The following is a 144,179-nucleotide window of genomic DNA, read 5'->3' as shown; positions in this document are numbered from 1 at the left end:
CCCACCACAGCAGGGCACGTCAGATCTGGCCACGAGCAGGTCAAGCCATTATTTTTTGTGGATGTGTGAAAGTGATTGACTGGATTTCTGCACTTTGGGAGGGTTTGTGGAAGAAAAACAAAGGTGCACATCAGCCTTTAAATGGCAGGCACAAAGGAAAGTAAAACAGTTCCTAAATTAACACAGAAAAAACCTTTTTATTCGAGATTAAAAAGAAACTTCATGCAACTTAGAAATTTCATCCAGCATCTGTAAAATAGGCATTTCAATCCACTCCAGGGACAATATTTTTTCTTTTTTAAGGTTTATAATAAGTTTATGGCTAAAATGTTAGCAATATGCAACTTCTAATGATCAATATCACAGCTCCCACTCCCGTAAATGGGGCCGCTGCACTGAAGATAAAACATTCAGCGTGACTCAGAGAGGTATTTTGGATCCAAGTGCTTTGAAACATTGTACTGAAGGCCAAACAGCACATTATGTGCTCAGTAAAGCTAACCAAATGTCTATCATTTTTCCCCAGCTATTTAGGCTTAGGGACAATTGTGATTTTCAAAATTTCCTCTGTTGTCATAGGCTAGAACAAAATTGCTGCTTTTGTGAATTTTGCTGAAAGCAAACAGCTTTATATTTTAAACGAGCTACTCATTTTAATCAGAATACATGTAAAACCTAGAAAGGCAAGGTGCCTTGCAGTTCTGATTTTTCTCTTAAGAAGAAAGTACCTGAAAATAAAATAAAATTTCCATGTTTTTCTCTGTCTTTCCATATCAAATTTTTACATGGTGTTAGCTCAGTATTTACATTCACCAGCAATAAAAAGTGACGTTCTACTACAATACTATATTATTTGGTAAAGATTTTTTATGGGTTTGTTTTATTTTTTTAAGTCAGTATTACTGAAAGGAAAAAACAGTCTGAGTTGTACATTGTGTTGTATAATTTTTCCAAGAATGGTGTTGTAAAGAAATCATCTTACTGAAGCCATCCTTGGAATCTGCCTTGACTCACAGAAATCCCCTGTCAATTTCCATTGTGGCCATGAAGAGGAAACACAGTGTCTTGCCTCAAGAAATGGAAAATACTTACTGAAAAAGTTGAACAGTTCTTGCAAACTCCTAGTGATGATTTGAAAGACGAGAAGTTGGAGACCAGAGGAATCTTATACAGGAATTACATTAGGTAATTGAACAGCAAAACAGTATTTAATGTAAAACATTCAAGGCTGAAGTGCCTACTGAAAACCAGGATTCAGAAGATAAGATAACTGCACTACAAACCATCCGTTTGCCCCTCATTTCCTTCTGGAATCTAGAACTTATCGGGAACAGGGTCCTAGTTACCTCCTGTGTTTGGATTGAGGGGAGAGGCACATTTTAAGAAATGACTTTACTATTCCTTTCTGTTTCATTTTTTTCTGTAGCATTTACATAAGAAGATGAAGGAAGGGAGAACTACTCAGATTTCTCTTCTAAAAAATAAATGAGATGAGAAAAAAAATTCTGCAAACATCTATATAAACCCCAAGCTGTGCTGTCTTAATTACAGAAGAGGCAGAAACACCTCTAAAATACCCTTAGCAATTATTCACCTATCTTGGTTTTTAGCAACTTTCCAGGTCCAGTCACCTCAGAGGCTCCAGTGCAGCCTCCTGACAAGCTGAGTGAGAACAAAGTGATTATTTAGCATCAGGAGAATACAAAACCTAATACTACAGCACCTCAGCTGAAAAAAAAAAAAATTCCACATTAAAAAATACATTCTTCATGAGACACTAATACTAGCTTATACCAATATCTGGACTGAAGCAGGAGGTCCCAAAAATTCTTCTTCAAAGAAAAAGAAGGTGTTGCCATGTTTTTACTCCTTAGGCATGAAATCTTCATCACTAGAGGCAGCATATATTAATGGCTCATGAGAAATTTTATGTCAAACCACTTTCAGGAAGTATTCTTTCTCTGTAAGTGTCTTTATTTTCTAGATGTTTTATATACACGTATCTACATATACATGAGTATGTATATATATATATACGTATTTCTCTCCTATGTGTCCTTGTGGATGAGCCTATTCCTCTCTCTCATTAAGCCCTGAGCTGTTACTCCCAGTCCCTCAAACACAGGAACCTCTCTGCTGCTGAGTGCAGCTTGGGGACAGAAGAAACCGTCAAGCTCTAACTCCAGCACTGTGATAGGACTCCATGGAAGATTTTGCAGACAACTACAGTAGCCAAGGGACAGGAAGGAATGGTAAGGACACAGCCTTTTCTTGAGTGGGGAGGAATGAAAAGAGCCCATATTAGAGTATTTTCTGGGCCTCATGCATCAAATTTTCCTCAGGCAGTCCAAAACTGAGGAAGCAGAAAGCGGCTTTTTATTCATTCATTGTCCTGCCTTAAATATCTCTTTCAAACTATGTTCCTCTGCTCTCTTTCTTGCTGCTTCCTGTCCATGCTGCCCATGAGATAGAAACCTCCTCTACCTCTGCAATCTGCTGACAAAGCACAATACAAAAAAGCTGTTCTCCAGGGTACACACCTGTGCTTTATCACACCACCTTTTTCCCCCTCCCTCCTCCCTCCCACTGCCCTCCTCTGATGTCTCATAAACAGAATTTTGTTGGCCTGAGACTGTAAGCCCCGCCAGGCAGAGACCTTGTCTTTTTTGTGTGTTTGTGAGGTGCTGCTCCTCTCCCTGCAGTTCAGCCTTTCATTGCTCTTCCATTTCTTCAACAATGCAGAGCTTTACTCCCTCTCTGACACAAAATCCTACTTCAAAAATGCATTCAAACTGTTGTGGGTCTTGAAGCTCCAGTAGCAGCAAGGCAGAGTGTTCTATAAATGGCATGAGTGCTGATTGGTAATACCATGTGTTAATTGGCAATATCTGCCTTCAGTAGGCTCTGCAATATGTGTTATATCATACTGACTAGTTACAGACCCATGATAGTAGGTATTAACTGTTTGAAGGATAAATGTGTGCTCCTTTGAGGGAAGCATGTGAATTTAGTAGTTTTGTTTAATTAGCCTTTATGGCCTGTCAAAAGCTGGAGAGTGAAGAGAGCATCCATCGAATGTGACGTGCTGTCAAAACCAGGCAAAGCAAGTATTGTCTCCCCCACTGCATAGCTCCTTCAGAAACATCCCCTTGAGATAATCATCTTAGCAGTATCAAACTCTTGGCAACCCTGACCTGATCCAGAGCTCACAAAAGGCAAAAGGAGTCTTCCCCAGACTTCACTGGTTTTCAAGTGCATCACTGTTGCACCTTTGGACTTAGCAGTTAGACAGGACTCAGTTCCCTCAGGACTGCCCCAGTCGCGTAAAGAGTGACACAGTTCAACAGTATTCTCTAGGCCATGGGTTTTTTGTTTATTTGGGGTTTTTTTGACAAACCAGAGGGTCTTTCCCTGACCATGGAGGCATTTTCTGTATCCATATTCTGTACCCAGAATCCATTATCCAGCACCACTTTTCTCTGCGCTCCAGACCCTTGGTACTGCTCCTGCCGCCCCAGCCCCGCTCACTGCTGCTCCCATGGGCTTTGAATGGCTTTGCTCAGCAACTGCAAACCCAATATCCCATTGCTTGTGTACTACCAAGGAAATCCCCCTGCCTACATGCTCAGGTCTGACCTGGCATGTGCTGTCTGAAATCCCTCCATTGTCTCTTCTGTTTAAAGAGGCTCTGTTGGTTCTTCTTCAGAGCTCACAAACCCACTGATTTTAATGAGATCTATTATTATCTTTGGATCAAAGGCTCACTTGATGGCAGCTATTTGCACCTTTCACCATAACAGTAATTTAAAGGTGACCACAGGCATCTTCTGTTTACTCCTCAACAGTACCACATCTTTTTTCCGCCCAGATTGGAGAGGTCTGTGGGCACATACTTGACCAAGAATGAACCTGGTGTGTGTCTTCACTGTCAACAAAGGTGTAGGAGGGGGAAAAGGGAATCTCAGTGTTATAATGCACACTATTTCCTGACAAATTCAGGTGGAATAAATGCTTTCATTTTCATCCTTTTGTAGACATCACTGTAAACTCTTCTCTTACACAGCTGACTTTACATAGCTGGCATCCAATAAAAACTAGAGCATCCAGTTCACCACAGCGGTATAGGAATACATCTATCACCCATTTTTTACCTTGCCTAAGCCCCTGTTACTGGAGGGAATTACTGGTTTCACTGGGCTGGTCTATTCCACTTTAGGAAAATCAACTTCATCCTTTCTTCTCTCCTTCCATATATACTCCTGACGCAGCTGTTTTAACCTGTGGACTTATGGGAAAATAGAACTTTATTCTAACAGCTGTAGTCTTAATTTGGGCTATTTCTGAGAGAAAAGGTGGGACAGAAACCTAGTCATTTTAATAAACAGCCAAATTTTACTCTACACAGGACTGAGATGATAATCAGTTGATTACATCTGAGAGCGATATCTAATTTATAATAGTGGTATCACAGACTAGATTTTCCAGGCTGTCCAGTTGATGCACAGGAGGATGCCAGGTGTCTGGCATGTCATTTTTCAGAATGGGTTCCTGATAAGCAGTGCTGTATGTTAAAAACCATTAAACATATTAACACCTTCTTCTATCTTCCAAATATCTACTAAGCCAGGTGCAGAGGTACATGACTGAACCTAACATACTTTGCAAAATATTAACATTGCATATTACCACCATTTATTACAGGACTAAAAAAGATGAAATAAGTAAAATTAAACACTTGCACTATCTCCAAGAGCAATGGTTTCATTTGGTCTGTTTGCATGACCTATAAAGAAATTCCACGTAACTATTCTTGTCAATCATGTTCAAATAGCTCAGCCCTGCCCTTTCTGTGTCACTCTTCCCTCTCTCCATTGTGCTCATGATCACTGCTGCCACCCTCACAGCTATTAAAGCAAAACATTCAACCACAAATTGTTAATTTCTGCAGTTATACACACACTCTTTTCTATTTCATGAAACTACCATGTATCTCGTTTATTTTTTATAATCGGTTCCAATTAAATATCACTAATTCAGTCTTAACATCTCATTTTTTACTTAACTTCAAAGGCAGTGAAGCAACTTATACACAAAATTAATTATGTCTATTATCACTCAAAGAAATCCACTTAATTCTGTCAAGCCTGGCAAATGATATAAAAATGTTGGTTTGATAATATTAACATCAACAACTTAAACTGTATTTAAACTGGGAAGGAAGAAAATAGAAATATTAATTGCTCATCACAAATCTGCCCAATATGGAATGCCATGTGCTTCTGCTTGTCTAATAAATTAGTTTTCCTTCTCTGCACTATTTTTTGTGAGGTATGTATGTAGTTAAAGGAGCATATTGAGAAATGAACAATCAGGTTAACGAGGAAAGTGACTAAAAGTTAATAAAACCAAAGCCAAAATACTGAGGAAGACATAGAACGTGTGAAATGTTGTCCTATGTGAGCAGGACTAGAAAGTGTTCACTTTTTCCCTTCTGTTCTTCTGTTGGTATCCTTGTCCCTGATGTGAGAAAACTTAAGATGAAAAATAAAACAACAAAGGAGAGGAGCTGGGACAACCACATTGATTTATGTGCTAAAATCTGTGAAGGGAAGGGTGAAACTCAGGCAATCTTAGACTCCAAAGTTACAGACACTGTGATGAGTTTACTAGGGCTCTGCACAGGAAGCCGGTGTGTCTGAGCAGACCCTTTAAATCGCACCAGGGCCATTGTGGAGGAGCGCAGCTCTTAGCAGCCAGCACTCCTGCTTGCTCCAATCCACCCAGTGCCCTGGCAGCCAAATGGTGCCACAGATGCCTGCATGGGTGGGTGTCACAGCAATCTAAACAGACAGACCAGAAATGAATTTCACCGTCAGAGATTAGCCAGCAAATTAAACTCAATCTCCCTGTCAGAAAAGCACAGCAATGGAAAGTGCCTTCACCACGCTTCCAAGAGCTGCTCCTGCCCACAGTGCCTATCCAACACCAGCTTCCTCAGCCCCAGAGACAGGAATGTCAGATGTTATGGCCAAACAGAAGCCAGGAGGAGATGATGCACTGCCAGTGCAGCGCCTAGAGAAGGGGTGAAACCTCACTGAAAGTCAGGGTCTGCAAAAGCCTCCCACAAAACAGAGAGCCAGATCCACCACAAGTGAAGTTCATTACTCTGTTTACCCAGAGGGAGCAATATTGACTTATACAAAGGGATGGTCCAAAGTCATATATTTATTCCCAGGGCACAGACTCACTTAGGTGTTTATACTGCCCCTAAAATAAGCACTTCACAGTAAGTGTTTGCAGAGTGAGGTAATACTTACCTATTTTCTGACACAAGAAAATTTCCCTCTTGATTTCCCAGTCCACGTTCTCACACATATTTCTCACTTCATCTTCTTAGGCCATGTTAACCAGGTGCATACCATGACCAGAACTGGCTTCCAGGGTGATCTTTCTGAGCAAAACTTTGCAGTTTTGAAAGAATCAAAACAACACATGGGAGTGAAGAGTGGAAGTTTCAAAGCAGGGTATGGAAATGAAAATACAAACCACTGTAAATTATTTAAATACTTTGGCTAGAAGTACTGAATGAAAGGAAGCCCAAGCACAGAAACCTCCAGCTCAGCTATGACCCCATAAACAGGCCAGAGTGCCTGGGAGCCCCAAAACCTGCTGCCTCCAAGGTAGCTGCCTGGCCCTGGCTGCTGTAGGGCACTGCTGGGCCACAGGGGGGTCCCACCAGCAGCAGGGATGAAGTCCAGGACCACCCCAGCGCAGACAGCCCAAAGGGTGGACAGTAGAGAGGGAGCAATGAGGAACCAGGCTGGTTTTGATGGAAATCTGTTTTGCTGTCCAGTTTTGAAATCATTTGGAAGATGTGTTAGAATAGGCCTGTTCTTTTGAAATGACTGGGTGCCAGCAAACAAGTGTATTTTTAACAGAATAAATGTTTCAGCACAAAAGCTTTGACCAGATTCACAGAGGAGCACAGTCTGCTAAACGTCTTCCTCAGCAGTCATCTGTAGGATATGAGAGTCTGTTTTAGCCAGAAAAATAAAAGCCCATCTTCTTAACTTATGGTGCCTCAGCTCACACCTTGTACTATTATAGGTCAGCCTCCAGCATTTAGCCAAGATAGCAACCTGTAACAAGACCTCTGCTGATCTCAGAAATCCATCTATAAGCCTGATCCAAAGTTCAGAGGAGATGGCAGGAGATTTTCCATAAGCCTCAATATACAGAAAGACCTTAATGAAGAGCGTGGATGTTCCCAGACAGTTTTCACACATTCATGACTGCTTTTCCACCCACTGAAAGGACTGATTTTATCTTGTAATGCTTGAGTCCAACCATGACATGTACTGATTGGAAAATCTCAAGGCATGAAAGAGGAACATCTGCTAAACAGGGATACAGGATTCTGCCCTGACTCAATCCCTTCACTACATTTCAGCATTGAGAGGGGATATCATGCCTCCATTGATTGCCAGTACTGGATTCTCAAAGCAAAGGAATATTTTCTACTGACATAAAACTCCCAAAGGCATTTCCTAATGCCAGACTCACTTCCTTCCCTGCAAGGCAGAGAAGGAAGGAGACATGTCTTGGAGGGTGTCTGAGGATATAATCTCCATTTTGTCCCCAAACCTCAGTGGCAAAGATTCCCTTAGCAGCTGTTTCAAATCACAGCAACAAAGCAACATCTAACTCACAGGGAAAGAACAGCCAGGAAATTCAAGAATCAGTCTCCTACCAAGTGAATCTTGGAGTAGAAAAGAAATCAGTCTTCTGCATCTAGTGTCCCTCTACAAGCCTCTACTTTCACCAAGGAGAGCAAAATGTTGCAAAAATCACCTAGAGCAATAGGCAAGGATAATTTAATAACCATTTGGAAGATGAGAGATTTAAGCTCTTGAACCAGCAGTGAAAGCAAGCTTGAAGTCAGAGCCTTTCTCCTTTGTAAATGCCCAATAAGTAGCTATTCCTGATTTGCAAACACAAAGTGTGTTTATATCTTTCATGCAAATTCTTATGCAAAAGAGGGGCTTCACAGCAAAAATTACCCCTTGCCCCTGTTCCCTGTCATCCCTGCTGGAGAGCACGCAGTGTGCTTGAGAGATCTTGTCCAGACCCACTGGGAGGCTTTGACGAGAACCCTTTGCTTGCACATGGTCCTAAGTGGTATCAAAAATAGTAATTCAGCCATCTCTAAGCAAACAAAACAGAGACTGTAAGAGACAAGAGCCTGCCAAATCTGAAGTGATGCATGTAACATTTTTCTTTCAGGAAGAAGGGATGTTTTCCCTTTCATCTGTTTTCTGTTTGTTCATTTGTTTTCACTCATTTACAAGAGTCTCCTTTTAACCAAAGGGGGAAAAGTTGATGTTTATTTACATCCTCTCTGCATTATAAGAACCTGGCCCTCACACACGTATGTATAGTCCCACTTAAATCAATGGGATTACTTGCCTGAGAAAAGTTAAATAAGTAGCAAAGTCCTTGAAGGAGCAGGGCATAATTTATCTACCTATTGAGATAAAATAATTACCTCTTACAATAACCCAAACAATCAGATTCAGCAGTTGTCACCCTTTTTTCCTCATTTAATCTATAAAGTTATGTTCTGTTTTGTTGCTAAATCAACACAAAGTTATCAGTGGATAAGTTAAGGAGGCAGCACCCAGTCTGATTTCCACACTGCCCAACGTGCAGCCCTTTGTTATAATCATCATAACAATATTAAATAGAAGATAAGGACCGCTGTCAAAAAATTAATCATCAAAAGCTGGAAATCATGTAGTGAATCTGTCAGTCATCTGAACTGGACAGAGTCATGAAAATGAAAGGGAAAGAATGCGCAGTCCACAGATGATGCTTACATGCTAATAAAAACCAGCCAGGCAAAAACATATATGCACAAGGCTGAGCAATTTGTCACCCTGGGCTATCATGGCTGTTCCCCTGCCTATTGTAACAATGCCAGCATTCAAAATAGTCAGAAAGGAGCTTACAGGAGCTGAATGCCAGCACATGTGTTTTTCCAGCTGGAGCCGAGTCCTGGACCAGCTTCTGAATTCTAGTTTAAGTTTCTTACTCTCTCTCTCAAACAGGAAAAACACATAATGCAAAGACTGAAAGCCCTAAAATAAAAATGTTGAAGAGAAACTAATGCTGGAAAGAGTCCTAAAAACATAGCTGCAAATTTGGAAGTGTTAACCATCCCCCTGCTGCACACATACCTTCCTCTCCACAGAGCCTCTCTGAGGTCTGCCTTTCCTTAACGCCGGGCACCAGAGGCAGCAGACCCTCCGCACCCTCCCTGCCGTGCACCCACAGCCCGGCACACGCCTGGCCCGGCTGGGGCTCTGGGGCTGGGAAGGGCTTTCTAAGGATGCCTCAGACTGGCATCGAGACTCTTTACCTCTGAAAATTTCAAATGCTCTGATGCTTTCACTATATTGGCCTTGCAAATTAACAGAGATTCCCTCTCAGCCCCTCGCCTTCTTCAGCAGGAATGGTTCAACACGGCACAAGAGCATGTTTAGAAAAAAATTTTAAAAAGATAGTTTTCATCCCTCTCCAAAGTTTCCAGCCATCTACTCCAGGCATAATCATTTCAAACTCTACAGCACTTCACATTTGGTTAAAACCACTTCAGTTTAGAAGTGATTAGAGGTTGAAGATTTGCAGTTTAAAATTTAAATTAAACTGTTTAAAATTATTGGACCACTTCACACATTTAAAGAAAATAATTTTTTTTATATTTATTTATCTTTCCTTCCCAGTCATTCTGGATTTTCAGTAGCAAACTGCAGAGCAGAAGTAGCTATTAAAGAATCAGAGAGGACCATAAGTCAAATTTAGGTTTTCAAATTCTAGTAACTTATATAGGACAAAGTTGTGAGAAGGAATGTGTTTCCACAACAGCAAGGACAGAAAAAATATCTTTAGATACATAGAGAGAAAATCATGGGAATGGATAATAATAGTGTGTGGTTTAAGTCTTGTGCTAAAATATTACTTCAAATCATTTGCAGCCAAATTCCTTTATTTATAAAAAGGCCTGTAACAGAGGCAAACAAGCACAATATACTGTTTTATCATTTCCTTTTACTTTTCTAAGAGCTCATACATTAGTCGGACAAATTAACCCTTTACTCCAAAACAATCTCTTTCTTTCCCCCCCCAAAAGACACAAACATCCCCAAATTTATCTCTCCTAAATTTTATGCGACACAACATATTATCTCTATTTGACCTGCAACTAAACTGCATTTCCATAGAGATTAATCCTGAGTTCCTCCCAAGAAGCAGCAGTGTTTGTGCCAAATTGCACCTCCCAATTCATGATAACCTGAACAAAACTGAGCCCTTACACAGAGCACAGCCTGATGCTTTCAGCTCGAAAGGTCTGATGAGAACAAAAAATAAAGCATTTTCTAGTGTGCACCACTAGTAAAACCAGGGCTGAAAAGGCGGCACTGGCCTTTGGACACATATTAACTGTAAGTGTAAGCTTGTGTTGTTTCTCCCTTCAGGGAAGGAGGTGGAAAAGAGGACAGGCCTCATATGCAATTCTTTCAGTGCCCTTAAAGGTACATTTATATATACCAAGCACTGGCTTTCACCAGTGTTCCTCTGGCTTTCCAGATCAGTGCAGAACTATAAATAATCATTATAGTTAACAAAGGGTCATTTACAGTCAGATTTTTATGGTGCTTGAATTGCTTAATATTGTGAGTGACAGAAAAATAAAGAAACATAAAAATCAAACCCAAGACATACAGCATCATGTTTAACAAAAACAACAAAGGCAGTTTCATCCCTCTCTTCACATGCTTCCTATTATCAGTAGCTAATAAACCCCGTTTCCTCATTAGGTTCATTCACAGCTATATATGTATGTGAAAGAGAAGATATACAGGTTGGATTAGAACTCTGCACTAATTCTTCGTAGATGGAAATCCATGGCAAAAAACAAAAACAAAAAAAAAGGGGGGGGGGACACAGAAATAAAAGAAATAAAAGTTGGGTTTTTTCCAAGTACCCACAAGTAATACTCAACACTTGTACATTTGGTATTCAAATCTTTTATGATCTTTATATTAAAACTGCCTACTTGCCACATGCCTTTTTAAGCAGTACTAGTCTTTGACACACACACTGAAATCTACCCAGTGTGTTAAAGTTATTGAACTGTTGCGAGCTTCCTGACAACAGTGTTCTGCTAATGCCAGTTTTGATTCCACTGACATTAATCTTGGTAGGGCTGAGATGCTGTTAATACTCACTTCCTAAGCGAGGTAACCCCTTCAAAGGCTGACACACACCACCTCGCCTTGTTCATCAAATATATAATCTTACTAAATGCTGTAATCTTAAATCCCAACCTAGAGTAACTAGCAGTGCTTACATTATCATTTTTCTTTAAAGTTCATCTAAAGGGAAAAAATTATCTATAAAGAATTGTAGATTTAAAAATCGAAACTTAGGACCACCACCTTCTCCATGCACTGCACCAAACTTCTTATTAAGCTTTACTTTTAACACAATCTAAAATTATTTTTGCCTTTCTGCCAGTCCTCCCACACTTCCATGCACACAACACACATGAATCTTCCAGAAGGTCCCATTGAATTTTTAAAGGACTCTTTTTTTCCCCATTTGACAACTTTACATCCTCAAATTAAAAGGGGTAATGTAGTTATAGCATGTGATGTAGAAGGAATTATAAAAATGGTTCTTCATTGCCAATGCTACTCAATGACAGCTCATTTTCTTGTGCCAATAGGAAGAACAAGATTAGAAGTGACTTTAATTCTTACCCAGACTTCAGGCCGGTGAAAGTCAAGTTAAAGGAATAAGGCTCTCAGTCTCTGGAGGGCAAGGGTACCAGTCACTTATTTCTTATGAACACTTGCTGACATGTGCACTAAGCATAATAATAATAATTTTATTTATAAAGTGCTCCCCCACTGAAATGCTTGGGGCTTGTACAATATCGTAAAAGCAATTTAAAATACATTTTAAAACATAGGAAATAATGGACCACCCTCTAATAATAATAATTTTTATTTAGAAAATTATGACAAGAACTCTGGCCTGATGTTAGAGACTGCCATCAGGTACAGGAGAGGAGAGAAAAAAGGAGAAAGAAGGAAAAAAGAGGGGAGCAGAAGTGAGGAGGGAGGAAAGGGAAGGGGAGGAGAAAGGAAAAAGAAAGATAAAGAGGGAAAAATGGGAGAAAGAAAGAAAGAAAGAGAGAGAGAAAGAGAGAAAGAGAAATAGAAAAAGAGAGAAAGAGAGAAAAGGAGAGAGAGAGAGAAAGAAAAAGAAAGAAAGAAAGAAAAAGAAAGAAAGAAAGAAAGAAAAGAGAAAAAGAGAAAGAATGAAAGAACGAACGAAAGAAAGAAAGAGAGAGAGAAAGAAAGAAAGAAAGAAAGAAAGAAAGAAAGAAAGAAAGAAAGAAAGAAAGAAAGAAAGAAAGAAAGAAAGAAAGAAAGAAAGAAAGAAAGAAAGAAAGAAAGAAAGAAAAGAAGAAAGAAAAAGAAAGATGTCTTCTGGTTTTGATTTACAAGTCTTAAGGCTCCTATAGCATCTCTGTTTAAAAAAATCACACATTTCAAGTAGTGCTGTTTTCCTACATATAATGAAAATCATAAGGGAATAATATGACTAACAAATTATAGTCAGGTAGTTAATTCTCAGCTCCTGTTAGCTGGCATTGATGCTTCAATTTTCCAGACTAGCTTGAATTACTTAATTTCCTAGCTTTCACTGTTGTAAGTGGTATTCCTTATAATAATGCAGGAGCAGTTGGGTATTTTTTTTCCTCTCATGTATTTTATGCATGTAAAATTTTTAATTAATGTTTATTTAGGGATAAAAAGCAGAGTTTTTGCATCATGGGAATGGCCAAATTTATCACACATGCTAATCTACTAGTGTCAGCAAAGTTACCCTGGGGATACACTTGGCTCTATGTATCACACTATCATATATAATTCCAATAACGGGCATCTCCTGGGGAATAAGAGATAGAAACCAGAAGGAGAACTAGGAAGTCCAGGGTAGGATGCTGGAAGATGCTTTGACAGTGCCTGGCACTGGACATCTCCTCCCCATGCTGGTGTGGACAGGCGGTAACCCTGGTACACCCGTAGCACCATGCCAGCCGAGGGCCCCAGCCAGACCCCGAGGCTGTGGCACTGCTCATGATCCAGGGCTCTGGGTACAGCTGGGAAGAGCTGGGGATGTGGGTTTTTCAGAACTGTGAAGACTCCCACTGCGATAATCACACATGCAGACTGACTCTGCAAAGCACATTCAGAACCGCCAAAGATTTTGGCTAAGTGGGACTGGGAAGGTCAGATAGGTTGTGCCTTGCAAGGCACAATCAGAGAGCATGGATCAGATTCCTAATTAGGACTCTACTAATTATTTTGAAAGGATGGATAGGCTTAACAACTTAGCTGAGTGTCCTTGTGCACTCTACATTCTCTACGCCATCAGTGTTTTTGCATCCTCACTTAGAGGTAAAGAACAGAGAGAACTAGAATTTAATCTGACTCCTGCAGTGAAATACAATTAAAAATATTTCCATAAATACATTATCAACTAAACAAGGGCTAAGGGAAACCTCCATCCTTTACTAGATGTGAGGGGAAACAGAGTGACAAATGATGAGGGAAAGGATAAGTTGCTTAATGCCTTCTTTTCTTCAGTCTTTGATAGTAAGAAAGTTGTTCTCTGAGTAATCAGCCCCCTGAGTTGATAGACAGGGATGGAGAGAAGAATAAAACCCCCATAATCCAAGAGGAACTGGTCAGCGACCTGCTACACCACTTAGACACAAAAAAGACTGTGGTGTTGGATGGGATCCACCAAAGGCTACTGCAGGAGCTGATTTCCCACAGCACTGTCTTGGGGAAACTGGCTTTCCATGGTGTGCATGGGTCTATTCCTTCCTGGCTAAAAAACTGGCTGGATGGCCAGGCCCAGAGAGTATCAGCAACTGGAATTACAACCAGCTGGAGATCGGTCACCAGTGGTGTTCCCTGGGAATCAGTGTTGGGGCCTGTCTTGTTTAATATCTTTATCAATGATCTGGATGAGGAGATCAAGGACACCCTCAGGCAGTTTTCAGATTACACCAAGTTGGGTGGAAGTGTTGATCTCCTGGAGGGCAGGAAGGCTGTGCAGAGGGATCTGGACAGGCTGGATCAATGGTATGAGGTTAAACAAGGCCAAGTGCCAGGTCCTGCACTTGGATCACGACAACCTCTGCAGTGCTGCAGGCTGGAAAGGGGCCCAGTGGAAAAGAAGTTGGGGGGTGCTAGTGACAGCAGCTGAACATGAGCCAGCTGTGCCCAGGTGGCCAAGAAGGCCAATGGCACCTGGCCTGGATCATCAAGAGTGTGGCCAGCAGGACCAGGGCAGGGATTGTCCCCCTGTACTCAGCACTGGTGAGGCCACACCTCAAATCCTGTGTTCTGTTCTGGGCCCCTCACTACAGGAAGGACATTGAGGGGCTGGAGAGTGTCCAGAGAAGGGCAATGGAGCTGGTGAAGGGTCTGGAGCACAAGTCTGATGAGGACTGGCTGGAGATGGAGAAAAGGAGGCTTAGGGGGGACCTTATCATTCTCTACAGCCACCTGAAAGGAGGTTGCAGCCAGGTGGGGATCAGTCTTCACTCCCAGGTAAAAAGCAATAGATCAAGAGGAAATGGCCTCAGGTTACTCCAGAATAGATTAGGGACATGGTTTAGCGGTGGACTTGGCAGGACTGGTTTAACAGCTGGACTCAATGATCTTCAGGGTATTTTCCAACCTAAATAATTATATGATTTTCAAGAAAATCTCTGGATATATTCATTTTCATAGAAGCTGCTGAATAACTCCCCAAATTTACTCCCAAAATTTCAACAACATTGTCAAGAAACTCATTTAGTCATTCTGTACACTCCCAAGAGAAAGGATTACAGCTTTACTTATATTTTGGACAACCCCAAGCAACTCTTTGTACTTAGCAAATAAAAACACATTCAAATAGCATTGACTCACTCTCAAATGTGCACATGTGCCCAACAGGCAGTCAGTTCTGCTCAGAAATAAAATTGAAATTATTATAACCAACTCAATGCTTGATTTTTTTTAAGCCTTTTTCTGTGTCATTTGCACCTTTTCACTGAGTAGAATTACTTTGGTCTTTAAATTATATTTTCCTCATTGAATTTCCATGTTGCATGCTCCTTTGCATGTTTCATTGCTCAGCATTATCATTCATTATTGTTTCAGCTGCTTTCTTTTGTCTGCTGCCCTTCTCCTGTCAACATCAAGTTTCTTTGCTAGTCAAATAAGTTATCCCACTCTTTTTATAAAGCCTTGGTTACGACTTTAAAAAAAATAAAAGCAAGGGAATACAAAATCTTCAAATGGCTTATTAGAATTCAGTATGACTGGCAAGTGTCATTTAAAAAAGAGATACTGCACCTTTAATAAATTTAATCCACGTCTGATTACAGAGGAAGAAAGCTCTTTTTTAATCTTACAGGGCTGGAATATTGCAATAACTGTTCCATCTGATTTTAAAAATAAGATTTGCTAAAGGTCAACGTATCTCCTGGCCACATATGCAGCAACATTGAAATTTCCTTGGCCAGGGAATAAAAAGATTCTATCATTAAAAATAAAAGCGCAAGGACATCTTGCAAGCCCATAGGGTTTTTAGAAAGAGAAGGAGACATTTCGTTATCAACTAGCAATCATAAGATTTTTAAGCAATATCTCTAATCTGCTTCTCTTCCCCCCACCCCCGCTCCCCACAACCCCCCTTTCCTTTTCACATCAAGGTCTTTTTATCTTCCAATTTTGCATCTAAAGATGAGGTGAATGCCATTAGCTCAATTCAACCTCAAGTGTAGTCAGATGTGCCTGTGATTTCTGAAAAGCACTGTCTAAGGTCACATTAAAATGTATAAGAGCTTTTCTATTCCTGAGAAGGGGGCTTATTACCCATCCATGGTGTAAGGGAGTAATGTCAGTGGCCACAGACTAGGGTGAAAACAAAAGAGATACCAGGGTTTCAGGCTTTTGTCAGAGAACCTCTCTGCCTCCCTTTTATTGCTGTCTGAAGCCCTACAGATAGCGCCACAGACTGTAAACTTGGGCAGAGCTGGGGGAGAGAAAAACAAGTTAAACAGGCTCACACTCTCCTCCCCTGAACCCTCATCTCCAAAAGCTTAACTCTTTCTGCAAAAATAAAATCTGAAAGCAGCACTCCCCACCCACTGAGGGGTTTTGCTCCACTTGCTTCCCAGATGGGATTGCCACCACCGTGGGGCCACCAGCGCTCCAACCCTGCCAGAGACAGTGGCATCCACTTTGCTTTGAGCACGCCAGTGTTCTCGGAAAAGAAACCTGGTAAACGCTCCTTGGGATTAGAGTCAGGACAAGATCAGAGCTGCAAAATTTGGCAGCAACTTGGAGTGCCATTTTTTTTTTTCCTTAAATTTAAGAAGGGCTGCCAAGAAAAGTTAATGAGTGTTTACCTGGGCATGATGTCCATATTTTCCTGCAATTGAATTAAGGAGCTGTCACTCAGGGATAATGCGAGTCATCACTGAAAAATATTACAGTACTAACAGTTTCTGTTTTCCTTCTTTCTTTCTTTAGGAAAAAAAATTACCAGTCAAAAGAAAAATTCAATTACAGGGGCTTTTCTAAAACAGATATTCATGGCCTGTTTTAAAACACTTTTCAAATGTAATTGTATATTTTAGACTCAATTCCTGTCTCAGACCTTTCTGTGTGATCTTATAGCTTTAAGTACCTTGTAGATATCCCTTCAGGGCCATGTGCATGGCTGACTTGCAGCAGTCTGATGTCTTTAAGAGACTGCAGGCATGCTCTTTCTACTGTACAACTCTGCACTGAACTCCCATGACCTGGTACAGAAGATACACTCTCTTGGTGATCTGCTGCTGAAGCTGCAGGTAGGCCTTTTCTGGAAAAACAAGGGATAATTTCCACAACTTCAACTGCCTTTTGCCCGAAGGAATGGGCAATCTAAAAGCATGAGACAGATTTTTTCTTCCTTTTTTTTTCCCCCAGCAGCAGGTCTGATTCATCTCCTCTCCAAAGCACATTAAACACAATCTAATTTATAAAGGGTGGGCCAAATGTATTCAGGGCATAATACTTCTGAATGCTACACTAAGAGTTAATCTGACCCATAATTTTCCACCTTGGTAAATTTTCCCATCTTGCAACAGTGATGCCAGTTAAATGACTCACTGTGATGAGATAATGTAGTGACTTAATTACCATTGTGAACAATGAAGTTACCGTGCCATTTGTGCACCTTAAAATGGCTCACAAGCTAGTAAAGGTAATTCCTGGCTTTACTGTGTACCATTCAGCTTATTAGAGGGAGTAACAGATTGATATATCTCTTTCTTTGTGAGTAGGGTTGAGACCTTCTGCAATATTTTTTCATGGCACTATATGTTTTCAAACCTTGCCTCTGAACTCATTAGCTTTTTCCCATGCAAGCAACTCCCTGTGAAAAGGGAGCTAAGGCATGTTTGCAAACTCCAGGCAGCAACACAGATCTGTAATGCAGTCTGCACAATCATTGTGGCATGCAAAGAAAATCGCTCGTGCAAAGGAGGCTTTGACGTCTCTGAGATGTGTTTTGTCTCGTAGACAACATTAGCTTGAGTGGAAATCACTCTGTTTCTATGTGCTGACAGTGCAGTTGACATGTACAGGTGATCCCAGTATAAGTTTCATCTATTCCAAGTACAAATAGCAATGAATATTCAGCATCCCAGGCTTTTAGCCCAGGCAAAGCAAAACCTCTCCTCAAGTTGCCCTGCTCAAGATGGTATCCAAAGGCAGGCCACCTCTGTGCACTGCAGAGACAAACAAGCTCTTCTAATCCTTGTGGAAAGATACAGTGTGCTGTCTTTGTCCCTTCCTGAGAAAAATTGCCATCAGTTGGACAACAACCATTCCTGGCCTCATGTGACGACAGATAAAAAAAACCTGAGCTCTTGGGTACATCACTGTATTTACCCTATTTGTCCTTTGGTTGTGTCAGTGTTGTCACTTTCTGTGAAGCCCATGGAGCACAGGCAGCCTTTACCCTGGCCTCACCATGTCAAGTCAACACTTGACCTCAGTACAAAGCACACCTGGTGCCTCTCACAGGACTGAAAGCACTTCCTCTGCAGACTCCAGCTAGCCTGGGATCAGAAGGATGAGTTAAATACATAACTTCAAAAATAGTCAAAGTTTCAGTAGGCTACTTGGTTGGTTTCCACACCCCACATGCCAAATACATCCTCTAAATTACTTCCTTATTTGTCATTTATGTACTTTTGAATTTTAATGAATAGTTCTCTCGTTCTTTGCCAAACTCCTATATTCATAGAAAGCTGGCATTTCACAAATATCAGAGTGCTGCTAAGTGAACCAACCTCAGAGAAACTCAGGAATCATCATTCAAATTCCTTGTTAAAACAGGAAAACAGCTAAATGACATTTATCTGTTAAAATACAAATAATATTTCTGCTTATCCTTTCAGTGCCCCTGCGCAGCCTTAGAATGTCTCCTAAAGTGTTTGGGCTGCAATTCTGTTATGATGTTTTGCTCAGGTTTCAAAATCTGCAGCAATATGAACCAGATCGGGATTTCAGTTTTCTGCTGTTCTTTTTAATAGGAAGGCTCATAAAGAAATTGACCCCTCTTTCTTTTTTGGCAGCCATTTGACAGTAGATCATCTTTCTTTTAGTAACCTACATCACTGTTTCCACAGTAATACCGCAGTATTTCCACAGTAATACTGCAGAGCACGGACATTAGCATATTGATAACTACAGCAATGTGAAATATTTGTTTCATATTCATCTAGTTTTGTTCTATTTATTTATTTCTTTAGAAGGAAGGGGCTTTTTTCTGATAAGCAATCTCTGATTTAAGGAACAGCTATAATTTTGTTTACAGAAGATGAAAGACCTCCTCAGAGATCAAGGAAAAGAAACAGGGAAAGAAACAAAGGTGAAATCAACCCAGGTGATTTTTTTCACGGAGCCTTCCAATACAAAGCATTGGCAAAGAAAAGCAAAGACAGGTATGAGACGCTGATCACTGTATCCTCCTGCAGCACAGAGAAAAAGATTTTAGAATCAAAAAGCATTAGGCTATCTTTTGTGATGAGAGATGGCTGCTTGTTTAGATGGTCTCCACTAAAACAGAGAGTGACAACTTCTCAGGTACAAAATTGGCTTGTTATGTGGGCTTTAAAATACTCTGAACGGAGAAGCTTTATGCAAAGAATCAAGTGTGTGCTTTTAACACACAAAGACAGAAGCTGAGGATCTGAAATCGGAGATGAATAATAAGAGTACTAAAGTCATAAAGTGGCTTTATGTGAATGGAAATTCTGTATGGGAAACAAGCAAGAAGAACTAGAAGTATCACTAAATAATGGAATATATGAGTGCAAGTGAAACCTTGTAAAATGATTCTCATAACCAGAATATCAGTACCGACAGGTTCAATTTATACAGAAGAGATGCAACGGGAAGAGACAGAGAAGGGATGGTTTTGTATGTGAAAAACATCTCCAATGCCAGCAGATGACAATATGAAAATGGAGAATAGGGTAGTGAAGTTCTTGGACAAAGACAAAAGGAATGAAAATCAAAGGGGAATCTACAGGAGGTAAACGCTATAGATCACCAAGACTGGAGGAAAGGAAGAATAATAATTCTTGGACCAACTCTCAAGATACTTGTAACCACAGGATACCCTCCCCACTAGAGAGTATAATTTCCCAGATATTTACTGTGCAGCTAGAGCAAGATACAGGTTACATCAAAGAGATGTTTAAATAGTGTGGGAGACAGCTTCATAATCCTGACAGGAGAGATTCCAACTGGTAGAAAAGTCAACCTGGAAGTAATTCTTCCTCAGAGGCTTGAATTAATCATGTAGAAGCGACCAGTAAAGAAACTTAGAGTGAGTTAACTAACATTTTTTTGCCCTGGGAGGAAGGGATTCATGGCAAAGTATACATTTTAAGAAGCCATATTCTGAGTAGAAATGCAATTTAAATCCAATACTCCTGCCTTCAAATCAGTGACAAAGCAACCATTGATTTTGTTCTTTGATGCTAGCTTCATCTTCATCTAGAATAAATTCACATTGAGATGAGAATTTGCAGCACACCACTAATTCTGCACAAAGGGCAAGGATTCACCCATGAGATGCTACAGAGACACTGTCTGAGACACCAAACCCAGGTGCCAAATCCTACCACCTAGTCAAGAGAGAGACATCTCCCCAGGGTGTTCCAACCCACCTAAGATCTGATTGCCCTCTGGATACAAGTAGGATTTTATGTGAAATACCTTAGACACCTACAGTTAGGAAGACTTAATCCCCTGCTGGATCCTCATGCGGATACTGTTATGCTCCCACTAAGAATATTTTTATGTGAAGCAGTTAACTCTGACGGTATCCATATGGAGACCGGATAGGAAATAGTTTCAGTGTTGCATACTGTATCCTACTTTTCCTATCTAAAGAAGACTGACGGATATATTAAAATTCATCTGTGAGAAAGCAAGCTGTGAAATCTCAAAGTACATAGGAAGTGATTGTTTTTAGGGTCTACATGAAATTCTCAGCCATTGTTTAATCATCGAATGGTGGTCTGGGGTATTTTTTCCCATTTTTGGTTTTGAAGCTAGAAATAAAGCTCTCAGGCAGGAGGGCAGAGGCTGGCTTCCTTATTGACATCTTTCCATCTCTTTTTCTGAGACAGATTACTTCCCTGTCTTCTTCCCAGTAGAATCACGTATACGTCTCCCCCCATTTAAATTAATCTTTAGTCAATAAGAATGAGCAATTGCAGTGGACACCCTATTATAGAGATTCTTTTTATGCCATGTGTAGTATCATTATTAATTTGCTATTTCTACTAGGCATGTCTTACCTGGGATTTCATTTGCCATTTTTACAGCCACATCATTACCAACGTCTTGGGCACAACTCTGTATATTAGTTTGCTATGGTTGAGACGCAGGCATTTGTCTTCGTTTTAAATTAGTCCCCTTTTTTCTTGCAGAAATTCTTGTTACTCTTTCCTAAGGGAAGTACTTTGTACTTTGTACTACTAAATTTAAACAAATTTCTAGTACTAATATTCTCCAGATCATTTGTATTTCTCCTTCTCCCAGCTTTCGGAAGCACAGAGCCAGTTATACAGTGATGATGGAAACTCTCATGGTTTCTTGTAGCATGAAATCTAGGGCTAGCAGCAAAGCCTAGAACACAGAGAAAAATCTTCAGACTGTGTAAATCAGCAAAGCTCCTTTGATTCAGTTTTCACGAGGATGTGGCTCTAAATCTCTAGCATGTGTTCAAAAAATGTAGTCCAGTTAATGTGGAAGAAAATCCAAGTGCTATTGTTCTTTTGAAGACTGAAGATTATTATTCATGAAATGCACTGGGACAAGAGAAATCTCATAAAGAAAAAACAAACTGAGAAAAAAACAAATATGTAACACTTAAAATTAACTTGAAGATTTTTATCTTAGTATGGAAAATAATTTTTCTACCATAGATTTGAGATGTTAATAAGTTTTCCCTTATGCAGACTAACTTGAAAAGAATACAAATGTCATAATCTGGATTAAAATCATTCTTCCTCTATTTGAGATATACATCTCATAATCAAGAATATCCAGGTCCCCCTTTCACAGGCACTGCTATATTCCCCAGGGGTTTTCCACGCTGAAGTTAACTTATGCAGGTAGAAAATTTAGACAGAGTGAGATTTAGAGCACTAACATACAGGGCTGGAATTTATACATGTGAAAAAAATGGATGAACTAATTTTAAAACTGTGTTTTCTAGATGTGTGCTGTCTCTTAAGGGCTGTCTGTTGCCTCCCCTGGGTTCTCAGAGCTCTCTGTAAGCTCAGAGTTGCAGCCCCTTACTGGATAATCACCAAAGCAGCTTGTGATAAGTATCACATACAGTGAAGGAAGCAGTTCAGAGTTTCTGAAGGTAAGGTAAATAGGCCTCCATTAATTGGAAAGAGCACTCTTTAATTACTTTTCTAGCCCAGACTAGTCTATTCTAATATATATCATAATTCAGAATACAGTAACTAATGTCTACAGAATTTTCATTACAAAGGGTGAAGAGCTAACTTTTTGGGAGCCAAGGGTAGTTATGCCATTGATTTTAACAAGGTCAAGAATTCACCACAGATAGATAAAGCTGTTCCTCACTAGCTCTCTGTGCTGTGTGAGCAAGAGCAAGTCATTGCTCCAGACTCCTGTGGTCTCTCCCACAGCTTGTTTTTATATTCAAGCCCATTAGTACAGGGACTGTCTCCCAGATTCGTTTGACTGGACAAAGAGGGTGGGAAGAGCACCACACAAAAGGTCTCAGAGTAGTTAAAAAAGGCTAATAAAAATATAAAATAAATGTAAGCAAGATTTCTGAGCACCAGACACACAAGAACATAAAACCCAACCTGGATCAGACAGCAATCTGCCCAGCGTGTGCCCGGTGATGGATGCTTGGGGAAGAGGCAAAGATGCAGCTCCAGGCTGGGCCTTGTCTCCAGTTTACCTGCCAAACCTCCCTCAATCAGTTCCAAAGATCCCATGAAGCAGAGTTTATTCTGAAACATATGGTTTAGCAAACACCACCAGAATTTCATGAATATGTCTAATTCTTTTTTTTAACTCATTTTTGCTTTTCACTTCCACTATATCCTATTCTCCATTTTGATTATGTACTACACAAGAAAAAGGAAGGCTTTGTTGTTTTAAACCTAGTAATTTCACCGAATTGTGAAAATCAGAGCCTAATCCTCCCCTAATGACATTCTCTGCAATATTAATTATATACCTCAGAAGTTCCTTTCCAAGCTAAAAAGTCCAACTCTTTCCAGTCCGTAGTGTATGGAAGGTATTCCTGCATCTGGTAAAACACATCACATTTCTCCATAATTGCATTCAGGATTTAACATACAGATATGCCATGAACATGCATAAGAACATAACGATGCTTCTTATTTTTCTCACTATTCTTTACCTAAATATTCCTAATCTTCTCTTTGCATTTCTTGAACTGACCCTTCTGAACAACCCTCTGAAATTATTTAAACATCTCTGGGCAGCTATACCATCCTGTCCATAAAGATATGTATATATAGATATATATAGATATAGATATATAGACATGAGCAGACAAGGATTTTAGGGGGGATTCTTCCCTCTGTGTAACTATTTTGCAGTTACCACCATTGAATTTCATTTGCCATCTAAAAAAAGAGTCTCTCTGGATCATGGGATACTTTGATCAAAGCTGCTAAATGAGTGCTATCAGAAATCAATTTTGGTAGATAACACTTAATAATATTTTTAATAATTGATCCTATTTTATCCTACTCAACTCCAAATTATTCAGGAGTCTGACTAGGTTGCACAGTCTCACTGGAGTTCCCACTGAAAATGGGAAGCAATATTGATGGCACAATGGATCATACTGATGCAATCTTATAGGAGCAGACAGCATACAAGAAGACACAGTTGATGCTCCATGTGGCAATTACAGAATTTAGCTGTAGCACTTCGGTTGAATACTTGTACCATCTCCTAATTAAATGATTCCACTTCACAGGACTGCCATATAGTCCTCTGATTGAGTAAATAAAGGACTGTACAAACTTCTATCATCTTAGCAACGCTTTTTCCTTTTCCTGTTTTCCTTTTCGTCTTTGACAGTCCCCCTACTTCTACACCTATCATAATGTAGGAAATATAAGAATGGAAAACAATTTTAAAGAATAAATAAAATAAAATGTTATGGAACTCGGCATCCCTGGGGTACATATGTTTTCAAAAAAACACCTCCACATATCCTTACTTAATTATATGCTAAATTTCTCCAGATTCTGATTAAAGAAAGCCTACTTTATTTTTCAAAAATTAAGATATTCTATATAAATTATATCTAGGATAACAAAGAATATCTCCAATCACTAAGCCAAGGAGAGAGTCATTTAGTAAGTAACGGCAGGAGCCTGATGCCATCCCTCCACTGCACAGGCTATCAGCCAAAGAGCACCACACAGCTGCAGTTTTACAGAAGGATTTTTGGAGTTCTGTGATGTTATTTAAAAAAAAAAAAAAAAAAAAAAAAAAGTTTTCCACTTGTATTCTCAAGAAAATAAAAGCTTTTCAGACCCTTTATTATATTTATAAATGAATAATCTAAACTAACATAAAAAGACATTATATTTTTACAAGTACAGGTATAATAATAAGCATATAAAATGCATGGTTTTGCTTTTGTAGATATGAATAAGGATATAGTTATTCTATAGGGCCTATAGACCTATAGGAGAATTATCTACTGTAATGTCAGGGACTAAAGGATGTCCTATTATTTAATTATTTTATATAGAACACATAAGATATGCAGTTAGTGGAAAACTATGAAGAGATCATAGTCCTTAAATGATTTAGAAACTATCAACATATATGACATCCCATCACTCTTAGGTTGTTACCTTCTCCTGAAAAAAAAGTGTGAGACAAATGAATCTTTTCTAGAACATCCCTGAACTGGATGATAGGTGAATTGCCATAACATTTCTTATGTTCACACATCACACAAGGCTCATAGCTTACTGGCAATTTTATTTTAAAACAAACCTCATGTGCTGTTTAGGATGCATCAGTAATTTCAACTTTTAGTACATAGACTGGGACTGGCTTTTACAAATTTTTAAATTTACCTTGTAAACCCGGAGAACCCCAAAATTAGGTTCTCTTCCTCTGTATACAAAAATGACACGTGGTTTACAAAATGTTTCCCCAGAAGGAGAGCACTAATCCCCTGAGTACTGCATGAGTATTACAAACTAAAGCCTATGAAAGTTTTTTTTTCCAAGAGCAGCAATGGCTAAGACAACCCATCAGTGCTTTATTTATCAGCAGGGCTCTCTCTGCCAACTCCAGCCACTGGCCATGAGTGTTCATGCACTCGTACACACGTGTGCACCCGCACATGCAGCACACTTGTTGTTGCAACATGCTATTAAGGTACTTCCTTCCTTTCATCCAGAGAGCATTACAGAGGATTAACCAGCTCTCCCTTTCTTCCCAGAACACTGCGATTCTCCAAACTCGGAATTCGTGTAATTCTGAAATCAAACTGGAGGAGGTTTTCCTCATTCTGTGCAGATCAAAGGCAAACGGGGGAGAAAAAACAAAATTATGCCTCATATACAATGCAAGGGCCTCTTCATTTCTAAGCTATGCAGATGACCCCTCCGCAAAAATAACAATCTCTAGGAACTTGGAAGAAGAAACTGTAGTCCCAGTTGCTTTGACCTAAATAAAGTGTCTGTGTAATTATCTTCAACAGGGCCTGCCAAAACATCATTTTATACTGTTCAAATGCATATTCTAAGAGGGGATGGAAATTTGAGGGACAGGATGGCAAGCAAACTACATTTTATTTCTCTGAACAATTAGAAAGATTATAATAATACAGCAAATACTGTGCATCCTGCCACTATGTGCCATCTTCCATCCCAAAGGATCTCAAAGGGACTTGTCACTAATTCCATTTTTCTTGTTCCAAAAAAAACATGTCAACCTTTAACTATTTTGTTCCATGCAGTACAATACATACTTAAATTTCCTACTACCCTTTTCGTTCTCGTGAAACTGACAATGTGCATTTGTTTGGGATTTTTATTTCCAGTGTCTTGGGAATCCATGCAGACTTGATAAACATGCACCTTTACTTAAATACAAGCCAAATTTTGCTCATAAATCATACCTTCCTTCTTCATTTCAGGAATTTTGCAAACATTTTGCTCAAATATTGGAGATGATTGGGCAGTTTTAGTTATGCAATAAGAAAGTGATAAAATCTTATTTTATAAGGATTTGCATGGAAGGAAAATCTCTGTTCAGTCAGTGAAAACTGAAATTAAAAAAGGAAATTAAAAGTGAGACTTTTCTTTCTTTGGTGAATACTTTTTTAAAAAAATTAAACTTTTGAACAAAATGTCTATTAAACAAATCAACAAAACTATTTTAAATTGATAATTCATTACATAGGAAAACATGATTTACAGAATGATGTAAGAGTTCAATAGCACAACATCTTTTTCATGATAGAAGTGCAGATTGATTTGTGAGATACACACCCCAACAACTGCCTAAGACAGAAGATATGTCAAAAAAAAAGGAGAAATGTATTCACCATTTGAAAATGTTCTGCAGTTATTAAAAGCTGAAGTTCATTTTCCTCAAAATTTAGAAAAATTAAAAAAGAGAATAAACATCTCACACTTTCTCCTCATTATCTTAAGCTGACATTTCCTTAACCTGACAAGTTAAATTCAAGAGCCTTTAGGACATGACTGTTTGTAACTTTGAGAGGGATTTTTATAGAGAGAAAATTATTCCCTGCCTTGGAGTCTGGCCAGGGCACTGCAGAGAGAAGCATCTTGAGAAAAAGCGATCTGGTCAAAACAAGGGATACAGTCATGCTAAACTGTTTATATAAAACCTTCCTCCTGGCACCAAGACAAGCTGTCAGACACTACCACAGTGACCATCACAAACAAAGCAGTAAAGCATTTCATCACGAATGTTATCCCACACTGTGCAATTTCAGACAATAGACACCAGTTTGTTAGCAATGAGTTTGAGCAATTTACCAGGAAATGTGAAAGCTGGTCAAGTAGAGAAAGGAAAATATTTCCAGCCTATTACAGAAAAGTTCTACAAGAAACAAAACAGAGGATCTCTCACAAACATGATCTTACAAGGTTGATATCCAGATACATGCCAATAGTCCCTGTGTTGTTAGAGCTTTATTAGAGCCAGCAGTGAAAGGATAGGTCAGACGAAAATTGAGATTTCCAGAGCCCAAAGCATACAATAGGTGATGAACTAGCAACTTCTCAAAACTACCATCAGGAGACCCTGTTGGGATCAAATGCATCCTCATGAGAAATAATATATTTGTGAGGAAGATCCGTGTGTTGAAGAGATAAAGCCTCAATCATGTCACACAGCAGTGGCTGGGTATATTATTCACAAAAATCACAGACATACACTTATTACAAACTCAGGACATTAACATGAAGGTGGTACTGAGACTCAATCAGCAGGATGTGGAAAGGAGCATAGCAGAAAAACATCCAGTAAACATCAGAACAGACTTTCAAAACACCCTGCTAACAGAAGAACCAAGTACAAGCCAGTCTCTTATCATCACAAGAATAAATTGCATTGGCACCAACATCAAGATGCCTGCAAGGTAAACACAAGGCTTTGTACAATACTGGCATGAGAAAGTAACTCTCTTAAACCCAGAAGAAAACACGCTAATTCTCCAAGCAAACTGGAAGCTCACAAAAGCTATCAAAGAAAGAACTTGGTGTGAAACAGTGTGAAGTTATATAATTGAGGAGAATTTCAAGTGTATGAGAAAGTTCTGCTAACCACATTTAATGTTGCTAATTTAGGTACAGTGAAAATCACATCAGGAAAGGTGGCTTCCCAAGAAGGGATATTGTGTTTTGATAGGCTACTTATGTGATAGGTTTATGTATCTTTTATATGTATATATATATATAATATCTTTAAAATCTCTTCTTTCAAGAAGTGCCTTATGACAGAGGACACTAACTATATGTGTAGTACAGACTAAAAGCTGAACTATGCACCACTTTGGCTCTCTCTTTCTGTGCTTGAACATCAAACACCAAGGACATCAGTTCACTTTTAGCTCACCTTTTTTAGCTTACCAGATAACACTTAACACATCCTTTCAGGGAAGTACAACTTCTAGGTGCTGTCTCTTCTCCTTTCTTCCCAAGAGTGGAGTAAAGATGAAGCTACTAATGTCCTTCAAATGAAATGACAACAGGTGTAAAAGAGAAGACATTGTCTAAGGTTCTGAAGAGACATGTTACTTGTCACCTTCTGTGTTACCTGTTAGTGCTGTGCAGACTTATTGCTTTTTTTTTCCTTAAAGGGAACTTCACATTTGTCTTTAGCAGATCCTTTGGCTTCCGAGGGCCTTTGTTTTGTTGTTTATTGGGTTTTTACCTGCAGGAAAAATGCACGCTATTTTTCCTACAGTGTTTTTGTACACTGTGACCCAAAATTTAGCACTTAATTTCTTATTTTCTACTGCAGAAAATTCCAATATTTTGAATTAAGTTTTCGATTGAGACCAGCTTCTGCTGAGCATTGGAACAATCACGTAGCCCGTCCGTATGCTGTACTGTGGGCAGAAACGAATGGTCTGCCAGTGTCCTCAGCCAACCACACTCCCCTCAACCGCAGCTAACAAAGTATTAAATCTGACATAAGTCCAGCTGATAATGAATCCAAATATGCTGACATCAAGAAGGCAGACAACTGTCCCACTGTTTATGATGTTCCATTTTTTGCAGCTCAGCAGGGTTATGTCCTCCTACTTGTCAAATGAGTGTGCAGCGCACACGCCATATCAATACACCCACCTACAAGAGGAAACCAAGCCAATGGATTCATTCCGTGTATCTACAGCCACTAAATATTTGCAGTGAGTGAAAACACATATTCAGATTACAGCTTTCCACTGCTAAGACTCATGTTTAAATAATTTTCAACTTCCTTTTTAATTATGTGCCTTGGAGCCTGCATTCCAGATTGAATCTGTACTCTAGGCAGACTGGATCTGTGCTAGAACAGCATGTCTCATTTCAGCAGGTATCTGGTAAGAGATGGCATCCAGAAAGCTGCCTTCTGCAGGGGAGGATGAAACGCAAGAGAAAAAACTGAGGGGCTGAGGACCCTGGTACAAGCAAACAAGGCAAGCAGATTTGGATATGCATGCTGTGCCTGCAGAGCAGCAAATTGCCACAGGTGAGATAAGCCTCAGATTCTCAGCCCCTGTCAGCAAGGACAGCTTGAAGTGCGAGAGTAACTAGAGCCAGCTCAGCCTTTTGAGGCCAGAATTTGCCTTGCTTCAGCTCAGATTCAGAAAGAGAGGTAAGGGAGCTGCTGCAAGTGTCCCAAAATTTTGACCTGTACTTTTGGAACAATATAAATCATGTGAGAACGACCAGCTAAGGAAGTGAAGAGGACAGACAGGCTCTGATAGCCAACCCCATCAGGGCTTCCCATTACACAAATCCCCACCAAGTGAGACAACACTCAGAGGGACAAAGAAACACATTAATTGTTTTCCCCTGAATAACTCACATGTATCTCTTGTCCAATGAACCATTCTTTTCCTGAAAAATCACATTTTATGATTCTATGATCAGAACTTGTAAAAAGCATCACATTCAACTGTCTCTCCAATATAACTATGGCTGAAGATTGAATCTAATATATTTGATGGTTATGGGCAGCAATTCCTAAAACCCTTTACCATTTCAATTTTCCATGTGTAATTTACATGAGACTATTGTTAAAGAGTGGCTGTTGGTTCTCTAAAGTTTAATTCCCAGAGGTATTGTCTTCAAAACCCCACTTCCAAAAAGCAACTAAGAAATTTGTTTTCCCCACTGAAAACTGCTCCTGGTTTCGGGAAGTATTGGATTTGTTTATTATTAAACCTTCTCTATGAAAATTGTCCTCCACAGGCAAGAAATCACAGCAAGTACCAACAATATGCACCTACAGACTTCCAGTTACTCAGTCTGGGAGCAGAACTGAAGAACTTCTTCCTCTGGTCACAATTATTTTTTTTGCCTCTGCCTACCTATAGCTTCCTCTGTAAGAAAAGTGAAATTTGCTGTCATAGCTTCAGTCTCACTATGTAAGTTAAAAACATGTCCTGTCTCCATTACATGATTACAGGCAGACTTTCAACTCTGATAGTCTATGAGCTAAAGTCGAGAAACGTTTGCCAGCTGTTACAAAACAGTTTTCCTGGAAAATAGCCACCGGACCAGCAGTCAAACTAGGACATTCTACATACAAGGAAGAATAAAATATTAAAAAAAAAAAAAAAAAAGACAGCAGTACAACACATGATTTTAATAAAGTCAGGAATGCCATGAAATGTCCAGAAGAAAATATGTCTATACTAACTACTAAATTCGACGAAATCTGTGAACATTCACTGCAAGAAGAGCACCATGGCACTGAAACACTCCCCACAACATCTTCACTTTCTATTAAAATCTGCTGCAGAAATTCAGGTATCTTTCTGTCCTGTTGAAACTTAGATACTTGCTCAGCTGAGTATCTGAGGACATCAGAATATGTGATGTGTCTCACATCCATCACATGTTCTTTGTTCTCTCATCATCTCCCCATGGAGGAGGAGGATGTGGTGCCAGGCCTCTTGTTTTCCTAGGGTTTGTTGGGATTTTTTCTGGTTTTGTCTGCACATGTTTCTGCACAGTGGATAAAGCAAGGTCACAAAGCATGCCTCACATTTGGAGTGGAAGACTGTGAGGCTTGTGATAGTCCTTAGCTTCTTAGGCTTTTGTTTTAACTGATGGAGAGCTACCCTAAGGCTTTGTTTCCCTCCCAGACAAGTTTTATCCAAAAGGAAGAGTGCTCTCTTGAGCCAGAGGAGCAAAACTATCAGTGTCCACCACCAGAATGCCACTTATGTATCTTTCTAGAAACTTCAGTGAATAAATCCCAGGTGTTTCCTAGAGAATTCAAGAGAGGAGTTGTGGCTTGGTCCCATTTCTGATCAGAAATTACTAAGTCTAATGATCCACATTATGAACCACAACAACAAAAAAGTAGTGTAGCTTTTATTTAGCACACAAAACAACTTCTGCAACAAGTATTCACACTATTTAACTTCAGGAGAGAGCTCTGGTGACTAAGACCAGCCTCCCGTGTGTTCATAGCCTGGGGATTCAGAGCTAGGAGCCTACTCATCCGCCCAGGTGTCCAGGCTCTTATGCCAGTTTCCTCATGCCAGCATGAGCACAAATCACACCAACATTAACCACAGACTTTCAGACAAATAATGAATTTAAGGACTTACTGACCATAATGTTTTGTAAAATTCAGGAGAAGCAGTTGCAAGATGTGACAATGCTGTATGGCCATGATTGCTGGCATATGTCATGAGAGGAAGGAGGATGTTTAGTCAGCTTGTCCAGGATGTAGTGAGAGCTGTTGGCAGCTGGGAAGGATAGTTTTGGGCAGCCAGGGATATTGCAGGTGGATTAAACATTTTGGAGGGTCTGGGTATCTCAGTTGCAGGAGATTGAGCAGCTGAGAAGACAAGGGGTTTGTGAGTACTCTCATCATGGTTAGGAGGGGCTTCTCTTAGACTGTCTCCAGACAACCCTGTGAATTTTGATGGCAAAGCAAAGCCATTCTGACATGCAGAACCAACAATGCAGAAGCCAAGGCACACGGGAGGGCATTGCTGCTTGTTTAGGTTTGGCATTTCAGTGATTCTGTTGCAAACTGCCCAAAGGAACTGCTGTACCTGGTGGCTGAGGTTCACAGTGTGCAACTGAAAAATAAGTCAAAGAAAATGAAGAGTGTGTGTGTGTGTGTGTGTGTGTATGTGTGTGTGTGTAAACACACATACTAGTTATCCTGAAGATTCAAGACAAAGTTAATTGTTCTAGAAGCAAGAAAGCTTATATTTAAGACAATAAATACAATGTCAAGCCATCAAGAATAAAGCAGAGAATCTCATGTTTAGATGTTTAGCATATGCATATCAATGCTTTTAATGTTATCAGAGAGGAATGTAAAGAGGAATGCAAAGAAATGTAAAGTATCCTGATTTGGCTTGAGCATAAGTATTCCCTTAGAAACACTAATCAGTTAGGTAAAAATCTACAGAAAAATATTGTGCACAAACCTTTTGTCCTAGATATGAGCTGAATGGGAATAATTTCATGATGAGATGTACTCTACCCTATGTTCCCTAAACAGGCCTCAGTCCTAGCTTGACCTTCATCCATGAAAGCACCCCTCTCATAATTTTTTTAGTACAGGCATGAGCATTTTACTGTACATTGCAAGCAGCAGTTCAAACCATCCTGTTGTGCTTCTAAACATGCTCAGATGTGTTTGGACAGGGCAATATGGGTTAATTGTAACTTTACCAGTTATATATTGCAAACAAAACACTGACAATAAAACATGAGACAGAAAATCAATATGGTTACAGACAAATTAATTATCAATGGTATATGGAGTTAAAAATAATGGAATGAGATCATCCACTTAGTTATTTTCAACGGTCTGAGCCTCTGCGATCCTCTTTTGAGTTTAGAAAATTCTCCGTAGGTCTGCAAAAGCAGAATAGTTGCCTGTTCAGTCAAGCTCCTTTCTCCTTCTGCTTCTGCAGTGTAAACTCAAACACATCTCGCCAGCCCCAGCCCTGTGCCTCAAATCACACCAGTTCCTGCCTTGCTGGGACCTCCTGGTGCTCTCATGCCTTATTATCCCAAATGAAATGGGTACTTCCAATTTCCAGATCTTACCCCGTTTTCCCACTTCCTACTCAGGTGCCCAGCAGTGAAACCCCCCTAACCATTCTGCTGACCCTCACCTCCCACAAAGCCCTGCTCTTTCTCATTGCCTTCCTATCATTTCCCTGGCCTGGATTTCATTCCCATGCATTCCTTGTTCTCTCCTTGCTTCTTTTAGCCTATCCCCTATTTTGCATCTTCCACATCACCCAGGCTTTCTGAACTTCTTATTCAAACTCGTTTGAAGGGCTTCCATATCTCCATCCCACCTGCAGCTCCCACAATCTCCTTTGCTACATGCCTTTAGGTCAGGTTTCCAACTTGAATGATACACTTACAGACTATCCCTTTCCCAAGACAAAAGCAGATGTCTTTGGGCCAAATCCGGATCTGATATGCATCAGCTTGGCTCTCCTGATTTCAGGGGAAGGCTGCAGGCTCCAAGCAGCTAAGCAACTCACAGGCAGCTTCACCCAAAGGGATGACTGCACCACATCACACTGAGAGCTGAGAAGTTCTCATTACCCCGATAATGGCTAAGGCTAGTTCTGCCTAAAGGCCAAAGACAGGAGCCGGTATATTATGTTTTTATAGTTGTGGGTCATTCACAGTTCTGTCAGATACACAATAATCACAACAGACTTTGTTTGGCTGTTCTCAAAAACTTGGAATTGCTTGCGGGAAAAGGGTAAAAAGCAACAAAAGGACTTAATTAAGGCGTATTCACTGAGGTCACCAAGTTATGACACATACATTTGGTTAAAAAATTGCATTTTTGTTCATTGTCACAAAAACTGGCAATTCCGATTTACAAGGCCAATTTCTGTCTGCTGACTCCGCTGTTCAGTTTGGAGTCTCCCTTAGTGCCAGCATGTAACAGCAGTGGCCTCCTCCTGTAACCAACATTTACGTAGGACAAAGTGTGATTTTCCAGGTTCTCCTCCCTCCTGGATTACCAAACTTTAATTAACAGGACTCAGAGGTCAGTAACTCAGACTTTCCACATTAAGCGATCCTTTCATCAACAAATTATGGCTCTGATCGTGCCGCAGGCGCAGCCCTGGGACAGCAGTAGGTGATGACGGCGAGTCAGCCCAGGAGCAGCCCTGAGAGGCTGAGCCGCTCAGAGACAGCCCCGGCAGCACACAGGCCCTGCTCCTGCCCCTTCCTCGGGGCAGAAAGCTCTGTCTGCCACCAATCTCTTCCAGCAGCTGCCTCTAGCCCTCCCCCTGAGAGCCGCGCCGTCCCTCCGAGCCCCTGCCCGTGGGAGCGGGGAGCAGCTGAGGAGCTCCACCCGCACACCTGGGCACAGGCGGGTTCGCAACATCCTCACTCCTCTGCACGGACACACAGATCTGCCCCAACAGGTTCCTCTCCCCAGCTGCAAAATGACTGAAATATTCTGCAGATGATAGGTCTCTGAGCAAGATGAATGAGCTAAGAGCCAGGGCCAAACCCTCAGCTGTGAAGACTTACAGCCACGCTGATTTTATGCAATATGGAGATTTGCTTTTTTGTTTGCTTTTGGGCAGTTTTTTCCCCTTTATTTCCCTGCAAAACAAAGTTGCTGTCTAGTAGCAGTAAATTTTGACTGGAGATTATTCTATTGCTTTGACCACCCTTCTTTTTTCACTCCCTCCTTTTTTACACATTTTAACCTGATAGATTTCAAATAAAAAATATTTATTGCTTACATAACTTCCAGTGTGCCATCCTGACTAATGAAAGCCAGCAAATCTCAAAGTAAAACCCACCTGAACTATGGTGCTACAAATGAAGAAAGAAGACACTTAGCAGAAAGTTGCTGTGAGATGCCAGATAAAAGCCAGGGATGTATCTGAGGAAACAAGGCAACTGCAAGAGATAAGAAGGCAGATATAGGGATTTAAAGTCAAGAAATAAAGCAGGTTTTTGTAAATCAGAATAATGATATAAAGACAAAGATGAGAGAGAAAACCAGGAAGAACAACATGGAATTTATCAAGATAACACTGAACAAACAAAACAAAACTTGAAAGTATGGTAGTAGAAAGAAAGCACAAGAAAGGGAAATAACATTTTATTGCAGTGCTGGGAAAAAGACAGAACTCTGTAAGTGACAGGGCACAAATCATTAAAAGAACTGAAGTATTCTACAGAGACTTGGAGTCCTGCGTCTATAGCAACTAGCCAAGAAAAGAGTTTTTGCCTTCAAAAAGCACCTCTGAATTCACAAATGAATGAAATGCGTGGCCTGACCAAAGCGTACAGTAGGTCAAGGCACTGGCAGGCAGCTGCCTTTGATAATCCATGCAACAGCCTGTCTGACAGCGGTGTGCTGTTTCTGATGTCTGTTTGGTGTCCTGTATAAAAAAGAGCTGTTGGTTCCCCGTGCAGGAGGTAGTTGTCTCTCTCACAAAGGATACCAGGGTAGCTGGCACAACTGATTCTCTAAGTAAAGATGCTGAGAGATGACTGGACACAGAGATTTTTTAAAAAAATTTTTTTTTATCATATGGGCCACAGACATAGAGATATTCTGAATGAACAAATACAGCATCACAGTTACCAACATATAGCATGGCCCCCATTAGGAAGGCCACCGACGATTTTTTCAGAAAATTTTAGCAAGCTGTCATGAAGTGCATACACCAGCATACAACACCAGCTTTCCACATCTGATTGTCAGCCCCTGAGTATGGCCATAGCAGCAACGTGTGGGATCAGAACAAAGGTCTGCACCTTTTTTCTCCAGCAGTGCCCAAAACCAGGAGAACATGAAGCATCTAAGATCAAGGCAGCATGTACAACATTTCTCTAGTCTTCCAGTCTCCATCCCTTTGTGCTTCAGCAACTTCCTAGGCCAAAGATGGCTTCTGTGTACTCAGGAATCCTCAGGTTTCCTTTCTGCAAGCTTAAAAAGCCTTCCCTTTAAGGCGTGTAAACCTTTATAAAGATGAATCGAGGAGTGCTTCAGCTTACTTGCACGTAGGGTGAAAAATCATTTCTGACCTTCCCTAGCCATCATCATTTCATCCATCCCTATCAACAAACATGTTTTTACAAACCTCAAATATCTTTTTCATGGTCTGAAGAGATATTTTCTTAATTGTTCTCTTTCCATGTGTTGGATCTTCCCTTTAGACCTTCTCAGAATAAGAACCATTATGAACCACTTGAAAAAGGAAGTACCACCAATGGTCTTTGTAGCTGATCTGAGGACCAGTGGAAGGCAGTTTTGTATCCATGTTAATGTGAGGGGTTTTAGTGACAGAGGAAAGCAGAATAGAAAACACAAATTCTTTCAGAAAAAGTAGGCAGGAAAGATTTGAGAGTACATTGAAATTAATTTATTTGGGCCTGACATACGTGTAGAAATGCAATGCAGGTGTAACAGCATTTCTGTAATAGAAATGTTCTGTACAAAGAGAAGATCAGAATAGGTCCCCTTCACTCTTATGAAGCCACATCATGCTGAAGCAGCCCAGCAGAATAGGCAGAAGATGCCAGATCTCCAACCAACCCATCTTCCCTACTGCCTTATCACACCGGTCCAGGTTGTCGCTGCACCAAAAGTCAAAGCCCCTTAGGGGATAGCAGCAAGATCTGCCTTCCTCTGAGCTATTTGGGTAGCTTCATTCCCCTCTTTCTCTATCTCAGAGGAGGTGATTTCGCATTGCCCTTATCTTAACCTCCATTAAACCATCTTTAACTCCACAGTGCCCCTTAATTTTAGTAAGATCAACCACAGATTAAGACACTATTCAGTGCAGGAATGACCCTACCCTCCATTTTGCCTCTAAGAATCAAAGCCTGGGAAGTATTTCACAGGTATTTAACAGCTAGTACCTGTTACCACCCCTTCACAGATATTTAAGAGGCCAGTCTATTTGTTTATAGTATTCATTTATCCTAGCCTAAGCAGTCAAGTGCTACCCTGCCTGGGGAGAGCACCAACAGTAGCAGAGCACTAATGGACAAACCCTTACAAAGAAAAGCAAGAGTAAACCAAGACAAAGCACTTGTAAATCATTACGTCTTTTCAACATCACCTACAACCCTCTGCCACCAGCTCCACAGTAATTGCTAACACGGTGGGTATGGGCTCCAATTAGGCAATCTGCAGAGGGTAAACACTTGGGCTGGATCTTGGAGTTTCTGCCGATTTTTGCCACCTACAGATCTGGCCTGAGATCTGCTGTTTTCCCGCGACAAAAGCGAGAAAGAGTATGTCTTATGCATCCTGTTAGCATTCGAGCAAACATCGTGTTTAATATTAGAAGCCAGTATGCATGTGGTTGCTTAGGAATGAGAAACATCCTTTTGCTATGCCCTCCGATATGCACAGGGTTGGTGTGGGATGTTTTTGTGCATTCTACTTGAGCAGTTAGCAGGGTCTAGAGTCCACGGGAACATGACATTGTAATCTTGGTCATGTTTTATTTATGGGAAGAAGCACAGCAGATAGGGTGTGTTAACAAACAAAGATGATTGCTTCAGGGGCACTCTCTCGTCCTGAGGTAATTAAGACAAAGTAGTTTCACTGGTTGGGGGATTCATACTGCAGACAACCTTTCCCTTGCTAAAATGATCTCCAGCAACCAGGCCAAAAAGGCTAAATCAGAAGCAATGTGGGTAGTGTTTTATCTTTGGTTAAAGGTGCATCATTAAATGGCACTGACATAAATTATACTTCTTTAAAATCCATATAACATTAAAAGCTACTGAGAAGAAAATGTCATACTCAGAGTTGTGCAGATTTTCAGGTGGAGAAATATCCAAAGTATTACTGCTGTAGCCCAGCATCTCTTTCACATCTTGAACTGAAAACAGTAACTGTCACCAAGGCCACCCTAACCACATACCCTGAGAGATGCTGGCCTGACAAAACGCGTAAACTCAGAGTCAGGCTCAGCTGTCAAAAAATCTCAGCATCACAAGGGAAATCTATTCCACCAACAAAGGTCACAACTCAGAGACCTATGGCTGCTCACATTTGTTGGTTATTTGCAAAGTGTATGACTGTGATCACAGCCCTGCAGTACTTGCTCCAGAGGAACAGACAGAAACACACACAAGGCACAGCACAGGTTTCACTGGGAAGTACACAAAGACCCTCCTCTTTTTCCATTGCCCCTTCTCCCTTCTTTTATCCCTAGCCCCATCCCTTCCACTGCATCATGTCCAGTAGGAAAACTCCCCCCATCTCCTTCTCACTCTCCACAGCAGATCAGCTTCTCCTGGTTATGGGCAGGTGCCTTGGCTGGCCAAGGTCAGGCTGATCCCATGTGGTCTAATGCAGTCATGCTGTGCTCACACTGAAAGTGGAGAATGGCCTTGTTCCCTGAAATTTTAAGCTGGCCCACTGAAATCAACAGGATGTTTTTCACTGATTTAGGCAAGCTCTGGGTAAAGCTTCTTTGGTGGAAAACCTAATTTCCCACACCTTGAGATGTAACTTGCCATAAAAACATGTCTCCCAAAGGATGTCCCTTAGGACTTAAGAATAAGATCAAAACCCACCAGAGCTGAACTCAGGAGAGCTGCATGAAATTTCTGGTTACTTCACAGAGTTCTCTGTATGACCTTCAACAAATAAGGTAATCTTTCTGTGCTTCAGATCCCCTTTCATAAAGCTATTATAATAACAGTTTTTTCTCTTACTGTTTATCCATGATGCCCAAAGGTATTAGGTCTCTCCCAAAAGCAGAGGTAGCAAGTGTCAGCACTGCTTTTCTGAGACAGTTATAAGCATATGGGGCATTTCAGAGGCATCAACAATACAGTAATTCATTTTCAAGATTCCCCATCTTTCACTAATAGGCTACATTTGCTGTGTAGAATGCTTACAGCACTGCTGCTGTCTTCTGTCACCATTAACCCAGACGAGTGGTCTGCTCAAAGCAGAGACTATTTGAAAGGAAAGAATAAATACACTTAATGAAACCTGACAGGTACCTTTCACACCTTTCCAGGGAAAGACATTAATTGCCCCCTTTGCTTTTAACTGTCCTACGTTGATATTTTAAAATAGATCAATATAGTACAAAACCAGTATCTTGATTGCTTGAACTGTATGTTTAATTAGGCTAATTTGCATTTTTCTCTGAGTTAATTTAAGGGCTAAAATCAGGTCTGGTGGAAGAAGGGAGAACTCTTTCAAAGGTTGTGTTGCATTAGCTTACACCAGGTCTGAATCTGGTCCACAGGTCTTTTCTTATGTTTGAAGCCTGGGTGAAGGCAAGGTTGCCATTGAACTCCCTTGTTTAGTAAACATAAAAAAAAACCCTTGCTCTTTCAAGATGCCATTCAAGGAAGACATGATCACTGATTCGTGAGGAAAGGAAAAGTTTGCCAAGGAAAGGTTCTGAGAGTGGCATAAGGTGAAATTCCTGGTGAAGGTGCAGTGGATTTGTTTCTTCTCTCAGATACCATGGAATCATAGGTAACCACAGAGGGGGAGAACATGTTTACAACATTCTCTTCCCTACTTGAGAAGAGTTATCTTCCTCCTTCGCTTTGGCTCCTTCTGCTCTTATTTGGACAAACGATCCAAATTATTTCAGTATTTCCTCATCAAACATACACCGTTTCCTTTGCTCCCTTTAGGTCAACCTTCAAACTGGCCTTCATTTTTCTTGATTTGTATGTGCTGAACCCATAGCTGGATGTCTAAAGTCCTCACCAATGCTGGGTAGAGTACCCATCACTCCAGGCTACACTCGTTGATGCATGCCATGGTGGTATCTGCCTTCTTTGCAAGAGCATGTTGTTGTCTCCCTGTCACTTATGATCCTTCATACCCTTCTTCTTTCCTCTAACCAATGGATGTTAGTAAATTAGTCAAATATTAAGATTACTTTGAACACCACCATCAACCTTCAAAACAGTGTGGATCTTTCAAAACCTGGTTTGGTGTGCAAATATAATAAATTGCCTTCAGTTCATCACCTAAGGATGTCAAGAAATTAAATTTAATTACACAGAACTGCCCTCAGTACTGACCCCTTAAAACCTGCTCTGTTTTGAGAACGGCTCCTCCAAGACAACTTTGCTCCCTTCAAGCTCTATGTCTCCCTCTTCCTGAACAGAAAAGGCACCTTGAAAAGAAAATTGGGGAGTGAAGTAATACAAGCAAACTGAGACATGCTATTTGGCTGGTAGATACAGAGGCAAGCTGAAAAACACTTTATTTGTAGGTATGCAGGTTTTTCTAGTGTCCTTTGTGCTCAGAGGATCTGAATTCCTTCTTCTTTAAGCTCCTATTTCACTTAAGCCGCTCTTGTGTGGGAGAACTGCAGAAGCAGATCACCAGACCCCTGGGCCAGAAGTGTTTCACAGATCACGAAATTTCACTTGAGGCACAATTACCTGCACAAATTAGTTCACGTCAGCTGTTTAGGGAGAAATCAATGTCCAGTCTTGCTGGGAGAGAGGAAGAAAGACTGAAACCTCATCTGTGGGAAAACAGCATGGTGAAGAGAAACATACTGATTTTACACTGAGGAATCATTCATCACCAGGGTTAAAGTGGTAACATGAAATCACATCTGAATAACAGCTAACAAAAGAAGCAGTCTGAGTATGGAAAATCATGTGAACTCTCTGCCCAAGGTTTTTGCATATCAAGACAAGTATATACTTCTGGGAAAAATTGCTTGAGAGGTTACATCAGACTGAAATGACAAAAAAGTTACTTCATTCTGCTGGCTGATCATTCACATACATCACAGAAGTTCCTACTGACATGCACAGTAGACCTAATTTGCCAAGAGTTACTGCTTTCTACTGCTCTTTTTGAGGATTGACTTATTGGAAACTGACACTCAGTACCACGAAGCAATCAGGTAACTTTGTTTAAAACACCTCTTGCTTTAAAAAGTCTGAAGAACATGTTACTCTTTTAAAAAGATATATCCAATATTAAAACCATTTACCAAGATGAGTTGGATAGCAGAAATTGGAAGATCACTCTTAGCTGATAAGTAAATATGCCTCTCTGCCTTGGCACAACAGAGCAATGCTGAGTTACATCAACACATATCCCACATTAGTTTGCTCCCCCACAAAGCAGAATTAGAAAATTCATTTCTCTAACTTGCTACTAAAAAAGGAAAAAAAATCTGCTTTTAGAATCCATATCTGGGAAGACAATCCATCTTCACAGACACAGCCCCGTCTCCACTGGTCATTACCAGTGTTCTGCATACATCTGATGTGGAGTATCCCAGTGTCATGGGTGGACAAGACATTCTACAGCCATTGTCAAACATACATTGTAGAACAAGGTGTGTCAATAGAAATTGTACTGCCAAAGTCCTCTCATTTTCTCTGATTAGCTTGATCTGTTAGCAGAGAACTGGTAAATCTACCTGCCTTTGCACTAGAGGGGACTAGGAGCACCCATGCAAGCTATACTGCAACTCTTTTATAGAAAGAATAAACTATGGCAGAGGAGTAAACTGCAAATGTTTCACATATCAAACTTCAAAACTAGTGCATACATAGCAACATTTCCATCAGAGAACATTTTTCATGCAGAGACATGAATTTTTGACTAAAAATGTGTTTCCCTCAACAAGAAAGTTCATGTTTTTCGTCGCTTGTAGATTGGGCATTTTAAATAGCTACGATTTCATACTATTACTTCAAGAGTCTTTGCAATAAGCCAACTTGCAGATATAAATTTCAGCCTCCTGCAGATAGAGAGAGGCATCTACCAGGGTGTAATTTCAAGAGTTTCATAGGACTATTGGAACACTTACAAGCCATATTGATCTGAAGATAATGCTGCAGCCTTTCATATCTAGTGAAATGGTTAAAACACTGTCCTGGGCATGTGCTGCTTACCCTGAATTTCTGTTATCTGTTGGGTACAGTGATGGGTTTCTTCACCGGAAACATGGGGAGTTAGGAGTTATGTCTCTTTTTAGTAAAGATGAGGTTAAGCCACAAACTGAAACAGGATGAATCTGCCATTTCAATTTCTCTAAAATGTTTAGACATTAAAAGCAATACTTTAAGCCCTTGGAATATGAACAGAATAATATCTATGCCTATTCTTTTTCTAAAACAGCTTTGGACCACTGCCTTATTTTCAATAGTAATTTGGAAATGTAAAGCTTGTTAAAAATCAGTGGGTCTTAGAACTCAAGTCACCTCTAAAATGTGATTTAAATCCCATTTCACTTAGGTATTTTGAAATGTCTAACAGTCCTGATTCATCAATGATCCTCCAACACATTCCTTTCATCTGAACGTTATTACCATGTGAAACATGATTTTCTCCCTTGTTTATATCTCTTAACATCTCCTTACCGCTCCTCTTCTAATTCTGTAATTGTGTCATTTTGTTCTGTCAGTCATTTGGGAGTATTTTGCTGGAATGGTGTTTTTCTCTGTGAAGATGCATTATGTTACATCATTGCTAAGAATTCAAAGTATTCTGTAATAAGTGCCTGGATTCTAATTAGATTGCTTCAGCCACATCCTGAATAGAAACTACGATTGCTATCAATATCAATTTTCCTTGGTTCACATTGGAAATATATCATATGAAGACTCTACTCCTTTGGCCTCTTTTCTCAATCCAAAAATTCTTCTCACCATCACATCACAGAGAGTTAAATGAGGAGAGCTTGTTCTGAGTTCTTTGTTTTGTGCTTCATGTCTACTTGACTTTTCTAATTTATCTGTTTCACTTTGTCTCTCTACATCTCACACTGGTGGGAAGACCCATTTAACATGATAAGTGAAATCCCACATCCTCCAAATACATATGTAGTTATATCCATCTTCACATACAAATTAATAAATACAGTGAAGGAAAGAATTATCAACATACCTCCTAGTGGTACTTTGCTACCGTGGAAATTTAGCATGTGCCAGATTATCTTGGCTATTCATTGAACTTTGCTTTATGATCTGTTGGTTTCTAGTGAAAAACAGCATTTTAGAGATTTTAATAGTGTCTAGTAGAATGTAATATAGACATTGCCCGCACACAATGGGTGCTCCAATTGTGATTTCTAGAGGGGAAGCAAGGGGTCTTCATTTATCATTGTAATATCCATTTCATTTGGCAATCTTAAGAATGTAGTGTGGTGGACTAAAAGGAGCTCAGTTACATTTGTCTGCTAATTAGGAGAAATTAAAATGAAACCAGTACTATACTCTAGCTTTCTACAGGTACACAGATATCTAAGTTAGGTATGGAGAGATGTATACATTGTTTTTACACACTCACACACATCTAACCTTTTGCTCATTGGACATTTATTCTTTATGCTTAAAACATTTTTGAAGAAGAATGTGTATATTTTTTTGCAGTATTGTGATTCCTAGTCAGTTTTCAGGAATAATTTAATCATCATTATTTTCTTTCACATTCTCGTTAGCTCTTGTGTTCTCTGATGATACCTATGATATCTACCATAATCAGCACAGCCACTTGCCTACCCTATATGAAAATATGCAAGTGATCTTCACTTGCATCGGAAGTTTATCACAAATATCCTGACAGAGTAAGAAATAATTTAAAAGATACACATACAAGGAAACTTGTCTAACTTGTGCAAAGGAAGTAATCTGTGAATCAATACCTTGTCTGCATAATGCAATGGTCTCCTCATTAGTATGGTAAGTAGAAGAATCAGAACAAATTTTTAACTAGTCTCACCCTCAAACTGAACTCCAAAAAAAGCCCTGAAGTGTGTGTCCACTCTCAATAAATTTAGTACCATGTTATCTCCTGTGGTTAAAGCCACGGGAAAATGGACAGTGACAAACTGGATGAAGAATCTTTTCTTACCGGACAATTTTTTTTCAATGGGTAGGTGTACAATTACATTTGATTCTGTTCTGCATAACAGCTTGTTTAGGAAATGTACTGAAAGAAATAATCTTGCATGGGTAAAGCATTGGCAAATGGAGTGAATAGGTCTTTTCCATCTCTAACGCGTGATCCCAGAGAATGGTCTGTCATCTGCCAGACAATGAAATGCATGTTGTCATTGAGTAGCTAAAGGTCAGTGTTTAGCTGAGCTAGGAGAATAATTCAGAGCAAATCAACTATTAGGCAAATGTTGCTTCTTTTTTGCTTACAAGTTGTCTGCAAATAGATCACAATTTTCTCAAATATATTCATTATTCAGAATTATTTCCTGAATGATTTCTGTGTGTAATTATTGGTCTGTTCACAAGCCTTTCATTTTGGGTGCTCAGTTTTCAAGCTGTGTTAATAGGGCATACAGATCACATGGCATCTTTCTGTCCTTTGGTAGGCTAAATGTAACTCTTGGACTCTACTTTCTGATGGAAAAATCTCAGTTATTGTCTTGGAGTTCAATGATCACTGCTATTCTGTTATATGTTCCTATCACTTATGTAAGTTTTATGTACATAAAACCACTAAACCAGATTCAAGTCCATGGAATACTTATGTAATATTTATTGAATCCAAAGAAGTAATATGGTGTACAACCAGTGTGAAGAATAAGGACCTTGAGAAATCGAATTACCTTTATAATAGATTTTCATTATAATAATTACAACGCTGAGTTTAACCACCTCTCCTTTCATACCAAAGTTTGAATTCCATTGGTTTCACTTGGATTTCACAAAATTTTTTCTTAAGCCCTCTTCCTTTACCAATTATAATGGACTTCTTGGATTACACAAGCATGTGTGAAATAGGAGTATCCATCCCAAGGATGTCACAAAGAGACTCATTTGGATTTAGTTGTTTGCAGCTTTATTTGTGTGATTTCTCACATTTTCTCTGTCAAAAGCGCCTAATTCTACTTTTTCCCTCATGCCAATGTGTATGGGTAATCAGGGCTCTGACAGAAAAACTCTAGCAGCTTCAGTGGTGATGAGTTACAGCATTACAACTTCCAGGAGGTCCAGAATTCTCCTTGCCAGGCAGATATCACTTTCCCTAGCAGAGGCAGTAGACAGAGACCCCTTGTACCTCCATACCCTCCTGGCCAGAAGTTGTCATGCACAGCAGTAACTGCCACTGCTAAATCTTCAAACACCACATCAACATCTGCAAGGCCTGCAGCGTCTTTACAGCTGACAAAATGACATGGTGGTGTAAAGCTCAGTTGGAGTGAAGTCATGTTTATGGGGTGTCAAAAACACCCCGTTCAAATGCAAACTGTACGAAACTTAGAAGTAAAATGTAACAGCCTTTACAGCTCACTTCAGAAGGCATCCAACATGAACATGGCATTTGGGAAATTATAGCGTGAACTATTGCCCAATATAATTGTCAGCGTCGGGTTCCGATTTCATTTTCACTGGTTTTTCATGAGTGCAACTTTTCAAAGCCTGTAACTTTTATATCACTCTGAAGTCTTGATCCAGCAAAGCACTTACACACATACCTAAATTTAGATTGTAGATTCAGGGAGCCTGAGATCAGGAAGGGACCATCTGTAGGAGCTCCTCTGTAGCACACACCACTTAGCTTCCCCTCCTGACTTCTGAGTTGAGCCAAATACTTTAAAGTCCAGGAGCAGTTCCTTTGAAATGAATTTCAATTACCCGCCTGCTTTGAATCAAAAGCCTGTTACATGGTTTGTTGGACCAGGGCCTCCAGGAAACCAGAATCTGATCTCCAACACTCCAAATTTTTCCTATGCTTTCCAATAATGGTTTGAATAACAATTCTCTTATTTAAGATTTCCATGTGTTAGCTAACAGGTTGGCTTGATAAAGAGCATCAGGACAGTGAACTACCTGTAGCCATCAGCTCTTATCCTCAAACTGCAAACTGTGCAAAATTCTGCCTTTAGCTGTGCGTGACTTTGTCCCTAGCTGAGGGGAGGAGCAGATGTTTAGCTGCAGTTACATTTTGGTGCTTCTCACATAATACAGTCTGTGGCCCAAATTCAGGTCCTGGTTGAATTGGTAAGTGTTCTCCCTATTTGCATTGGCATCCAAAAAGCAGAACGTTAACAAATTTGAGTGCATACACCATATGTTTACATTTATGGGGAGGGATGGGAAAAAACACAAGAGCAAAGCACTTCTCAGCACCTTCAGAAAACTGAGATAATGGCCCCAAACATAACATAATTTTGTATGAGAAATGTGACTGTACCAAGCATTATTCTACCATTTTCTCTCAAGACCCCTGTTCAGGAAATACCTTGCATTTTATTTAAGTCCAAGGGATGTAGGCAGGACTTGAGCATCTGCTTAGCATCATTCAGGTTCTCCTTCCCAAACAAGACTTCTCTCCTGATGGACTTCCATGAGAACTGATAGAAAAAATGGCAGGACCTCTATCATCTGTACTGAGGCTTCTACTCCCTGCCCCCTTCTTTTTTCCCCTTCCCACCCCTCAATGTCAAAAAAACAGGAAAGACAAGATTTGGAGATCAAGTCAAATGTCCAATTTATTTTTATAACTTGAAACTGGAACAAACGTTGTTTTGAACGAGCGTACAAATGAAATGGTAGACACATGCTGAACTCAACATTGTGACAATAAGGGGAAAAAAAAGAGGCCAAAAATCTTGTACAGAGAATAAAAGGAACAATAAATATTTCACTAAGCCATATTGAAATGACCTCCAGCCATCTCAACATTTTATCCATAATAAAAAAAAAAGTGCTCTCGTTTTTTAAACAGAGCACAAATACCAAGCAATAATAAATAGTTCCAAACTTGTAGTAAAAGACAAAACCTCCAAGTAAACAACAAAAGCTCATACAATAAGTAATAGAAAAAGGTAATAAAAATATTTTGCCTTGCCGGTACAAATGCAAACAACTTAAATCAACGTTACTTTGCTTTGCAGTTCTAAAATACAAAGAGCACCATAAAAATGAGTTTGCCTGTGATAAACAAAACCTTGGACTGTCTTTTACATAGGACTGGGATGAAATGCTGATTTTTTGACCCTTTCCTTAAAAATTGGTACTTTTCTTTCTAAAACCAGGTTCCCACACCTGTCCTGTTGCCAAGGGAGTCGACTGGAGTTTTGCTCTGGACTTCAAAGGCAGCAGGACTAGACACAATGAAAGTAATAAATTCAACCTTAAAAAAAATGTAAAACTATTTAAAGTGTGAAAAGAACTACGGCGGCATTCTAGCTATGTCCATGTTATATTGTGCTTATGGCCTGGTAAACTACAGCTCTTCTAAGCAAGAAGAAAAGGAGGGCCATTTCAGTATCACTACAGTCTGCAGAAACACAACCCTTGTGCTTTTGGGTGACTTATTGTTAGTTTCAGTGATCTAAGTCACAAAATTAGACAACTGCTGGTGTTAGCTATCCTGGATAATTAAAAACAACAGGGAGACTGAAGCTTCTAAGCAACTTACACTAAAATGAAAAGTGAAATTCCTTCTTAAATCAATGAATTGTGGACTGAAAATGTGCAGTTAACTTCTGATCTTCGTTTCACTGATGCAAGTCCAAGAGATTCTTCTGAGTGCTGTGACATGACTGGATTTATACAAAAGCCAGAGATCTGAATTTTCACCAAAAAGTGAAAATGTGCCTTTAAGGGACCACATTCCAACCTCAGTTATGCTGGAGTAATCCAGGACTAAGAGTAATGAATAATTCCTGATTTATATCAGTTTAATTGAGACATAGAATTTGTCCAGAAGACTTAAGGGTGCAATGTTCAAGCCAGGAAGGCATATATCTATCTGATAATTAGGGGGACCAAATTCTCCCAACTGTCACACCCATGCCTCCCCAATTGCTCCAATGGTTCTGCACCGATGAAAGCAGAAGAATTTGGCATGGCAATATATATTTTTTTCTTGCTTTTGTTTTAAGATTTACCGTCATTTTCTGCAAGAGCGGTGATCATTTTCTCCTCCCCTTCTCTAAAGCATTAGTGCCTCTTCTGCCACATCTTCCCCTCGACCCAAAAGGGAGAGAGTGTGAGAGAGAGAGAGAAGGAGAACTGCAAAGAAGAGAGACATCAAAAGGTACAGGATTTCATCCCAGTCCCTGAAACATTCAGAAATTTATGGAATGTACAATTAGAAGTGAACAGCAGCAAAGCAGCTAATAACATGGACTGGCAAGACCTGTACACGGAGTCGGTCCTGTTCTGACAGGGAAGAGGAGGGCTGTGCCTGGACTAATTTTACTTCAACCCGATTACAGCTGTACCAACAGCAGGCCATTTCACCATTTTATGTCAAAGTGGATGCAGCAGCTCTCACTTTTTGCTATAAAAAGACTTTCTTCCAGAGGGCAGTGGTAGGGTGTGAGGAGCAATGAGTGGGGATTGGCCAGGAGAGGGAAGATGTATTGGGCATCTTCTTGTTTGGAAGGAGGGGAAGAAATCTCCTCTCTCTCTCTCAAATCTGCAGGGAAGCTGTGGGATGTCACCCCAGACACCTTTCCAGGAACGGAATTTCTTTTCACACAAATAGGCAATAACCATCCAGCCTGGTTCAACCACACCTGGTAAAACCTTGATGCAAGGGGTCCAGGCAACTTTGAAGTTATTTAGAGCCCTGTGGGAACAGTACTTTTTTGTAGGCCATTTCTGACAAAAAAAAAATATATACAACTAAAATTATTTGTGAACAACAACAAGAAAAAAAGTAAAATAAAAAAGCACTTAATTATTTTGTTTTGTTTCTTTTACTCAAAGGTCGTCTAACAACCCCCTTTTTTCCTGTACAATAAGGACTTCACATACAAATTTTTTTTTATTTTTGCAATATTTTATCCTGCCAAATTAAAAAAATATATTATGGCAGCCTGTTTGTTTGTTTTTATTTTTATTTCCAAATTCACTAACAAAAAGGTACATTAAATCCCTTTAAAAGGACAAGCATACAGTTAAAAAATTACAAGCTTCAGTAAAAATACAGCAAGTGCCTACATCATATGAATCAACCAATATCAATATCCATTCCAGAAGGGGAAGGGAGGGGGGGAAGGGGAGAAAAAAAGAGAAAAATAGGTACAGGTCAGAAACGTGATTTTTTTTTTTTCTGCAAAGCAATAACAATATTAAGCACTTTTTTCTACATACTTTTTCTACATGGTGTAGCAATCACCTTTTAATCCCCGAATACAAGATTCTATACATTTTTTGAAATAAAAATTCAACACCCAAGGCAGAAAAAAATTTACTAAAACTCAAGACTTTACAGTTACAGTGACAAGAACAAATTTATAGACCCACCATTTAAATTTTACTGCAACATTTTCAAGGAAAAAAGAAAATTTTTTTTTTCTTTCTGGTTTTGTAAAATGCCCAGGCATTCTCCATTATTACAAATACTGGTCCACTTTTACAGTAATCAAGAAATTTTAATATATATAATATATACTAAAACCCCGTCACCAAAAGAAAACAATATACACATGGCCATTATGGCATTTTTTTTAATAACCTATTAAGCAAACTTTGAAAAAAAAAAAAGATTGCTCAAACACACATACACACAATTTCTTTTTTACCCTTGTATGTATTCAATACTGTAAACGTATTTTAAGACAGAGTGCACTAAATTTAACTTTTAAAAAAAAATTAGCCGTTGTTCCTGAATTGTTTTTTCTCATTCAATGATAGCAACTTGTAATTTGTGTCATTTGAGTTTTAATTCAGCAGTAAATCATTTCCATTCCATTTCCTAAGCAGCGTTGTCCTGAAAAAAAAAAAAGGCTGAGAATAATTCAGCTAATGTATGTCCGAAGTTGTGCTGGGTATACATCTTCATTTGATTGGGTCTTATGGCATTTTCATGTCCACTATCTTCAACCAGTAATTTTTTTTTTTAAGTAAATGTGGCTCTTTTTTTTCTAAAGAATGTACTTTTCTTGTTTTACCTTTTTTTTAAAAGTCTTTCCATTTCACAAAAACATTTTGCATTTGTCTCAAGAGACTCAAATAGGAAGATCAGTTTTCAAGGCACTCACGTCAAATTGAATGGCAGTAGAAAAACTGTCCAATAAATTATTTTTTATTTATTTTTCTTTATAGTGCCAGTATTGTGAATGCCATGCTTAGCAACACTGACACTTAATCTCAGCTGTTCCCTTACAGTTTAACCCACCTTTGGGTCAAGTAGAACATGATGTAATTTCTTGTTGAGAAGCCATTTTTCTCTTAACCACAAACAAAAGCTTTAAAGTGCGGGTCAACATAATTAAAACCTCTAACCATAATTATTTATTGTTTGCTAATATTAGTTGCAAAAGGCTTTAAAAAATTTGGAATTTGAAAGTAGAGCAGGTGCATTTTTCTTTGCTTTACTTTTTCTCTGTTGTAATGCTTTTATCTGAATACAATTCCATTCTGTTCCTAATTAAGTTGGAAAAAATCTTACCGACTTCAGTAGGAAAAGAATCTTGCCAAGACAGGTAAATCAACCAGAATTTAGTTTTTCCCTTCTGTATAATAACATCAGTGTACAGCATCTAAGATTGTTCTAATATTTCTGTTCATAAACCAAATGCCTATGAGTTGAGGCTTTTCATTGAGAAATTCACACTTTCCCATCTTCTAGTAATTAACTACAGCAAATATGGACTAAGGTAGACGTCCTGAATTCAAATGTATGATTTTGTGGTTTTAAAAGAAAAGAAAAAAATGATGGCATTTGGCTCCTCTGAGGTTAGAAAATAATATTAAAATGCTTGAGATGTACTTTTATTGTCTCTGGGAAGAGTCACAGGAGGGTAAGAGGGAGGGAAAAACACTCCAGAAAGTGACAAACTGGCATCATTATGTTGCCATTGCTTTTAACAAGAAGAAACTATCTGATAGTAATGTACAATTAAGAATGTTTCTGGATTTTGAGTGTAGCAGCCTTCTGCATCTATGTCTTTTTTGTTGCCATAACTTAGTGCTGAAATCCATCTAGAAAAGGCCTCTATCGTCAGCGACATTGTCAGTGCTACGTATTTGATCCAATTTCAAAAGAAAGTGCTAATTTTAAAGATTGTTATCCGCTGTACAATTTTGTTTTCCCTAATCTTCAAGGTTATTTAAGAAGAGGAAAGAAAAATAGGAAGAAAGAAAGAAAGAAAGAAAGAAAGAAAGAGAGAGAGAGAAAGAGAGAAACAGAGAAACAGAGAGAAGAGAGAAAGAGAAGGAAGAGAGAGAAGAGAGAAAGAGAAGGAAGAGAGAGAGAATGAAAAAAGAGAGAAAAAAAGAAAGAAAAAAAAGAAAAGAAAAAAGAAAAATTTCAGTTCAAATGCTGGCTTCTTCACAAGAAATTACACACACTTAGCTTAAATTTCAACAAAGCAGCGGCCCAAAAATTATAATTTTAAAAGATATGTTTCTCTTCTACAATGCAAGTAATCTCAGGCTACGACTGGGTAAAATTAAAAAGGGATACCCAACAAAATTTAAAAGAAATTTAAACAGAAAGAATAAAAAAAAGTACCTGCACATGCCAAAAAATTACAAAAACCCAATAAATACAGAAATTATTGCACAGTTAAAAGGCTCCACAATTTTTACTGCCTTAATCAACCCTCGGGTTTAATAGAACTTTGTAGACACAGGTTATATTTAAGTGCCAAAGTCTGGCACCTACCATAGTTATGCTAAGTTATGTTTACGGAGGCAAGTTAGGTCATCTTTTCTCAGTTGGCAATAGTTAAACTGTACAAATAAAATGTTACCTAGACCCCTGAAATTTAACCTAGCGGAGGTTGGGGGGGGGGCGGGAAGGGGGGGATGGGGGGGGCCTTAGCTTCTTTCTGCCTGCTCAATTTTGACGTCATTTGTCAGCAAATGTTCTCCATGCCACTTTTTCATGTGTTTCTCCAGGGTGCTGTAAACACTGAAGGGCATCTGGCAAATGTCGCAGCGGTAGACCTCCTTCCCTATCTGGCCATGCGTTTTCATATGGCGCGTCAGCTTACTGCTCTGGGCACATGCATAGTTGCAGAGCTCGCATTTGTAAGGCCGCTCTCCAGTGTGGCTCCGACGGTGAACCGTCAAATTGCTGCAGTTCTTAAAGACCTTGCCACAGTACTCACATGTATCGCTCCTGCGTCCTTCCTTCGAACTGGGTCGCCCGGGGCCAGGTCCACTGATGTGGGGGGTGCTGCCTCCACTCGCCGTGCCGCTGCGCCCTGAGAGCCCCCCGTCCAGCATGTCCCCCGGCGGAGTGGAGAAACGCAGGCTCCCGTTCTCCGATGAGTGCTCGGAAGAGGTCGCGAAGGGGGATTGTCGGGAGTCTGTGAATCCGAGGAACGGATCCTTCATGAAGTGCCGCGATGCTGCATACCCTACCAGCCACTGGGAGTAAACGTTTTCAGAAGGTATTATCGTTGCTGGTGGCAAGTCCAAATCTTTCTCTACCTTTATTCTTTTAGAGGAATTGTTTAAACTGGGGCTCGTGATAGGTGTTGGCTTGCGGGGGAACAAGTTTGGGAAGGGTTCACCCGGGCCAAAGTTTCTTCCATTGACCGTACCTTCCTCAGTGCGGTCCAGCTCTCCTACCACTGAGTCTTCGTCACCCGGATCTCTCTGACAGAGGTCTCGAGGACACAAGTCTCGCTGGTCAGAGGACCTTTTCATGAAGCTACTCCTCTTCTGTTTTTCAGCTAACATGTCGTTATATTGCTGAATGGCACCTAGACTTACATTCTCAATGACTTTTCCCAGGACGAGGGATTTCTCGTCTGGCAGCGACTTGGAGCCGTTTTCTCGGTTACGACTCAGCTCTGAGTCCATACTGAAGCTCGACTCTGGCCGGCTCTCATTCTCAAGCTCCTCTTCCTCCTCCTCCTCCTCTTCCTCCTCTTCATTGTCATGGCCCAGGGAAGGATCGCTCTCATTCCTGAAATCTGCCTCACTGGATTTCAGTCCCTCTCCAGTGAGCTCGCTCGTGCCTGGCTCAGGGGAACTAGTGGTAGACAGCCCATCATCTGACCTGCCCGTCATGGAGCCAGCTTTATGCATATGCGTTTTCATGTGGCGTTTTAGCTTGCTGGCCTGGGAGCAAGCATGGTCACAGAGCTGACACTTGTAGGGCTTTTCTCCTGTGTGACTGCGCCGGTGCACGATAAGGTTACTCTGGAACTTGAATGTTTTCCCACAAAATTCACAGGACTTGCTCTTGGCCTGAGGCTGGGGAGGCGTAGTGCTGCTGGGGGGCATGGGGGGCAGTGGCGGGGTGCTCAAAAAAGGTGATTTAGGACTCGGCTGAAAAGGATTCAACAGACGATGCATAGGGTTGGTGCGACTGGGTGAGACTGGCGGAGGGGTGGAACTGTTTCCTGCCAGCTCTCGAAGCCTTCTGGAGAAATCCATCGCTGGGGACTCAATTGCCATGGGGTTTAAACGCATAACTCTGTCAAAGGCACTGGGATGCTGGGCAACTAACCCCATTTCTTCGGCACTAAGGCGATGTGGATCCAGATGATGACGAGGCGGTGGGCTGAACAGTGGAGGCGTGTTTGGGAGCCGACCCTCACCAAAGCCAGGGTGTTCACGCAAGATGGGTCCTGTCATGCGCAAAAGGTTGAAAGGGTTGTTGTCTCCAAGAAAATTCATCAGCGGGGACTGTGCAACAGTCTCCGGTCCCAGAGGAGGAGGGATGGTGATGCGTGGAGTAAGGGAACTGTTTGAAGGGCTTGTTTCCAGGTAGATGCGGAATCCATGTGTGTTCTGGGCATGCTGAAGCAAGAACCAAGCGCTATTAAAAGGCTGCTTGCATGTTGTGCAAATATAGCTTGAAGGCTCATCTTTACCTATAAAAGAAAAAACAGAAAGAACACTTAAAAAATAATACAGCAGAGAACATTTAAATAGAGTTGGCATTCACTTTATTTTGCTAACACATTTCCTCCTTGGCATTTCTGAAATAAGGATTTAATTGCAACGTATTGACTGATATAAATTGTTGAACAGCACATTTACTCACCACACTTATTCACTTAGTATGTATGACAAATATCACATGTACGTATTTGTGTTATATAGGTTTACATCCTCTAATTTGCAAATAAAACCTTCCTTTATGACGTATAAGCATCCAAATCCTTTCATATGTTTATTCCACAAAAAGGAATTTGTTTCAAGGGATTTATGACTACTGACAAAAACCAAGAAAAATGCAGTGTGGTAGGTTTTACAAGGCACCTGTAAGGACCTTCAGTGTCATTTTCACTCTTTCATTTTATATACTTCATGCAGCAGTCCCCTGAGATCTTGCTGAATTTAATTTATACATGGTTAAGTCATGCCAGCCCTTCCATTTTTAAAATACTATGTAGATATTTAGCCACAAAAGTCCTATTCAAGTCAACAGGAGCTTGGAAAACATACCCTTGCATAAACCACTCTGACGTTCTTTTTGCCAAAACACCAAGAAGCCACTCAAATGAAACATCCGGTAATCAAAGCCGACAGCACAGTTGCAATTAACAGTAACAAATGTCGGGCCGTGCTTGAACTGGGTCCCAAGAATTTCTGAGCCTGAGCCTGCCCTCCAATGCAGAAATGCTCACCAGAGCCAAAAACATTGTTCTGTTTGCTTTTCTAGCCTCTTTGAACGACTGCATAAAGGTGGAAAGCATTCCTTTAACCTTGATTCAGCTTTACATAAAGGACAGGTGTGGACAAGTCTGCATCACAGTCATAATTTTGCTAGCTAGAAAATTCCGGTCCTGGGCACAATATAAACTATGTGCTATCTGCAAAAAGCACTTCCCTCCTTGCCCTCCCTCCTTTTTTCAATGCCTCTGCAAGACTCTGATAAATTCATAAGTATGTGTCAACTTGAAAATCATGATGCGGGATTTGTTTTGTTGTTTGTTTTTAAATGAGGGGGATGTTTTGTGAAAGAAACCTGCCCATTTTGGAAAATCTAAAATTAATTTCTTGCTTGTTTGTTTGTTTACGATAGCACGTATTTTCTCTAGCAATGGCCCCACTGAACCTAAAGGCACTAAACTTCCTGAAAGTTCTATACCTGAACCAAGCTTCCTGCCTGACCCATGATGGAACAAGGACCTAAGCAATGCCTGATTCAGCCCCTCCACAGGAGCTCAAATCCAAAGCTGAACTAACAGACGCTTTCTAGACAGCGGGGCTGCCATTCCCAAAACCCTGTTGCATGAGCTTGAAAAAGAAAGAGTTTATAAGGTGAACGGAACCATATTATTGAAACTACCTTGTAAAGAGGAATGACTCATAGCACACACACACAAAAAAATTTACACTTGGGCACATCAAGAGAAGCTGATTGAATTCCCCTCTTCTGGCTGTTGCAGGAATGACTGCTGCTAACAAAACCTACAAAACCTTAGACAAGGAGGCTAGAAGATTATCTGCCTACCTATCAGCCTGTCAGCTTATCTACTCTTTTCACCCAATATACATCCATAACAGCATAAAGGAAAAAGCATGTATCAGATTGAGATTTATTTACAAAGGTAGGTGATAAATGTGCTGCAGCTCCTCACTCAGTTATTGATTTAGTAGGGCTATTGCTGTGAATAGCAGCTTGGAACCCCGATTTCAATGAAGCCATCTCTTCACAGCCAGTAAAAAATGTACACAATACAGTGGGCATTACTGCCTGGCTGAAGTGGCCCCTGTGCCCGGGCCCCACACTCTGTGTCTGCATGGGCCAGACACAGTTGGTTTGATTAATCTCTAACAGTCGCTATTGGAAAAAAAAAACCAAGTTTGGGAACTGCACTTGGCTTGGAAAAAGTGCCCATAACTGCTATTGACATTAATAAAAGCCACATACAAACATGGAAAGAAACTGATACATTATCCCTTAAAAATCTACTCAGCACTGAGGCAGTTAGGAAGTTTTATGTCAGCTTTGCAGCAAAAGCAGCAGTAAATGCTCCCATTATTACTTCAAATATTTAAATTTCTGTTTCTTACAGAAATATGACGAAAATGTCTAGACCTTTAACTTTTCTTGCACAGCAACATGTGTAGTATAAAAAGTGACAGAAATCACTGAAGCAGACTAAAGTATATAACATACTCTGTCAAAAGCTTTTTTAAACAATATGTTTTACCTCAGCTCACCCTAGAATAGATTTTAATAAAGCCCCTTAAGAAGTGTGATCTAATAGCAAATGAAGTGCAGCATCTTACAAGGTCATATATCTTCAAATTAAAGAGTGCTCTGCACCCTTCACCTTCACTTTATCCACTCTAATTAATCGATTTATTACCCACAGCTGTTCAATTCTTTCATTTTTAAAGTCACAGCATGCACTCTTTTTTGTTGTGGAGTTTTTTTCTCTCAGAAAATAAAGTGTCTGAGTGCCTGTCTATGTACATGCATTCTCTTTGCTTAGCTCAAGAACTGACAGGAGAAAGAAAGCAGCTGTGTATTAAGCGACAACAACAGCAACATGTTTACTTCAGAAAAGGCACATACGTAAGAAGAAAAATTCCTGGGCAGGCTGAGGATCAAGGCCAACCTAAAACTGAAATGGCTGATTAAAAAAATTACCCTCAAAATGGCAGCTGGCGGGATGCTTGCTACTACATGTTACATGGAACTAAGATGTTTTGGTTTGTTTTGTTCTCCAAAATTTCACCTCCATGAAGTTCAAAAGAGGAAGTAAGTCCCCTCCTTTTTAGTTTTCTTTAAAAAAGACAAAATTAGTGCTATTAGTGATCTAAGATTTATAAGCTAGCAGTCATAAGTGTTCTCTCCCTTTTTTGTTTTGTTTAACTTTTATGTTCCTTAGCACTCCTCTTCAGGAGACCCCAACACAACAGCAAAATTGACTGCAGGCTACCTGGCTACCAATCTCTGACTGATTTTTTTCACAGCCCTAAAAGACTCTCCCCAGACTCCCTGTTAAAAAAAAAAAATAGAAAAAAAAATTAATTATCATATTATCACTTCATGGTTATCTTGCCTAAAAGTTGCCCTGAGCAGTGTAGATGTTCACTTTTAAGAACAGAAAAATGTCAAAAAGTCTTTGAAGATTCACTCCAAATATTTTTCTGTTCAAAAACTTGCTAAATATTTTAAACATGCCCAGAAACAGCCATGTATTCCTCAAGAATGATCCTTATATTTAATAATGAACCTACACTATAAAAGTCTTTGTTATAAGGCTACTTTTGATATATGGCTATCTTAATCCCTTGCCACCTGCACTGAAGTCTGTCTAAATACTCACTTTATGACAACTAGCTATATAGTCTTTGCCATATGCAGTCTTTATCACTTTAGCATGTGCTTGACTTTGAGCATGTGAGTAATCAACATCAGTGAAACTTAAGCATAGGCTGAAGTGCTCTGTTGGATAGTGATGAAATTATTCATGTGCTTAGAGTCAAACACAAGCCAAGACTTCATTAATACTGTTGGATGAATTGCACATGGTTTCAATCCCACAGTCTGTAACTAGGCATGAATTTAGGGGCAAGCAGCTGAGGTATAATTCTTTATCTTTACAGTAGTTGGTAGATGTGTTGTATGTACAGAGATGAGACATCTAGGTCACAACTCCTGAGCAATCAATTGTAGCTTCCAGGCTGCAGTAAAGCCAAACACATACTGCCAGTTCAGACATGATAGAGGTTTTTAGGGCTGAATCCTACTAAGACACAGGTATTCAGGAGGGATTGTGAAATTAAAGAATGAGAGGACTGGGATAAACCCTAAGGTTTGACCTCTTCCAATTCCTGACCCAAAGGATCATAGAGTCATGCTTTGGGTTGGAAGGAACCTTAAAGTTCATCTTGTTCCAGCCCTCCTGACATGGGCAGGGACACTTCACTAGACCAGGTTGCTCAGACTTCCATCCAGCCTAGCCTTGAACACTTCCAGGCATGGGACGTCCGTAACTTCTCTGGGTAATCTGTTCCTGTGCCTCACCAACCTCATAGTAAAGATTTTTTTCCTAATATTTGATCTAAACCTACTCTCTTTTAGTTCCCTCTTTGTCCTGTCACTACATGTCCATATCTATGAATGTATTCATATCTATGCCAGCTGCTCCAATATCCTGCTTCATAGGCCACCAAATAGAGAGTCTACAACCTTTTTAAAGTCTACCTCATTCTTTCTCTCCTTTACTGTCATTAAGACTTCCCATGTGCCTAATCTAAATCTTTCTTCCTGCAATTTCAGGTCTTAATATATTGTCCTACCCAGATGTAAGTGCAAAACGCAGGAAAGAAGTTAGTCTGCACCTCACAGTTATCATCCAACCCAGGGATTTGCAGCTGAACCACTTCACGTCTTTTAGCACCCTTTTCTCTCAGTTTGATTTGGAAATGTTGAAGGAGAATTCACTTTGTACTGGAGTAGTCTGTGGCCATGTTGACTATTTTCAGTATGAAAAAAAAGCTGTCTTCTTTCCGATTCGAATTGCTGAGTGCAGTTCCCAACCATTAGATCTTGCTATATTTTTATCTGGAGATTAAAAATCTCTCTAGTGTCTTCTCCCAAAGCAGGTAATTATAAACTATGAACTTATTGAACACTCTTTCCTTTTCTGCATATTATGACAAAAGATGGTCCTTTCCAGAAATATTAAAATGTGTTCCCTCCATTAGTGCATGACAGATTATGTTCCATTCAAAATGTCAAAGCAATAATGAGCCTTTTTCTCTTTCATGAACAGCGCTAAACAAAGCTGGATTCAGAACCTGCCTCCCAAATTTTGCCCTTACAGAGGACAGTGAGAAAACACAGGTCAGAACAAGACTAGGCTGGGTCTATAGACATCCACCCCGCTGCACCAGTGAGCCTGAATCCCTGACTTATCTGTCCCCTGCAGTCTGACTTGTATCGTTTAGTGATACGCAGATCTTCCTTGCCCAGTTGGTACATAACTTTCTATATACCCTGAATGCTGAGCGCCTTTACCCTGGAGATAAAAATTTCCCTCAAAATATCCTCAGTTATTCTGGATACCATCAAACAATAATCAGTGTGAGATAAGAACTGTTGAGAATTCATTATTTTCTGCTGAGCTACAGTGACATCCACTGCCTTATGAATCCTCCCCTCAGCATGCCTGAGTAATTCCATTAGCTGTAACAGGGAATGAACTCTGTCTGATTTTAATCACCCACCCATAACCCCTGCCAGGACTGCGATGAGGACCTGCAGTCAGGTCCATATAACCACCGCAATTCTTTACCTCTAGCAGTATTTTCCAGATAATGTTTCTGGTTCCCTTTTACAAAGTTACAACATCAGCAATAAAAATGTTAAGGAATTTTAATGCTGGTTTACTGCATCTTTAGAAGTTCAGGAAAAGTAGAAACTTGCAAGCTTTAAAGAAAGTACACCTTTTATTGTAGCACTCAGGAACAGACATGTATCAGGTTCCTACAGTCTTTCCACCAATATTGCTCTCTTCTCCACCACTTGATTTTAATGAACATTTAAATAATTACTCCTTGTTATTATGATGGTTACTCTAATAATACCAATAAAGGTAGCGTGGATGCTCCATAAAAAACACACCTTTAATTGAATTATTATTAAATTAAAATGCCATAATTGAGAACATGAGTTTAACAAGTCTCCTTAGAAGACCAGCTGACATTAAAGAGAAGGGCATTAAATAATGGAAAGATTTGGTGTTGCATGGTGAAAAAAATATATCATTATAAGTAGTTTGACAGATCACCCAGACAAGGGCCAAATGCTTTTCAGGTGTCTGCAGTGTGGATCTGCTATGTGACTTGTATCAGTTCATGCCTGATGCTTGATCGGGTCTGCAAAAATATCTCTAATATACATATTTATTCTGAAGGGGTTTTATAAGCCATATTATAACTTTAAATTTTCCAAGTTAGCAAGAATGTTTACTCACCTATGTTTGTAATAGAATAAACATTATCCGAGCACACACAATACTTAGAGTTTTACCCTCCCTCCCTGCATTCACTGAGCTCTTTGGAAGTTTTGCTACCTCCATTCCAGAAGGACTGACAGTCTCAATAAAAAAGATAGAAATGCAAAGTAGGGTCCAAGTCTGGGTGTGAATCACCACTGCCAGTGCAATGCCAGTCACTAGCTTTAAACAACAAACACAAACGTCCCATATCTCTTTACACCTTTCTTCATATTAATTCTGTTTTCATGGCAGCAAGAGCTGAAGATGAAAAACAAGCACAACTCCTCTATACATCCCCAGAGCTAACACAGTTCATCCCTCCCTATACTGCCTCATCTAAAGAAAGGGCTCAAGAGAATCTTGCAGTACATCCTGCTGAGGGTTACAGGGACTATCACCAACAGTTCATAAAGTTAGCATCAACTGGCAGCTAGTGTTGGTATTTTATGACTTAACAAGTCGCCTGCAGTCTCACAACCTACGCACCTCCAATTCTACACTCAGATAAACAGCCCTTGTCTCCTGTAAAGCTCAGCCAACCTGAAGTGCATCTCAGTCAAGAAGACCAGATGAAGGTTTAGGTGCAAAAGCCCAAGCATGAGGGGCCACAGAGCCTGTCACCATCTGGAAATGGGGAATCTCAGGATGAGGTCAGTGAAAGGAAAGAACGTGACAGGGAAACAAAAATGAAATGTTTTTAAGGGGTGGATGGAAAAACAGGGGTGTCTGAAGAAAGACGTAATCGCAAGGTGTTACTTCTCAGTAACAGAATCCTATTTCCTCCCATACAAGGACCTCTTCTCTTTTCCTACTGTACCTCTTGATAGCCTATCTCCTCCAGTGCCATTCGCAACAGAAGAAAAATCACGACTTCATGCAATATTCTTCTCCCACACACTGCCTGTATGTTTTACAGCTTTCCCCATCCTCTTTCTACCTTGACTAGTGAGACTGCTAGTTCTGAACAGAGATTATGCAAGAGGCTTTATGCCAAGAGAACCTACACACCCCTCAAGACCCTCTCATTCCCTGCACTGAGTTTGATTAGTGATGTAAATATTCTTTAGACCATTTTTTACCTGTTGGAAAATGTCTACAGTAGTAGTGGTTGACACAAATATTAAAATATATTAATATTGCACTACTATTAGCACTGTGCTATTAATACTTCTTGTGCTAAAGCCAACTGTCAAACTCCAGTTTTGGTGGATTAAGTGCTGTGCCACTTTTGGGAAATTATTTTATCTTCTGATGCCATTTCAGCAGTGGTTTTTTTTTCTATTAGGCAGAACTGCAAATAATCTGTTTTTCACTCTTGTAATAATAAATATCTATTTTGCCAAATGAACTATTTTATTAAATGAGGGGAACACCAAACAGATTAATTACCAATCACAGAGCTGAGAAGACAGTCATACTGTCTATCTACAGTCAATCCTTTCAGAATTCCAAGAACAAAGAGCATGAATCCCTGAAAGTCTTAGAGATATCAAGCTGATACACCTTGCCAAACTCTGATTTGAATTACCCTGCTATGAATTCAAAGTAGCTGCAATGATCACCAGCACAGATTTTGAATTTTTCCAGATAAACTACACCAGGTTGTCACTAACAAGGATCTTAACTAGACTTATATGAATATACCAAGTTGCAATTCGTTATTTTTTTTGCATTGAACTTTCCCCAGAAGCATATTATATGTCCTCTCTGGCATTTATACTTACAGAAAAGAAGGAGGCTGCAGGCAGACTACAGCCATGCATAACACAAACAGATGCTTCCTGCGTCTTAATGGACACAGGCGACCTTTGGCTGAAGATGCAGCTTGTGTTCAATGGTCCCATTTTCTGTGAGACTTAATCATACCTCAGATCTGTACTGCCAGACTCACATAAATGAGCCAAATGCACAGCTCAGTTTAATTTCTAGTGTGTTACAAAATGGCAATATTATATTTTTAGGTATAAAATGTCAATAGGCATTTTGGGCAACTTCCTTCTGGATGTCCAATTTCTCATTCCTTAAAAGAGCTTCTGGCTTACTGGAAGTTAATGTTCAGCCTACAGAAGCATAAGAAATGCTTTTACTTAGTGCAGAAAAGGAAAGAAAAATGCGTAGCAAAAGTTGGAACTTGTGACACAGGGATTTTTACCCAGAAGAACTATTTAAATGGAAGGTAAAAAACATGCTTGTCATCTCTGAACACCTTTTCCTAATTGGTGTTAAATCTAAAATGCAAAGGCAATTTATAAAGCAGAGGAAGGGAGAAGTGTGAAAAGTAAGGAGCAAACAGGAAAATCAATATTAAGAGATCAATAGTGAATGAGTTAACTTTTAAATTAGCCCTTTGTGATACAACAGTTTCAACTAACTCCACCTTTAGCATCTAAACAGCTTTGTGTCTTTTAGATAATTTCTTTGAACCTAAAACATCAACTAACAGACTGAACGGATGTTTTACAAACCTGCTGCATAAAATAGTGAAAACTATCAGCTAAAATGGGGAATGCAATACAGAGAGCCACCGTACCCACTTGTGAGATTAAAAGACCGTAGGACTACCCGTGGCTGATGGTATAATATATAGGATCCCATTTACAGCACTCATGAAAAACCCTTGTACTGCTCAAGGACACTTTTAGGCCTTTTCTTTGCATAAGGTATTCAAATGCATTTGAAATAATGTCAGTCTTTTCTACAACATATGAAATATGCCAGCAGCTTCCCTTTAAATCAGTTTCCTGTAAGCAGTTTTGTTTGAAAACTGGCAAGTGCTGGAATTTTTTTTTCCCACAGACTTTTCTAAGGTGCCATTTTCTCATCTTAGAGTCAAGAATTCTCAGTAATCTGAACAGGAACTAAACAGAGGATACATGGAGGAAATTGTCCATGTCATATAATGGAAAAACTAAGAGTAAATTAGGAAACAATAAAAAAAGCCAAAGGATGAAAACAAATTTTCCTCTTTTTTTCCCCGGGAGTACTTCAGTCTGTTTTACTACAGCTATTTCTTAAGGGTATTAGGTGCCTATTCATAGTTAGTAAAAGACATAGCATTTTTGTTTTAATTCATTGCTTCTTTAACAAATGCTAGCTCCCATCTCTGCTTCTTTAAATCCACAAAATCTCCACATTCAAGCCTAAGAAGTATTGTAAAGGCTGTAAATCTTGTTTTAATGGAATGTACATTTAGCTATGAGGAGATAATTGACGTTATGGAGGGCCTAGATGCTGAATTATATAGGTTATCTAATACAAAGGGGACTCATTACCGCAGCACTACAAACAAGTAGTAATATATGTATATTGTTCTGAGTGGCGTTATAGCAAAAGTGTTCAGGTCTGCAGGGATTTATAAAACACAAGAAAACAGCAGACATGCACTTGTAAATTTGTCTCATTTGTCTCTGAAGTTAAAGGTTATTCCCTTGATCTGAATTTGTAATAAAAACATGCTAGACTAAGGTTTGTAGAGAATGTTTGAATATGTAAATTGTGTATAATGATAGGCAATTATAGGGTAAAAACTGGACCTTATGAATGTTACAGAATTGCATGGAGCATCAAAGTATTTTCCTTCAGATGAAATATTTATCTTTTATGCATGTTATAAGCACTTTTTCAAAGGTATTCAGCAACCTATTTGAGTGGAGAGTTGACAAAAATCAAACCATTACAACCAACTAAGACTGTGGGCTTATGCACAGGAGAAGCCACAGCTTTTTACTGAATATACATAATAAATCTCTTGAACTAATGGTTCCGGAGATGGATCCTCAAGGACAAGTTCCACTGATTTTCACTCCCTTAGATGAAAGCTGGTCAGATGTTCCTGGATTTTTTTTAAGACGATATGGGGGTGGAAGTGTAGGGAGGGGGACCGCAGAGAACAACTAGGTAAGAATGTGAATTTCCTTGGACTGATTCAATGAAGCCCCATTTTCCCTCCAGTTCGTTGGCTGCTATTTTCAGGGAATAATAAAAAAGAAAAAAAAAAAAAAAAAGACACTCCATCGAGATAGAAAGGAGTAAAGCCAGAAGATGATACTATAGTTTATGCTACCGAAGATAAGGTTTTCTCCTTCTCTGAGCACGACAGTCTGTTCAGGTTAACCAACTGCAGTGTTAGAATAACTCCAGCCGACTTGTCACAGAGTACAAAAGTCATCAGCAACTGAATGTTCTTTTCTGCACCGCAATTAAGACGAATCAATACGACGTGCCACAAATGGTATTTTACTCTCAATAAGAACTCGGGCTGAGTTTATTCAGAATATTTTAGCGCTTCCCCAGGGGATTTTGGTCCGACGCAGATGGCAAATAAAGTACTCAGCCTAGGGCTAGAGCACATTATGCTAATTCTAATGTCAGATGTACTTTAATATACAGCTCTATTTAATCACCCCATTATTTCACATTTCCATATGAAAAACCTGCGGCACTTCTGCAGAGCTTTCACTCTGCGACAATGCCAGCTTCCTTCAACCAGCTCACTGCGAAAGAGAAAAGAAGACTGGTCATTCTCGCCAGTCAAAATGTTACAGTTTCAAAGTTTCAGTATTCCTGAATTTAAAGTGGGTCTTCCAGTGCAATTAGCAAATCACTCGGCTAGAATGCTGATATGTACAAAATGCTAAGGAGGTGTGATTGAAAAAAATAAAAATAACAGCCCTCCCTCTCCAGCTCATCTGCTCGCAGACATAGGCATGCACGTATCTCAAATCCGCTTGCAGAACAGTAATAATAAAAAAAATGAAAATATTTTCATAGTGCAATTCAACTAATATTCTCAACACTTGTCACTAAAACGTTGCTATTCCCGGCTGTGTGGCTTCCGTTACTTAGAAGAACAGACATGGCTGGCACAGCTGCCAACCTACAGATGACTCTGAATAAAATCTTCCTTGTGTATCAATAATTTTTCCTGCAACAAACTACACCTCTAATTAGGTTTAGAAGCCACACACCTTCAATATGGGACACTACCCAAATTATCTGCAAATTTACCTCAATGCCCCATCTCTGGTGACCACAGAATTTGAACCTTGAACATAAAATGATTTAAAACTGGATTTACATTGAAAGGAATGAAGGAAAAGACTTTGCTGTGGAGCAGTTTTTCCAGCCATGTAGGCTCTGGATGTGCAGGCAGGGAAAGCAGAAGCAGTCCTTGGAGCACCTCTTCAGCATCCAAGCTTTCCCTTCTGAATAATTCTGTGAAGGATTCTTAATTCATCATGTATGTACAACCACCAGTGAAATGAGTTGCATGGTCTCAACAAAATCTTCCCTCTATTTGGCATAGCTGGGGCTGCATGACAACCAGTGCTGCTCATCAGGGAGAGCCAGGTCAGGCCTAGATTATACAGAGCTGTTATCAGAAGAATGTATGAAGCTTAAGTCGATAACTTTTTTAATAATTTCATTAAACCTAAAACATATTTTACTGGGGAAAAAAAAAAGTATTTAGAAAAAGACACCCTTTTTTCCTCCTCCAACCACCCAATCTGCATCCTTTAAAAATTGTTCAACAATGCATGCAGCAGCCAGCACCTGGGGCCAGATCTCACCTGGTTTCACTGCTATGCATCAACATTTAAAGATACAGAACTACACTCTGTGTCTTGACACGACATACGCTATGCTTTCCCTGTCCTAATTTGAACACAGAGGATGATATCCTTCACAGTGAAGGCAGAAATTATTACATTTTCAAGCTTTCTTTTATTTTTGTATATATACATATATAAATGTGTGTGTGCATGTATGCATATGTGTGTGTTTATATATGTATACATATGTGATTTGGTCTCTGTTAGACTCGCTATGAGTACAGCACTATGCACAAAGGAGAAGGGGGGCTCAGTACAGGGCAGAGAGGTCCATCCTTGCATAGCTACTTAAACTAGACCTTCAAACACATGATCTTACTATGGGAGAAGTATACACAACAGTTTCACCCCACTGGAAGTTTTGTGTGAATGATAAACACAGCCCAAGTTAATTAGTAAATTAGGGCAACTTCAAGATTTGTTTAAAGTGAGGTCTCTCACTTTGAGAATGACTAGTTAAATTAAAAAAAAGATTAAATTAATGTTTAATATCCCAATGCAAAGCCCACCAAAGTCAATATGAATCTTTCCACTGGCTTCAACAGGCTCTGGAAGCGGGTCTTCTTCCACATTGGGATTTGTTAGTCTCAAGACACTCTCTTCAATGTAGGGATAAATATGGTTGTGGTGGTGTAGTTAAAGGAAGATAACTGATTTCACAGCAGCTACAAGCCTGGAGAACTCAGCTGTAAATATTTTAGAGGAATAAACAGAGACACAGATAGTAAAGTATCTTTTGTATCTTTAGTTAAAAGGAAAAACAGTTGAAATGTAAGATATACATAAACTGAAATTAATCCTTGACAATTCTGTTGCTTTTTCTTCTGCTGATATTATGTTGGTTTTTGGAAATAAAAAAAGGACAATAGCAGTTCTCCCTAGGTCTATCCTATTTCTTTAGCTCAGTTTAGATAAACTGACTCCATTCTTAAACTTCATTATTAAGAATTCTTTTGTTGAGATTAACAAAACAATTTTTAATAACATACTTATTCCTGAAAATACACATATTTGTGGAATCCCATTCAATTTCCATCATTATGGAAATTTTTGGGTGCCAGAATGTTTGCAGGCACATCTATACTAAAGGGTTCCTACAGGAATCAGAAGTCCTGCAAAGGAAAATCCAGTCTGAATGAACAAAGAAGCAAAATGAACAGAAGCTTTAACAGCCTAAATGGGGAGGGGGCACAAGGAGGGGCAAGAGAAGGAGAAGGTATAAAATACTCAGATGAAAAATAAAACCCATTAGTTACAGAAGTAGGGATCTTGAGGGTTGCTCTAGATAAAGCAGTTAAATTGCAATCTATGACTATGAAGTTGCAAAAGATGAATCTCCAATCATACTTCCTGAAGTGCAAAGATAAAAATACCACTTTTGATCCTTAAATAGGTGGTGGTTTATGGCACTATAACACTGCAGAAAAATAATTCTGATGTTGGCTAAAAAGAAAATCCTAAAAACTTCCTATTTTATTTCTGTACAATCCAGACCGATCACCTAAGAGAAGCATAATTAAACAATGCTAAGCATCCCAACCCCTTGGAGAATACGCTGCTGAAAAATATTTTTAGAACAATCACTGTAGTAATTCTTCTTAGTTGTAGAAACACTCCAAATCAGAAAGTCAATTTTTCCTCTATTTGCAGAAGTGTGCTGGTTTTCACTGGAAAGGCGCCTGTGTTTTGTTTGGCTGCTGTTCATATACTGCCTTGGCAGGATTTCCTTGGATTGCTTACAGTGAACATTGCTCTTGCATACAGTAGCACTCCCATTTTAACCGTCCCAGCCACACGTTTTCTAATAACACACAGAGAGCTGCAAAATCCCTATAAGCACAGCTCTTTAAAGCAGCAACAGAAGGGGGTGGGGGCGGAGGACCAGAGAGGGGGAGGCTCTGCCCGTTCAAAATCCAGCGATGCAAACAGAGGATAGTCCTTTTAAAAACAACCAATGTGAATTGTGTTTAAGGAACAGCTTTCCAGGGAAAGAAAAAACACCTCCGAGAAGGGGGCCTGATTCAGCTGATTCACTGAATCTGATCTGTACAGGCTGGGCTCTGAGCATCACTGAATTGGGCCCTAAGTACTGTTTACATGCTTGGCTTTTTGGGTTTTTTTAAATTTTTTCCTGCCCTTTGGAGGGGTGTTCAGATAGATTAATAATTCATGGAATTACCTTGCATGTTTGAGACCCTGCACTTGAGCCTGTGTTCCTTGTGTGTCCAAATTTTTTGCCTGATCATGGAGAGGCTGGGGTGCATGGAGAACACAGGGCTCCACTGTGAAAACCAAACAGGCAGGAGAGATGAAAAAGGAGGACATCTATCTCACTGAGATAGTAGCAGGAAACAAATGCAGCATTTCTACCTACGGCTGAGAAAGAGAGAAAGCCAATAACAAAACCGTTATTCAGCTCCGTGCCCTTTACAAATAGGACTGACTTGTTAGTGGACAGCTGCGGCTCAGCCCCCCTCCACACCATTCCAACTTGCTGCCTTTGCCACCCTGCTTTTGGAGATCAACAGCAATTTGCATCTCCATGCATCTCATTTCTCGTTAAGTAAGTTGATTAATTTGGGCGAGGGAAGTTGTCATTCAAAAAACCAGAAATTTCCACTTGCATAATTTCTGCCTTTCAAAATTGGCCGACCTCCTCCCCACCGATCCAGCCCCCACTTCACACCTCTCTTTCTCTGGGTCCCTCTCTTCCCTGTTCCCGCTCCCTCCCTCCCTCTTTCCCTCTTTCTCCCTGTTGTTTACAAAGGTTTCATTATGTTTTCAACTAATCAGAAAGGCCTACTAATACACAATTAACATGTGACTATAAAAAAACAGCTTCCAGAAGAAGGAAAAGTAATTAAGTAGAGAATGCTTTTCAGTAAGTGCTTGCTTTAACCCATAGTCAGAGAACAGAGTGTAGGTTAGTCCACAATGGATGGAACAGATGCCAAGGGCGAAATGTTAAAAGCGAATAAAAAAGGACATTATTTTCTTTGGGAATAATAACTATCAATGCCACAAAAACGTACATCACACTGCAGTTGTTTATATCTGACCTCCTCCTCTTTCCCCCACTTTTCTGAAGTACCTTTTCTGCCTATTTCATTAAAATAAATACAAAAATAACGGTATTTCTGAAGCACCTTTTCTGCCTATTTCATTAAAATAAATACAAAAATAACGGTATCATTTATTGCATCTTTGTTTCCAAAGTGACAGGAAACCGAGTGTCTTGGTTTCAGCTGGGATAGAGTTAATTTTCTTCCTAGTATGGAGTTGTGTTTTGGACTTAGAGTGAGAATAATGTGGATAACACACTGATGTTTTAGATGGTGCTTAGCGAAGTCAAGGACTTTTCTCCTCATGCTGCCCCACCAGTGAGGGGGGCTGGGTATGCACAAGAAGCTGGGAGAGGAAACAGCCGGGACAGCTGACCTCAGCTGACCAAAGGCATATTCCATGCCATATGCCCTCATGTTCAGTATATGAATTATGGGAAAAGCTGGCTGGGGGCTGCTGCTTGTCAGTAGTCTGGGTATCATTCTGTTCAATGTAAGTAGTGCTTTTTATTCACAAAATTTTTTCTTCGGTTTTACTTCTGTCTGGTTTTGTTATTTTCCTTTTGATTACAATTTTTCATTAGACTGTTCTTATCTCAACTCGCAAGTTTTCTTACTTTTACCCTCTCAATTCTCTCTCCCACCCCACTGGAGGGGAGTGAGCAAGCGGCTGTGTGGTGCTAAGCTGCCAACTGGGATTAAACTCAGTGACACCGAGTAATCACCGTCACTATCAAAATAGCACAACGCTGTAGTTTATTAAAAAGATTTTACTTCAAAATATTTAGGCCTGAATGTACACATAAACTAAGCACCCAGAAAAATCAGTAGGAATTCTGCCCAAGTAATGACAAGGGGTGTTGGACCCTTCTCAAGATGTGCTGTGTTATTACAACACATAGGAACTACAGGAAACAGTTTTAAAGGATGTCGTGTTTGCAACACTTCAGTTATTAACTTTAGATCTGTCTGTTGACACTGTCCTCAGGCTGAGAGCTGCCACACAGGTTGGAAGCCTGAGGACACTAGCATATATATATGTGTGTGTGTATATTGGGGAGGGGATTAAATGAAAGTGTTATCTAAATAGATTCAGCTTTTTTTTTTTTTTTTTAATCCAAAGATTGTCAAAATATGTCTAAATGTTCCCTGTGTTCTTTATGCATTCAGTCAACCTCCACAGTAAAAATTGTTCCCTTTGGAAAAATATATATGCCTCTATATGCCTGTCCTTGGAGTGGAGTGTTTGGAATATTTTTTATCTCTGTTCCCCTCCCTTAAATGAGTTCTAAAGCAAACAAGACATTTAGTTGTGTAATTTCAAAACCAAATTCTGCAAGGAGCTCAGTGTTTTCAGTGAGATATTAAACACCACTTTGGTCCCACTGAAATCAAGTGGGAGCTGAGAGGTGTTGGGAGGAATAGGTCCTCCAAAGTCACAAAGGACTACATGCAAAAACAGCTCCTTTTCCTTATGTTCCTCCCCACCACCCCATGAATTTATATTCCAAAGTATGTATCACATACAGAGTATTTTTTACTACCCAAAATCCCATTAGTTTCATTGGCACTTTAGGTAATAAGATTTGCATGGTAAAAATTCCATTTCTATTAGATTGGGTCCATAGGACTCACCAGCCTGATATGATTGTCAGAGGAAAGGGAGGATGTGTGGGTTTGTTACAATATGAGGATTTGTCCACACAGAATTTGGCACCAGTTTAATCAAAAGGACTCCGTTTAACCAGTGCAAACCCCAGTGTAGCCTCTATTTCTGTCAGCTTAAAACTGGCTGCATCAGGAAATTTCTGACTGTACATTTATATAGGTATGCTAAAACAGGTCAGCTAAACTGGAGTGGCAACCAATTTAAACAATCAATACCCTGAAGTATTCTTGATTATCTGTCTGGAAGACTCCTTTGGGTAAACTAGTGGAAGAAGGTGTTCAGGCCAGACCCAAACAATGCTTCACACAGAAGAAATTATGGACTCCTGGGCTGAATCTCGAGGTCTCTTTCTGGACAGAGTGAAATCAGTGAGATCCTATCAGCCAGACACTGCTGCTCTCGTTCAGAAACCGTCTGGGTCATGCCCACAGGCAGGAACCCATTTTCAATCATGGCCACCAGCTGAAGCTTAGGGACAAAGCTTGTGAATCAAGGTAGAAAAAAGTTCACAACTAGACCCTGTCCAGACCTCCCAGCTCCTAGCAATCAATGATTTAGAGTCTTTCACTGCCGGGACTTGATCCAGACCAGATTAGCATTTTTATAAACCACCCACCAAATCTTCCGGATTTTGCCTAGTCCTTTTCCGAACCTGTTTGCTATTTTTAGCCCCTAACGCATCCTGCAGCAATGAGTTCCACACCTCTATTTGTTGTGAACAAGAAACCACATCAGTTTTGGGTCTGCTGCCTGATTCATGGGGTATTTAACAGGGACACTTGCACTGTCAAGTGCAACCTGAGTGGGTCAGAGCAGCAGTTCATCACAAGGTACTGTCTAGAGATATGGACAGAAAAATCACACTCTCTGCTTTTACACAATTCTTACTTTAACCAAATCCTTACTGATCCCACAGGAGACTAAACTGTAACTAGCAACAAATGGAAAATTTCGGGATTGGGCACAAGTCAGACATGATAGCTCCTTTCCAGACCATCCTTCCCTTAGTTTGTTTGCTCCTGATTCCTGATTGACTAGAGTTTCTTGTCCTGCTCCTAGCCTTGTCAAGGCTTAAACAAAGATGACATATTCACCAAATGCTAGGAGATGGGTTTGTAAGTACTTTGCTGAAACTTGGCAGTTTTCCTCCTCTTAAGAACACTCTACGACCTGAAAATCAGTCGTGGTCTGGAATTTTTTTCTGATGCTCATTTCACACACAGTTCAGTTACCTATTATTCATGGCTGTAGCTCTCATTCTGAAAATGCACCTGTGTAGCATCAGGCTGATACTGAAGTCTCTTTGGCTTCACAGACTTTGAAGCCTCACTCCAAACCTTCTGGAAATGGAGCCTGGAAGGGCTGTCACACTACTGAATCATCCCCAGTGTTCCTTGACAGTTCAATCATAATTCTTCTACCTGCTCCTTATTTAACTTGCTCATATATTTTCAGTTCTTTTCATCTTTCCTTTTGAAAAAATCCTGTCAACATTTTAATCGCTTTTGTTGTTCTTCTCTGAATTACCTCCAATTTGACAACACCCTCCAATTAGCAAGGTGCACAAAATCATAGGCAGTCTTGGGTCTTTGCTCTGTGAAAAAAAAGTTTCCCATTTAGTCTTGCTGTGGATCACATTCTGACTTCAAGAACACCCTGGGATGGTGAAACTAAGGACTGAATTTGGTCCATGAACAAAACTGAGAAGTAAGATTCTTTTCCAGAGTTCAGTGTCAATGTCCATGGATGTAGAGCTTTCCCTTCTCTACCCCTGAGACCAGAAGACAGAGCTGGGTGACAGAGGGGTTGATTGACTACCTTCAGTCTGCACTGTTTTGCCTTTATCACTCAGGCAGATGCTTAACTCCACACTAACCAAAACATCATGGCCCGCCAGATTTACAAAAAAAATGTAGTTGAGGGATATGGGATGCAAAGCAGGAAGAAGGGCCCTGGAAGCACACAAAGCAGACAGCAGCGAGGCTGACTTAGAGCCAGAATTTGGTTGGAGACTCCAGATAATCATCCAGGAGTGTCTGACAGGGGACAGATAGTGAGGCTAGCAAGGAATTGTTTGGGGATCCCACTGGGGTATAAGAAGAAGTAATGAGATTTAATTGGGCTACTGACAGTGTAGCCTGATTATCAGGAAAACATTTCCTAACTCTGAGGCCAGCAAATCCTTGCAAGAAGCCCCAAGACAGCGACATCTCAGACGAGGAGGAGCACTTCAGAGTACACAATGATAATGTCCCATTGCCAAAGTGAGGCAGCATTATGAAACAAGCATTTTCTGCTTTCTAAATTTACAGTTGTGATTCACAAAAATGAATCGGGTTGATCCAAGCACCCCATTTAGAAACACCGGACTCAGGATGAGCTGCACACACCCCCTCCAACCTCAACAGAGGCTGTGCCGTATGGGAGCCTCAGTGTGCTCTAGAAATGAGTGTTATCAGTATCAGTCACTGAGAGATCAGGTCAAAACTGTTAATATCTCATCAGTCACGCGGAATGCATCTCCTTTCCAACACACACCTACAGATTTATTATTAGGGTACTTCGACTCTTTTGTATTTTTAAATCAAGCTGATTCACATACGGTAACATTCATTACATAATTAAAAATATATGATGGTAAAAGGTTTTTTCCTAACTCATTAGGAAAAACATATGATATATATTTATAAATTGCATATTATCATCTTTTTAGACTAATGATGTGTGCTGTCTCAGGCAAGATGACCTGTTACTCAGACTAATTGAAGCCATTTCATAACTACAAGCACAAGGTATTTTTATCTAAGCTTGGTCAATTGACTATATCCATAAAACATGTACTTTGGGTTTTGCTGGGAAGGGGGATGGGAGGGAAACAAGATTGAACATTTGAGTCAATATTTATCCCTTTGTCAAGATGGATGAGGAATGGATGAATCTAGTGTATAGCTTTGTCTGCTGAACCTGGCAACATGGACTCTGCTCAGCAGACCTATCTAAGTCAACAAACATTCTCCCAATTAACTAACAGGGAACTCTAGGTATGAGGCAAACAAAGAAGTCCTGACTGCTGCAGTGAATAACATGAACTTTCATGAAGACAAAATCAACTCCTCCAAGAGGTGAGATAAACACTCAAGGTAATTGAAGAGTTGGGAGAAATAATAAAAGAATTTTGGGGGTGTCAAACCAAAGGTGCCTGTTTCTAAAGCCACTTTCTTCACCTAAGAAGAACCCCTACATATAGTAGCCTTCAATTCTTCCAAGCCCCAAGGCACACACAGTTGTTCTCAACTGCACTCTTATGTTTAAAAAAAGAAATTAGAGTAATGTGTAACCCTTGCCTTACTGAAGACTAAAATAGGACAGCGGCATGAAAGCACCCCTAATTCTCTAGCCCTCAAAGCATGGAACGGGACTTGCATCTTTTTGTTCTTCGAATCAAAGAGTACCTAAATCAAAGTGGTCACTCCTGCTTCAGCCTATGGGTCTGACCTTCCTCAGAGACAGGGAGTGTTTTGTCACATCCCCTGCGCAGTGTGGGGTTCTCTGACAACACAAAGCAACAACCAGCGAAGGCTGGAGCCATATTCCACACAGCTCTACACTGCCAGCTTTCCCTCTCTTGGGGGTACACCAATGTGTTTGTGCTGGGTTTTGGAGCTGGAGGCAGACCAGGTTCCTCTGCACACTTCAGCCATGTGCTGAGGAAAGGCTGTGGCCATGGCATGCACAGTGCCAGAAGGACAGGGTAGGGCTGGGAAGCACCATGAGGACCGCAAAAGGTAACTGCCTCTGACAAAGCCACCAGGCTCTGATGAGCAAAGGCAAATGGTGGTGAGGGTGACATCTGAAAGTTGCCCAAAGAAAAACACTGTGGAGCTCCATTGAAGATGCAGGGAATGAGAGATCTGCATTCTTCCCTTCAAATCTCACTATGTGAAACACACAGTCCATTCATATCTTTCCTATAAATCATCCATCCCTCCTTTGCCAACTTCCCCTTTGTTTTACATCCTGTCCTCAAGCTGTCTTATGGGAGATCCTGTTTAATTTTTCCACCACTGACTACCAGTCAGAAACTAAGCAGAACAAATTTTTGCCCTATTGTAAATCTACCAGAGCCTTTTACCAGAGATAAATGTAGCCCTGCAGACACAATAGCATGCAACAGCATGGTGTAAGGAAAAATCTGATTTTCATTACTAGATGGATAGACAGTGCAGTTATGTGGTGATCATTAGATAATCCACACCTCTATAATGGACAAACAGGAGTCAAACTTGTGTACTTCAGTAACAAAGGGTTTACAAATGGGCCTCTTCTATTCATGTAAATAGTCTTCCCTATTTTATTAAGACCCATCTACTGTGCAGTGCGCTGAGCTAACAAGCAATCTTCAGTTGCCACCTCGCGTGTCTGCATTGCATAGTACAATTCCTCCTAGATAAATATCTCGGGAGAAGCAGGAAAACAATTAAAACTAGAAGGTAATAAATGATGAAGAAGCCTATGAACAGCATGCTGGCCCTCTTCCCAGTCTTCATTCATGCATCAAAAAATCCCATAGCTCTGAGTCTTTGAGAGGGCAGCTGGGCAGTAGGGATGTCCACAGTAATATAAATGGGAATTAGATATGATCGAATGTGCTCATTGCATTTTCAACAGCACATGTAATATTCTCCCCCCTTCCCTCCAGTTCCCCCACCTCTCACCCTGCTACCAGAATAGATGACTAATGATCCTGTAACCAAGCAACGGGGCAATTGAAGAGTTTCAAAGTTCCAGTACATGATAATTTAGCTATGATCATTTGGGTGATCGGGCTCTGACTGGAGACACCATCCCTGAGTTAAATACCTCTGCTCTCTCCAAATAGTTTTACCCTGGCAAGGGTTTGCAAGGATTGGCGGAGGTAGAATTTTGTCCTCGGAGCTTGGCAGCTCTGTTCATTACTTCTGCTGCTCCCTGACACACGCAAGCAGATGACAACCACAGAGGAAATGAAGATGCATCTACTTGACAGTCACCTGCATAGCAGCAATGGAGGCAGCCCAGTTAATACAGCCATTGTGATACTCCATCAGTGATACCCCAATGAGATTTCATCCCCAGCAAGCAAGTGCTCATCCAGAGTACATCAGTAGGTACACTTAGTGCAGTTTAATCCACCGTTATTGTTTTGGTTAGTTTTGCATAATGCAAGAACATTATTTATAAGAATTAAGTCACTGAAAACATTTTAAAATACCTAAATCTTTTTCATGGGTCTATTCTAACTGCAGTAGCCCTTTCCACTGGGGAATGCATTGTGAGATAATTGATTTTGATGCCACCACGTGTGCCCTTGCTTTAGACTCAGGACACATAACTCACGTGGGTCAATTATCTCATAGTACAATCCCCAGTGGCAAAGTCTATTGCTTAAAAAGATCCTATGCTAGAAAAAGTAACCATTATCACTGGCTGGCGTTTGTTTCCAAAGAAAAATGTAGCGCTAAAATGGTTTATTGCCAGCCCACTTATGCACACATGCAGATAGATGTGTGTGTATAAAATATATATTGAATATAAAAGGAATATGTTGAATGTATATCTGCTTGTACCCATATGCCTGTAACTCTCACCACTACCACACCTTTGATGTAGATGTAGAAAAATGTACAGTAAGGATTTTTAACGCTTGCCTTGCCAAGAGAGTGTCTATAGTAAGGACATTCAGCTCTAGCCATTTGAATAAACAAGGCAAATATTTTTAAAAGAAATGCAGCCCAGATACTGCTAATTGTTTTTAACCTCTGAGCTTTATTAAACCTTCTCAGATCCTGGACTATCCTGATAATACTGTGTCACTATTCACAAATCATCCGTAACTGCCAACTAGCCACCACAGTTGAAAACTATTAGTAATAAAATTTAACCCTATTACATTGACCCAAGATTAAGTTTTCTGGCTGATCACTGAATGGGGGTGGTCGGACATGCATCTGTACATCTCCATTTAGCTGCAGAGGCCCAAAAGAATGTGGCAGTATTCTAAAGAAAACTAGTCATAGGTAACTAAACCCCCCACAAAAGACTTGGCAAGCCTCACTAAGATCACACTGCCAAATTCCAAGGGAGTGAGTGCTTTCCAATCCTCAGCAAGTATAAAGGCTAGCCTCTTTGGTGATGTAGAGTTTAAACCAGTATCAGGTAGAGGAAATTGGAGCAATCAGTGGCATATTTACCAGTTTGGGATTCCAGGCTGAGCAGTAAAAGGTAGCTTGCAGATAAGGGGATATGGCAGGAAAATCAGTCAGCTGGAAAACATCACATTCCTTTTCTTTAGCCCAGCACCTTGGTGCCTCTCCATAACCAAGCACATTCAGGTTCCAGCCCCAGGTTTTAAGTTACGTTCAATTTCTGACCCCAGGTGAATGTTGAAAGTATTCACATCTTACCACTTACAACTCCACTGTTCTTTACCACCTTAAACCCACACAATATAGCCTCAGCCGTTTGAATGCCAAACCTCAAGTCAATGTCAGTCCCAATGAGAGATTTGCCACAGGGACTGAGATCTGCCTTAAAGTGAAGAGAGCAAAAGAAATTAGGAAAACTATCTTGGGAATGTGCTTGACACTTTAAAACTTAATGAAACCTATCTTTCTTTCGAAGTCAGGCCGAAAAACAAAGAGCTTCAAGTAAGAAAATATACACTTCAGGAAATCAAGAGGCTAGTGCAGATGGAGTTTTTAATCACTGCTTCTTAGTGTAGGTTTATTGGCCACTTTTAAGCAGAGAAAAGTATGCTTAGCAGAGATCATCTCCAGCACGAAGAGCTTCAAACCTGGAACTATTAGCAACATCTTCAGGGTGAGTAATTACAATCAATAAATTCACCCTCTTCATCTGTGTTAGAATTACAGTGGCTGTAATAGTGTAAATAAGGTGCAGGGATTTGAGTAGTAAGCCTGCTCACTACTCTGGTCTTTCTGAACTTACATCTCACTGTATCAGGTAGTAATTTAGAAAAATAAAGATTTTTTTTTTTTTAATTATTTAAAAAGATAAATAAAAACACAAAACCAAATTAAAATTCCCTCCAGATCTTGTGAGCTATGGGAGTGAAGGAGGCCAGCTCCCTGTAGAGGCTGACATGTTTAATAAAACTAGTAAGAAAACAAGAGGAATAAAAAGAACGATACACGAGGGTATTCAAGAGCAGAGAACAGAATATCAACAACAGCACAACTTCCAAAGCGCTGCCCATTCTCCTCCTTGCTGGGCACTAACTCTGAACAATTTGCTGCAGCAAAGAAGCAGATTTAATGAAACAACACGGCCGGCAGGGCTGCGGCGGCAGGACACCCGGCAGATCGTGTGACACACACATGGTCACCCGTGCCGGGCAGTGCGTGGGTGCCCACCTCCTCGCAGGGTGCTGATCCACTCCCCTGCTCCCCACAGCGATGCCAGTCCTAGAGCAGCCATGCAAACAGCAGAGCCACCCACTCCTGCTCTCCCTCTACCCTTTCTCCTCTGAGGCAAACCCTGGGGAGGCAGCTTGGGTGCTCCAGAGCTAGTCTGGAAATGCCGGTGTGGGCTAAAGCAGAAGAGGAATGGAGGATGCTCTGCTGCTCACACAGTGGTGTTGGGAGATGCCTCACTCCTGTCTTACAAAAACCAGCTGGAAGCCTCCACAGATGCCAGCTGTGCTCCCCAAAACAGGTCACTGATGATCAGAAAGACCCATTCCTAAAAGGACTGCCCCTTGGCAGGAGCCAGGGTAAAAGAACTCAAGCCCAGAGAGCCCAGAGCAAATCCCTGGGAAGTTTCAATATCTCAGGTTTTGACCCAAAATATGTCCTCCTAGGTGTTAACAGGGGTGACCAGCATGTCCTGTGTTTACTAATATGATTCCTGCTTGACTTACAAACCTCTCAGTTTCCCTGAGCATGTTCCACAGTCGCACATGCTGCATTCGGAACACCGCAGGCCCATCAATTCAGCGTTACTCAAATTCTCACTCTGGAGTGATGCTTTGCACCAGGCTATTGTCCACAAACCATTATTTGTCGAAAAACAAACAAAAGGAGAACACTGGAGATACTTTTATATGATACTTTTCTGATTCCTGAAAATGTGAGATAATGAATAAAAATGTTCATTACAGAATTATTCACTTTTCTTCGTGATTCACGTCCCAGTAATTACCGTGACCAGCCTAATAAAAACTGCTACAAAACGAAGGTCAACTAGCAGTTAGAAGTGTTCATTTTCATTTCAATGTATTCATCTCTGGCTCCTAATGGCCTCATTTTCTCCTATGCTCTTTAATAAATACCACTGAATTACAGGTTAAATAGCTAAATTAAATTATTGCAATTACAGCGTGCGGAGCACTGAAACTGGTTTACCTTTCCCAGTTCAATTAGAGGGGAAGTTTCAACAGCCTGAGACTCCTGATTGCTGTCAATATTCTGAATCACTAGGAATCCTCACTAAAGGCCAGGTTATTTGGTTACAGACTGGGTAATTTCCACACCCCTCTTCCCTCCTGTATAAAGAGGAATGACTTGAGTGCTCTCAGCTAAAACAAAATGAGGCAATCAAAGCATTTTGGGGGAAAGTAACCACAATGCATAATTGATTCTTTTTGACTGAAGAGGTGGAAGTCTTGAAGTGACTCAGGCTGAAGGAGAGTATATGAAACGACAACCTCCTTCCTCTAAAGCAGAGGCAAGTACATTTTAATAAATATGAATACTTAACCTGCCATAGGCCCACAATTATTTTACATGTACAAATTAAAGATGTTCTTCATTATTTAAATATATTCCAGCATTTGTTGATGTTGCCCCTTACACAGGCTTAATTATTTAACATCCCTTTATAAAAATGAATATCTTAATAACAAGGACGGTTGGAAGATAAATTTAAAAAATAAGAAAAGGTTTCTTTCCAAAAGATCCCAGAGCATGCAGCGATATTTGTTGTGGAAGAGCTCCCCCTTACTTCTTCACTCTCATCTTTGCAAAAAGCACCAAAAAAACCTATCAAGAATGGGGGATTCTTTGCTGCAATCATAACAGGACATGAAACACAGGCACTCTCAAATACAGTTAGAACAAGAGACTGAAATATTTTGACTGCTAAGTGCTGTTGCTATTTCTAGCATCAAGGGAGAGGGGATATGTTTGTCTTTCACCAAAATCCACATGTTCAAAGCCACATGTTCTGTACTGCACTTAAACAGAGAAATTACACTGTCACTGTGAGAAAAGTGAGCTGGACCATGCAGGTAAATCACGCTATAGGCTTTCTTCTTAGGATACTTACAGGAAGTAGCAAGAAAGGCAGTTACTTTGTGCCAGGCTGAGGAGCCACATTAAAACATCTCTACAGCCAAAGTAAAAATATATAAACTCATTAAGGTAATTGGAAGCATACACAAAATCCTATTATTTTATTATCTCATCTTTGAAATGTTTTGCCATTACAAGAATTTAATTCCTGGTAACCAACTGGGTCCAAGCAAGAACAGAATACAGCCAACACACTGAAATGAAGTTGGAAATTATTATGAATGCTAAAGAAGGGGACACTGAGAGGTGCACAGCTGTGAATTAAAAATGCTACTGAGTCCTTGCATGTGGCGTGTCAAGGCTACGTTACATTAATATGATTTTGCCTACTGGATTTTAGGCTGGGGTTTTCTTGCATGTGGATCCTGCTGCAATTAACCTTAATGTGCCACAATATTACAACAGTGAGTAGTCTCAGCAGCTTGAGCAGAACTGTATCCTACTGTATTTTCTACAAAATATAACCCACACTTCTCATGAATTTGGGTAGAGAGACAGATTCCACATGTGAATTGCCAAGAGAAGATCAAATCACCAGCAAGGTAACCTACAGCATGGGGAAGATACTGAATGCACATTATAGCAATACAAGAGCTAATTAGTGGCAGTACCCAGGGCCCCAAAGGAAAGCAGTGTATAGCGTTTGAGTGACTCAGCAAAGACAGAAATGCAAGTAGAGGGAAAGTATTACCAGAATCATTTCAAAGTCCTGAGTAAAGAGTACAAAAGGGCTCAGTGCTCCTGTGAGTAGAGGAAGACGATGAGGAGTTCTGAAGGTGTGAATTTCTCTGATTCATCCCTCTAAGCAATCTTGAAAGGTTTGTTTCTCCACCCACCCTTCCTCAACCTGAGAGCAGGGTTCAGTTCACATAAAACCTTGTGAACTGGACCCTGCAGGGCTTGAACAGCACTAGACAAAACTGTAGCAATGGAAATGAAATGAGTGTTTTGTGATAGCTGACAAATTAGGTTACATCTCTCCAACTGCGAAGTGCATCCCCCCTACAAGGTATGTTTCCATCACTTTCCACACGGATCTAGGAGGGCACCCATAACACGCCAGGGCTGAGTGACCCATGTCTGGACTTTCATATCCTATTTGTAATATAGCTGGGATACTCAGGACATGGAAGAGAAAATTGGAAGGCATTTCTTATGTCTATCACATTGAAAAAGCCCTTTGATGATAACCGTACCAGCCAAGCAATGTAGTCAACGTGTAAAGTCCTCTTCTTCTCACAGAACACCACAGATCCTATCTTACAGATCTGACATGGTTAAAGTTAAAACAAGTTTGAAGATCATGAACTAGAGCTGCTCAGAACACTTTTACCAAAGATTCTTGACAGTTAATATGACCTGCGTTAAGAGCTGAGTTTCAGTGAAGCTTCATCAGAAAGACTGAGAGAAAAAGAGTTGCTAAGTGGTCCTGAGCCTGACGTTCAACTCCTCTTGTCAGTCTACAAATCGTCTGGGAGAAAAATGCTGAAATACTATTGATACTTACCCAGAAGTCATCAGATATAAAATATTGTGGGTTTGCCTAACAAACTAAGAACAAAGCTTAGTTTCTCACAAATCTCTACGCTTGGGTTTCATTCCAGTAGAAAAAAAAACACTATTTCAGACCTTAATAATTTTGCAAAGTGAACATTTGCTATTCTCAATTCTTAGGATGCAAATCCTCATGAAAAACCTACAGAAGTCACCATGAAGTTTCTAGTGGGTTTAACAGACCACAGTTTCACATGCAGATCATGTGGGGTTTTTTCAGAACACTAGTGCTAGTACCTGAAAAAGTGAAAGAAGATTAATTTTTCTGGGCAATTTCAAGCTTTTATATCACTATGAAGTTCAGGTTTCCACAGTGAGAAGCCAAGGAAGGAATATTAATGAATTAGTAACAGATAGGAAGCATAAAATATACACCTACAATTCCTTGAATTACAGAGACCAATCAAAGCTCAGACAACTTGGAAACATGAGCCTACACCAATTTCTTTTTTACTCTTTGTTTTTACTCAATAAAGCATAGTTTGTACCCTATAGGGTGAAACTTTTATTATACTCCCTAGGGAAGAAGCACCAGAGTGCTGAAGTCACTTGTTCGCTTCTGGCTAAATCACCACTCCCTTCTTCAAGGTGAAGAGAGAGGGCAATATCACCATAAAGCACTATCGAGATCTCAACAACTTCAAGAGACTCCAAACCAGCCTCTCAGGGCTGGTGGTAAACTGCATCGCCTGAGGGAGGGTAGCAATAAAATCTAGAGACTTCTTCAGGGCTGACAACTGTATCACTTCAGTCAGATGCAAATACAGAGCTGGAGCAGCCAGCAGGAAAGGGGGTTGACAGTGACCAAGAAAGAGGAAAGGCCTGGGATAAAGCAGACCAGACATTAGTAATGCAAAGTCAGTTGCCTACATTGCTAATCCATGTGTTACACAAAGGACCTCCTTTGGCAACCACTACTCAAGATGACTAACGTTTGCTCGTGCTGACTTCAACGAAAATTGAGTGCCTGAGAAACTACTACCTAGGGTGAGGAAGGGTATGTCTACATGGCACCTGGCAGGCTGACAAAGGCTCACCCTGCCTGCACTCCAGCCTGGCCAGGCACAAGCCAGCACCAATGCAGAGGACATGTAGCTGTGGTTAGTAAAACTTCAAACCCGAGCTAACCAGCCCTGCAGAGGAACAGGGCTGGGGCTCAACATCCTCGCTCACACAGCTGTACAGCTTCCGCTGCAGGTTGGCTGGGGTCCAGTTGGCTTGAAGCATGGGCAGAGCAAGCTCATGTCTGCTTGCAAAATACTGCGCACACCTACCTTCACACAGACCTGACTTTCGCCCAGGAGGTTGAAGAAATGAAGAAAACTCACATAAAGAAGCCATTATGGATTCTTGGCTTCTTCAAAACCTGAAAATTCACACTCTTAGAGCCAACCCTGGTTTGCCTTCCTAGCAGGTTCCAGGTATTAAATACTTAATCTCAACAAAATAAAATTAATTGCACTTAAATCTTTCAGCTCCCCTCTTTTTTGTTTTTTAATTAATTTCACATGTTCTCAATTACAGTAAAAGTTAAAACCCATTATTTGATCAGAAATGCTTCAGTATCTCCACACCTAAACAAAAATTGTAGATGTACTTCTGTCATGCATTTCAGTTCTGACTACCTTGGGCCAAAATACCTTCTACGAGATCATTTGATAACTGCTGACCTGGATTATGGGCCTAATCCAAACCCAAAGCAAAGCACTTTCAACAGTAAATTTATTTTATGCCTTTTGTTCATGTAGCAACGTGACCAGGCCAGATTTCTCGAGGCTGGGAACTTATTAACCAAGTTTGTGCCCAGGCCCTTTGTTTTTTTCTTGCCTGTATAATGGTCATACACACCTGTGAGGGCTGATTAGGAGAAACCACAAAGATGAACTATGCTACACAATCTCAGGCATGTTGCAGCATTTTTGAGGATTATCGTTCCACTTCTAAACCACCAAAGTTCTATACTTCAGAGAGCAGAGCAATCAAGAAGCACTACACTTTCTGACCCATACATAGCCTAAATCCTTAGAAATCTACATGTCAACATGATGGCCTCTATAAGTAACAAAGCTGGACACTTTACCCTGGTGCTTTCCAATCAAACCAGTTTGCTACACCCCTTTCCAAAAATAATGACTAATGAAATGACTAAGAGGGATGGGTAACTGAAAAGAAGAGGCTGCAGGAATGACACAATACTGTGAGGTATTAATTCTGTCAGAGAACCTGGCACTGTTTGAGTATTTTTTTATCCTTTCTCTTTGGGAACACAATGCTAGCCCAGCCTGGTCATTTTATCACACAGGAGAGGGGAATTCCTCCTTGCAGCAGGAACCTCATTACTGCAGAGGAAAAAATAAAGTAATCCAGTGGAGAAACAAAATATTAAAGTAAGCCTGTGCATTAGAATTTAAAGTAGGACTCAAAAAGGTGGCAAATGACAACTGCACCAGAATCTTTTCTTGCTCTTTACAGTATAAAAATGTAAGAAGTGAGAGAAGTGAGACAAGAGCATGACAATTGCAAAAATGAATGAATGGACTGTGCCAGACTTTCTCTTATTGTCCTGCCAAAATGCCCTGTTCTTTCCTGAAATACAACTTAATGGCAGTCAGGGAGCAAGCAACCTGACCTAATGCTTACTGAATCAATAGCAACTGATTCTCCGGATAACTTCCACAGACTTCATCTATGTCCTGCCCTGAAAGAGTTCGTTTATTCCCTCACTATTTGATCATATTTCTTCTTAGAGTGGATCTCCATGGGTTCAATTTCTCTGAACATACAGGTCTATTCACAATAATCCTGTTCAGGTTCTTGCACTGCTTGCTTTATCCACACAACTGTTTGCCTGAGATTAAGCCTCACATATCCCCACTACAGCCACAGTTCACAGAGAGATGGTGTGGTGGGGGTAGCAGCAAGAAAACCCAATTTCTGCTGTCTTCCTAGTTCATCCCTTGAACTACAAAACTACCCCTGCTGTAATGACTTGGATTTCACTGTTTATTTTTTACTCACTCTTCAAATTAGAAGTGCTCTGGGCTCCTTGGAATGAAAAGTTCTACCTAAGTACTTGTTGTTGTTGTTGTTATCATTAAGATTATTCACAAATAGAAGTAACAACGTAGATTCAGAACAAGTTCTTCTGAGGCTCATATATCTTCCAGGCATCCACCCATGCTGTTATATAGTATTAAGGTGTGAACAGGGAAAACCATGTACCCAGTCAGTGCTGTGTTTAAGTGGCCTGCCAATTCCAGCTAATCACCAAGTTATTTACTTCCAGTTTATTAGGCCGAAACTGCCACTAGCTGTTGGCAGCCTCTAATATATACATCTCACTTTCCTGGGGTCTCTTCAAGCACTGCTGTAATAAAAAAGCCATTTCTTCCAGTTTCAGATGCAAGAATTAACACACAGAGCACCTCACAAGGCCAAGGCAAATTCTGATCTCAGTTACAAATGTGCAACCCCATTGATTTCCAGTGGCTTAATTTGCAATGGTCTTGAGCTGCTGTACCTGAGAGCACAATTTGATCCACTGTTTTCACAGAGAGGAGTAACAGCAGTACCTCGTATACATTTGTGAGTATTTTAAACACAGTAACAGTTGGATAAACATCAATCACTATCAATGGCCCTCAGACTCATTTACATCACATCCAGTAAAACCCTGGACGAGCAATTCATGAAAAATTAGCCTCAATTATATGCATTCATTTCATATACTTCTGTAGCTTTTTATTATTTTAGTATTTGAGCACCTCAGAAACTTCCACATCTTTATCCTCATATTATTCCCATCCAAGAGTGAAGAGTTGGAATTCCTTACTGAGTTTGTAGGAGGCTTCCCATGGAGAAATTAAAGAACTTTTCCAAGATCACAGGGAAAATTCAACAAAGTCTTGGGGATTTAGATTTCCCAAGCAGTAGGGAATAGGACAGGATATGCAAGAATCATCTTCTCTTATCAATGCTTTACACTGGATAACAATAAAAGCATACAGCAAATTCTCAAATCTTCTCACAATATTTTTCAACCTGGATTTTCCTATTTTAGCCAGATTCAGGGTCCTTTACATTGGGATCACTGGCGACCCCTGGACAAGAATGTTTTATTTTCTCCCACCTGTAAAGAGAGCCTGTTGTTGGTCTCCTACAGCTGCTTTTTCCAAGGAACACTCCCTGTGCGGTGTTTTCCTTTGATTTTAGACGCATGGTTAAACCTTAAAGCCATGCCTGCAGTTGTGTAAGGCCAACAGAGTATTTGTCCATGCAAAGCAAACATGAGATTCCTGATGCTAAGCCTGAGGTGTGCACTGAGCTATGAGCACCACATGAAGTTCCCAACCCCATCACACATTCCCACTGCCAACATGAGGGAGTTCCACATTATGCCCAGGGCCAGGCACACCTTTATTCAGAGGAAAACCTGCTAAGAAGCAGCCAGAGAAAACCAATACTTATTCATAGCACATGTGTACTTGCTCAAGTGACCACTTCCAGAAACAATAAAATACTGCAGACAAGCCCTGTCCTGCAAAAATTACACACTCACAGCTCATTCCGCGGGCTGAGTTCACTGCAATGAGGAAAGTCACCATGTTATAAAAGATACCTCCCTTTAAACATTTTCTCAAAGATATGTTTCTCCTACTCCACATAAAGATGTAGAAGCAACCAGACAGGAGACCAGATAAAAAGAAATTGCAACGTATATTCCTGACTGCATGGTCAGCTGTGCCCCTTCTTTTGACTTCAGTCCTGACTCTTCTCCACAGAAATGAAGTTTGCTGTGCACTACAGGCTGACCAATAATGATAACAGCTGCATGAGTAACTCACCAGCTTAATTTAGGATACTCATATTTGCACCAATTCCATTTCCTCCCTATAAGAAAATAAGAGCTAGGAAGAGGGTGGGGAAAGCAAGAGAAGTAAAGGACGACAAAAAGAAGATTTTGTTTTTTAGAATACTTGAAAGTATGCCCTGACAGGGAGAGAGTTACCATTTACTTTATTTTGGTCCACTTTCTGATTTCCAGTAATTTTGTGACATATATCAGCTGGGAATTGTTTACATCATAAAACAGTCAGGTAGATATAGGTCAGGGAAAATCAACAAGAACACTCTGAATAGCTAGGTTTTACACCAGTAAAGTATAGTTACTTTAATTGAAAGTCTCACTGCTCAGTTCAATACTGTCTTTAAAAAAAACACAAGGATTTTAATAGTTATATTTGGAATTAATGTTTTTATAGTTACACCCCAAATGAAAAAACCAGCTTGAAAAGACAGTCTTTTCTCTGTTCTCACCTGGCTGCTGTATGTAGAGTCCTACTGAGGTTCCAGGGGAACAGGAGGTCACACTGCAAGTACTCTTCTTTGCTGTAATTTTGACATGACTACAGTACAAAAGCTGACATAGACAGAGCTCTGGGATGCCAGCACCTGTCCTTCTCCATGACTCCAAATCCTTTCTCTGTCTCTTTTATCCTCCATCTCCCCTCCTCTCTCTCTTTCCCTCTCCTGCCATCCACACGTCCCAGGTCAGCCTGATTTATCGACATCAAGGAAGAGTTATGTTGGTCTTTACATCTCCGTCTGTCCATCTGTGAAATAGTTTTCTTGTCACAGAAATTACCTGAACAGCACTTTAACAAAAAGTGAAAATGCAAAGGCTATTTCACACACACACACACAAAAAAAAAATCAAAGTGACTAAATCTGTTATGTTTTCTCTTTTGCTCACAGTAATACTGGTGAGCATTTTAAAACTAATGGAAATAGTTTTAAAAGAGGCTTTACAAAGAAAGCATTCTCTATTTTTTGGAAACACTGACTATCCTACTGCCGTTATCAGAATTTCCTGCCCTTGGCCAAAATGTCTCCTCCTCCATGCACTGGCTGCTAACCTGCTGTTACACACTGGCTGGGAAGGTGAACTCCAGCAGCCCTGTGAGCACAAGAGAGCACCGCTTGTGAAAGGGCTGTAAAGCATCTTTACTAAACTGGAGAGCCCATGTGAAAAGATCCTGTCTGTACCTGCTTTTATCTAAAAAGCTGTTGCACTTATTTTGTGCAGTGTATGTCAAAGTTGCCTGGATGATACAAAACCTGATCTCATGCCCAGGCAATTCAGTCTTTTGTTCCTTTTAGTGTCTGCTCTCCACAGATCTGCATGAGCTCAAGCTAGCAAACTCTGAAAAGCATTTGGCCTGGCTTGCCAGAAATGCCTGAGCACCTAGCCAGACCACCAATAGCAAAGACACCAGTATGAGCTTTGGTTTGGTTTTGTCGGGTGGTTTTTCAGGGGTTGAGTTAACTTCAGAATCAGCACTGTGCACACAATGCACTAGAAACTGAACTTACCTGCCCTTGGACAGCATACCAACACTACTCATTGAGTGAAAACTCAGAGACAAAGTCCTTCTTGTCATCAATTCACAGTGCCTTCCCCCAAACTGGAGCTTGTCAAGTACTTCTGACAATTTGAGGATAACACTGTCTCATGTATAGATATTTCACAAGCAGAGAAAAACCTACCTGGGATACTTTATTTGTTAACTGTTCACTCTGCTCATCATAGGTGTGTGACTCTGAACTGTGTTTGGCATCTAACATCTCTCTTTTGATAGATAGCAGTCTCTCAGCAGCCCGCTCTCTGAGCCAGTGCAGGCAAGGAATAGGCAGCACACGTTCATCAAACTAACATCTGCTTTCAGTTCTCATTTATAGATATGGAATCCTTTCAACTGGACATTAATCATTCTCTACAGCAGCAATTAGATACTTGAGACAGATCAGAACAAATCAAATTAGCCTTATTTATTAAACAAAAAAATCCTAAGGAGTAAATAAAAGGATGGCAGACCATCCTGTGTGCCTCAACATAAAAAGAAAATTAAGATATTGACACACAGGAGTCTAAAAGCTTTCAGGTGCTATTTTCAAAGTCTCAACTGTAACCAAATAGCAGAGGGCTCTACTGCAGAATGCCTCATGGATTATTTTAGCAATAAGGTATAATTGAAAGGATTATCATGAATGTAATGTTTCCCTTCCAAAAATTCCAGGAATGCAAAAATTAGTCTCATGTGCACTGCATGACTCATGTTTTTAATGCTGGAGCTTCATTTTCACTCATGAGGAATTCAAGCTCAGGGAAATGTTACCACAGAAATCCTCACTCAATCGACAAAGGAAAATCTTTCTTTTGCTGCAGTTAAACAAAGCCTAAGAATTGTATCTTTAGAGAGACTGGCTTGGTTCAGCTTCAGGCAATGGACATCCTGCACACCAAGAAGAGACACTGCTGTCCCTGAGGGATCAAATGGATTGCCCTGAGGAGCTCAGATTCTACAGACTTGGCCCAAACCAAGCAAAGCTACTTCCTCTTGCTGAATTTCCCCAGCTTAACATGGCAGACAGGTTTAAGCAAGCAAGGTGGGGGACCCTGCCACATTTGCATGGAAATTAATAGCAAAACATTTGTAAGTCACAAGTTGAATGGACTGATCGTGGGGAAGGTACACATCTACCCACCAAGCACCTGATACTCTCTCCCTCTTTCCTTAATCTGCTTTTTTCCAAAAGTCGCTTTTACTATTTACTAAGGAAACAGTTCAACATATCCATCAGAAAAAACTAGCACTGCCTAAGTGAAGAATTCTCACCATCTAGATTACATGTATCAGCAGCATTCCAGGGTTTTCTTTTACAATGGAAGCTAAATGTTAAGCAGATGAGAAGTTTCATGAAAGAATATGTTGGAGAACAGGAAACAGGGTTTTGCCATCCAAAACCAAAATGATCCTCATCTGCTGGTGCCATAGGTCGTAAAGCCGATCATCTGCTCTCATCCAGAAAGCCCCATCCCATGCTGGGCTGGCTTTGCTGCTGGAGAGCACTAGGGTGGGACAAACAGGTCTGGAGGAAATGTGATTCCCCTGCAGGCCTTGAAAAGCTGCACTGCTTTATTGCCTTTGTTCTCAGCACCTATTCAGGGTGTCTATGGGTGGGATGGAGGCTTGCATGGGAAGGAGGAAGACACTTTCCAGTGAACCCATCTGACTGCTCCTTCAATATCCAGAGCCTCTCATGCTGATCCTTCAATCTGCCTTCCTCAACTCTACATACACCTGACTAATAACAGCAGAGATACCATCTGGGGTTAGCTCATTACAAGTTTATTACTCTTTTGTTTATTTCTTCATAAATATAAACTGTTGTTACCTGTGCAAGCCTGTGCATCTAGCCCAGTTCTGGTGAGCCTTGAAAGCCCCAAATTGAAAATAGCCTAAAGATGTGGGAATCACAGCCAGCAGTGCCGCCAGTTAGCCAAGGTATGGAGAGAGAACCATTGCAACATGCAACATGTCAGGTTGGGTTTATATTTAAGATTTCCTGGCTCAGAGGTACCGTGTTAGCTGGTTAGATGTGGTTATAAATGGAAGAACCTGCTGACATTAATCACAGTAATTTGGCAATGTGGCTACCAATGCAAAATTACAAAAGGGACAGGCACCCTGAAAACCTAAGTCCAGTTTGTCGTTGGCCAGATCAATTATCAGGCAGAGAAAATAACCTTTCCTCTGTGTTCTGTCATGCAAATGGGGATCTGACGAAGAGAGGAAAGAAGAGGCCATGTTTTTTTATTTGATTGGATTTTTCATTTGGTTCAATGTAACTTTAAGAAATATTAATCTGCTCCTTCATTTAATTTCATCTGTACCACTGGCCAAGAGAAACGCACTAATTTATAAGTTGAAGCAAGCCTTGAGATAATGTCACCCACCATTCATCCAAATTTGTCACTAGCATCCCATTAAAGCCATAATTATTTTTTAATTAAAACTAAGGAAGCTGGCATGTGTGTGCCTACTTTATACATCTGTTATGGGTTAAAATAGCTTTTAAAAAATGTTTCTTTAGACCGCAGTCTTTTGTGGCCATGGCCTATGCCAAAGAAAACGCAAACTTGCTTATTTTCTCCATGGGGCGCAACACTGCCTATGTGTGCCTGAACAGATTCGACTGGCCGTGAAAAGAATTCTAAATAAAACACAAACATGGAATTTGGCAACTCCACAGAAGCGAGCTTAAGACTAATTCCAGCATGCGGACGGCTCTCACACAGCAAGTCTGGCTCCACTATAAATGAAACCAGGCTCTGTAAAATCGCCAGTAAAGTTTGAGTTAGGATTTAAAGAGACAGCACTCTTATTCCAAGGTTTAAGGGGGAAAAACACACACATGCACGCACACACACACATACCCCAGCTTATTAAGGAAATTCATGCTGGCTCAGTAAGTCTGTACATTGCAAACTGTGTTTATTTTCAGAAGTCATTTCCATTTTTAAAATTGTGAAGTTAAAAAACACTAAAAAGAACAAATATCATTTTGGTCTTGTGTTTTAGAAAAAAAAGGGCTGTAATTATGTCTGCAGGGACCACTGGCAGTGACAGCAATGAATGAAGGACCTACCTGATGGAAAAGGTGAAATGTTATATATAAAATCAGAAAGAAATATGAATGTCTAGGGCAGAGCAGGGGAAAGGAAAGATGCAGATGGGCAGAAGCTCCATGGCCAGGGTGGCCTAGGACAGAGCATCCTGTTCCCAGCAGACAGCCAGCAAGCAGGATGGTGACTCACTGAGACTTGCTGGGAGGGAGCTATATGCAATACAGCTCCATGCTGCTGTGTAGATGGGGAAATCTAACCCTGGGGCAATGAAATCCCCTGGGAAATACCTCCCCAGCAGTGCCAGCCAGTCCCAGAGAGCAAAGACATCTGTGAAGAAAGAGTGAAGAGAAAGTGAAAAACAGCTTTCGCTCATCTTTACCTATTAAGGAGAATACAAATTTAAGAAATCTCAGTTTATAATCACAAGACACAGCCTGAAAAACTTAGACAGAAAGGGCAAGGAGCAAATTATTTAAGCAGTGATGGTACTCTCTCCCACACTCTTGCTCTCCCTTATAGCTCTGGATGATACCAGGTCACTGAATTAAAATTATACCTCAAGTGCCCACCTCAAACCCTGACTGTTGGGTTTTTTCTCAAAAAGGGGAGAGCAGAAGGGAAGATTTGCTGGCTAGAGAGCTCTAAATATGGGAAGAGCTCAGACATTTATGAGTGTGCTCAGCTGCACTAATGAACGGCGACAGTGGTGATAGAGGCAGGGGCAGCATGGGTGCAGATTTCACAGCACTCTTCATGGAAAATGGGAAGGGAAAGTGTGAAGGAATTTGGGAAGGAGTTTACAGCAATCTCACAGGATTGTTTTACAACTATTCTATGTATCTATTGATAATGATAATGAAGTGTTTGGCGTCAATAGACTGTGGAGCTTTTAAGATTCTACCTCAAATTTACAATGGACAAATTAGTTCCTTTTGAAGAGAAAATGATAAAAATAGAGAAAGAATGACTTTTTTTTTTTTTAATAAGGCTTTACAGGAAGGTAAAATTACTCACTAATCTTATCCTCACTGTATGACCACAATGATCCTGTTCCCAGTTTAATCAACAGTTCACATATTTTTATAAAATATTTGGATTAATCAAGCCATAAACACTCAGATCTAATTTTTGGACATACTTTATATTATAAGCCTGTCTGTGCCATAATAAATTAACTTACTCTCTTCCTATTCAACCAGAAGTGATGAGAAAATAACCCAAAACTCTGTTAGAAGATGCAAACTGAAAAAAATTATTCCCCTGCAGGCAGAAGGCTCTGGTGCTGACGTCTTAGAAGAGTCCATGATCACCATGGACGGTTTTAAATTATATGTATTTCCCAACAATACTCTGACTCTTACTTAAATCTCTGTACATCCTGGATTTCCACAGACCAGGTTCGCAGCTCACAGAACAGTATAACACCACTGAAGTCAGAAAACACCTCACAGGAAGATGGTCAGCCAAGCATCCCCAGGCAGCCCCTAACCCATCTCTCCATGGACTGTTGGCATGGTACAGCATGCCCTGGAAGCACCACATATGTCATGCAGCCATGGAAGAGATATAGGGACCAGGTTTAGATCCGTGTCTCACGTGAAGAAATCTAGGTCAATACAGGACATGTAAGGAGACAGCCTGACACACAGGAAGGACGAGATGCTCCTCTCATATTGCCAGGGGATGTTCTGAAAATAATACATTTACAGTTGGCTTCAAATAGCCAGGTGAGGTTTAAGCAAGAATAAAAGCTGCAGGTACGTTGTACAAACCAGCTCTTCTCTAACCAGGCATCCTTTACGTGAATAGCAAAGACAGCAATTTAGAAAGCACCATTTCATAGCATGATTCCAGCGGCTGTGTCTCCCCATCGTCTTGCTTAGTGCCTGCATTAACCTCATTCCTGAAGTCCCAGGACCTCTGACTCATACAGCTGAATTCATAAAAAATGTAAGCCTTGTCTATGTGGGATTTTTGCCTGCTTCCTTCCAAGTGCATGTTTTAGTGTCTCACTGAACCTGGCTTACCTAGCCTGTGCTATGGCAAGTTACATTACCTGGAACGGGGACCCAGAGAAATGGTTTGATTTAAACAAAAACAAGAGGAAAATAAAGATACCAAAGGCATGTACCATACACTAGCCTACCAGATTTCTGTACGTACCTCTAAACTGCCTGGAAAAAGCCTGTCCAAAAGAAGGCAAACAGCATAAAAAGGTATGTTGCTAATAGTTGCTCAGCTGTTTACTTCCCAGCAGAAAGAAGGACCAACATGCACAACACAGGAGCCCAGTGGGACACACATGAGATGCATCAGCATGGCTTCTTTGGCTCAAATCACATTCTGAACATAAAGCATCCTCTCTGAGCACAGAACCCTGCCTTTCATCTACTTTTATGAAGCACTCAGAAGACAAAGGAGCAGAGGTCCTCTGAATTAGACAGCTCTGGAGGGACACATGGTAATTTTTTGCAGTTCTCTGGCCTAAACCTGAGCCACCCCAGGAATAAATGATCCAATTCTTCTAAAGCAAATAAAATAAAATTAAGTGATTTCACTACAAAATGTACAACACCTCATTGTTCCCTCCACCTTTCCCACTCTGGCTTGTGAACTAAAGAGCAGTTCTCATCACAACTACCTACGCCATACACCATAGCTTGTCCTACTTCCTTTGACACTGAGCATTATATTTGTGCACAAGAGATTTATCTCTGTTCTCACAAACCGAACAGGCCAATTCACTTCCTGGCTCAGGCACACAAACACATCCGCACAAATCTGACAGAAAGCGAGAAGAAAAGTGATGACAAAAAGCTACTGCTGAAGGGGCAGGAGGAAACTCCATCCTGAATATGCCAGGTGAGGCTGTACAAGTGAACTGTTTAGCATATGTTATGTACAAATGAATGGCAATTTGCTGAGAGAAAGAAAGAATAATTGCAAACATTTATGCCTTGTGCATGTGTATAAAAAAAAGTAAATCAGCTCTGAGGAAGCTGGTGCATTGCCCAACCAAAAGGGAAGGCACCTGACAAGCACTACCCCTAATTTTGTCGCTTTTTAGGTGATTGCTTCCTTCCTTCTCTTCCTGCAGTTGATTTCTTCTCTTTTTAGGAAGTGTTCACCAAGAAGCATTCAACTCTCTGAAAATGGATGGGAAAACAGTGGCAGCAGGGAAGAGGCTGGTCCCATCCTGCAAGCCATCCCTTGTGGTTACTCTGCTGCAGAAACATGAAAGCCACTCCTGTCCCTTTGCTGAGCATGAACATACACCACACTGCAACTTCAAAAAGAGGTCTGCTCCTCCTTCAGTCAACCAAGGTGTTCCTGGACATAATGGCTGCTGAGAGTAATGGTGGTGCCCAAACCTTACCTACTGTGCCTAACTAAAGCAGTCTTCACTTATGCTGGTGTCTTGTGCACAAACATCATGAAAAAAGAAGACTCTAATTTGTTTGTGTCTTCTGTCAGAGCAGCACAAACCATGTCATCAGTGGTGCCTCTTTGTAACCAAGCTACTCTCTCCCTTCCAGACTACCAATACTCCAAAATGTTTAGTGAATCAAGGGGAAAAAATGGGGGTGATTACTGATGGGAACAACAAGGCACAACAAGGCACAAGAATGAAGCCCTGCAATAAAACAAAAAACCTGTTTAATGAGATAGAAATTGTCCTTCCCTTGCTTTCCTGTAAGCTCCCTTTTTGCCTCATCTCCCACCGGCTACCAAAGCCTGTTTGGGCTTTAACAAATATGGATCTGTTGCTGTGTGCTCTCCTGGTTCTTACCTATGCTCTGAAGTCACCTATTCCTAATCCAGCCATCGCTCAGCAAACTTCAAAAGGACATAAATTCATTTATTCCAATAAGCAAATTATAAAATCACCTTCATCCATCTTGTTCCTATATTTTTAAATTTGATTGTGGCCAGAGAATTGCTGGCTGGGAATTACCCTTCCCCCACTCTCACATGCATCCTTTAAAAATGCAAAATCTAGCCCTCTATTTCAATATTTCTGATGTCAGTGACCGGTGTCGGCTCTCCCCATACAGTAACTGCTTTAAAGCGCTGCATACAGCACTGCATTAAAAATTAATTACACATGCTATTTTATTGATAGTGCATAATGTAATGAGCACCAGCTGTGCTAAACATCCAAACTCCTTTTTAAGACAGCTATAAAAAAAGAAAGAAACTGCACTTCCAAATGCTTCTCCTGTCAGAGGAGAAAAACAGCAACATCTTGGATGGATTTGAAACAGGATTCTTTGATTTAGCTCTCCATTTGGAGCGTTTGAAGAGTTCAGACTCTCGGGCTCAGTGTAGTGGTATGCGATTGAGTTAACTCTCTCAATGTTGGAACCATTGTCCTTACTGCAGGCAACGTTGCCTTGAACCTTTTTGTCCCAAGACTACCAGATTCAGTTCCACCCATTAATATTGCAATTAAGGGGCTTTTCTTTTTTGCTGGGATGTCTGGAAATGGTAAGCATCCACTTTAAAGCACCTTTAAATATCACTATTGCTCCTGCTGGTTCTTAACTTGACATAATTAGGACTTACAAAGTTATAGTGATCAGCCCTCTGTCTAGAACAAAGCCGCAGCCAAGCACACATTGCCAGCAACCCTGCCCCATGCAGCACCCTCATTTTAGTCATCTCTGCAATCTTGAGGTCTCTTTGCTGCCTCTTGACACACTATTCAGTCAAAAAAATCAGTCTGTGTTAGATCCATCTATTTTGAGTTTGGATCTGATTTTAATAACTAGTGAGACAGGGAGCTGCATAGACAGCAGGTCACATATGATTTTAATACTTGGACAGATGAATGAACACATAGATCAAGAGATAGGTGTAAAGATGGATGTGTGCACTCAGACTGATGCATTACTCTTTTTAGTGTATACATCTCTTGCACATCCCTGCACTCTGTAAGTACTGTCCACAAAGTCAATTCTACCATAGCATGCATTAAATATTTCACTAAAATAAATAAATACATGTAACCATGACTAATAGGGACATCTTTCCTGAACATTACCCAGTGTTTATGCAAACCTCTTCTTTATGCAGAAAAATGAAAAGAGTCATTTACAAAGGGGTTTGGGGAAACTATGGACCTTTGTCTGTCCTTCAAAAATTATACCAAATTCCTCTTTCTCTTCTCAAAACAGCACCCACTGCTGAAGGGAAATCAAGTGGTTTTTGGGTTTTTTTTGAGACTCCACTCAGCAAAAAATGAAAAGTAGCGTATCAACCATTGTCCTGGGACATGATGAGTTAGAAGGTTTTTGCTGGATGAGTTTGCATTCTCTGCTCTGATTACTGTTTTGTTTTCCATTGATCCTCCTGTGTTAACAAAACCCAGTCTGGAGTGAACAAAAGCTTGCTTCTTGTTCAAGTAAGAAATGCACCGAGTGCATACCATATCATTAACATAAAAGTTTTTGAAATAATACTTCTTTCTAGACACACTGTAATAATTGCATCAAGTTTTTTACAGCAGGGTGGTCTAATCTAGCTCTTCTCATTGGCTGACTCCACTTATAAAACCAACATAAAATTAATATGGTGATATAATAGATGGAGGGAAAAGTATTCTTTTAAAACCTATGATTTACTTACAGGGACTGCTTTTATCTTTACTGTCACCTTAACCTCTGCCAAGAAAACACCAGACTAGTTAAATGAAGCAGTAAGTAGAATTTCAGTAGCCAAGTAAATTGATATTAACTTTACAAGATGACTGTGATTTTCAGAATGTCCTAATGACTAACACAGCTGATTCCTTGAATTAGCAGGAGCTTGTTCCTCTCTTCTGAGATATGGCCCCATGCCTTCCTCTGTTTTAGACCTTAAATTTCACAGCCCTCTCCACTAATCACTGCTGTCCATGCCTACTTGCTGTTTTTATACACGCAACTAAGTATCGTAATTGCTTTCCACCTCCTTCCATCAGCCTACGTGTGGGAAGGAAGCCGTTTCACTGGTTAGATTAATATATGTGTATTGGACAGAGTTAATTATCTTTACAGGGGTATATAAAACCCTCACTCATAGGCCCAGGTCCAAAGAATTTGGATCAAGTATGCATCTGAATGCAGGCACAGGGGATAAGTTATTCTCTGTGCCATTACAATCCCCTTTGTCTTAGGCTGACTACGATCTTCTTCCTGGGGCTTTTGCACCATAGTATCTTCAAGGCAGGGATGTTTTTCTTTGGAGAGCACACTGTAAACTGCCATGCACTTCTGCACTGAGACTTTCAATGCTCATTTCTCGTTAACTTTAATGGGAAATGGGCATCCAAATCTCTTAGGCAGCTTTGACAATTTAAGCCTTAATGTACAATATTAATAAATCAGCATCATAAAAAGAGCCTTATGAAGATGTATTGTGAAAAAGTAGCCCCACAAAAAGCATTGCAGTGTATGTATGCATGCACACAGGCATATACTTTTCTTTACATAATTATGTCTCTCAACAATCATTTGCATGTCTCTGTTATGCAAAAAAAACTCTGTGCGTTTTACAGTTACTCTGAGCAGTTGCAATTCATTGAAATGAAATAAAAAGCAGGCTCAAAAAAAGCACCCTAATCTGGCAAGGGGTAAAGCAAAATGAATGCTTTGCCCATTTATATTTTAGATCCAAGCTACACAACCCTGTGAATTTCATTACTCTATTCCAACTTCTAATTAAATAGGCACTAAAAACATTTGAACGGGAGAACCCAATTCAACTGACAAAAGCTTCTGGGGCAAAATATATAAAAAAATAAATAGACTGAGAGAGATTGAACCAGTGGTAGAGATTTTTTTTTAAATCACATGAAAAAGCATAGACCTTTACTTGCAAATTCCTCGTCCTGGGGTGCCCTGAACACAAAGAATTGAACAAAGACAGAGGGACCACGATCAGCACTGGCTGAGCAGCAGAGTGGACATCCAAGCAGACCTCCCAGCACCATTTGCTGGGACTGAAACTATCAGCAGCACGTTTTCTAAAGATCCCTAACAGCTCTGGATGAGGCAGCACAACTTGCTCTGCGCATGACTGAACACTACTCAGCATCCCAGACAACCACTCTTATCTAGGTCGGAGATTTCCAAATGCCATTTTTCACATATATGTACCCCAAATCCCACCAGTAGCCAGTCGTTTGGATTCTCCAGCACAAACTGCTCTGAGGTACTCTTGAGGGCCCGGTTTGTGAGTGCCCAGCAAAGATTTTGGAGCACCTGCAACTTCAAGCCATCAGAGCTGCAGTCTGCTTGAGAACTGCATGGAAAATCCCCAGGTACTGAATTAAATAAATGCTGAAAAACAGGAAAGGTAAGAAATTATGAAGGATGAGGGGAGGCGGGAACTGCTGATGGCTTTTGTTCAAAGAAGTAACCAATTCCTCAGAAGCAAGAACAGGGCTGACAGAATAAAAGGCTAATCAAGTCAGAGAGACAAGCTGCTCTCTAAAGCTGGAGCAAGTGACTGTTGTAAATGTCTATATTAAAAAAGAGGGCACAATGGAGGGATTGTCACTAGATTATTAATCAACACAAAGAACTCACTTTTCTTTCATTTCCACAAAACATTTTGGGGGACAGAAAGATCCCATAACCCTTGCCATGGGGTTTAAGCCATGCCTAGGCTCACATACAGTGACTATTATGGGAGATAAGAAAGGGTTAAGTAGACATAATCTCCTTTTTCAAGGGAAGAAAATGTTTCTTTCAAGCAGACCTTGACCAACTACTGTCATAAACATGTAACATGCACTTTGATAAAACCTATTCTCTAAGTGTCGCCGACTGCAGCAGTAATTACAGGAAGCCATGATAGCAGCTCTCTCTCCACAGAGCTGGCAGCACTCTCCCAGCAAACAGGCAATTCTGAAAACTCACAGCACAGAACTCCAAAGTGAGAACTCCAAATACGCAAAGTACAAAAGCCTCACCTTCCCCACATTCTTTATTAAGTTTTTCCTTCCTTCCTTTTCTATTTTTAGTTGTACTTGCTTCCATTCCCATTAGCTACTGGCATCAGAAGCAAGAGGGAACCAGGGCATCCAGTTCAGTGATACAACTACCTGTCTCCCAAAGGCTCGTGTGCACATACTACACCAGTTAAGACAGAGGACAGCAAAACATGAGACCAGTTCCAATTTGGTTTACTGCTTCCTGGGAGGAGAGAAAGGCAGGGCATAGGGAAGCTTTCTGACTTTCTGATCCAACGCTCACCATCTGCAAGAGCTGGTCTGGACACCCATCTCAGGCCAGTTGGTCGATCTGCCAAGGCTGATAAAGCAGAGTTTGAACCCCTGCCACACTGCATACAGCAGCTTGGATAGAAAATTTAACCAGACCCCTAATTTACTGACAGCACCTCACCACACAGCACATTGCTACAAGCCCAGAGCCTGTGCCCCAGTGCAAGCAGATAGGTGAAGGCTGAGCATCTTCCAGGCTGCATGGGAGCCTTCTCTGTGTGCCCCGAACTTCACCCAGGACCTACGCAGCACCCTGCAGAGTGCTCTTAGCCTCCTCCTGAGAATATTTTATCTCTCAAGATGCAGGATTTCCAAGATACAAATTTAAGTTTCTTGCAAAACTTTATATCTTGCTTTATTACATCAATGAGAGATCTACAGGAGCATTCTCATGATATACAGCATACTGTAGCCAGGTGGTACACCACTGCTTGCAGAAGGAAAAAGCTAGCACAACAAAGTTTTGCCAGTTTCAGGGAGAAAATGAGGAGCCATTTCCCGAAGGCTTTACTCCTGACAGTCATTGCTGTCTCTCTAAATCCTTTGGTCCTCACACTTTACTTATCCAGCAACATTTAGGGAACTCCCTATTAAAACTACATGCACATTATCATGAATGAGAGCTGTGGGGTTTGGCCCACCACAGTGAGACTCCATAAACATTTGTGGATTTTGCCACATCTGTATTTTCTTTTAAACCCTCCCCATTTTCACCTCGTCAGCCCACAGTTCAACATAGACCTAGTCTTGCAACTGAGCCATGCTCAGAAACACCCACTGATTTCAAAGAGATCTCTGGGTCTGAAATTATGTGGTCTGGTGACAATATGTCCGTGTTCTCTTTGGCTAGCTTGGTGTGCCTTCATTTTCACATCACTTTCCCCTCCTTGTGGTGACAAAAGTCAGACATCCAAAAGGAATAGAGGAAAAGAAAAGCTGATGGGGTAGAGGCCAGGGATGCATGGTGAGTTACCAAGGAGCATTTTCTCAAAGCAAGGGAGAAAATAGCATGGAGCACATACATCCTGCGTGCACATGGATGCGGAGGAGAGCCTTTAATATGAATAATTGAGAAGGAAGGGCAAAAAAGAAGAAAATAAAAATACCTCAGATGTTAAATGTTATCCAATTAAGCTTAAAATAAACAGCCTAGAGAGATGAAATCTTGATACTGGGGTATCACATTCTGTGAGGAGTCTCAGACATTTGTTCACAACATGGCACAGTGGTCTGGCAGTGGCCGCAGGTGACAACAGAGAGTGGGCAGGTAGGATGGGGAAATGGAGGGAGTCATATGCCCTTTCCCACTCCCCATCCTCTTCCAGGGTGGAGACGGAAGGAGGTAGGGAAGTGGGGGGGGGTTGGGGCATTTTCTCTGCCTTCCCCATGCGACCCAGCAAAGGCAGCTCTCCCACAGCAAAGACGACATCACTTGGCAGCACTACTGACCTTCAGATAGCAACAAAAAAAAAAGTATTTCTATTACCTGACAACTGACAATGACATCCAAATGTGCCTGACGTCTCAGTCTGAATCTCAGTCTGAGTCCCGCCAACTGAGACTGCACGTGCACCACAGCAGGGCAGGCTAAGGCAGGGCGGGAGGGAGGCCAGTGCGCGGAGAGGTGACGTGATCACGGATGTGTGAGGGTGGGAGGAGGCAGCTATGGGAGCCCCCGGCAGGTTTGCAGGCCTGGACGGCCCTGGAGAAAAAACAATAGAAAAAACTGTCAGTCGGATCTAAGTTTGGAGGGACAGAGGAGGCATCAAACAAGCGAAGTGGGGGCTGGCTGCCTAACGCACAACACGCTTGGTCTGAACCCCTCTCTGGGTCCAGCTGAGGATGGCAGGCTCTTGCCGTGGGGGAAGAATAAGAAGAGACCTGGAGGACCCGTGAACCCAGGCTGGGGGCCTGTGTGGGCATGGAGCGGGGTGAAGGTGGGGGATGGCCAGCCCTGGCACAGAGAAGAGCCGGAGGCAGCGGCGTCGCCACCAGCACTTGCTCAGGGACCAAATCAAAAGGGGGATAATTGTTTTATGGCTGTGTTAATGCACTGAGCTGACACAAAACTGGGCAGGCTTTCTGCTGAGCCACTGCTGAAGCAGGCTCCACACACCAGCCCGGACAAAGTGAGGTGACTTAGAGCTCAAATGGCTTCAGTGAGGTGCCAGGAGCCGAGCTCCCAGAAGGAAGCCTTGGCGGCCATGCGCTGCCTTCCCGCTTGAGCTGCAGCCAGTTGTGCATTTTGCATGCCCCGATTATGCAGGCTGATTCCCTACTGAGCCTGCAAGGAAGGGAACAACCTTTTTCCTGGTAGCTAAAAGATGATACTGTAACCTCCAACCGTATTATTTATTTTTAACCCCTCTAGGAATCACCTGCCATTTAAAAGCTGTATTTAAGAGTTTTCTCCTGCTCCACTGGAAATGCTTGCTCCTCCTGGCACTAGGCCAAACTGAACTCTGTGACTTTGAAAAACTAAGATACAAGTCTTAAATATCGACATATACCTGCACAAATACAGACACAGACACACATAAAATCACGTAGGAGTCCTGTTTTTGGCTGGCACAAATTAGCAGAGTTTAAAGGGAAGCTGAGTGAAAGGCACACTTTCTATCCATTGGGAATCCTAACCTCTCCATTTGATACTATGCCTGCCACTGAGTTATTAACTAAAGGGTAGCTACTAATCAAGGCCAGTTTCTAAATGAAGATATGTGGTGGAGCAGTCGCCATTAAAAAGCTGGCATTTGCCAATAGTTACCGCACAGTGGTAGATCAGAAACCACAGTTTCCCCTGTATTTAGATCAGGAAATATGTGTGCTAATTGTGGGGTACCTTCTGGCAAATGCTTTCTTTCTAAATGGTGGCATCTCTGACTGTGCATGAGTGTGCACCTTGCAGATAGAGGCAAACACCATGGCAGCAAGAAGAAATATTTATCTGTGTTCCCTCCAACCCTAGAAAAAACAACATTTGCTAAAGGAACCCACACTGTGGCAGCAAGGAAGAATATTTATCCATGCTCCTTGTGACCCTAAACATGCAACATATTCCAAGGGAGTCTCTCCACCTTGAGAGTCCCTATTTGGAAACCAGGCGTGCATGTTGATCTGACAGCTACACATGTGAGGCAAATGGGGATACTTCATCCTTGGCACAGCATCCAGCGCTCCAGTCTGCAAGGACTGCATTTGATTTTGGCGTTTATCTTAAATGGCTAAGAGACCACCAGTGCAAAACATTTGTGTGAAGCTTTTGCCAAAACCACAAGTGAAGAGTCTAAATTCCCTGTGTAAATACTTGAGCTTCAAGCATCGAGGATGAAATTTGTGCTCTTTTGTGAGGACTGGTTTTAAATAGAAGCCATCTCTGTGGCTTGTGGGACAAGGAAGGACTTTTTTTTATTTTGGGAGCTCTGTCGTTTGACTTTTGTAACTCTTTGATCTCTCTGGAAGTACTATACAAGCAGGTAATGATAACTGCTATCCAGATCATACCTACATTGCATTTTTGGCAAGACAGTGCACTATGCATGTGGAAACTGATGTTGGACATGGATTTCTATGTGTGTAGGTACCACCCTACTGCCACTGTAACAGATGTAAATAATGTTTGCTTTTTTCATGGAATAAGCAAATAATAATACAGATTCCCTCCAATGACTTAACAATTGTATCTTGTATTCCTAATACAATAAAAATAGCTAGGCTGTGTTGAGCTGCCTGGGCACTTGTCATTGCTTGGAAAGTCATGAGCTTGAAATGGAGATTTAGAGTAGAACCACAGGGCAGCTACATCTCAGGTTATACTGAGCTGTGTCTGTGGTCCCACCATGACTAAGGGCACAGGTCTTGCAGCCACTTGGCCCTATATATATTATGATGCCTTACTACGGGTTTTGAAGGAGATAATCACACAGAGAAACTATATGAAGCCCACCAAATGCACCATCCGACTCCACTGCATGGGGCTTTAATGTGGAGGTCGGTGGGCCCTGGCACACAGCACTACCTTGAGAGTAACAGCCTCCTCTCTAGCCCTATTGTGTCCCACATGTCTACAGGCAATGAATTTAATGCAATCTGCACAGCCCTGAGGTGTGCAAGAAAATGCAAAAAGCTCTTACCAAGTGGGTACAGGGAGGTCCTCCCAGGTCTTAGTAAGCACATGTCTGGTGTGGAAAGGGAATAAAGGTCTCAAATAGGAGGTTTCTCACCATCTGGTCAAAGAGATCATGTAAGCTTCCCAAAAGAGGTACTGGGGGCAAAACAGCAATCTGTTTTAACAAGGTACCTAACAATTTTACCAGAAGGACTGTGTGAACCAGATGCCAGTGAATGGATGGAACTGAACCTGTCACTCAGAAGGTCTTTTTCTTGTCCTCAGCCTGGAGAAGAGAGTCTCTGGGGTAACCTTATAGAAGCCTTCTAGTACCTGAAGGGGGCTGACAAGGGAGCCAGTAAGGAACTTTTTACAAGATATGTAGTGATAGGTCAAGGGACAATGGCATTACACTGACAGAGAAGGTGTAGATTAGGTTTTACAAAGAAATTCTTTACTGTGAGGGTGGTGAGAGACTGGAACAAGTTGCCCAGAGAAGCTGTGCTCAAGACTAGGTTGAATGGGTCTTTTAGGTGTCCCTGACCATGGCAGGGGGGTCTGTTCCAACACAAACCATTCTGTGATTCTATGATTTGATGTATATGTGAGGAAATCTAAAAATTGTTAACCTAGCATCACAAAAGTGTTGGCCAGGGAGAAGAAAAGTGGACCTAGAGAGACTCTGGCAGATGATCAGGGATTACCACCACCAGTCCTGAGTCCAGCACTAAGAGACAAATATCATGCAGCTGCCAGACCAGGAGACTTGAGTCTGCCCCTACAGTCAAAGTCAAATCAGGTGATTCGTCCGCCTCTTTACTACCACTTCAAGGTTCACTTCTTTGTTACTAATCAGGACAGTCCTACAGAATCAGATCAAGTGGAAAATCATGAAGATGGAAATCATATCCAGTGGCCTCAAGAAAAGGCAGGGAGAAAAGGAGGGGTCCACCATTAGGTACACGATACCTCTTCATAGCTATAGAACAAATAACAGTTGAGTTCAAAAATACTCAACTTGTATCTGCTAGGAACATATTCCCATTTCATCTCTTCAGCTCCTCTCTGTGGGATCCTGTGTGTGATTTTTATCCCATAAAGGGTCTATTTAAAGCTGAAAATGAAGATGGAGGCTCTTCAACTTAACTGTTACAGGTGACAGACAAACACAAAATGAACAAACATAAAAATATAGAGATACATATATACATACATACATACATGCATACATACAATCTTAAGGTGGTGCTGAGAGTTTTTTGCTCAGCCCACACAGCAACAGGCACGGGAGTGGAGCTGATCTCTGGAATTCTACATCCGATCGACCACATCACATTGCACAGAGGTTTCAAAGAGAAAACACACCTGCGAGCCCCTGACTGCCACAAAGGGCACAGCCACAGTCAGCACTAACGGGAAAGCAAACCGCAAGAACTGCAGGGCAATCTTAGAGGCAAATATCCCATCTGGATGGGGAGAGCGGGCACACACATGCAGCATTGTTTCGCTTGGACATCCCTGACACGATGTGTGAGGCTTGATTTTCCTCTTGGGTCAGCACTGGGAAATCACTCACCTGCACTGCAGATCTCAATTATATATTCTGCATTCATTCTGCACGGATGAGAAGGGGAGTTTTGCACATAGCATGAGTGTGAAACACGCACAGGGACTGTCACCATGTAAATAAAGCATCTGCATTGCTGACGGTAAAGGAAGATTTTGTTCTTGTGCTTTAAACAGGCTCAGCATATCCTCAGAGCCTGTACATGGCAGTAGCTCACAGGTGATGTTGACTCCCATGCACCACTAAGAGTAATTTTTTTTCTCTCTGCTATTTTTAAACTTGCAAAGAAGAAAATAAGGTAAATTGGACATGACCCCAGATGGAAAATGAACATAAAAGCCTAGATGAACCTGACAAAAGCCACAATCAAGGCATAAATTGCATCCTTTTGTTGCCCCTCTCCCTGAGCCTAGGCATGGCTGGCCATATGATATGGTGTATGTAAAACACCATGCTCCTGTGGCACACATGCAGAAAAGTCCCTGAGCAAAACACAAAGATGGAGCCAAAGCAGCATTCACAATGTCCCACCTCAGCATGGCTTAGACCAGGGGAAGCAATCTTAAATTAGGAGACCTGGCTTTACATCCGATGTCACATGTAATAGCAGCCACACGTAGCTGGTGTGAACCAGGGGTGCCGAGTGTTTGGCTGGGTGGGTGCCTGGGTGTGTATCTGTGTACCGGCAGACTGGCAGGTGCACAGGCAGACGTGTGAGCACTTAACAGGGCACGAACCAAGTTTTTCTGTGTGTTTCTCTGTGCCTGTCTGGTGACACAAAGTCCAATCAATAGCTGGTTAGAGAATAAAGCTCAGCTCCATTATTAAAAAACTCTTCTTTCAATAAAAAGAAAAAACATCTGCTCAAACAGTGTACGGCTACAAATTTGGAGTGCAGGCTGAAGCCTCATCCCTGCCCTGTGCCCGTCATGTTCAGGGAAAATACTGCAGATGTTCTGAGATGGGTTTTACATGAACCATTGCAGCAGGTTTGAGCAGACACTCCCAAAAATGATAGACAAATCTATCCACTAATCTCTCCAACAGATTTTTTCCAAGCTTTTTCTAAAACAAGTTGTCTTATCTGTATCACACCCTCTCCTGTGGACTGTTCTCAACTGATAGTATTGTCTTTCTGTCATGTCTCTTTATGCAGACACCAACAGAGCTGGGGAAGCAAACGCACACAAGCACACACATACACATACAGAAACACACATGTACAAACGCTTCCAGCAGCAGCCAGCAGAGCACTGCCCGCACACCCTGCGAGGGGCAGATGCACACGGCATCCCCCAGGAAAGGCAGAACAACTCCATGGTGTGGGCAGACACACTAGTGTACACACCCACACCCAGAGTCCAGCACTCGGCCAGACACACCTGCACACCAGCCTTCACCTCTCCCCCCAGCACAGTGGTTTGGGAGCAGTTTCCCCACACTGATTATGATGCTTAGACTAAAACTTTGCTGAAGCTGGAAATGCAAAAGTTGCACCGGGTAGAGAAGAAGGAGGGCAGGAAGAGATTTCCTGTTGTATTTTGCTCTGAAATTTTTTCATTTTGGCAGACAAGGATTCCCTTTGAATTGATACATTTCTTTCTCCCAAGAATTTCGAATGATAATGCATAAATGAGTCATAGATCAAGAACGGCAACATGGTGAGCAAGGAGGAGAAAGAGTGTGAGTGAGGGGCACTGGCACAGAAATTTGACAGTACCCCAACTCCCCCCCTTCCTCCCCCCATGCCAAGACATTAATTCTCACAAGTCGGAGAAAATTACTATGCATGAATGCAAAAAGCATGATCAGGAGTAATTAACATGGCTTCATATGCAAATTTTATTAATGCAGAAGTACAAAGTCATTATGCAAATGAAACTTACGTCAACTCTCTTGACAAATATTCATCTCTAAAGCTCAAGTTTCTCCCTTCTAATTTTTTTTTTAATTTTTGGTGTAAAACCAAAAAAAAAAAAAAAGTGATGAGGACTGCTTGACAAGTTTGCAAAGTTGTTTTTCAACCGGAGAAATTTATTCTTGCATTGTTGATATTTTTTTTTTGTTGTTGTTGTTGTTGGCAGGTACACGACAGCTCATGGAGGAGAGCGGGAGGATGGGGGACGCAGGCTACCAGCAGCAGGCAGCCAATCAAAACGCCAGCGGCTGTAATGAGCGCGATTGATGACTGTTTGGCTTTACTGCAGGGTAATGAACTAGAATCCAGTCTGAGGAGGGAAAAAATATGAATATTCATGAAGCTGTGCTCCTGCCTTTGATGATTAAAGAAATTTTTAATATTCAAATAAGCGCTTGCCAAGTGATTAACAAAGAACAAGCACGCAGGAATATGGAAATGGAGCTGTGGAAGATTTGGGAGTCACAGTCTGTGCAGAAAAGACAGCACAAAATTTCATAAACAAGATAGGCAGATAACCTAATTCAAATCTGAGCAAATAAAGGGGAAAAAAATCACCTTCTTTTTCATCAGTTTGGATATTGTATCAGTCACTTTGTTTTAGAGAGCAAAGGAGAATAAAATCAACCGATGCAATAAGATGGGGGGAAATACCCAAACCCTGAGAAATCCAACCCAGCAATTACAAAGTAAGAATCCTGGGTGAGAAACAGATAGGAAAATGATGGTTAAGCCCACTGTCTGCTATGGGCTATTGCTTTGCAAAAGCAGGAGCCTGCCTGATGCTGAGAGCCTCCTGGCTACTGAGAATCGCCAACTTGTTGTATACAACAGGCAGGAGACGTAAGTATCCTGAAATAACCAAGACCAGTCCCTGCTGTTAAATCCCTTTCCTTGGATAAAGGGCACACTGCAGGGCTTGACTGCTGTCTGGGAGAGGAAAGAGTGCAACAGAAAGAAGAAATATTATTGCCAGGGAAAAGAAAGCAAGAAAAAAACTGAAAAGGAGGGTGCAAGGAGGTCTCAGCTGCCCACCCTGGTAATCAGTTGATAAAAAATGTGTTTTCCATGTCTGAGCCAGAAAGGTCCTCCACTCCCCACAGATTTCTGAACAAGGATACAAAAATTCAGTCGCATTATAAAATGTCTGATAAGTTCAGGTTCTCACAGTTTAATAGCTTCACTAAGGATTCACACTGAAGCACATAGTAACAATATTAGCTGCTAAAATGACTTTGCAGTTAAAATACATCTAATTAGCAGCCAGCTAATTTTTTTTTGTCTTTCTTTGAAAAACAGTTAACTTCAGGGCTACATTATACCAGAATGAAATGTAGTTGAGCTCTTTCTGTTACTCAGAGTAAGGATATCTTCAAACTCTTAGGGTACTGGAAAACCAACTCACCTTTTTGTTATTAGATCCTGGGGTTTCACAGGCCTGTTTGCCTTTTCTGCAGACCTTTAAAAACTCTGGTTAATTATTTCTTATTTAAAAATCTAAAGAAAGCATAGGCTAAGTACCACTTAATAATTAATTGGTGTCTTCAGAATGTAAAATTTCAACTATACTTAAAACAAAAATAATTACAGTAAAGCATAAGGACAATGCTACAAAATGCAAAAAATGGACATGATCAGAACATTCAAAGCTGTCATGAAAACACATTATATAGCTAATGGGATTTTTTTCCCCTATATCTGCTCCATTTTTGGAGATACAAAAATACTCACTATCGATGTACCACAGGAAAGAACAGGGGGGAAAAAGGAATGTAATGAGAGGGAAAAAAAAAAAAAAAGCCTAAATGTAAGTAAAGATAAGGTTAAACACCATGCTGGGGTATTGCTGGGAGTCTTTGCTCTGAATAATGCCAAGACCTTTCGAAGATGTCTGTTGTCTCTGGGTGCGTGTGGGCGGGTGAAGCATGATATTACATAACACACATGCGGCAGTGGCTGTGCACAATCGTACTGATTAAAACGTTTGACTGTGAAACTCAGATCTCCATTTCCTGGGCTGTTTGCAGCTCGTGTCAGACCCCTGAACACCATAAATGTTATCCCTTGTCTACAAGATTCCTTGGCTTTATTTTAATCAGTGCATTTTCTTTTTTAATGACAGAGGAGCAACTACCAGCTCCTACAGTTGGTTGCTTTGAAGCCCTTCTTAAACGGCCGTTGAATTCTACCACGCGAATGTGAATACTTCAAATTTATGCCATATTTTCATTTCTTCTTTAAAAGTACCCCATTTACATATTTCTGGAGAATAACGATACTTCTACAGGGCAGGTGAACACACATTTCTGCATATGGAGTCAATGGGGAAAAGCATTAAGAGTCCATATTGCAAAAATCAGTCCCTAAATTTGAGTGGCTTAAATTGAGCATGCAGCTGTGATTGCCTGTCAGTAGTTAGATGCTGTAATAATAATAACAACAACAATAATAACAATAATAATAATAATCTTTTCATTTCTCTAGTGTCTTCCACGCAAAGATCTGGAAGTACTTTACAAAAATAAATAAACTGAGTTTGGAACACCCCGTGTGGTTAATAATATCCCAATATATCTAAAGTGCATGCAATTTGTCTCACCGTGTAAAAATCCATGTGATGTCACCCACATATTTGTGTATGACATCTTGGAGGCTTGGACACTAAGGGCAGGCTGTGGAGAATTTTGCTTACCTTGAGACCATGTGAATTCACAGAAGTAGCCCACACTATGCCTGCAGGACTGTTTTTGCAGTGCCAAAATCCCTCTTTTAGAAAAAAGTGGTGTAGATTGTCACTGGTGTCACTCAGGGGCCAGGGTGGGTGGTCCCCAGGGGTATCCAGGTGCCACGTGGCAGCACTGGCAGCATCCCTATGAGCCAGGTCTCCACAGTGGCTCCTGCAGGACTACCTGTGCCTCTCTCCCACCTGATGTTCATCTAAACTTGCTCCTCACCCCTTGTCTGTGCTATGAAAAGAGAAAAACTGAAACATCTTGGCTCACTCCAATTAAACAGACAAGAAAAAGGACTCTCGCCTACCCCAAGGCAGCCTTCATCACCTCCCCCTGTTGTGCCCTCTGCCCACCCCACCAACACAAGCCTTTGTCCCAGGAGGACCACATCCCTTTGCTATGAGAGCACCTGGGAGCAAGAGCATGGGAAAACAGGGCAGTATTTGGCCTAAAACCTTCATAAGGCATGAGTATATATGACATATCAGCAGATGTGCTAAAAATATAACACAGGAAACCAGGGAGTTTCCTCATCTCGGGAGGGTGGTTTGCAGACCACTGGGCTGGGAAGGGGGCTGGGGTGCACACCCCAGGGCATGAGCCACCCAGGCTATGGCACATTCTCTCCTGGAGCTCAGCTTCCCACTGACTGCCCGTCTGGTCTGTTCAGCCCCAACAAGCTCTCAAGTAGAGCCCAGCTCTCACTCTGGGGATGCAGAGTGTCTAACACAAGGCAGCCTGATCTGAGCTGCAATGTCCAGAAGCTACCACAATAAACCAACAAATAATAATAATAATAATAATAATAACAACAATAACAATAATAATATATCATCCTGATTTGTGGAGGGTTTGGGGTTTTTTCCAAAAGGCATAAAGGGTAGACAATAAACAGTTCATCAATTTTCCCAAGTTTTTTCCCTAACTCTTGTAATTAAGTCCTGGGGAGTTTCAATGGTTGTAAAAATCCTTGTGGGAACTAAAAATTTTAGTCCTGATTATATCATGAATATTTCTATCTACCAGCAAATATTTCTGATGTAATTGAAACATATAACTACTACAATATAAATTGTAGCAATTTAACAGGCCCTGAAATTAATAAAGGAACTCAGTGGATGGAAAAAGCTGCTTCCAAAGGGCAAAATTATGTATTTATGCAGCTAGAACAAGAAATGCCACTACAAATAACCAGAGGGCTTGGCCGCAAGAGGATGGTCAGGAGGTTAAAATGAAGGAACTGAAGTGGCCAGGGAAGAGCCACAGATAAGCAGGAGTCGTTAACATCAGTGGACCTCCCTGCCTTGGCCATTCAGAACAGTCCCACTCACACACTGGCAGATGCTGCATTGCAAACATATATCCTCAGGCTGAATATGGCCTCTGGAAAAGAGAACAGCAGGATTTGCTGCTTGGGTAAGTAACTGCCTCACTCTGAAGTTTGCTTTCTACTCATAGTTTTAAATTTTGTCCCTATCTCTCACAATAAAAAATAATAATAATTTAAAAAAACTTGATGGAATTAGGCAAAATGAGGCTTTAGCAGCTCTTCAGCTGTTTGGCAGCAAAAGCAATTCCTGGAATGGGAGGGAACTTGAGGAAAAAGAAGCAGATGAAGTCACTCTGCCCCTCTGTGCCTCAGTCTCCCCATCTGTGAAAATCGGCTAATGACATCCACCTGATTTAGTTAAATGTCCTGGAAACTAAAAAGACTCTGTAACAGCAATATATTAAGCAGCAGCACTGTTAACTGCTTCACTGCTGGAAATGCAAAGGAGAACCATCAGGTGATGCCATGTCCCTGCACAGCACAGATGGACAAACTTAATATACAGAAACAATTAGCTTTGGGAGAGAATCACAGCTTCTGGTTTTTTGGCTCACCCCTAGCCAAAAGCAATGTAAGTGTAGACACTTTGTAAGTGCTGAATTTCTATGTGGAAAATAGTCTACCTGCCTAGTGTGAATGCACACATCAGATTTAAAGTAATGCAACTCTAAAATAAGTGGGGGGGGGGGGCATGAATAGGCACACAATTTTCAAATTTTTCCTTGTGCATGGAGCACTTTCACACTTAGAAGAGCAATTCACTAACACCAATAAAACTTGAAAAAGCAAAGCAGAGCGAGCGACTGGGGAGGGAAGGAGGGAGGGCGCAGCAGATATTTTTAAAATGAAGGTTCCCTTTGAGTTTTGGATCTCTCAGGGGAAAACTACTCCAGCTATGTGTGTACGAGTGGCCCCAAGTCTGATAATGGAATCTGTCAAATTAAAAGAGCAGACCGATCATCTAGAGATGGTAAAACAATCCAGCAAATGAGAAGAACACTGAGGATCTAGAGATCCAGTCTTCAGTTCACTGGACACCAGCACAACTAAGCAACTAATGCTCTCTGAATGGAAAAGAGGCTAGGAAATTAACTAGCTTTAAATAATGAAAGAAAGCAGATAAATAAACCAGCAACCAGGAATTTAGTTCAGACTATAATGTAAGTAAAAAAAAGGGAATAGTGAACCAGTTTCATTTGTACAAGGAAGCATGCTGGAAACTTGTGCCCAGTCCCCCTGCTAAAGAGAACAATGAAGTTTTACCCAAAGACTTGGATCCAAACAGAATTTGCCCAGTCACAAGCACTAATTAGACAGGATAACCTAACCCTGCACCAGGAGAGGTAAAACACAAGTGCAGTATAATAATAACCCTGTAATCCTTTCACTCTGACACAAAACTAAGAGCAAAGTACAAGAAACCAAGAACCATTCTACATAAAGAATTTTTTTCTGAGGTATATATTTTCTGGACCAGATTTTCCTGTACCTCTCAATTTACCCATTATTTGTACAGAATAGCATCTTTCTCCATAACATAAAAGCATAAGACACAAAAAGGCTTATTATCAAGTCTGCTCGAAACGGAAGCTGAATACACTTAGCCAGGAAAGTGTATAAAAAAACCAGACATACTGTACAAACAAGGTGAGGCAAGAGAATTGCTTCAAAAATCCATGGTTAGCATGAGGAAGCAATATTAAATTCATAACTATCACCACAGTAAAATAAAGCTGAGTAGACTTTTTTGTATCTGATGAAAATGTCAATATACTCAAATGACAGCTTATTGCTGTATATCACAGTCTAACCAAATCTTTCTATAACCTCTTGTGTTACGAGCAAAATCTCTAAAATGTCACCAACTAAAAAGCTGAACCAGCCTGTAATTAGTTTCAACAAAGTCATCCTTTTAACCCTAATTTTCTAGATGTAGATGGTATTTCCGCAGTAAGCATTATGAACCTTCCTTAAGGACAAGTGGAATCAAATTGTAAAATCATAAGCAGCGATCTAGTAGTTCTTCCTTGAAGCAAGCCCTTTATTTGCCTGTAATAAATTCAAATCCAGTCTTCAGTCTCTTAATAGGTGATCAGAGAAAATATGCATGCACACCTAAACCACTACAACAAACCTTATTTTTTAAATAACACTTCAGTCACTAATATAATAAAGATTGTTGTAACCCGTTAGCACTGGTATCATTATTCCTTATGATTCAATATTCTAATGACTGGCTGTAACAGAGGTTTATGTTCTGCAGAGGTTTATACCACTATTTAATGTAATTAAGCAAACTGGCAGCCAGTGCCTCTATGGAAATATCATTTCTATCACAGAGTATTCCCACCAGAAATTCAGAGGGATCATAATATACAAACTTTGATTCTGTTTATTTTTCCCCCTGTTCTGAAACTGATCTGGCATTTCTTGGACTTAGTACTAAGTGGAAGAAGGAATTAATTTGGCTTCTGTAGACACGTTATTATTGACAATACTAATAATCTATGACAAATGGGCTATCCCGGCTCCTCTCCTTCAGCAGGCACTGCAGCCTGCAACATCACTTTGCAAAACCCCAGAGCTGGACTCTTCTCCTGCCGGGAGCCCTGTGAGTGTACCAGCAATGGGGTTTTAAGTAAGCCATTAAAATGCTAATATTCAGCACGGGCCAGATCCCTGTTACCACTGAAAGCAGAACTAAAGCTTCTCTGGAGACAGGATAAGGCCCTTCCAATGTGATCAAAGAGTAAATACATGCAAAGCTCTGATGGGAAAACGGATCTTTTTTCTAATTTTAAAACTAAACAGGGAGAGTCCACCAGGCTCATAATCCATATTACAGTAACATCTGGGATCACTGACACCTGGGATAACAGCAGTGAGGAATATGGGTTCAGGCTCAAAAGTTGTCACCTGGGGTCAAAGAGGAGCACTTAATACCCAGGATTCTGTGAAAATTGAGTTATTTATCTTTTGGGCTACACTCCCCTCCACTCAACACAACTCTGCTGATGACAGCAAATGTGCCACACTATATATATTTGGTTTATATATATATTTGTGTGTGTGTATATATATATACATGCACTGTGCATTGCTTTTTCACACTTGCATTTACTCCATCTTGCAAAGGAAGCTCAGCCCCTCACTCGAGCAGGGCCACCCAAGTATGCAGGGTCAGGAGCAGAATTCAGACCAAAAACTAGAGTTCACCCTCTGCCTGCAACAGCAGAGCCAATTTGGTTAAATAACGGCTTAGTTACCTCTCCTTTCCAGCTGTAAAGTTCTCTGTAGAGGGAAGGAAAAAAAAAAAAAGGAAACCAGAAAAACTGTAAAAGAAAACCCACTCCCATTTGGGGGGGGGGGCAGGATGGGACATGGAATGATAACGGGAAAGGGAAAACGTCTGGTTCCTATTATTGCTATCTGCAGCACTTTCACCTCCACAAACAGCTTAAAGAAGGGCTTCTGGAACAGAAGTTCAACTTTCCTTAATCTGGGCTCTTAAGTGCCAGGATCTGGTTACATTTTCTCCTTCTCCAGATTTTAATACTTTTATTATATATTCTAATAGGGAGTGGGGGGGAGGAAGAGTGGGAATCTCAGTGTCACTCTAAGAAAGAAGTCACCAGGTTTTGTGATCCAGCAGCTTCCTTGGCAGAGGGAACTGCTGGTTGGCATAATCTACTCGTTTGACAAAACTACTATTTCTGGGCACAGGCTCAAAAACAGGTAGGAAGCAAATGCTGAGAAATAAGGAAGTAAAAACAGCCAACAGATTTTTCACTACCAAGAACGCCAAGAGTAAACATGATTTATTTAGCTGTGTTTAACATGTCTCTTCTGCACTAGACTGCAGAAATCTGCTTGCGTTTAGAGCAGGAGGAGGAGGAGGAAGGGGGGAGGGGATGAAAAGGGAATCCATTACGGCGCTCCGCTGGTACTTTCTGAATTGTTCAGTCACACAGTTTTATGGAGTACAAGTATTTTCTAGCCCAAAATATATTCATGTGTCAGAAGAAAGCAGCACTAATCTGCTGTTAATTAACAAGCTGCTGCTAACAAAAGATGAAGGACCCAATTCATACAAACAATATTTACGTGGGTGTCGCATGATTTTGTCACAGATCTTTTCTCTTTTCCCCTCCCCCCCCGCCCTTTTCCCCCTGCCTCCTTCTCTTCCTCAGCACCCAGTTGCGGGAATACAGCACAGAGGAGTCCCAGCTCCTCTGGAACCAACACCCAGAGTGGAGGTGAGGGCACCAGCCAAACTCAGACAGGGTCTCACCTGAGCCACCCAGCTCTGGGGTTCACGACTACCCACATGAGAAAGGGCCGTATGACATGTTCACAAGTGAAATTTCCTTAGATCCTTTATTTATGAGGGAGAGGCCATCTCCTGGCACTGTGCCCACAGTGGCAATGCTGCTGAGGCCCCAGGAAGTGGCATGAAGCCTCACATCCTCCACCCATCCGCACCAATCAGTGCAGGCTGTGAGAGGGGATGGGAGACACCACTGCCTTCCCCGATGCCTGGCCTGTGACTTCATTTTTGTTTAATCCAAACTCTTTGCCAAGGAGTTTGGGGATGGGGGGAACAGCACAGAGACTCAAAGGGATCAGGGCTTGTTCAAAAATACCCACGCACATACAAACAGGTAGGGCTGTGAGCAATGAACCAGAAGACAGTTCTCCCAGCCACAGACCTGCTGCCCTCCCCTGCTCCCCGCTGGAATTTTGGACAGTAGTACCTGTGGCCTTATCCAGAAGGGTGCTGAGTGCTGCAGGCTGGCCCAATTCCCTGCCGGATGCAGCTGGGCACTTTGGAAAATAAACCCATTCACATCTTTTCTGCCTCATCTGAGAAATGAGAGTGCATATCTCCTGTGGGCATCTTAAAGCTGGTGCTGGCAGAGACGGGAGAGTTAAAAGCAAGAGCAACTAGCACTAAAAATTCCTGGACTTGTTCAGCTCCCGGGAACAAAGCTGGGGCTGCAGGATGGGAGAAAGGGCTGATGGTCTTCTGCACTTCACCCATCAAACCACACCAACTTGTCCTACAGAAGGGTTACAGGGTTTAGGCTCTGCTCTGCACTGTCATCACACAGCCAGGGCTGGGAGAAGCATAGGGTACAGGAGGGTGGGAAGCAGAAGTATTTAAGCGTGATTCTAGAAGTGCCAAGGTTCTCCCGTCATGGCACACTGGGGTGGTACTTCTGCTAGCACAGTTCTCTGCGCACCGCAGTAACTGTCTCACCCTCAAGGCCACAGCTTCCTCAGTGAGAAACAATCACTGGAGCATACGCACATCTTCCAGGTTTTCCCTCTGTACCCTTTCCCCATTCCCCAAATCATGGGGTTTTCACTGCAAAAGTCACAACCCCTCTCTCAGCGCATCCCCCAGGCACCCTGGCCAGCACCCAGCCCCACCACTGGCTCCTTCCAGGACCTGCTCTGGCAGGAGCCTCTGAGAGGGACCAGCCCTGAATGCAGACTAGCACCGACTCTCCCCCACATCATCTCTTTGTGCATTTCCACTGTCATCTCTGCCACTTCTAGACCTTACTTCTATCTTGAGAGATAGATGGAAACAGATCCATCTATCTCTCAAGGAAGTAAACCTTTCCAGATAGCAGGGAAGTCTCCCAAAAGTGAAGACAATAGCGGTTCCCAAGCTTCCCCCAGAGGGAGTGAGGTCAACCAGTGAATTGCCCCACCCAGGTAACGTCTGTTACAAGCTGCCGGCTGCCCGGAAAAACCCTAACCCAAACAGCCTCAAGGCCCCAGCCCACAGGCTTCATCAATCCAGCTCATCAGTTCTTCCAAAACAAGCAGGTGCCTTTGCTAGGGGTCTCTGACCACCACTGCATCCATGACTTCCCCTTGCCAAATTATTTCTAGTGGATGTTAATTGTTGGATAGGGAGCATTGCAGATTGAGGATGTTTTTCCTTAGCCACAGAGCAGACAGGGTAAGGATGAGGCCAGTCCAAGACAATGCACTGTCAAAATCCCCTGAAGGGATGGGTGCTTCTGGTGGCCAGTAAAGATTTTGCTCCTGTGTACTAGCACTGCTAACAGAAAACCATTGTGCATCCCTTTGGAGAATCAGCTCCAATCAGGAATCCTCAATCAGCTTCAAAATCAAAAATAACGTGCATCATCTTAGATGATGAACTTGGCATGATGAGGATAACTTCCTCCAGAGGAGTCTGGAAGCTGGAGTGGGGGCTCAGGGGTTTTTTAAGGGAGTTTTGGGGCTTACTGTTTTAACTTCTTTCTTGCAAAAAGGCCCTGTAGCATAAGCATTAATCAAACACTATATTCTGCCTTTTAGTCTTGAACAATTATGAGTACAGTTTTGTGATCTTTAGCCATATTTACTGATACTCAAAGGCAGATTCTATCTTGTTAGATTGTTATAAATGGGACCCCAGGGAATCAGCACACAGGCAGAGGCAGATGTCAAAGAGCCTTCTCAGAGCTCGGGTGTGCTTCAGTTTTCTACTGCTGAAATTACGAATGTTTTGGAGAAAAAAAACCCAACCAACTTTAGAGTCCTCTGCCAGATCATTACAAAGAGCTGTCTGTAGATTACAAATAGAAAAAAAGAAAGGAGAGCCATTTTGCTGAACTTAATGCTTTTTAAGGTTAACTGTTAAATTTCAAAGTGTGGTTTACATGTGCTGGCCACTTGTATGAACAAAAGTTTCAGAGACAGACAGAGAAGAGGTTTCTGCTTATAAACCATTAAAGGAAGAAACCCACAAATTCTATCTCATTCTCTCTTACTTAAATATGTTGTTTCTGCTCCAGACCTGTTTCATAATACCATAAAATAGAGGCATGTTTCCAACACTAGATTTGAGAAGCTGTCACATTAAAGGTAAACTTTTAATCTGCTAGAGACAAACAGCACATATTTTAACTTCCTGAGAAACAGCTCTTGAGAAATGTTTAAACAGGAATTTAAGAGCTGTGTGGTAAAGCCACATACAGGGGTCTCAGACAGCTACTGGGTTTGAGCTGCTTTTCCTTGATGTTGTTTTTTTAATTCTTTCAATAACCCACAAAAAGTAGACTTCTAGGAACAAAGTAACAAAGATGCATGGTAAACTGAACCTCTAGGCTTGCTTTTATTCCTAGTTAATAGAAAAGAAATGTTTTAACTGAAACACAGGCCTGAATTTCTAGCTGTTCATCTCCATCTTTTTGTTTTCTCGGGACTCACAATCAAATATTTTAAGAAGTTAATTGTGTCACAATTAGTAACACATTAGTCCTCCGATATTTTTAATAGCAACCCAGGTTTTTCCCCAAGGCACTTAAAAATGGCAGGCTCGGCTATATTCTCCCTTTTTTTTAAACTCCCATGCACTTTCTTCTTTAAAAAACTCCTACATGCATTTCACTTGGTCTGAAAATACCAGCACAGATCTTAATCCTGCCAACGCTTACAGACATGCTTAACTTTCTGCACATCAGTAATGCCGCTGACTGCAGAGCACTGTTGGCGTACCTACAGCTCAGTGCAGGCTGAGGATGGAATCCGGCCTGCGCCGAAGCCAATGGCAAAACCCCCATTGACGTCAATAAGGTTGTGCTTTGACATCCAATTTGTTGCAGGATTGGGACCATCCTCATTTCAAGGTACTTTCCCAAAATCTATTTTGGTTTAGGTTTTTGTTTGGTTTTTTTTCTCTCTCTTTTCTCTTACTGCTCTTTCACCCCCTCACCTCCCACACTCACTCTTGTGGGGCCCCATATTGAGACCACTTGAAAACTTCTGCCGTTCAAATCCCTCCATGAGGAAAACCCCCTCACTGAGACAGGAAACATCCTTTGCAGGTAAAGCTGAAAGAAACTATTTTGCTCCACTGTGTGCATTTGAGTAAAGTAATTAAAACCTGGGAACTTGGGTTCCAACCGATGCCAAGAAGCAATCATTAATATGAACTGAAGGGAAATGGGAAGCTCCAGACATTTAAAATCAGCTGTAGGGGGAAAAAAAAGAAGTAAAAAAAAAAGTAAAAAAGGAGGGGGAAAAAATGGAGGAAAGAGGGAAAGGATGTTTTGTAATTTTTGCTAGAAAGTCAACTCAATGCAGCTTGAACTGCATGGGGTTAAAATGCATTTGGGGGGCATGCTATACAATGAGGGAATAAAGCCCTGCTGAAAAGCAGGGGAGGGCGAAGCAGCGGCAGCCGGCTCGGAAGCGCTGCGGTGCTGTGAAGAGCGGGCAGAAGTGAGCAAACCAGCTGAACCGCTTGCAGAATTAATCAGTAACAAAGAGGCTGGAGCTGTTGGCGGGCTTCAGCCCTTGAACCTGGACTCTGCTCTATAAATTTCAACTTGGAATGGCTCTCTACTTGTTGAAAGACAGGTTGGCGCCAGGCCAAGACATGGGGGGGAGGAAAAAATAAAACAAAAGAAAAAAAACTCCTTCTTGCTCAGGAAACTTCCCTTCAGTTTCTAACTCTTTTTATGAGGTAGTAATAAGGCAGTCTAGAAAACGGGAAACAAAAAGTGGGTCTTGAAAGGAAAAAATGAACCAGAAGTTGGTTTAATAAAGAAAATAAAACAAGTAGGTGCTAAATTCAAATCTGAGTTTTGCCTGCACATAAGTACATCAGCTCTAATAGAATACTTCAGAGCACCTCAGCAATAATTCAGAGGAATTTTACAGTTACATTAGCTGACAACAGGTTTGACTCTGAAAATAATAAATGTCTTAAAAGAGGAAGAGGGCTGTTTAATCCTTGTCTGCAGTCTCATCTGTTCTCTCCTCCCCCACCTCTCCACCTTGTTTAAATGACCATTACAAAAGGAGTGTGGTATAAAAAACATGTAGAACCATCATTTATTCAACAGCATCTCTTTCCTTTCTTATTTTTCCCCTCTTCAAACAGGGGTGTGCGGGAGAGCCGATGCTCTCCTCAAGCTTTCCTCACTGCCAAGGCAGTCTCAGCCACAAATACCTTGCTGCCGCCGTGCTTTCCCAGCATGAGCAGACAAGGAGCAGGCTGGAGCAGAGTGAGGGGCTGGAGTGCAGAGGGGGGGAGCTGTCAAAGTGGGAAGAAAGAAGGCAAACATCTATTCAGAGGCCAGATGCACTGAGCAAGGTCAGCTGCAGAGACGCAGCCCTTTGCAGCAGCTATGCAATTACATCCGAAGTCTGCACAGCACCAAGAGTCCCACAACCTGCATGCAAGGGCTGGACTGGAGGATCTAGGGCAGCTGGAAGAAGGTCTATAATGATTTTAATTGCTCTTCGGAGATGCTAAAGGGTGGATGAGATGCTCTTTAGCTAGAGCAGAGGGGCTGATGCTCTATACCGCTTGCAAGAATACATGCAGATAAAATATCCTAATGAGAGAATGGAGAGAGAAATAGGGTAAGTGCCAGCAGCAATCAAAAGGTGAAATAAAACAGTGAAATAAGATGCAGCCTAATCAGAGCATGGAGGACAAGGATACAAAATCTTTTCACCAAAAGTGGCTGTTAAGGTAAATTAGATTAATCACTCCCAGCTCTCTTCCTCTCCAAACTCCCTTAATTTTAAAGAAGGGGCTGACTCCTGTAAGGCTGCACACCATCCAAGACTGCTGGACATTTAAAGCTATATACGTAGCATGCCTGCTACAGACACACATCCTGTACTTCCACTTTCCAAGAAAACTGGGATCTGCTACTTGGTAGGTCTTTTCCATCTGCAGCTTTTATGACTCTGCCGAGGGACCGGTGAGCAGTGTCCCCCCTTTTCTCACTCAAGAAATATGCTACTAAATGCCAGAAGAAGGAGCGAGTTTAAGAACCGTTGGGCTTAACAGCGGTTTCTGCTGATCACACTCAAATCTTTCTGCAAAGGCGCACATGCAAAGAGAAAAAAACAACAACCGCTAAGTAACCACTTCACATCTGCCATTAACATTATTAAACTCCTTACAAGCGGTATCTAACCCCACCTTCCCCACTACACACAAGCATACACACACCCCCGAGCTCTGCAACACAGCAACTGGGAGCCAAGACGGCTCTCCTCTCCTCACTGCAGCAACCACATTCATTCCTGTTAAGGGGTTAACGATTCATTTCCACTACTTCTCTCGAGAAAACCTACAATGAAAACATTGGCTCACGAAAGCGTTCTCACTGCCAGAATGCCACAGCGCGAGTGAAAAGTCCGTTTTGTTTTCATTACATCTCTGGGATTTCCGGCTTAACTCCTGAGCTTAGACACCAAATCCCTAGATACCCCACCCACCCAGTTTTTCTTCTCCTTTTTTTTTTTATAACATTTCTACTGCACAGCCCACCAATTACCATTTGGAGGGTGGGAGGGAATGGGGAAAAGAAACCATGCTGAAAAGGATGCTCTCATTGGAGAGAGCACACGTATCTCCCAAGACAAGAGTTACCCAGTTTCTCCTGGCTTCCAGGGTTTTCTGCTGAGAAACATGGTTTTATTTCTATACCTGGCCTCTCTCTTCTATTTCCTACCCTCCAGGCTCCCATCTTCCCACTCAGCCTCCGAAGCCAGTGCTGAAAGTCAGCCCCAAATCTATGCCCTTTGAAGTTATGTGACATGACATAGAAATCCAAGCCTTTCTTGTACAAAAAGTATGATTACTTCACAGGGTTTTTTTTCTCCAGTTATGATAGAAAAATGTTCCAATCTCAGAAAAAACCTAGAAAGGTTCAACCTTTATGTCACAGCCGATTTGGTCACTGTGTGTATAGGCAGCACAGTTCAAACACCGGCTGAGAAAGAAAAACAATCCATGGAAAACGCATGAAGGGAGGCAACCTCATGCTATAGCAACACTTCTGTCCTGCTCAAGCAAAGGAACCATTTCTGTGTCTTTATGTATTTATCCACTGCTGGAGAAGGACATCATTGGAGACAGCTTTTGTCTTTTATAGTACTTCCACACACCCGGCTTTCCTTTAGCTACAGCCCAATCCAAAATTCCCCTGCAAACACATACGAGTTCCTTTCTTGCAGTCAACACTCCACCAAGCACAAGCATATTGCTATTAGTCGCATCCACATAAATGCCAAAGCAATCCACAAGATGGTTGGGCACCTCTTTTACTTTGCTCTTAACAGTTGCTCACAAAGTTGTCAAGAAAAATGAGTAATGGCTGGTTGAACAGTGCCTTTTCACCATTCACCGTTACTGTTGCCTATAAAAATCTACCAGTCTTTCCATGGTAATTATAACCAGATATGCATACAGTTTCTGGACACATGGCCTAAGTACTTTCACAAAAGAAATTAAAGAAAGGCAAAAAGCCACTTTGTTGGGTGACATTTTTAGTGGGTTCTAACTCTGAGTAAGTCCAGAGTTCTTCCACTGAATTAAAAGAAGCTAACAGCAGTGCCAACGTGGTACAAACAAGCAAGTTTTGCTCTTAAAGAGTGACTCCTCACATGCATTCACCCCAGAGCAAGAAGACTCTGGCCATGTGTACTGAATGACCTTCTTAAATCCCTTCTCATCAGCCTGCAAAATGGCACTTCTGTCGAAAAGGTTTTACCCAGCATTGTCACTCATAAAACTGAAGATGACTATAACTAGGAGAGATTAGAGAGGGAGAAAATAACAGCAGCAAGCTCCTGTTTCTCAGTACGGCACACCATGCGCTCAGGGGCAGGTCCCCACTTGCGCCATCCGATCAATCTGGCATGGTCCTGCTGGTTTCAGGGGAGTTACCCCACGTGAAACTGGGGCACAGAAGGGTAAACTGGACCCCCCACCACTACTACAGCCTCACAGAGATGCTGCTAACCACATACAGGGCACAGAAGATAACTTTGAAAAACAGGATGGTGAGAGGAACAAAACAAAAAGCTAAGATTGGCAGGGAGAATTGAGGGCAAAATATCCTCAGCATTTTTTAAAAACTGCTTTTAAAACTCACTGTGATTAATTTCACTCTTTACTGGCAGATGCTGGGAAAGCCTTGGTGCATGGCAGGGCCGGACCCTAGGCAGGACACAGCTGGGGACAAGCTGAGGTGGCAGCAGGGAGAGGGTGGTTGGTGGCCTTGGGCTGGGTCTGAGCAGAGGGGCCCCAGGGTGTGGTGGAGTTCAAGCGAGGGGAAGGAAAGGTTTTGTAACTGGAAGGTTTCTCACCTTTAACTCTTGCCAGGATTAGCAGGGTCCGTGCTGCTGCCTTGGCGAGAGACACTGCAACCATTACCCTGTGGCTGCAGCCCTGAAGGTGGAATTGCCCTCTCTTAGGATCTCCCACAGGGGCACAATCATGTTCCTTGGAGACCCCCATGCTGGCCTCCACCAACAGCCTTAAAACTTTAAGCCATCAACATTTCAGCAGCCCTTTTTCAAGCTTGAAGCCTCAGCAAACCAGGGGAGGGCAGCTGGCACTATGGACTGCTCCCATGGGCTGGGGGGTGCCCGCTCCCCAGAGGAGAGCCAAGCTCCCCAAGCATGCCCCCCACCCCCAGCCCTGGGTGCCAGCAGGGCTCTTGGTGAGATCACCCTGCTTGTTTTTCTCTCCACACCCCAGCAAGGACCTCAACAAGGTCCCAGGGGCAGGAGGTCTGCTCGTTAACCCACTCTCAGGGCACTCTCAGTTGACACCTTCCTTGTGTCATGTGTCCTCCCCTTACTGCTCAGCAACACCAATTAGCAAAATGTGTTGCTAAATACCTGGTGAAGTAGCAAAGGAGTAGGAGGAGGTGACCAGGTAACTCCTCTGCACTCAGGAAAACCCTAGCAGATTCGAGGGAAGAAACAAGCCTGGAAAAGCCTCATGAAAAGGATTGCAGCTGAGTTTCTCTGGCATTGTTACCACATACTTCTAGAAGCCTTTTTTCTTCACGTACTCGTTTCTCCTGGCCTCAGTTTTACAAGTCACTCCTGCAAGACCCATTGCCCCAGGGAGGTTCTAGTAGCAGCACCTGGTGCCATGACAGCCTTGGGAAGGGGATGGCCACCAAGCCCTGTGCCAGCTCAGCTTCAGAATACCTCTTCCCAACCTGCCTGATGTCGCTGTCACAGTACTTGGGTTGTTTCAGCTCGCGTTTCCCTCCCCTCACGTGTGAAGGCATCACAACGGCTGTCTGAGTCCTGCAGTTAATATGGGTGCACGGGTCCATAATGGTACATTGTAAGTGAATGTCTCAGGGTAGACAGCAATAATAATTAGCTGTCATGATTTGAAAAAAGGATAATCCATGCCATTGAGTTAACAATCACTCACACAACACACATGGATTTAACTAATCTTAATTTGGAGAAAAATAACAATTCTAAATATATCAAATAGCCCATTTCATGGCAACCTGCAGCGGTGTTTATCTCTGGCTTCCAGCACATGCGAGTTATTTAGTTTCTCTCACTGGCAGTTTTACCATTCAAAAGCCTGAAATGAACATTCATGGAGCAGGGGTTACAGCTAAATCCTGCCTCTGACAGGGAGCCTTTTTTCATGATGTGCATCTAGTACAATGTATGGAGCCCAGCACTGGTAGCTGGGACAGGATGAATGAGGAATTCCAATCAACCCCCTCCCCTTTCCTAGCACTATCTTTGCAAAAATTATCTCACCATCTTAATGAACCTCTGCTGCTGCTGTAGTTACGTGTTTGTGAGGGCCTGCTGGCCTCAAGATGCAGACCTGCCAGTGAATCTGGAGAAGGTCTGGTCCAAGTGGTGCCTGCCCCACAGAGGCTCCCTTCTCTCTGCTGGGGTTCTATGAAACCACTCAGCATTAAAATCAAGCTGACTAGCTGACTGGTACTTTTTCTTTAACTTGGGTAGTTCCAGAGAATCCTGAAAGGATTCTCAGGGCCGTGGAGAGGAGATGAGACACCATCAGTCAAAAGACAGTGGGAGCAGCTTCCCAGGTCATTCTTCAGCCAGGACAGGTCACCTGGTTATGCCCAAGATCTGATAAACATGAAAGATAAAAAGAGGTGTAAAATGCAACAGTGGTCTATTTTTTTCCAAAATACCTGCCAGCAGTGAAATAAAAGAAGCAGTGACCAATAACTGCTCGCCAACTCATTGGCCTGGCTATGTTTTGCTGTGCGACAATCTGGTACATCTCTTCGATACTATCACACCCTCTGTACAAGAGGCAGAACTGATTTTCAAACAGGTCAGCCAATTCGGGAAAAAAAAAATCTTTACAGGGCAGACTGTTCCTAAGCAAGTCACGTCCTCCCAGTGCCAGCTAACATGCTACCACATATCTTACAGACAGTGGTAACTAAATGAAAGCACCTTCAGAAACTTGAATTTGCAAGTCACCAGTCAGGGAAAGATGACAGATTTCATTATCAGAAGATCTTTAAAAGCTTATTGCAGAGACAAAGTTGCCTTTGTCTGCGCTGTAATATAGAAATGTCAGTTGGATATTTGTGTTGCATACATAAAAATTCTCATGGACTCCTGAGTTCTGCCTCAAAGCCTCCCTCAAAGCAGCACAAGGTCTGTTGTGTGGTCAACAGGCATTCAGTGACCAGGGCAAGAAGAGCTACAAAGAAAGTTAAAAAAAAAAAAACAAAAAGAAACAGAGAAAGAAAGACCTCAGGAGCACCCTGTGCCAGGATGAATACTCGGCGCAGTTCTGCATCCCAATGTCCTCACACCCAGAGCTACGAGAGGTACAATGGCAGAGCCAGGCTCAGCACCTGACATACCCTCAGAGCATTCAGCCATGGGCAGTCGTAAGGTTTGGTGGCTTAGTCACACCACAGAAGGCTGTACAAATCATTCTGACCAAATAAGAAGGTCTGCAAAAATAACACAAGATCAAGGAGAGGAGCTGAAACCTCTTTGAGGACAGCAGTGGTGGCAGCATATTTCAGAGAGCCGGAGTGGCGAGTGGGTGATTTCTGGTTTCCCTCTTCAAATATAAAGACTCAATTATCTTTGAACAGCTTGCTTTACACATGAATTGACACATTTATTTTACAATAAATAACTGAAAGTTATCTATGTTTCCTTTACTGTTAATCTACACAAAGAAATAATAAACAGAGCTTGTCTACAAAAATGCAACTACTGCAGTCCTCAGAATTCAATTAAGCTAAAATAATTAATGCTTCCACCATATTAAATTACTTTATACATTTGAGCCACTGAAGTTTTTTTTTTTATTCTTTAATCTTTTTCGCCTTTTTATTTAATAAAAAAAAGTTAGTTTCAAAGCGGGGGGGCTGGCTAGGAGGAGGAAAAAGAACATGATTTGCTGTTAAAATGTAATGGTCTCCTTTAGCTGACACAGCATGTAGAGTGTTTTGTGCCTTTGATTAAAATAACATTTTAAATGCTTTGAACAAACATATCTCCCCATACTTCTAAGGGATTATTTTACATATTTCTTGGTGGAATAAAGAAATTCATTCTTCCTGTCGCAGTACAGAAAGGCTAAGAATATCTTTCGTCACATATAAAGTAAAAATACTGTAGGCTGTTGCATTATTAGAAAAAAAAAAAAAAAGTAAAGGGAGGGGGTGGCAGGGTAGGAGAAAGCTGCCTTAGAGATTAAGTTTCCCTTTTATGAAATCGTATTTAGTCTCTTTTTTTAACAAATCTAACAACAATGCTCTACAGCCGCTCACTGGGAAATACCTTTAATGTTAAATGCAGATTCTGATTTTCTTGGCTAATGCAGAAAGCCTTTCTATTGAAATATAAATAAGGGGTTTGGTATATCCCACTAAAGCCTTTCCAGTGAATGACTTCTGTGGGTTTTTCATGGCTACCCTCCATGGCTGTAATGTGAGGCTTTTATCCTACTATTGAAAACTATCCGCTGCTATTAAAAAAAATATGGAAGGACACTGCACCTTTTTATCTCAGAGCTGGGCTCCTAATTGAGAAAGCATTATTATGGCACTATTTAGTGGATGTCCCTATCTCCATGCACTGATGAGAAAATGCCAATCGAATGATAAACCCTTTTATTTTTCTCAATTCAAAATCTTTCCTACATATTTTTCATTTGATATTCAGTTTAGCCTGAAAGAGATTAGGTGCTCCAGATTGGCTTTTAATTTTTTTTCATGCCTTTTCCACATGTGAACATCTCCTTCACCCCCTCTTACCCCAGCAGATTTTCTGCATGGCAAAAGCTTTGGTTTTGTTGTTGCTGACCCCCCAGAAGCTGGGATGGGACAGCCCCCTCTGCTCTGGGAATAGCCATTGAGGTACTATGGACTGAACCTGGGCAGAGATTAGTAAGAGATGAGCTCTGGACTGCAGCTGCAGCAGAGCTCTCCTAAACCAACCTTACTAAGCACTGCACACCGTCTGCAAGGGGCTGAGGACTTGCACAGCTTGCACAGAGATCAACGGCTATTGGGAGTGCTCAGCACCACTCAGGCAGCCTTCAGCAGACTAGGGAAGGTCCTGAATACTTCTCCTCTGCTCCTACCAAACGGAAAGGAAATCTAGCCCTCAAATCTGCTACACCACGATGTAGTCATCTCTACCAAGAAATGCATTCACAACTGCCAAAGGATGAAAAGAGCTGAAAAAGCATGAGGAAAACATGGGATCAGATCTTATGGTAGATTTGCTTACAATGCTACAGCACAGGCCTGCCACAGCTAATGCTCCCAAAGCTACCAGCTGTCCCATGTCAGGGTGGTGGCTGCACCCAAAAAAAAGATTCCTAGAAGAAAACAGTGTAGTCAATGGGCATCCTATGCCCTGTCCTAAAAGACAGGAGGTCTGAAGACTGCAGCATTTTAAAGGCAGCACCCTCATTTATGTGATGCCCAAGCCTGTCAGAGATGCTGGGGACTGACTCAGAGACCTCCAACACTAAAAGCTTCAATTGTAAAGATAGGAGCCTCTTGCTGGTCTTCTGGGGATCCACTCATGGGAGCATCTCTACTACAGACGGGATCCTGGACTGTCAGATCTAATCCCTTAGGACAATTCCTAGAGAAATCAGGATAGTGGCAGCAAAGACAAATTGCCATTGGTCTTCTGTATGGGATGCAGTCAGTTTGAACAAAAAAGGCCCGTTTGAGGGGAGATCCTGCTGTGTAACATAAAACCCCCACTCACTAGCAGGGAGGAGAGTCATCCTTTCACCACTGCAGAGGGGAGAAACACCCCATGCCAGGCACTCTGCAGGAACCACTTCAGATCACCTCACCCAGGTGGATAATCATCACCTGCCTACCCACATCTGAGCAGGGGAGGTCCACGAATGAATGTTAACTGCCCCACATATGAGAGTTTTAGAAAAATAAATGCCTGCAATTTGCTCACCCAGGCCAGCCTGTGCTCCTGTGTCCTCTGTTTGGGGTAAGCTTGAGAATGGAGGTGCTGCCCACCCAACCCAAGCCATCTAAGGAGACCCAGGACAGGCAGCACAGGCAGCAGTGCAGGCCAGGAAGCTGACATCCACCACAGAGAAGGAAAAATGAGGGACTTGATGAACCCCTGCTTTAGCCCTCACAAAAAAAATCTTCTTCCCACTAACAGTCCATGGGAAGAGGATTTTCCACTGACTTCACTAGGGTCAGGATGTGGTCCTTCCCAGTGAGTCTGCATGTGACAAAGAGTATCTGGAACAGGACTGAACGGAGCCTCTCACCAAAGTTCACTATCCCTCTGCCACTGCTCCTTGCTTAAGGATGCTCCTGAAATGTCTTCTGACCCCAACTTCCTGCTTTTTCCTTGATGTACAGGCTGCCCTTCAGCTCTCCCAGGGACCTGAGAGGCCCCTTTCTCCAGCAGCTGGCCCTGCACAGACAGCTACAATGAATTAAACAGGGGATGGTGAGCCCTGCATAGCCATGAGGACCCTCCAGATGGATGGCTCCTATGAAGACATGTTGCTGAAGCCTGTTTCATGGCACTTTGTAGAGGACTCTAGTTAAAAGATTACCTAGGCAAGTTGATTGAGTGTAAAACGTGCTGTACCTGCAATGTTCTCCTGCTTGGGGCAAATTCCTTTTGTAGGCGTGAGAAGACGGTCTTCTTCATCGGGTGTGACTTGGATCCCGATTTCCACTGGCTCTGACACTTTCCTGAGCTCGGCGCGTGAGGAGGGAGGAGGGCTGCTCTTATCCATGCTCTTTTCATAGCAGACACCACCAGTGCCATTGCACTGTTTTCTCTTGTGCTCTATAAAAACCAAGATGTCTCCCAGCGGGAAGTTCATCTGACACTGTCCACAGGTTAACAAGTCGGGGTCTGTCCCACCTGCGGCGATGCTGATGCCGCCTGGGTCTGCTATTGCCAGGCTCTCATCCTCGTCGGCCAGTGCCGGTTCCACATGGTCAGCCTCTGCTTTGCATGGACAAGGAGAAAAAGGGAGGAAAGGGACGAGGGAAAAGAGAAAGAGATTGCTTTGAGTGTTCACAGACTCTGAAGGATGCATCACCAGAGGCCCAGCCTCCCCCTACCCCCCCTCAAAGAAGCCAAGGCTGATTAGATCTTTCTTTTATTTTTCAGCTTTTCAGCTCTCCCAGAATGATTTCAATATATTTTGCAACCAAGCCTGCCTGAAACAAAATGGAAAGGCTGACCTAGCATAGCTTTCTTGACAGCTCCTTCCCACTGCTGCCAGCACTGCAAGGATATCAGCAAAGAGCCATTTTGCACGCGTTCGAGCCCCGAGTCACATTCTGAAATAGTTCCTCTCTTTTTATCCCACCTTCTCATTCCCACCGCGTCTCCCAGCCATCTGGCCAAGGCCCCATCCAGCAAAGCTTATGCACCCAAGTCTTTCCTTCTTTTTCAGAGAGATGGGGAAAGCTTTTATGCACCAAACTAGCAGGACCAGGCTCCCTGTTACATACAAAATCAGTACCACCTTGTCCCAATCCAGTTACCGGCAAGATTAAATGACCACCCATTAGCAGAAATTACAACAAACTATTTGCAAGACTATCATAAGCAGGATATGGTCTCATGAGCAGTTAAGGGGTTTCAAAAGTGTGTACGGTGGGAAAGGGAATGAGGCACTTATTTAACATACTGGAATATTGGCTGAGCCTGAAATATTCCACTCTATTTTTCCAATGCCAAATAACCCTGCCATTGCTATATAGGCTAATAAAAGGGCTTTTGTTTAAATCTTATCCACAGACCTGTTGAATTTCCTACTTTTACCCCCAAAGACTGGAAAAGAATTTCTGAATGACCTGAATCAGTTTCTAGGAAATATGTTAACTTCTCATTTCACAATTAATAAAACCCAGTATGTTTTAAATTGGTATTTAGAAGAGAATTTTTACACTATAAAATAATTGTGGATCACAATCCATTTCTGGGGCAAAACATGGTTTTTTGGTTTGTTTTCTCTTGTTCTGCCATGTAACTGACAAATCATACAAACCTTGGACTTTGCTCAGGCAAAATTTCCACTGACTTTTGCCTAAGGCTGGTTTGCCTCTGCAAGGACTATAGGATTTGGGCTGAACAAAACAGAGGAACTAACAGTATGTAAATCAGTGACTGAGACCTCTAATCGAATCAGGATTAAAGGAATAGGAGGAAAAATGTTCTCTATTAGCCCTAGCAGTTTCCTCATAGATTTCCTGGGGAAAGTAAGTAACACAAATATCTCAAAGAAGTAAGACTGTGATAAACAGATGTTGTAATTCAGATCTGGACTCTTCTCCAGTCTGAAAACAAAAGGATTTTTGTCCCAGTTTTCAGCAATTGTGAAAAAAAAAAAGAAACACATAGAAAAGGGGCAAGAGGTAGAAGGTGGAATGCATTGCCTGGCAACAAAAATGTTTACGCCTTGAAAAAAGGTAGTTTAGAAAAAGAATCGTTCCCATTTTTGCCTTCCAGAATAAATAACTGATCAGCATATCAACCAGCTGTATTACAAGTCGCATCAGAGCTCCCTAGCAGCAAAGTGGAGAGCAGCAGCAGCACCAGTGACCACAGAAAAGGACAGGGACCCCAGAGAAGTGTCCAAGCATGGACCATCCTGCTAGAGCAGACGATGGGCACAAGAAGGCTTATGATTCCCAACTCACTCATTCTGAAAATCATTAATTACCTTTTTCCCCTTAATCTAAGTTTAAAAGGAGTTTGAAGACAATAGTAAGCAATTAATTAATCAATTTATATCATAAGAAGATGCATCCTTGCCTTAGTAAAAATGTAACTATAGCTCTGTGCTGAAAAGGCACTGCTGGGAAGGGAGCGGATGCCTGTGAACAGCGTGTCACGATGCAAAAGGTAATTATTTAGTGCTGCGGTTCCCTTTAATGATCTAACATTGAGCAATATTGTTTATATTGAAGAGAGCTTGCACCTTTAATTACCAATTACATATACATCATTTTAGAGCCAAAAGAAAAGGACTGTGAAAAGGGTCTTTTAGAAATGTGCATGCTATTTGTAGCCAGAATTCCTATTAAGGGGGAGCAGTGTGTCAAAATATTAAAAAAAACCATACAGAGAGGCACACACAGGCACGAAGATACACACGCAGGAGATGGGACAAAGAGCTGGAAAAGACTACGCAAAAACAGGAACTGAATGAAGGGTCGTAAGAATAAAAGGTGGCAGAGGGGAAAAATGCTTGTTACTAGTTTCACTAACATTCCTGTAAAGCCTTTTGATTAAAATCTGTGTCTTACATTACGAAGGCTGAATTTTAGCATTTATATATATGTAACAAATAAAAAGAAAAGCACTGATCTCAAATTTATTGTCTTTTTGTTGTGAGGATTTATAATTTTTTTTGCCTATGATATAGATCGTGCTCTTCAGAAAAAGTAGCAAAATTTCTGCATTTGATAAGGGTCCTGACCAGGCGTCTGTGGAAACATGAAGGAGGTTTAAACAGCTAAACTGTTATGAATTCTTTCTTTTCAGTTCTACGCTTCATTTGAATATTAGTTAAATCCACATATGCCTATTCGCTTACACTCGCTCACTCTCTCTTTCCAAGGGCTCCGCAATGGCACTTTTTTTAAAATAACATCTGGTATTCCTTCATATTTTGGCAGTCGTCACATCACCGAAAATCAGCTTTTCGTTTTCTTGGTACGCTGAGCCCTCATGATCAGTAGTAATTGGGTTTCAAACTATCAAAAGATTTTTTTTACTCAACTCTATTTCTGATTTGAGCTTAATAAATCATCAATCATGAGACCAGCTATTCACCCAACAATGCAGAAGCTATATTACATCCCCTTATTCACAACATGGAAAACACATATAAAAGAATGAAAAACAAAATACTGAATAGATCTTCAAATGCATTTTATCCATGTCAATTTGCATTTATTTTTTTACTCAAAATAAAAAAAAAAGCAAGAAAGAAAACGCTTCCTATTGACAACTCAATTAAGCCATTAAAAACCTACATTCAAGTAACATTACAGGAGAGATTTAAAACCCACAAAGGAAAAGAGAAAAAAGCCTGCAAGTCCAGCCCATAACACATCGGGTCATGCCTGGTTAATACAACAGCCAAGATCTCAGGCTGTTTAAGGAGCCCTTTAATACCAGTGGGGCAATTTAGGCCAGTCTCAATCTAGAGTTCTGACTCTGCTTCTGTCTGTGGGTTTAAAATGAGTAGCTTCACATTATTTGAATTTAACTCTGTGGTTTTATTGCTGTTGTTGGTAGCTGGGTTTAGAGGTAGGAGGGTGTTTCTTCACCAGCATTTATTTTAAATTAATTTATATTTTTTAAGACGAAGAAATTAAGCCACACAAAATAGGAGAATGGAAAACATCTCATGTCACTTACATGGAAAAAGTAAAAAAAAACCAAATGAGCTGTCTCCAGCCAGGACTCATGCCCTGGTTCTTTCAGGTGTGCTAAGGTACGCCCAGTATTTTCCCTACATCCAGAGATTCCTATGCAGAGGACTGCCTTGGCACTGCCTGCCTAGGGAGCCCAGTGAGTTGGCGACGGGCAATCTTTGGGGACATGAGTGACACAGTTGTTATACAATGGCTTTGTGAAATTAATGCAACCGGACAGTCTGAATCATTTGCTTTACTTAAAAAAGCATTACACTTGCTGACTGGACTCTAAGCAGCATCTCCAAGATCTCTGGCTGCCTACCACACCAAAATACAGTGGACAAACCCCTTAATTCCATAAAGGCACTGTCACAAAGCCACCAGCACTCCTACTCCAGCGTGGTGACATCATTAGAGCATATGTGTCCCATGCAAACAATGCTCTCATGCCCAGTATTAAATTGAATGCACACGCTAACTACTTTCTGCCTGTCAGTTGTCTCAAAATCTTACCCACTAATCGTGGAAAAGACTGTTTTGCTAAAAAGCATTTCCAAGGCCTCAAAGGACAGAACCATGGATGCTTGTTCACAGAGTTTGGGTGAGGCTGGGTCCAGACAGCCGTCATTTTTTTTCTTGCCTTTTTATTGCACTGCAGAACCAGGGTAAGAAGGGATCTAGAAGTTGCCAGCCTATTCTCTTCCTTATTTTTCTTGTTCCACAGTATCAAAATGAGGCAAAGAAAGGGGGAAGAGGAAACATTTTGGTGTTGGGCCAAACTGCTGTGTGTGAAACTTCCCCCCCATGGCTGGTTTCTGCACAAATCAATAACGGGCTGGTGAAGGTGAGTGCTGCCAGTACCTTCACTGCAGAGCTGCTGCTGGGTCCCCTGCCTGCTCTGGCACCCTGCCACAGCCACTGCCCACCCTTGTGCCCACCTGGGGGACAAGGCACAGGCTACCCCAGGGACCACCCTTCTCTGGGACAAGCTGGGGGTGCCCAGGGTCCACCATGGGGACTCAGTTCGTGATGGCCAGGCACAGGAAACTGCCCAGAAATGTGCTGCAGCACATTAAGTGCACTGTTCTCCTCACGCAGTCCCTGCTGTCTTGAAGGCACAGCCAGAGAGAGCTCAGCCTAGTTGGGGAGCGAGCACAGAGGACTGACTTGCTCTTCAGGGTGTTGGCCCAAAGCAGGCCTGAAAATGATGTCCCTTCAATCAACACCCACATGTCACATTTACTGTAACATCAACATGCTTAACGGAAATAGCTCGAATCACACGCTCTCTGGCTGGGTTATCACCAAGATCGGTGTCAGGATCCTTGCTGCGCAAAGACTAACGCTGCTCAAAGTGGGCGATGCAGCTCCTTGCCGTCAAAGTTTATCAATAACCTGCTTCCAGAGCCTCCCAGCAGCTCCCTGCAGCCACAAGGTGCAGAGTTGAGATTATGCCTACATATTGCATCAGCATCACACTCAGTGGTGCTAGGCACCGCTTATCTGACACCAATTTTTAATTATTCTGAAGACTGCAAAACAATTGTTTGTAGTATTTAAATTTTTCCTAAATGCAACTCTGAGGCTGAGTTGGCCAAAAGAGGCAACTTGACGGAGAAGCTCCAGAAACACAAGGGAACCTCACTCTGCCTCACTTGCCCTGCGACTCTCCGGCGTGTGCAAAGTGCACAAAGGCAGCCGGAGCAGCGGCAGGCGAGGCTCTGCCGCTCCGTGCGAGCGTGGCCTCGGTGCAGCCGCCGAGCCGCCGCCGTCCTGTCACCCGCGGCCACGTGCCGGGCGGCCGGCGGCGCAGCGCGGCAGGTGCCGGGGGCCCCGGCGGGCAGGAGGGAGCCGGCCGCCCCCGCTGGGACCGCAACGGGACCGGGACACGGCGGGGCAGGGAGGGTGCGAGAAATGACCCGGTCACTCCAACGCTTCAACACCCGCAGAGGGCTGCGAGTCGTAGGACTATCCTGCAGCACTGGTACCTCAGACACCTTTTGCAGAAGTAGACCGGATCTCTCAGAAAGCAGTTTAACCCTCTGTACACACCTGAGACAGAACAAGCCCGAGCACTGCCACAAAGAGCCAGTCAACACATCAGGATTTAGGGAAAAGAAGAAGGAAAATGACACAATAACCACGCCGGACCCAAACAGGACAAAAGACAAGAATATCCAAGAATCTGCACAAATCTCCAACACTTCTCAGAGGTTATTTCTTCAGAAACTATGTACAGTGTTACGGAAGGGAGTAGTGTGTCTCCTCTTAAGTAAACTGTACATTCATAAAAAAATATTTACTGCTTTTGAAAGCAGAAAATGCATAGGCTCTTCTATAGACTGCAGAAGCTGTAAATCTCTGCAGATAAAATGGGATGTGATGATGTGATATAAAAGCATTCTTTGTTCCCCAGTGAATACATTTGTTTTATTTAAAACTAAACGACAACCAAGGAGAGAAAGGAGTGCTCGGTGCCACAAAAGGAGAAGGAGCGGTATTTGGGTACAGGCTTTCAACTGGCATAGAAAAGAATATTGGAAGCAGAGATCCTTACCCAAGGATTTAAAAGGCATGATCAAAATTAAGTAATTAGTTCTGAGCATGTATTAAACACACAACAGCTCTGTTCTTTTCTTAAATATCAGGCTCAAAAGAGACTGCATTTTTCAATTGTTTATGGCACGCTGTTGCTCATATACAATTTTCTTAAGCCTTTTTTTTTTTTACTTTCATTGAAGCATATTCATTATAACGTTCAGCGAATTTATGGCTTCTTCCAGTGGCTTAGTAAAAGGGGTCATAAAAAAGTTAAGTAAACCAGTATGTTTTTTTCTTCTCTCTTAACTTTGGATTCCTTTTTTGTACTGTGCTGTCTAGTGCTTAGTCTTTGGAAAGTACCTTGGGCATATCCAGCACACACACAAATTATCAGCTGCTCCAGGAAAAAAACAAAACGGAATTTCTTGCGCTGAGGCAACTACACAAAAGACTTGCATATGTCAAAAATACAGAACTAAGTCCCTGTGAATGCTGCACCATTAATCAAATCCCCGATCTGGTGTCACTTTTGCCAGTAAAATGATTATATTCTTCTAACCCCCTTCTACTGGCGCGTGCCTGCAATGCATGAAGTGTGTCCCTCTACTTTAATTTGTTTTCGAATAGCCTGCTTTAGGCATTTTTTATATATCCTTTGAAAAAAAAATTAAAAAAAAAAGAAAAGAAAAGAAACAAGCTGCTACTTAAAGCTCCAGCAAAGGTCTACAGTACTGAGCAAGAAACAGCTTTTTGAGAAGGAGGGCAGACAGTGAGAAAATTTAACTGATGTTCAGGAGCTGAACACACAACTGCCTCTGAGGCTGCAACTGAGTGCCGAGAAATGGTGTGTAGCCTGCCCAGATACATTTTAAAAAGTAAATAAACACCGAGGAGGAAGGTGCTATAGTACGAGCAGCTGAATGAATCATGCATTTATCAATGCATGCAGTTATTGATGCCGTTTCCCTCCCTCATTAAAAAGATACATACATATAAAGCCGTCTACAGACGATGCTGATGCTTCACCAAGTGCTTTAGTGGCATTGCTAACTTTAAAGCATGTGGGTAAACCCAAACCACTCTTTATTTTTCCACATGCTTTCTCTGGACGGTACCGAAGGCAGACTAAATTCAACCAACAACTGCACTGCAACCGTAGAGAAACCGGCTGCAACCAAAGAGTAGGAAATGCTCTGGCAAGGAGGCTGAGAGCCATTTTGGGGTAGCAGGTCTCTGCAGGGACACTTTTCCACCAGGCTTCAGCCTGGGGTAGTGGGAAGGGTGGGAGGCAGAGGAGGGAGCAAGAGGAAGGGGAACGTGGGTGTGTGTGCACTCGGTGGGCAGAGGCGAAGGGGAGGAGAAGAGAAGGATAGCTGTTTCTCTTGAAAAAGTTAACAGTCATGCGATGGAAGGAAAGCCACAGTAAGTGAAGTCTGAGGTTTTGGGAAGGGAGAAAGGAAGGTTTTCCCCATGGCTGTGCAACAGTAGCATCAGCAACGGCCCAGGCACTGTGCTCTTCAGCTTACCAGTCTGTCAAATGAGCTGGCTGCTGTCTATATGCTTCCAACTAGCTCAATTCAAACATTAAATGAAGTAGAGAAATCATCAGATAAATTACTGGTCCTCTCTACCCAAGAGTGAAGGGTTTTTGTACAGCTGATGACAGCCCTGATCCTTTGTCTGACCTAATTTACTTCTCTTGAAGGTTAGAATAAAGCGCACTTTCCTGTCACAGGATAACCTCCATCCACATATTGCACCCTAAAAATAAGATGCTTCTGCTATGTTAATAGTGCTGTAACTTGATGGACTTCTCAGGATGGGTGAAACAGACATCCAAAGCTTCCCATGTGTATGCCACTAAATTATACATTTGGGCAGGAGAGCATCCTGCTAAAGTCCATCCACGACACACAAGCCGACTGCAGCAGAGAATAGCACAAGCCCATTGGAGAAGCCTGTGAGCTGCTCAGCAGCAACTTCTACATGATGGATGTGATTTTGTGTTTATTTCTCTAGAAAACAAAAGAATGCTTATTTTCGTTTGCAGGAACTGCAGATAGTTTGCTCTAAGGACCTGAGGATCAAAATACAGTAAACTATTTCATATCAAATCCTCTCAGCAGGGGTATGTGTGGCTTTCTGATACATAATCTAAGCCAATTTCTGTACAGGTGTGTCTGCTTTGTTGCTGCACACATCTTGTCCTACAACTCCAGCTTCTTCACTCTGTCCTCGCACATCCACTGGAACAAACATATGGATCTCTGTGGGTTCCCCCTGCTCCCCACCACACTGGAGCTCACTCATGTACAGGTATCATTACCACGATCATTATCTGACAACAACAAATCGAGAATTTAAACATTGTCTGTTGACAATAAAAAGCACCGTTAAAAACTAATTTTAATTAAAAACTCCTGTCCGCCCGAGTCAATTAATCAGCGGCGATTTAGTTAAAAATAGATTTGTCTCTCTGTCAGCCTCTCTCGGCTAGCTCTATATAGATCTTCGCATGAAAATCAGTACTACAACTTTGTGCCGAGCACATTTCGCAGCGCGGTGCGCGCCGGGCGCGGCGGTGCGGGCTCCAGCGGCGCATCCCGCGCGTCCCGCGGCGGGGCCAGCGCGGCCATCGCACGGGCTGGGAGCTCCCCCTAGTCGCCAACCCCCGCCACTGGCGGCTGGAGCACACGGCAGGCGCCGGCAGCCAGCGAAGTTTATTTTGGAAAGTATTTTCCATCAACAAACAACACAAAGAGCAAAGAGATCCAGGTAGGAAATGTGGGAGACAAACTAACATCGTGTGCGAGGTATTTTTGAAGCAGAGAGGTTTGCTCGCAGCGAACTCAGCCGTGGGAAGAGCAGCTGAAGTCAACCAGAGTCCATAAATGATATCAAAAATTTGTGCTACTTCTTCGACCGCACACTCCTCTAAGTCATAATTATTGCCAAATATGCCACAAGAAAAACCTTTGTTCTGCAGAGAAACACACATTTTGTGCAAAACAAGGGCTCCTGCCATTCCTATAAAGGCAGCCAGTTTGTAAAATCTTGAAGAGTTTTATTTCTCAGTATTTAAGTAAGCCTGACAAAATATGCTCTGCATCTGCCGACCAGCAAAAACTGCACAATGGTTTCTCACCCGCTGTATATCTATTTAAGCCACCAGACACATCAACCAAAAAGGACAGAACAACCCACAGCCACAACCTAGTTACTCTGCACCAGTATTTAAAAATATTTTAAAAGACCAGAAACTATGAAATTGTGCCAGTATTTTTTTTTTATTTATCTTTTAAGTCCAATACAAATACATTTAAATGAAAGACAACCTGGAAGTCGACAGCATACAACCGTTTTTTTTTCCCTGTCCTGTTTAAAGTAAACACAAGTAATGTCTTTTAAAAGCACGTTAAGCTTTTCTGTGCACAACCATGCAGGTATTATGAAAAAGTCATCCATCCTTAAAATAATAGTAATTTCCTCTCTAATTCTTCAGTCACAGCTTACATTCTCTTTGTATTAGAGTTGATTACATTGGTGTGGGTTTTGTTCTGCAGGGAAAGTGCATTAATTGCACTAAATCTAAATGCATTTTAAGAGAAGCTCCTTGAAGCAATTTGCAAAACTTTGACATGCAAAAAATCATAGGGGTTTTTGTTATGATTTTTAATGACTACGTACAAACCAAAGTGATACAGGAAATTACTGCTCTTCCTAGGAAACCTGTTGACCAGGTACTGAAGAGCTGCCTTGGGAAACCTGGTTCCCTACCTGGAATTGTATGATTTTCCTGTGCCTTTCCTTCTCAATCTTTGCTGCTGCCCTACATGAATGTTCTTGCTTTGCCGCCTTCTGCAAAACTGCTACCAACGAGCTTTTCACATGCTCTTGCCTTTCATATTTTCTTCAAATGCAAAATGCAGGGCTAGTTTGAAAACAGATTTCTTAAGTTAAAAATGGAAGATCTTAAGCTGGAAAATCAGCAATTTGAATCAAATCAAAATAACGTTTCTTTGCACAGAGCAGCTCAACACTTCAGCCTCCATTTCTTTATATAATCGGGGTTTTTGCATTGTCCACTGATTTAAATGAGCTTGGCTACCAAGTTTGCTCTGTCCACCACCAGTGAAGAAAGGTCCAGAGTTGCACTCTTCTCTTTGTGTGTTTCATCTCTTTTTTTTTGTCCTGCACGTACACAGTTAGAAGGCTGCCTGGGTGAGCCTGGTAAGAACAAGCAGGCCACTCCGTTTTGCAGTCCTAAAGACCACTGTGCTAATGAGATGCTGCAACTCTGGAGCACAACTACACTGCACTTTCTCTCCTTTTTGAGTTTGTTTGTCTTACACTCAGGATCTAAACCTTTCTCCAAACACCAAGTGCATGAAACCAAATAAACTCCAGCTGAACAGTGTCAGAAGACCCTTCTCCCTCTCTGTCTCTCTCCCCATCTCTCTTTCCTTGCCTGGCAAAGACCTCCAATCCATCCTGAAATGCAACTCTCCTGACAGATGCTAAAAAGGGAGACAGGGAGAAAAAAGCCCAAGCTAAACACGACATAAACGCAAGATTTCTGAGAATAGTATCAATTCATCCTGGCTTTGGGGGCTTGGCATGGGGTTGACTCTATTTTGTTGTAAGTCCTTTGGATTCCTATTCTGTTGCCCACTGCTTTCCAAACTCCCCTTTAGAGAGGACACTCTGCCTGGCTGCTTTTTCCCCATGAATGACACTTCCCAAGGAGTGCACAGTCTTCGACCCCCTCTCCTGCAAACCTACAGCTGAGGCTCAGACCTGTGGGCTGAAATGCCTGTGCTTCTGCTCCCCAGCCCCAACCCCAGCCCAACGCAGCTCCCCCCCCGCCCCCCCCGCCTCCCACCACTCCTCCCCTGGATACCTTCATTTTTTTCTGCCACTGTTCAGTATGCAGCCTGATTTCTCCGCCAGCTTCCTCAGGATGGAGAGATAGATAAATACAAGAGGGGAGGGAGGGAAGCTCGTACTGCTCTGCTCTCCATTCCTCCCCCAGCCTTCCCGCTAAACCCATTGTACACGCAGCTCCTCGGCACCTTTGAATGCTCTCCTGCCTCATTATTTACCTTCAAGTAAAGCGGTAGGAAAAGGAGATCGAATTGGAATAACAAACCTACCTGGCTCTCTTCTGCACCCCACCTCCCCCCCCCTCAGCAGCAAGAGCAGCGAGAAAAGAAATGTTTCACTCATTGAAACAAATTCAGACGTGCGCAACAAAACAGATTTTCCACACACCCCCTATCAATATCCCACATCTCCTCGCTAGTGAGACAGAAAACAAGTGGGAGAAATTACACAGGGCGATTTAGGTGGCTGTTGATGCTTTTTCTTTTAAAAAGAAAATTTAAAAAAAAAAAAAAAGGGGGGGGGGGGATAAGAAGCCACCAACAAAAACAGTAAGACATTTTCCAAACCGGATGGTTAAAATAAAAAATGCAATTAACGAAGGGGAGGGAGTTGAGGAAGGGGGGAATCCACCTTTTATGGTGATGCAAATCTGGCTCCAAAATAACAATGAATTAAAAAAACAACCCCCTCAGAAAAAGCTGAATACCAGATGCATCTTCATCAAGGTTCCACCAGCTGATGGGCTGGGGGTGGGGTGGGTGAGGGTACTTTTTAAGAAATAAAGACGCACATTAAAAAAAAAAAAAAAGAGTATATATATATATATATATATATATATATATTTTAAATAGGAATAGAGAAACAGAGAGAGAAATTTATATTTCGGAACTCAAACCGTCCCCCAACAACCCTCAGCTATGAAAAGAAAATCCCAAAGGAGGTGGAAAAATTATATACATATATATATCTCGATTCCCAAGGAAATCTTACAAACAGAAATTTATCACCGGTAACAAAGAAAGAGAGGAGCTCGCAAGCACCAAATGCTCCTGGCAGATGGCTCCTATTCTTGGCTTTCAGGGGAGGGGAGAGAAGCCGGGGAAATATTTTATTTATTTATTTAAATTTTTTAAAATCTCAACATAAATATTCGGATCCGCCGAGGCTCAGGCTCAGCCCCGGGCTGGCTCCGTGCGAGCCGCCGCCCCCCGCAGCACAACTTGCGGACTCGTCTTGCGGGGCAGGGGGGGGCAGGGGGTCCGACCGGGCCTTCCCGGGTGCGGGTCCACGTCGTGCCCGATATTTTCTTACCACCCCCCCAAACTGGCCCTATGCTATAGGAGGGAAAATGGAGACCCCCTTGACCTCCCCCTTCCCCGTGCCCCGGAGGCGTCGGAGGAGCGCGGAGCGCTGGGGGCTGCGCGCCCCGGGAGGCGCCCCCACATTTCCCCCCCCGCCTCGCGGCACAAGCCCCCGGGGACGGGAGGCGGCGGCGGAGCGGCGGAGCGGGGCTCCCACTCGGGGACCTGCCCCCTACTCTGCCTGCAGGCACTTGCCCCTCTACCAGAGCTTTAGGGGTGGGAACGGGGAGGAGGGGGATTCTGGTGCTGGGGGAGGGGGGAATGCCTCCTTCCCTCCCCTCGCTTTATTTTTTCCTTTCTTTTTTTTTTTTTTTTTTTGGGGGGGGGGGGGGGGCTGGGTTTGGATATGTGTGTATTTTCACTTACAATGTGAGCTTCAGCAAAGTGCAGCCTCTGCTCCTGCCCCGCAGGCGAGCCGGTGCAGCTGCCCGGCCCGTATTTCGTGCACTCCATCCCCGGCCCCGCCTCGGCTTTCTTCGTGCCCTCCGCCACCGACAGACACTGCCGCCCGCACCCGGCCCCTCGGCAGCCCCCTGCCCTGCCTCTAGCCTCAGCTGAGCTGGTTCTGCCTTGCCCCGCGCTTCGGAGTAGAGTTCTCTTTCCCCGCCGGCGATGCACCTGGGGCGGGCAGGGCGCAGCTGGCCCTCTACTGCCCCGCGCTCCAGTGCCAGGGGGCTCGGCCCCGCCGCCGCCGGCCCGCCGTCTCCATGTGCTTCCCGCTAAGTCCCTCCGGCCGTTCCGCTTCTCCCTCCCTTGCTGCCCACCTTGATCCGCCCCCCCTCCGCGGCCCGGCTGTCACGCCGAGGCAAGGCTCTCGGCCAACTTTTCCCACCGCTCCGTGCTGCCCCCGAAGCAAGGAACGAGGAGCAGCGAGCCCCGGCGGGGCGGCCCGGCCCGGCCCGGAGCAGCGCGCCCCGCTCCGTCGCCCCCCGCACATGCAGCCGCTCCCCGGGAGAGCCCCGCGCCGCCCCACGCCGCGCTCTGCCCCGCCGGCAGCTCCTTCCCCGCTCCACGCCGCCTGCCCTCCCCGCCTGCCTGCCCGCCTCACCTCCGCACCGCTGCAAAAACGCACAGCAAACTTCGGGCTTCTCCCCCCCTCCACCCCCAGCCCATCCCCCCAGCCACACACCCCCCTCCCCTCTTTAATTCCCTTCTCCTCTCCCTCTCTCTGAAGTCATTTACCAGCTTTGGTTGCTCCTGGAGTTCCCCCCCCCCCCCCAACCGCTTCCTCCCCTTCCCTAATTTTGCTTCTCGATTTCGGCTCGGTCTGGTTCCAAGTTCAAACTTACGTGTGATAATCTCTCTTTGTGACAAGTGCTGCGGGTTTCCCTGCTTGCGACGGGACATTGCCCTGGCATTTACACTGGCATCGCCTGGAGAGCTGCACTGGTTTGGGGGGATGTGTTGGGGGCCGATCCTCCTCCTCTTTTTTTTTTCCTCTTTATTCTTCTTCTTCTTTATCGAGTTCTTCTTTCAAAAAAAATCAAAAACGAAAAAAAAAGCCTCCTTTTTGTTGCTGCTGTGGTGCACTGGATGGGATTCCCTCTCAATTAAAAATCATCATCGTCATCATCATCATCAGGAAAAGCTCTTTCTCGCTCTTTTTTCTCTTTCTCTTTCACACACTGTCTTTTCTCCACTGCTTCTGCCACTTGGACTTCCAGATCTCTTCTTGAACTTAGGAGGATATGCACCGCCAGTGACACTTTTCTCTTTCCCTCTTTCCAGAGTGCTTGGCAAATTGGCAAGTGAGCTTTTCCACCAGGAGGGTAAAAAAAAAAAAAAAAAGAAAAAAGAAAAAAATAAAAAAATAAAAGAAAAGAAAAAAAAACAGTAGTTAAAAAAAAAAAAGAAGAAAAGTACTAGAATTGGGAAAGCCCCCACACAAAAAAAAAATCGCCAAAAAAAAATGTTTCTCAGAGATTGACCCTTGCTGGGTAGATATATAGAGAGAATTTTTTTGAAAAGGGGTAGCCGAAACTGTGTCTCCTCTTTCCCAGTTCAAGTGGCACTGCTTTGCCCTGGTGCTTTTGGATTGCCAGTGCTCCTGCACCACTTTGCACTCTTCCCCCCTCGCCTGGCACTGGGACTGGAAGGAAGGAAGCCCCCAGTGCAGCTGGGCTGGTGCTGGCTATTACTATTATATATTGCAATGTGAAGATGGCGGAGTCCTGGTTCTCTGGGAGCGCTCTGTCTCTCTATGGCTGGGGCTGCCTCTGTACAATGGGATAAAATTCAAGTTCAAGTGCGGACGTGACGTTTAATCTGCACTAGAGACAAAAAGACCCAGAGAGTAGGAGCACTGGGGGCGACTAGCGGTGGCTTTTTAACATTGTACCCTGCAAGAGAACAAGAAACGCCACTCGCACACACCGCACACACCGCACACGCACACACACCGCACACACACCAACTACGGCACACGCAGGGCTCGCCGCCGCTCCGGGCTTTGTGCAGCGCCGCTTTCAGTGCGCGGAGCGCCGGCCGGCCAGGGAAAGAGCGGGGGAAGGAATAAATCTGCATCCTCACGCACGGCCAAACTTCCCCGAGCTCGGCGCCGGCCGCAGCGGGGGGCGGCTCGGGCGGGGGCGGCTGCCGGGGTCCGCGGGGGCGCTGGGGGAGGCGGCGGCGCTGCCCGCCGGTCCCGCGCTGCCCGCCCGTGCCGCCGCCTCGCCGCTGCTCATCGCGGCCGCCTCTCTCCGCCGCCCGGGCTCGGCGCTGGGTCGTGCTCCCGCCGTCCGTGCCCAGGAGCGGAGGCTCTCCAGGGGTCGCGGGCTGCTCTTCCTTCCCTCCAGGCGCCGCCGCAGCTCCTCGGCGGCGAGCGCGTTCCCCCTGCATTTCTTCAAACAGTTTTACAACAACACAAATATCTGTGTGGGTTGGGGAGAGGGATTTTTTCCCCCTCCTCTCTCCCTACCCGAAGTGCGATGGTAGCGGGACACGCGCGCACACTCGATCCGCACACGCACACACGCTCCGACCTTCTCCCAACCCCCTACCCCCCTTCCCTTAAAATCCTGGCAGAGACTATTTTTCCTTGGAGGAATTAAGTCTCAGCCACGAACGGAGAGACGCCGAGTTCCCAGGAACCGCATCCCAGTGCACTTGTCCTCCTATTTCACACGCAGGTAAATGCCCTCAACTGCGTGCGTTTCTAACTTGGAACATTCTTGGAAACCAACTTTTCCCCCTCTACCTCCTCTCTCCCAGCCCATCTCCTGCGATTGTTTCTCTCTCTCCCTCCTCCCCCGATAAGTAAACAGCTCGGTGCAAATAGCTTTTCAGCACCAGGTCTGGCCAGGGCGAGGGGAACGGGGAGAGGGGAGGCCTGGGGGCTCGGAGGCAGATGGAGCAGAAACCCAAGTAACCAGTCCGTACCCGGAGCCCACTTGGAGACCCGCGCTGCACTCGTGTCATTTACTTTCCTCATTAAATGAGTATTTTTCGTATTAAATCGCATGAGAGCCTTGAGGGGACCAGAATTCATCTCGGTGCCCTTAATCAGCTTTGAGAAGAATTTGGCTAAACAGCATCGATCTCGCCTCCTCCAGGAAATCTGCCTCTCCCTCCCCACGCCCGCCCGCCCGCTCACAGCTCTCGTTCCGGCGCTGCCAGACCCTGCAGCCCGGCCCGGCGAGCGCCGAGGGCGGCGGGCACCCCAGCCCCTGCCGGTGGGCGCCGGGCCAGCCTGGCATTGCCCTCCGTGCCCGGGCTCGGCCCTCCGCCTCTACTA

General features: G+C 42.0%; 1 protein-coding gene across 4 annotated transcripts; it reads right to left on the bottom strand.

Moving 5' to 3' along the window:
* Positions 1–50,611: 50,611 nt before the first annotated feature.
* Positions 50,612–142,290, bottom strand: BCL11B (BAF chromatin remodeling complex subunit BCL11B). 4 transcript variants are annotated; one of them, XM_039552966.1, is made up of 4 exons: positions 141,736–142,290; positions 127,861–128,229; positions 99,773–99,988; positions 50,612–53,205 (listed from the first exon to the last, which is right to left on the bottom strand). In XM_039552966.1, the coding sequence occupies exons 1-4, from the start codon at positions 141,791–141,793 to the stop codon at positions 51,194–51,196; spliced, it is 2,655 nt and encodes an 884-aa protein (XP_039408900.1). In that variant the 5' UTR covers positions 141,794–142,290; the 3' UTR covers positions 50,612–51,193. The 4 variants fall into 4 exon arrangements, with proteins under 4 accessions (XP_039408900.1, XP_039408901.1, XP_039408902.1 ...); XM_039552967.1 differs by having other exon boundaries at positions 127,861–128,226; XM_039552968.1 differs by lacking the exon at positions 99,773–99,988.
* Between the last annotated feature and the right edge of the window lie 1,889 nt (positions 142,291–144,179).

The sequence above is a fragment of the Corvus cornix genome, chromosome 5 (genome assembly GCF_000738735.6).
Source record: "Corvus cornix cornix isolate S_Up_H32 chromosome 5, ASM73873v5, whole genome shotgun sequence".
NCBI classification, from domain to species: Eukaryota; Metazoa; Chordata; class Aves; order Passeriformes; family Corvidae; genus Corvus; species Corvus cornix.
The sequence above is the reverse complement of the archived record's forward strand: the minus strand, read 5'-3'. Positions and strand labels throughout refer to the sequence as shown.

Bases quoted from the DNA above. Each gene is read 5' to 3' on its own strand.
- BCL11B (XM_039552966.1), bottom strand. From the start codon at position 141,793: ATGTCCCGTCGCAAGCAGGGAAACCCGCAGCACTTGTCACAAAGAGAG. The intron at 128,230-141,735 runs GTAAGTTTGAAC...GTCCATGCAAAG, and splicing joins ACAAAGAGAGATTATCACAC to CAGAGGCTGACCATGTGGAA. The intron at 53,206-99,772 runs GTAATAGAAATA...TTTCTTTTATAG, and splicing joins ATGTCATTGTCAGTTGTCAG to GTAAAGATGAGCCTTCAAGC.